Source organism: Rhinopithecus roxellana, chromosome 12, assembly GCF_007565055.1.
Source record: "Rhinopithecus roxellana isolate Shanxi Qingling chromosome 12, ASM756505v1, whole genome shotgun sequence".
NCBI classification, from domain to species: domain Eukaryota; kingdom Metazoa; phylum Chordata; class Mammalia; order Primates; family Cercopithecidae; genus Rhinopithecus; species Rhinopithecus roxellana.
In genome coordinates, this window is record NC_044560.1 from 112,006,599 (window position 1) to 112,146,512 (window position 139,914).

The 139,914-nt window shown below is 49.7% G+C and overlaps 5 protein-coding genes and 1 pseudogene across 23 annotated transcripts; 2 read left to right on the forward strand and 4 right to left on the reverse strand.

Moving 5' to 3' along the window:
• Positions 1 to 50,561: 50,561 nt before the first annotated feature.
• Positions 50,562 to 66,449, reverse strand: FXYD5 (FXYD domain containing ion transport regulator 5). 6 transcript variants are annotated; one of them, XM_030942384.1, is made up of 9 exons: positions 66,254 to 66,382; positions 65,513 to 65,573; positions 63,599 to 63,679; positions 62,697 to 62,753; positions 60,294 to 60,398; positions 56,211 to 56,300; positions 54,296 to 54,325; positions 54,143 to 54,217; positions 50,562 to 50,878 (listed from the first exon to the last, which is right to left on the reverse strand). In XM_030942384.1, exons 2-9 carry the CDS (start codon positions 65,571 to 65,573, stop codon positions 50,829 to 50,831), a joined length of 549 nt encoding a protein of 182 aa, XP_030798244.1. In that variant the 5' UTR covers positions 66,254 to 66,382; the 3' UTR covers positions 50,562 to 50,828. The 6 variants fall into 6 exon arrangements, with proteins under 6 accessions (XP_030798244.1, XP_010367632.1, XP_010367634.1 ...); XM_010369330.2 differs by having other exon boundaries at positions 50,563 to 50,878; positions 66,314 to 66,449; XM_010369332.2 differs by having other exon boundaries at positions 50,563 to 50,878; positions 54,143 to 54,325; positions 65,513 to 65,694; positions 66,314 to 66,386.
• Positions 66,450 to 66,821: 372 nt separating this feature from the next.
• FXYD7 (FXYD domain containing ion transport regulator 7) lies at positions 66,822 to 78,682 on the reverse strand. Of its 2 annotated transcripts, none has more exons than XM_010369339.2 (6): positions 78,489 to 78,682; positions 72,734 to 72,763; positions 70,124 to 70,198; positions 69,968 to 70,010; positions 69,777 to 69,817; positions 66,822 to 67,225 (listed from the first exon to the last, which is right to left on the reverse strand). In XM_010369339.2, the coding sequence occupies exons 1-6, from the start codon at positions 78,517 to 78,519 to the stop codon at positions 67,203 to 67,205; spliced, it is 243 nt and encodes an 80-aa protein (XP_010367641.1). In that variant the 5' UTR covers positions 78,520 to 78,682; the 3' UTR covers positions 66,822 to 67,202. The 2 variants fall into 2 exon arrangements, with proteins under 2 accessions (XP_010367641.1, XP_030798247.1); XM_030942387.1 differs by having other exon boundaries at positions 69,977 to 70,010; positions 78,489 to 78,597.
• A 118-nt stretch (positions 78,683 to 78,800) lies between these two features.
• FXYD1 (FXYD domain containing ion transport regulator 1) lies at positions 78,801 to 83,179 on the reverse strand. Of its 5 annotated transcripts, none has more exons than XM_030942390.1 (8): positions 83,048 to 83,179; positions 81,791 to 81,855; positions 81,292 to 81,324; positions 80,720 to 80,794; positions 80,261 to 80,297; positions 79,322 to 79,371; positions 79,085 to 79,136; positions 78,801 to 78,936 (listed from the first exon to the last, which is right to left on the reverse strand). In XM_030942390.1, exons 2-7 carry the CDS (start codon positions 81,849 to 81,851, stop codon positions 79,114 to 79,116), a joined length of 279 nt encoding a protein of 92 aa, XP_030798250.1. In that variant the 5' UTR covers positions 81,852 to 81,855; positions 83,048 to 83,179; the 3' UTR covers positions 78,801 to 78,936; positions 79,085 to 79,113. The 5 variants fall into 5 exon arrangements, with proteins under 5 accessions (XP_030798250.1, XP_030798249.1, XP_030798251.1 ...); XM_030942389.1 differs by having other exon boundaries at positions 80,261 to 80,390; XM_030942391.1 differs by lacking the exon at positions 83,048 to 83,179 and adding an exon at positions 82,710 to 82,949.
• LOC115900767 lies at positions 82,469 to 83,111 on the forward strand (annotated as a pseudogene).
• Positions 83,180 to 85,469: 2,290 nt separating the features above from the next.
• LGI4 (leucine rich repeat LGI family member 4) lies at positions 85,470 to 98,091 on the forward strand. 8 transcript variants are annotated; one of them, XM_030942395.1, is made up of 9 exons: positions 85,470 to 85,680; positions 87,396 to 87,459; positions 87,863 to 87,971; positions 88,203 to 88,274; positions 89,914 to 89,985; positions 90,096 to 90,167; positions 90,302 to 90,567; positions 95,549 to 96,296; positions 97,103 to 98,091. In XM_030942395.1, exons 7-9 carry the CDS (start codon positions 90,342 to 90,344, stop codon positions 97,545 to 97,547), a joined length of 1,419 nt encoding a protein of 472 aa, XP_030798255.1. In that variant the 5' UTR covers positions 85,470 to 85,680; positions 87,396 to 87,459; positions 87,863 to 87,971; positions 88,203 to 88,274; positions 89,914 to 89,985; positions 90,096 to 90,167; positions 90,302 to 90,341; the 3' UTR covers positions 97,548 to 98,091. The 8 variants fall into 8 exon arrangements, with proteins under 8 accessions (XP_030798255.1, XP_030798254.1, XP_030798253.1 ...); XM_030942394.1 differs by lacking the exon at positions 85,470 to 85,680 and adding an exon at positions 86,478 to 86,619; XM_030942393.1 differs by lacking the exon at positions 85,470 to 85,680 and adding an exon at positions 86,654 to 87,247.
• A 188-nt stretch (positions 98,092 to 98,279) lies between these two features.
• Positions 98,280 to 106,722, reverse strand: FXYD3 (FXYD domain containing ion transport regulator 3). Of its 2 annotated transcripts, none has more exons than XM_010369349.2 (9): positions 106,592 to 106,722; positions 106,191 to 106,287; positions 103,234 to 103,287; positions 101,536 to 101,568; positions 101,399 to 101,422; positions 99,773 to 99,847; positions 99,658 to 99,694; positions 99,292 to 99,329; positions 98,280 to 99,163 (listed from the first exon to the last, which is right to left on the reverse strand). In XM_010369349.2, the coding sequence occupies exons 3-9, from the start codon at positions 103,271 to 103,273 to the stop codon at positions 99,147 to 99,149; spliced, it is 264 nt and encodes an 87-aa protein (XP_010367651.1). In that variant the 5' UTR covers positions 103,274 to 103,287; positions 106,191 to 106,287; positions 106,592 to 106,722; the 3' UTR covers positions 98,280 to 99,146. The 2 variants fall into 2 exon arrangements, with proteins under 2 accessions (XP_010367651.1, XP_030769600.1); XM_030913740.1 differs by lacking the exons at positions 106,191 to 106,287; positions 106,592 to 106,722 and adding exons at positions 103,389 to 103,472; positions 105,216 to 105,288.
• Positions 106,723 to 139,914: the final 33,192 nt, after the last annotated feature.

Consider the following 139,914-nt stretch of genomic DNA (forward strand, 5'->3'; position numbering starts at 1 on the left):
TAATCCCAGCACTTTGGGAGGCCAAGGCGGGCGGATCATGAGGTCAGGAGATCGAGACCATCCTGGCTAACATGGTGAAACCCCGTCTCTACTAAAAATACAAAAAATTAGCTGGGTGTGGTGGTGGGCGCCTGTAGTCCCAGCTACTCAGGAGGCTGAGGCAGGAGAATGGCCAGAATCCAGGAGGTGGAGCTTGCAGTGAGCAGAGATTGCGCCACTGTACTCCAGCCTGAGCGACAGAGCGAGACTCCATCTCAAAAAAATAATAATAATAAATAAATAAATAAAATGACCCACAGCTGGCTGGACAAGGCAAAAATATTCATGGTGGGCAGGGTGTTAGTCAACTGTCTCTCTGCCTTTCATTTTACCTCTTTTTAAATTGAGTGCTCACTCTATGCCAGTGTTATGGACTGCATGTCCCCTCAGAAATTTGCATGTTGACATCTTAGCCCCCAATGGCATAGTGTTGTGGGGAGCCCTTGTGACGTCATTAGGTCATGAAGGTGGAGTCCTCATGATAGGATTAGTGTTCCTATAAGAGACACCAAAGAGCTTGCCTTTTCTCTCTCTGCTCTCTGCCATGTGAGGACACAGCAAGAAGATGGCCATCTGCAAACCAGGGAGCAGCCCTCATCAGACATCTCTTCACCTGGCACCTTGATCTTGGACTTCCCAGCCTCCAGAACTGTGAGAAATAAATGTTTATTGTTGAAGCCACCTAGGCTATGGTAATTTATTATAGCAGCCTGGACGGACTAAGACAGCCAGACTCTGTGCCAAGAGCTTTAGGGTCATGAGCTCATGACATCCTCATGACCATCCCAAATGGTTCCTGTTTTTCACAAGAGGAACTCCGACCCAGAGATGTGAGCTCATTTGCCCACGTTTACAAAGTGTATCGGTTAGTGTATCAGTTATGGCTGCAAAACAAAACATCCCCCAAGTCAGAGATTTAAATAATAAGCGTTCATTATTGCTTACAAGTCTACAAATCAGTTGGGCAGTTCTGGTTTCAGCTGTGATCATTCTTGCTTCTCTGATCAGCAGCAGTGAATTGGGGTTGGCTCTACTGATCTTGGCTGACTTGATCGTTGGCACTCTGTAGGCTGGACCAGATGTCATCAGCTGGAGCAACTGGGTTCTCCTCCACCTGGTCTCTCATTCTCCAGCAGGCCAACCCAGGTGTGTCCACAAGGTGGTGGCAGGAGTCCAAGAAAGTGAATGGAAGTTGCAAGGCCATTGAAACCCAGCCTCCGAACTAGCACAGTACCACCAGGGACTGGGATGTAGAGGCCTCACCTTGTCATGTGACCCGGAGGTCAGGGTTTTGGAAGCCCCTTGGGCAAGGTTGAGTTAAACCAGACAAAGCAGTTCTCTACTGTTGCCTAAGAAATCATCTAAAATGGCTTAAAACAACATTGATGGATTTATCTGTCCATTCTGCAGGTTGATAACGTAGGCTGGGCTCACTCATGCATCTGTGGCCCACACTGTATAGCTAGGTGGCTCTGCCTCAGGGGGCTGGATGACAGTTCGCTGGGGAGCCTCCAGCCTCTCATCCTCCAGCAGGCTAGCCCAGTCATGTTGACAAGGTCATGGCAAGGTCAACTAAGATAGTACATGGAAGCGGCAAGGTTTCTTGAAGTCTAAGCTTGAAACTAGCACAGCATTATTTTCACCATGTTTGATTGACCTAAACAAATTACAAGGTCAGCCCAGATTCAAGGGGTGGAGACATAGACTCTATCCCTTGATGGGAAGAGTGGCAAAGTCACCTTGTAAGAATGTACACAACGAGGCGTGAAGAAGTGTGTCCATTCTACAACATCCTACCACAAGCTGTGAGTAACACAGCTTGGATTACAACCCACGATATACGTGGCCTCCACATGGCCTACTCTCTTTAGCTGTATCACTTCTTTTTTTTTTTCTTTTTGAGATGGAGTCTTGCTCTGTCGCCCAGACCGAAGTACAATGGCATGATCTTGGCTCACTGCAACTTCTGCCTCCCGCGTTCAAGTGATTCTCCTGACTAAGCCTCCTGAGTAGCTGGGATTACGCATGCATGCCACCACGTCTGGCTAATTTTTATATTTTTTAAGTAGAGTTAGGGTTTCACCATGTTGGCCAGGCTGGTCTCGAACTCCTGACCTCAAGTGATCCACCCATCTCAGCCTCTCAAAGAGCTGGGATTACAGGCGTGAGCCACCACACCCAGCTTCTGTTCCTCTCCTTAGCTTCCCTCAGCTTCTCACATAGCTTCCCTTTCTGTTATTTGAGCCCCCAAGAGCTTTCTGTATTAAAACACATTTGGCTGGAAGTAACAGACATCCGAGCAAAGCATTCTAAGCTGAGAAGGAATTTATTGGGTCTTGGAATTGACAGCCAATATATTGAGAGTCCAGGGTTTGAGTTTTGCTTCAGGCACGGTTAGATCCAGGTGCTCACACAATGTCCTCTAAAGTCACCTTCCTCCATCTCTCTACTTCACTTTTTTTCTGCATCGCCTTAATCCTCAAGCAGATGCTTCCCATGAAGAGATGAGGTGTCCTTCAGCAGCTCTGGGATTCCATCATGGCAGCTTAGCAAACTTGATAGGTGGTGAGCACATCCCCTTGTAATAAGAACATCAATCGTAGCAACAACATTGGAGTATTTACTGTGTGCCAGGCTCTTGTCTGAGGACTTGGCAGGTGTTTGCTTATTTTATCCTTATTACACCCTATAAGGTACAAATAATCCTCACTCTCATTTTACAGATGAAGGAACTGAGGCACAGACATTACAGGAAAGGGATCCAGATCCAGACACCAAGAGAGGGTTCTTGGATCTAGCACAAGAAAGAATTTCAGGGCAATTCCATAGAGTAAAGTGAAAGCAACTTTATTAAGAAAGTAAAGGGATAAAAAATGGCTACTTGGCCGGGCGCAGTGGTTCAAGCCTGTAATCCCAGCACTCTGGGAGGCCGAGACGGGTGGATCACGAGGTCAGGAGATCGAGACCATCCTGGCTAACACAGTGAAACCCCGTCTCTACAAAAAAAAAAAAAAAAAAAAAAAAACTAGCCGGGCGAGGTGGCGGGCACCTGTAGTGCCAGCTACTCGGGAGGCTGAGGCAGGAGAATAGCGTGAACCCGGGAGGCAGAGCTTGCAGTGAGCTGAGATCCAGCCACTGCACTCCAGTCCGGGCGACAGAGCGAGACTCCGTCTCCAAAAAAAAAAAAAAAAAAAGAATGGCTACTCAATAGACAAAGTGGCCCCGAGGGCTACTGGTTGCCTATTTTTATGGTTATTTCTTGATGTTACGCTAAAGAAGGGGTGGATTATTCACGTCTCCCCTTTTTAGACCATATACGGTAACTTCCTGATGTTGCCATGGTATTTGTAAACTGTCATGGCGCTGATGGGAGTGTAGCAGTGAGGACAAACAGAGGTCACTCTGGTTTTGGTGGGATTTGGCCAGCTTCCTTGCTGCAACCCGTTTTTTCAGCAAGGTCTTTATGACCTGTATCTTGTGCTGACCTCCTATGTCATCCTATGAGTTAGAATGCCTAACCGTCTGGGAATGCAGCCTTATTTTACCCAACCCCATTCAAGATGGAGTTGTTCTGGTTCACATGCCTCTGACACAGAGAGATGATATCCAGGTTTAAGGTTACATTGGTTGCAAGTGGTGGAACTGGGTGTTGAACCCAACTGGGCTGGCTTTACAGTCCTTACTCTTAACTATCACTAGCAGAAAAATAATAATAGCAAACCGTTATTCAGAGCAGATAGTCTGTGCCTGGCGTTATTCTGAGTATCGGGAAATCATGATCATGATCAACATCCATTGAATCCTTCCAGCAGCTCTATGATGTAGGCCCTAGGAAGCATTATCTTCATTTCACAGAGGGGGAAATTGAGGTACTGAGAGCATAGACAAGCCTGAGGTCCCCTACGGAGCAACTGGGACTTGAACCCAGGCAGTGGGGGTCCAGAGTCCACATCTGCTTCCCCCAGGACCTCATCCCTGAGTTGGGGGTGAGGTCAGCCTCAGAGAACTTCATGAAGTAAGATGGAGGGAGGTGCCCAGGACAGCCCAGTGAGCTCACGAGCCATGTGTCCACCTTTCCCTCCTCTCCCCTCTTCCCATAGCCTGGTCCAGTCTTCCCAGAATTCACTTGTGAATAGACTGACCTAATGCAAGCTGGACCAGAGGGGTGAGTCCAGGCAAAGTCGGCAAAGAGGCCAGTGGCCCAGCCTGAGCCACAAGGCAGGGCTTACCAGGACCCAGAGTGGTTGGTGTGAACCTATGCCAAGAAGGGCATGGGGGTGGAAGGGAAGACCCCCTCATTCCCCAGAGCAGCTGGGGCTCGCTTCGAGTCCTGCCTCACGCACCTGCACGTGACTGTAACCTTGACACTCATCAGACCTCTGCAAAACAATCCTCATCCACTGCCCTGACAGGAAGCCTGGGCAAGATGCCAAGTCGTATTTAATGCGTTTATGAGAAACCAAGACATGGCTATTTATAGCCCTTTGATTCATCTGCCAAGTGAGAACTGGGTACATGCAATGACATCTTACGAGTGGAAAGTAGGCAACGCTGTCTGCCCCTTACCACAGACAACAGGCACACCCTGCTGCGTGGGCTCAACAGGTTCTCACGTCAACCTGTGGGAAAGCCGCGGACAACGGTCCCCATTCTGAAGTGCAGAAGCTGAGGCTTGGGAAGGGACAGTCACTTGCTTCATGGACAGTGTGTGGCGGGGCTGGGGATGGAATCCAGGCAGACTCTTAACTCACCCCGCAAGCTGTCTCGGCTGCACGGTCCACACCCCACCATCAACTCCTTTAAAGACAAAACTCTTGGCTGGGAGCGGTGGCTCACACCTGTAATCCCAGCACTTTGGGAGGCCACGGCGAGTGGATCACGAGGTCAAGAGTTCATGACCAGCCTGGCCAATATGTTGAAACCCCATCTCTACTAAAAATACAAAAATTAGCTGGGAGTGGTGGTGTGTGCCTGTATTCCCAGCTACTCAGGAGGCTGAGGCAGAAGAATCGTTTGAACCCAGGAGGCGGGGTTGCAGTGAGCCAAGATCGTGCCACTGCACTCCAGCCTGGGCAACAGAGCGAGACTCTGTCTCAAAAAATAAGTAAATAAATAAATAAATAAATAAAACAAAAAGCAAAAACAAAAACAAACACCAACTTTTCTGAATAGTTCGCGGGACTCTTTGGAAACATTCTGCCTGTTTCCTGCCTTCTTTTTTCAGCCCTATCTCTTCTTTCTGGCTCTCTTCCTTCCTCTTTGATATTAAAATACATTTCTGTTTTTTTTTGAGATGAAGTCTTGCTCTGTTGCCCAGGCTGGAGTGCAGTGGTGCGACCTTGGCTCACTGCAACCTCCACCTCCCAGGTTCAACTGATTTTCCTGCCTCAGCCTCCCCAGTGGCTGGGATTATAGGTGTGCATTACCACACCCAGCTAGTTTTTACTTTTTTGTTTTTTTGAGACGGAGTCTCTCTCTGTCGCCCAGGTGGAGTACGCTGCTGCGATCTCGGCTCACTGCAAGCTCCGCCTCCTGGGTTCACGCCATTCTCCTGCCTCAGCTTCCCGAGTAGCTGGGACTACAGGCGCCCGCCACCTTGCCCGGCTAATTTTTTTTTGTATTTTTTTTTTAGTAGAGACGGGGTTTCACCGTGTTAGCCAGGATAGTCTCGATCTCCTGACCTCGTGATCCGCCCGCCTCGGCCTCCCAAAGTGCTGGGATTACAGGCATGAGCCACCATGCCCGGCCTAGTTTTTATATTTTTAGTAGAGATGGAGTTTTGCCATGCTGGCCAGGCTGGTCTTGAACTCCTGACCTCAAGTGATACACCACCTCAGCCTTCCAAAGTGTTGAGATTACAAGCGTGAGCCCCCATGCCCGGCTGACAATGCTTTATTTCTTGTCTCTCTTTTCTTCATTCTTTTCCCCCTTTCTTTCCTCTTTTTCCTTTATTTCTTTATCTCTTTTTTTCAAGGCAATAAACATATTAGCAATTGCTGATGTTAGAATGGGCTCACGAGTATCCCAAGTCTTCCTCGCCCAGCCTCTGTTGATTCTCCAGTAGGTACCACGATTCCCCCCATTTCACAGACATGGTGGGAATGCCAGGGCGGCTCCTCCCAGCTGACTCCCCCATGCATGTGTGATTTGGTTTGCTCCTGTTGCCGACACCCGTGGTGTTGTGGCCACTGCAGCTAAAATCCAAAAGAGGGCACCAGAAATGCAGCAAGAAAGTGCCCACCCTTGAGGAAATCTGATGTTCGATTTGTCCTTAACTCTGCGGTGATCTTTTGTGGTGGGAGGTTCCCGGAGGTGTCCCCATTGCCTTTCATGAGGTCTCCTCTCTGTGCCTAAGTTTCCGCATATGTAAAATGGGGTTAGCACTGGTGCCCACCTCATTCTTACCGTTGGGAGGAATACACTGTAATATGGAGTGCTTAGAACAGGGCTTGGCGGCATGTGCGTCACGAATGTTTCCTGTTGTTGGTGGCGCTGTTGTTATTAGACCCTGGCTTTGGAAGCTGGGTCAGACACTAGCAAAACCCTCTGCCTGGGTGTGCCCACGGGGACTGTTCCGGGCCGCAAGCTTCCAAGCTGAAGCCTGCCCTGCAGGCAGGATGTCCAGCCTCCAACCGCAGCCTCCAAACCTTGATCGGTAACTCTGATTTTATTGCCTCTTTGCCCAGATATCATCAGTGGGGGCGTGGACGCTTACATGAACGCTTGGGGTCTCATACGGGGCACCCTGTAGATTCCAAGATTCACAGCTTCTGGCCTCAGGTCCTGACTGCCCCCCACCCCCAGCCCCTGGCATGCTGGTGTTGCCACAGTGCCCAGTCACCTATCTCTGCTCCACAACCTCTTCCTTCCTCCAGAGGCAAGCAGTAGTCACATTTCTGCTGTCATGTGTCTCTCACAATTTCCACCTTCCCCCCCGCCCGCTCCCGGAGACAGAGTCTTGTTCTGTTGCCCAGGCTGGAGTGCAGTGGTGCAACCATAGCTCGCTGAAGCCTTGAACTCCTGGGCTCAGTCTTCCCACCTCAGCCTCCTGAGTAGCTAGGACTACAGGCATGCACCACCATGCCCTGCTAATTTTTAATTTTATTTATTTATTTATTTATTTGAGACAGAGTTTCACTCTTGTCATCCAGGCTGGAGTGCACTGGCACTGTCTCGGCTCACTGCAGTCTCCACTTCCCACGGTTCAAGTGATTCTTCTGTCTCAGCTCCTGAGTAGCTGGGATTACAGGCACCTGCCACCATGCCTGGCTAATTTTTGTATTTTTAATAGAGATGGGGTTTCACCATGTTGGCCAGGCTGGTCTCGAACTCCTGACCTCAGGTGATCCACCTGTCTCAGCCTCCCAAAGTGCTGGGATTACAGACATGAGCCACCGTGCCTGCCTAATTTAAAAATTTTTTTTTTGTAGAGACAGGGTCTCACTATGTTGCCCAAGCTGGTCTCAAACTCCTAGCCTCAAGTGATTCTCCCACATTGGCCTCCCACATGGTGGGATTACAGGCGTGAACCACCATGCCCAGCCGCCTCCACATGTCTTAAGGAGATGTTTATGCCACTGATTCGTGATTGTCAACGTTACCACAGAGCCCTTCTCTGTTGACTTCCTGCCCTGGAAGGGAAGGAGTGGATTCAGACCACGCCCCTTCTGATGTAATGATGCCACACAACCTCCCTGGTCTCAGAGTCCACATCCATGAATGAGAATAACAGTACCTACCTCAGAAGGTTGTGGTGAGGAGTGAACAAATTCATTCACACGAAGCACTGAGAACAGGGCTTTGCCCACACTACAGGCAGTGTTTGCACTCTCGCTGTCGTTCATAACTATGATCATCATCACTTTTATTTTATTTTAATTTATTTTTTTACATGGAGTCTCACTCTGTCACAGTGCAGTGGTATGATCTCAGATCACTGCAACCTCTGCCTCCCGGGTTCAAGTGATTCTTCTGAGTAGCCGGGATTACAAGCATGCGCCATCACGCCTGGCTGATTTTTGTATTTTTGGTAGAGACGGTGTTTCACCATGTTGGCCAGGCTGGTCTCAAACTCCTGACCTCACGTGATCCACCTGCCTCAGCCTCCCAAAGTGCTGGGATTACAGGCGTGGGCCACCACGCCCAGCCCTATCATCTAGATTCTACAATTGTTATCATTTTTCTGTATTTACTTTATTACATATTTTTCAGTCCATTCCTCTATTTATCAAGCCATCTGATTTTTTTTTAAATGTGTTTTTAAAGAAGGTTAGAGTAAAGTATTTTAAAGCAGACATCAGTACTCTTTACCCTTAAACATTTCAGGATTCATATCACCAACTGGAGTTCAATGTTTGCAGTTATTTTTGAGGTTTTATAAATTTGCATGCAATGAAATGTACACATCTGAAACATCCATTTGCTGAATTTCTTAGTATTATCATTATTATTTAGAGATGCAGTCCCTCTCTGTACCCCAGACCGGAGTGCAGTGGTATGATCATAGCTTACTGCAGCCTCGACCTCCTGGGCTCAAGCAATCCTTCTGCCTCAGCCTCGAAAGTAGCTGGGACTACAGAAACACGCCACCACGCATGGCTTTTTTTTTTTTTTTTTTTTTTTTTTTTTCTCCACAGGGTGAGTTCTATGCCTGGGGAATTAAAACAATTTTTTAAAAAGAGATAAGGTCTCTCTATGTTGCCCAGACTGGTCTTGACCTCCTGGCCTCAAGTGATCCCCCCTGCCTCGTCCTCCTCAGTAGCTGAGATTATAGGCATGAGCCACTGTTCCCACCTCCATTTGCTGAGTTTTGACCAATGAATGCACTTATGTAATAAGTATACACTCCTGCTTTAGACTACAGCCCCTGTTAAGATGAAGAACATCTCTATGACCCCTGCAAAGTCCCCTTATGCCCCTTCCCAAATGATCCCCACCTCCACTCCACCCCCAAAGGCAATCACGGTTTTGATATTTTTATACCTTTACTTTAAATTTTCAGGGTGGATGACAGGTGTGTGATGGGAGGGACCTTAGTTAAATTTTGTGGTTGGCGGCTAGAATCGAAAAAAGAAAAAACAGACCGGGCTCGGTGGCTCAAGCCTGTAATCCCAGCACTTTGGGAGGCCGAGACGGGCGGATCACGAGGTCAGGAGATCGAGACCATCCTGGCTAACACGGTGAAACCCCGTCTCTACTAAAAAATACAAAAAACTAGCCGGGCGAGGTGGCGGGCGCCTGTAGTCCCAGCTACTCGAGAGGCTGAGGCAGGAGAATGGCGTGAACCCGGGAGGCGGAGCTTGCAGTGAGCTGAGAGCTGGCCACTGCACTCCAGCCTGGGCGGCAGAATGTGAGACTGTCTCAAAAAAAAAAAAAAGAAAAGAAAAAAGAAAAAACCTCATTGCGGCCGGGTGCGGTGGCTCTTGCCTGTAATCCCAGCACCTTGGGAAGCCAAGCTGGGCAGATAGCTTGAGGTCAGGAGTTTGAGACTAGCCTGGCCAACACAGTGAAATCCCATCTCTACTAAAAATACAAAAGTTTAGCCCAGTGTGGTAGTGGGCACCTGTAATCCCAACTACCTGGGAGGCTGAGGCAGGAGAATCGCTGGAACCAGGAGGTTGCAGTGAGCCGAGATGGCACCACTGCACTCCAGCTTGGGCAACAGAGCAAGACTCCGACTTAATAATAATAATAATAAAAAGAAAGCCTCGTTGCTCCCACCTACGGAATATGGATACCTAATGAACATGATCACACACAGCAATGACCAGCTTGGAGGGAAGGAGGGACCCTCAGTGCTGAGAGTTGAGACAGTCTCCACTGAGGACCCTGGTCCTAGCACTGAATGAGCCAGGCTGTTTCAATTCCTGGACAAGCACTGGTTCACCCATTGTATGTGGACCCCTTACCCTGGCTGCCTCATGTAGGATGCTGTTGGCTGCAAGTAAGAGAAGAACAAATTCCAAACATCTTAAAACAATAAGGACATGTATTATTTTACAGAACTGCTAGTCCCCCAAAGGCGGGGAGGTTCTCCAGGGGTCAATGCATCAGTCAAATGATGGCCTTATAGACTCAGGCTCCTCAGCATGTGGGTAACATCATCCCTCATGGTGGTAACGTGGCTGCCACAGCCCCAGCCATCATTTCCTATAGATGCAAAGCATCACAACCATATACTTCCTCTTGCTAAAATCCTACTGTACCCATTTCCTTTCTGTATTTTCAGTGTTTAGCTTCTCTGATTCTGCTCTTACTACTAACTCATGGGATTTCAACGCATGGGGATTATAGGCTCTCCGAAGTGCTAATGAAAGAAATTGCAGAAAGAAAAGAAGAAAAATGATGTCTTTCTCTGTGGCTTCAGAAAATCAGACATTCCTCAGCATCATAAAACTCTGTTTGCAAATATTCTTTGCAGGCCACAGGGACATCAGAGATCATCAGTATGTCTTGTCAAAGGAAACTTTAACATTGCAGCATCTGTGATTCTGATTTATCGCCCTGGGACTAATACTTAAATTGCATGTAGATTCTGAAAAGGATAAATATTTGTGAATTTTCTGTTAAACCAGAGGAATATTTTTACCACCCCCTCTTCTTCAACGTGGATGTAGGGAGAACAAAAACATGTGATGCTGTTAGAGCTCTGCTGTAGACTAAGAGTTTGAGAGCCCAGTTTCAGCCAGCTAATGCCTCCTCACACTGCCACATTCTCTCTGCAAGGGAAAAAAATGGTTTATTTTTCTTTCTTTTTTTTTTTTTTTTTTTTTTTTGAGATGGAGTCTTGCTCTGTCGCCCAGGCTGGAGTGCAGTGGCCGGATCTCAGCTCACTGCAAGCTCCGCCTCCCGGGTTCATGCCATTCTCCTGCCTCAGCCTTCCGAGTAGCTGGGACTACAAGCGCCCGCCACCTCGCCCAGCTAGTATTTTGTTTTTTTTTTTTTTTAGTAGAGACGGGGTTTCACCGTGTTAGCCAGGATGGTCTCGATCTCCTGACCTTGTGATCCTCCCGTCTCTGCCTCCCAAAGTGCTGGGATTATAGGCTTGAGCCACCGCGCCCGGCCTATTTTTCTTACATTACTTTTTTTTTTTTTTTCTTTTTTTGAGATAGGATCTCTCTCTGTCACACAGGCTGGAGTGCAGTTGTGTGATTATGACTCACTGCAGCCTTGATCTCCCGGGTTCAGGTGATTCTCCCTCCTCAACTTCCTGAGTAGCTGGGACTACAGGCACACACCACCATGCCTGGCTAATTTTGTGTATCTTTTAAAAAATTTTTTAGAGATGGGGTCTTGCTATGTTGCTCAGGATGGTCTTGAACTCGTGGGCTCAAGTGATCCTCCTTCCTTGGCCTCCCAAAATGCTGGAATTACAGGTGTGAGCCACCACACCCAGACTCCTACAGTACTTTTTTTTTCTTTTGAGATGAAGTCTCTGTCGCCCAGGCTGGAGTTTAGTGGTTCTATGTCCGCTCACTGCAACCTCCACCTCCCGGGTTAGAGTGGTTCTCCTGCCTGAGCTTCCTGAGTAGCTGGGACTACAGGTGCACACCACCAGGCCCAGCTAATTTTTGTATTTTTTTAAACAGAAACGGGGCTTCACCATGTTGTCCAGGCTGGTCTCGAACTCCTGACCTCAAGTGATCTGCCCACCTTTGCCTCCCAAAGTGCTGGAATTACAGGCATGAGCCACCATCCCTGGCCTTCTACAGTAGTTTTTAAGATGAAAAACATTTTACCTCAGACATCTTCCACTAGCCAGCCCCCAGCAGACTCCCCCTAAAAGTCAGTCACTGCTGTGACTTCTCCTTGGCCAGGAGTGTGTCCCAGCCTTTCCCAGAACCAATCACCAACAAGGAGACAGGAGAACTATGCCTGGCTTAGATCACTCAGAGGCTGAGGGTACTTTTTCTGAACACATGATCAGAGCTAATAAACAGGCTAATAAAATTAAGGCTCTGCTTACAAAGAAGGAAAGGAAAATGGCCTTGCTTATTAATAATGCAGATTCCCAATTCCTGCTGCTAGTTGCACGGCTGCTTCTGTAGACACTCTGCCTCCTTCTGGCCTTGCACTTTGATCTTGTTTTTATGCCTCAGGATGAACAAACCTCAAACACAGGCTTCTTAGAATAGGAGGTCCTAGAGGAGGAGTGGTTTCTGAGAGAAGGAAGCACCTGCCCACACCTCTTAAAACGAAAGTACCTAAGCTTGACTGCCTGCTTATCTCTGAGGTTTTATTATCAATCAGGCCTTCTGTCACAAGTGATTAAAACCCAAACTAGCTTGAGTACAAAGGGAATTTATTGGTTCCCAGAATGGAAAGTCTCAGATTTCAGGTACGGCTGGATCCAGGTGCCCCTACAACACACTCAGGATTATGCCTCTCTCCCTCTCACCTCTGCTGTCCTCAATACTGACTTCATTTTCATTCAGCGAAGATGACCTCCAGCAGTTCCAGGCTTGGAGCACAGCAGATAAATAACCATGGCAGAAAAAGAAATGCCACTTTCCCAATAATTCCAGCAAAAGTCCTGCAGCTGTCTCTCATTGGCTTTACTTGGATGGCATGTTCATTTCTGGATCTGGGGAATGTAGTTGGCTGTGTCCAAATCACATAGACTAAGAGCAGGAGAGGTTGGCTCCTAAAGAAAATAAGAAGGGTAAACGAATGCCCATCAGGGTAATCTCTCTCTTGTATTTAGAGAGAGCCCCGGAGAGCATCAACCTGTCCTGTTTTACCATGAAAAGCAATTCAAAAGATAACAGGGTGATAGGGGCTCAATAAGCTGGGAGTGGTCAGGGAGAGGTCTTGGAAGAGACAGTGTTGAAAGCAAATCCTTGAAGGATAAGAAGTCAGTGTTTTAGGTGGCAGGACCCGTGAGGGCAAAACACCTGAGAAAAATCAATATTTGATGAATGAGTGGATGAATGAATGAATGAATGAATGAGTGAATGATTAAATGAATGAGTGCATGAATGACTATGGACAGACACTGTATACAAAGAGCCCCATCTTCTTGCTCAGAAGGACCCACGAGCCCCTGTAGTAATGGGAGAACTGGATTTGGGCTGCAGACCTTGCAGGGAAAATGGAGAGGGAGAGAAGGAAGAGGAGAGAGGAGGAAAGGAGAAGGAGGGAAAGGGTCACTCGGACTCCCCAGGAGCCAGGAGGAAGGACCAGATGGACCCTACCTGGGAGACCACATCCGACGTTGCTCTCTTGAGGTTCCTGGGCTGCCTGGAAACCCTCCCCGCTCCACAGCCTCCACTCCCTGCCCCTTCCCTCCCCCGCCTCACTCTCACTTCCTCTTTTCTGTTCCTCATGGGTACCAAGCTAGCTCCCATCTCAGGCCTTTGTGCTTGCTGTTCCCTCTGCCTGGAATATCCTTCTCTAAGAACTTCTCAGCCCTCGGGTCTCAGCCAAGAGTCCCCTCCTCCAAGCAGCCCTCCCTGACCACCCCAACTGAATTACCCATTCCTCTACACCCACAGCCTCTTCCAAATCACACCACCCTGTGTACCTTCCTCTCTGAAAATGTCATATTTGTGAGTCTGTTGTGGTCACAGTTGTCACCCTGTCAGAGGCGTTTGAACTAGAGCAACTCCCTCTTGAATAGGGGCCGGGTGAAATGAGGCTGAGACTTACTGGGCTGATTCCCAGATGGTTAGGGCATTCTAAGTCACAGGATGAGATAGGAGGTCAGCACAAGATACAGGTCATAAAGACCTTGCTGATAAAACAGGCTGCAGTAAAGAAGCCAGCTAAAACCCATCAAAACCAAGATGGCCATGAGCACGACTTCTGGTCTTCCTCACTACTACACGCCTGCCAGTGCCATGACAGTTTACAAATGCCATGGCAACGTCAGGAAGTTACCCTATATGGCCTAAAAAGGGGAGAAATGAATAATCCACCCCTGGTTTAGCGTATCATCAAGAAATAACCATAAAAATGGGCAACCAGCAGTCCTCAGGGCTGCTCTGTCTATGGAGTAGCCATTCTTTATTCCTTTACTTTCCTAATAAACTTGCTTTCACTTTATGAACTTGCCCCGAATTCTTTCTTGTGCGAGATCCAAGAACCCTGTCTTGGGGTCTTGATCGGGACTTCTTTCCTGTAATACTATTATTACTGACTTATTAATATTCTAGGGTTGTTGTGAAGTCTGGGTGGGAGTCAGGCACAGTGTTTACCTGTTTGGCCTTGCAGTGTCCAGCCATGATTGTGGCCTCCTGCCTCTGCGACCCTGTTCAAGTGACCTCCCTGCTCTGGGACTATCTGTCTCTCCGTAATATGGAGACCTCTATATTGCTCTTCTACACCTCATGTCTCTCTTTTACACACACACACACACACACACACACAAGTGTGTGTGTGCATGGCTGTGGTGCAGGTTTGATGACCTCATGCAGATGTCTAGAGCATGGTTCTAGGCAGAAAATGGAAAATTATTTATAATATAATTAGTTCAACCAGCTACAATATAGAGAGGGTTTTCCTGGCAGGCCATGTGACTTCAATGATGGCCTGGGTCTGGCTTCGCCTTTAACCCTCTCCCCAGCCTCCCCTCAACTCTCAAGAGTCAGCTAGGGGCCATCGCCCTGCAGGCAGGGAGGCTGGACAGCAGAAAGTGTCAGCCCCATGATGCTCCCTGCCCTGCCCATGCTGTCACCAGGTGGGACAGCTAGACTGAAAGGGCTTCCACAACTCTGGGCTGAGCACCAACAGCCAGGGGAGCTGGAGATTGAAGGGTAACGTGTGCAGACTGGAATAGGAAGTTCCCTGGCCTCCAAGCCAGGCCTCACTGGGACTCTCCTGCCCTCAAATCTGGAAGCTCAGTGTCTTCACCCTTTAGGTCTCTGGGGGATAGGAGACAGAGACTTAGGAAAGTCCAGGGGAAAATAATTTCCAAGTAATAACACAGAAAACAAAACAAAGCTACTAAACCAAAGGATATTGCTGTCAACCACAGTGACTTTCACACTTTTTTTTTTTAACTGTAAGAGAGTCATTTGACATCACAACCTAGAATATATACTTTGAACCAGAAATAAAATCCTAAGCCCCCCAACTAAGTGGACCCCCTTATGGGCCAAATGGACCCCAGAGACATCCGAAAACCTGAATTCTAGCCATGGTGAAATGGGAGGTGCATATGCCTCATTCTAGCCCCTCCCTTCTGGAGTTTAGGCACAACTGACCAACATTAACATTAAAATACAGATCACAGGACTGACAGAATAGACTCTTTATGGCAATCAGATCCCAAATTCCAAGCTGACCCTGGTCACACGTTCTCTGAGCGCTGCCACTTAGAAGATTTCATCTGCATAACAAGGGCCTTGGCTTCTACAACCCCTTATGTTAGCTCAGGCATTCTTTTCTAAGGACTTCTTAAGTCTTCGGGCAAAGCTTAACTCTTCCAGCCAAATGGCAATCAGAAAGTCTTTGAATCCACCTATGACCTGTAAGCCCTGCTCCCCACCCTCTGACTCAAGATATCCCACCTCTTCAGGCTGAACTAATGTACACCTTCCATGTATTGATTTATGTCTTTGCCTGTCACTCCGGTCTCCCTAAAATGTATAAAACCAAACAGCAACCTGACTCCCTTGGGCACATGTTCTCAGGACCTCCTGAGACTGTACCCCAGGCCATGGCCACTCATATAGGCTCAGAAGAAACCTCTTTAAGTATTTTACAAAGTTTGGCTTTTTTGTCAACAATACACACTCACAGTAAGAGTTTACCAAAGTAACACTTACTTAAGGCTGGAGACAAACTCTGATACTCTGAAATTTCTTTTTTTCTTCTACTTAATTCCATTTCCAAAAAAAATTGCTAGGACCTTCTAAATTGATCTCATGAACCACTAACAAGTCACTACTCACAGCGTGCAAAGCTCTAATTACACACTAGAAAGTATGTTTTAATACCACGGAAAAATGGGAAAGTTTTACTCATAGAATATTCCTTTACATTACACTAAATGTATTTTACTTGATAGACAATGCTATACTTTTGCTTAAAACTAATTTCTACTGCAGACAGATGGAGAGTATACCATGGATAGGCACAGGCAGAGGAGGCTCTGCTTTGTGGGCCTAACTTCATTCATTCATTCCACAAATCTGTACCAGGTGTTGGAGGGTCAGCAGCAGTGGCGTGCTGTATTAGTCTATTCTCACACTGCTAATAAAGACATACCTGAAGGCTGGGTGTGGTGGCTCATGCCTGTAATCCTTGGGGTGGCCGAGGCGAGTGGATTGTGAGGTCAGGAGATGGAGACCATCCTGGCTAACATGGTGAAACACCGTCTCCACTAAAAATAACAAAAAATTAGCCAGGCATGGTGGTGGGCACCTGTAGTCCCAGCTACTCAGGAAGCTGAGGCAGGAGAATGGTGTGAACCCGGGAGGCAGAGCTTGCAGTGAGCTGAGATTGCACCACTGCACTCCAGCCTGGGCAACAGAGTGAGACTCTGTCTCAAAAAAAAAAAAGAAAAGAAAAAGGAAAAAAAGAAAAAAAAAAGACATACCTGAGACTGGGTAATTTATAAAGAAAAGAGGTTTAATTGACTCACAGTTCAGCATGGCTAGGAAGGCCTCAGGAAACTTACAATCATGGCGGAAGGGGAAGCAAACATGTTCTTCTTCACATGGTGGCAAGAGAGAGAAGTGCTGAGCCAAAGCAGTGAAAGCCTCTTATAAAACCATCAAATCTCATGAGAACACACTTGCTCTCATGAGAACAGCATGAGGGTAACCTCCTCCATGATTCAGTTAACTCCCACTGGGTTCCTCCCACGACACATGGGGATAATGGGAACTACAATTCAAGATGAGATTTAGGTGAGGACACAGCCAAACCGTATCACGTGCTGAAGCCAGTTTATCCCAACTCACAAGAGCCCTTTGTTAAGTTTTTCAGGAATTTTGGTTGAACTCGCATTGGTAGCTTGAAATTATGTGTGGTGGAAGATTTACACCACGGAATCAGCCACTCTATAAGTCAACATCCCCCACCCCTGCAATAGTTGTTAAACCTTTATGAGCACACTGCTAGTCAGCAGTGACCAAGACCTGGTCCCTGCCCTGGCAGAGCCTGTTCTAAAAGGACGGGGGCACACTTAACCACAAAAACACATATAAACATGTGCCTTACATGTGCTATGTGCTATACACCTGCTACAAAGGAGAAGTATAGGAATTCATGAAAGCAGATAACAGAAGGGACTCAAACAAGGCTTCTCCAAGGAAACGAAGTTTCAGCAGAGGATGAGAGGATTTAACTAGACGAAGAATGCAGGGAACAGTATTTCAAGGAGATGGAATAGTGTGTGCAAAAGACCAGTGCTGAGAGAGGATGGTGAGTCTGCGCAGCGTAGCTGGAGTGGAGAGGAAAGAGGAGCAGAGTGAAAGAAGGAGATACCAGGCTGGAGATGGGAGCATCCTGGCCATGTGGGGTCTGAGGCAGCATGAGGCCTCTGGTTTTTATGCAAAGAGCAATTCTCACAAGGCTGCTCCCGCGTTGCCATGCCCTCTTTTACACGACTTCCTATCGGATTCTGCAAACTAAATGTATGGTGCAGATTGCACTCACTGCCCCCTTTACAGAAGCAGAGGAGAGGAGACATCTCCATCTCCTCCTGATATGACTTTTGCTAACCTGCATTTTAAAAGTCAGCCTCTGAAAGGTCAGATGTGAGCATGATAAGCAAAAAAAAAAAAAAAAAAGAAAGAAAGAAAGAAAAATCTACAGTGCTGAAAAGCTCTTCATTTCACTGGCAGCAAAATAAGAAGCATTTATTTTATGGTTTTTCTTTCAGTCTAAAGTGAGCTTTGAGGTGATGTCAGGAGGTAATTAAGGTGGAAGCTAATCAACCCACACCTGGAAGATCCTTTGAGGGCAGCCAGGAAAGTCTCCAAGTAACAATCGAAGAAACCAGGGGTTGATAGTGAAAGGGCACGGCTGCTTCTAGCATCTGTTAGTCTCAGAGTGAGAGAAAAAGAGCTCCACTTACCTGTGACCACAGAGGGCAGCAGGAGAACTGTTAGGTGGCAATTATGTGGGGGCACATCTAGCCCAAAAGAAAGAAGGTCTTTCCTGACCAACCAGAGGCAGGACCCCTCCCATTCAGCATTGCAAGAGGTTGTGCTTAGATAACCTGGATGGGTCCCATTTGGGGGATCTGACCTCTCCCGCTCCCATTCCCATGCCCGGGAAGTCATGCCCTCAGCCACTATTGTCAGGAAGCGGTGGACATTCCCTTCCTAACAATGCTTCTTGCTTGTTGTATAACCTAGGGGTGGCTGCCTAAACTCTCTGATCCACATCTAAAACTGAGGGCAGCCGGGCGTGGTGGCTCACACCTGTAATCCCAGCACTTTGGGAGGCCAAGGCGGGTGAATCACTTGAGGTCAGGAGTTTGAGACTAGCCTGGCCAACATGGTGAAACCCCGTCTCTACTAAAAATACAAAATTAGCCAGGCGTGGTGGTGTGCGCCTGTAATCCCAGCTACTCAGGAGGCTGAGGCAGGAGAATCACTTGAACCCAAGAGGCAGAGGTTGCAATGAGCCAAGATCACACCACTGCAGTCCAGCCTGGGCAATAAGAGTGAGACTCCATCTCAAAAAATAAATAAATAAATAAATAAATAAATAAATAAACAAACGGGGGACAATTTTAGTAGCCACCTCATAGGGTTGTTTTGAGGATTGTAAAGTATAATGCCTGTAGTGTTTGAAGAGCATCTGGTGCATAGTAAGTTCTAGACAAAGTTAGCCACCATCGGTAATAGTATTTCCAGTTGCCCTGCTTTTCCCCCAAATCAAACACACCTGAGATGTGAGACGGGCATTAACAAATTCTTTTACTGAAGGGTCAGTTTATTAGTTTCGACTCTGTTGCCAGTGCGAGAACCCCAATTTCAAATTGACTTAATTAGAAAGACAACAATAACAATGACAAAGATGGAACTTAACGGTACACACAACTAAAAAGTCCAGATATATTTAGCTTCAGGCGTAGTTGTATCCAGGTGCTCAAAGGATGACATGAGGAGTGTCTCCCTGTCCCTTCTGCCAGTTCAATGTGCCTCTGTGTTGATCTCATTCTCAAAACGACTCCTCCCTTCTGGGGGAAACAGTGGTCACCAGCAGCTCCAGGTTCACATTCTACCATCTAAGCAACTCGGACAGAGAATGAGCAAAGGTCCTAGAGTTGGATCTCAATCCAGTGTGACCATGAATCTATCCCAGAACCAAGGACAGTCGCCAGGGTTACATAGACTCCTATTTCTCAGGCCTGGGGCATATGTCCATTTCTAGAGTTTGGAGAGGGGAATCACATCTTACTTAAATCACAGGGGTAGAAGTGCGCCCTAAAGGAAAACAGGAGTACTGTGACCCAAAGAGGAGAAAATGGTAGTTAAGCAGGGTGCAGCAACATATGTTGCCTATAGTCATGCAGATCTCTTCTTGGAGGGCTCGAGGATGTGACTTTACCCACCTTTCTTGCCTCCCAGGCTTGGAAAAGGAGGTGTCTGAAGTGCAAGCTGCTCTCTCCTGCTCCCTTTTTCTCTTCTCAGTCTCCCTCTAACAGCCTTTTCTTTGCAGCCCTCCTGTCTGGGGTTCCTCTACTTTCCTGTGAAATTCCATCCTTGCATTTCTTTTTTTAATTGAGGCTTCAGTCAGATAATAATAGAAGCTCTCCTCCAGCCAGCTCTCCTATTCTTAATGGGTCACACACATGTTCCAGGCTCTGGTTATGAAGTGGCTGTAATTTGGTGCCTGGATCAGTCGGGATTCAACCACAGGTAGGGGGCTGAAGCATCACTAAGAAATACCTATAGACTGATTAGCTGCTACAAAAGGACTTGTTACCGGATTTGATCTTATGCAATTTAGGGAGCTGGTTAAATGGTCTCTGTCAGGTTGTTATCTTCAAGTCAGATGCTTGAACTGAACCCCATAGGTGCAGGAAGTCAGGAAGGGAAGATGGAGGTAAGGTTGAGGAGAGCAAAGAACAAGATAGAACCCACACGCATAAGCTGGAGTCCACGAGGACAAACCAAACCCCGTGTGAGTTCTTTTGTAAATTTTATTTATTTACTTTTTTATATTTTTGAGACAGGGTCTCAGTCTGTCGCCTACGCTGGAGTGCAGTGGCACGATCATAGCTCACTGTAGCCTTGACCTCCCGAGCTCAAGAAATCTTCCTGCCTCAGCCTCCAAGCAGCTGGGATGCCAGTTGCGTAAAACCACACCTGGCTTAGTTTTCAAAATTTTTTGTAGAAATGGGGTCTTGCTGTGTTTCCCAGGCTGGTCTCAAATTCCTGGCTTCAAGTGATCCTCCCACCTTGGACTCCCAAAGCGCTGAGATTACAGGCGTGAGCCACTGTGCCCAGCCCCATGTCAGTTCTTGTTGCCTCCAACCTCGGTGGTGTGGGTATACTGCTGGAGCCAGGGTCTTTTATCATGGGGCCAAGTACATGTATCTGGCCCCAAGAGTTGTGCTACTGAATGCCAAGGGTCTCACCTAGGTCTGATTGCTCACTGCACAAGCCAATTACTGAGACAATGTGTATTGTCAGGGAAGAAAGGCTTTTATTGCAGGTGATGTGAGCCAGGAGATGGGAGACAAGTCTCAAATCTACCTCTCTCTCTCAAACTAAATTTAGGGGTTTATATAGCAGGGAAGGAATGTAACTACATGCGAGAAAATAGGAATTAGGGAGGGGTGAGGAAGACAAGCTGATCAATAGGCAGCAGGTGGTCAGATAAGGAGCGTGGTGTCTCATCATTCTAGATGTGTTGATTTGGGAAGTTTTAGTTCCTTGATACTATCTGGGAGAACTGATAGTTGGTTTCCCGAGAAAGGAACTCAGATAAGACACATGTAAGTTTCTCAAGCTTTAAGACTGGGAGGGTCAATTTCTATGTTTATTCAACAACAACAAAAAACCCATAAACATCATTTCTATGGGAAAATTGGGCCAGTTTCAGATGGAGAAGTTGAAGGAGGATCCAAGGGAAGGTGGAGCATTGAAGAGCCAATGAAGCGAACTGGCAGATGAAAATATGCATGAGAGTCTAAATGGCTGCTACATACCCTGGCCCCTAAATCTCCCACAAAGATTGCTCCTGTGGCTCAACCTAACTGGGAACATACCAAAAGGGGAATTCTGGGAAATGTAGTTCAGCCTAACCAAGTTGTATTGCTGAGTGCCAAGGGTCTGACCTAGGCCTGATTACTCACTGCACAAAAAGCCAGTCACTGAGACAATGAGTATTGCCAGGGAAGAAAGATTTTATTGCAGGTGATGTAAGCCAGGAGATGGGAGACAAGTCTCAAATCTACCACTTCAACCAACTAAAGTTAGGCACATTGCAAAGCCACCACAATCTACCCTTTGTCACCTTGCAACCATATACATCTCCTTTAACCACACTTCATCTCCAAATAGAGAATAACAAAGTTATGCTGTTACCTAAATGTTTCCAGTTAAAACTTAAAACATGCCAACCTTTTCCCAAAAAGAGGATACAATAACCCTTTTCAGTCTTTGGATGATGTTCCTTCTTCTCCCAGCTGATTCACACCACTCCATTGACACCTTGTAGTTTCAATACAAAAATATAAAGTGAACTACTATTAACACACCTTATGTTAGACAATAAATAGAGAGAGGGGAAGAAGCTAAAAATATGTGGTTAATATATATACAAACATATCCATGTCAAATTAAGGAAGAAAGACATAGCAACTGTTATAAGTAGTAAAAAAAAAAAAAAAGAAAGAAAGAAAGAAAGAAAAAGAAATCCAACTCTGTAAAATATTTAAAGAGGTTTCTTCTGAGCCAATATGAATGACTATGGCTAGGGTAACAGTCTCAGGAGGTCCTGAGAAAGTGCCTGAGGTGGTTGAGTTACAGTTTGGTTTTCTACATTTTAGGGAGACAGAAGTTACAGGCAAAGATATAAATCAATGCATGTAATATATACGTGTTCAATCTGGAAAGTTGGGAAACTGGATGTGGGGGGTGGGGCTTATAGGTCATAGGTGGATTAAAAATTTTTTGGCTTGGCAATTGGTTGAAAGGGCTAAACTAAATACTTGAAGTCAGTAGCGAAAATATGCTTGAGTTAAGATAAAGCTGGTTGTAGAAGTCAAGGTTTCTGTTATGTAGATGAAGTCTCATGGGTGGCAGCTCTCAGAGAGCATGTGATGCTGCACCAGGGTGGGTTGGAACTGGTATCTTGTTGCCACAGAGTCTGTTTTGCCAGCCAGTCTCATGATCTCTATTTTAATGTTAATGCTGGTCAACTGTGCCTGACTTCCAAAATGGAGGGTCTGAAATGAGGCACGTATGACCTCCCTTCCTGTCATGGCCTGGAATTCAGTGTTTCAGGTTTCTCTGTGATCACCTCAACCAAGAGCGGGTGTGTTCAGTTGTTTGGGGGGTTTAGGATTTTACTTTTGGTTTACACTACTACAGTTTTTTATTTCTGGACACATAATCATGGCTGGCATTTATAATTATGTTTACAGCTACCTTTCCCATTACCTATTCCATATTCACTTTGCCCTCAGCAACTACCTCATCTGGTTGGATCTTTGCCTGGTAGGATGACCTAAACCCTCGCTTCTGAAGGACCTGAGCCATTAGCAGCCCTGTTTCAATTGAGTTGCTGTAGTTTTCCATTGACTTCAATCACAAGACTTGAGAGTACTAAGAGACACCCTAGACCATATTCTGTATTCCAGACATACTCTTTATACTCAATTTCCCTTTGATAGTCAGAATTAATTGCCTTGGCCAGTATAGTGACCTCCCCTGTGGCCTGTTGATTCAGTGGCATGAGGAGCCCAAAGTAACCAGGGAGCACTCTCAACTTCCAGTTCACTGGAATCAATGTTGTGTCTGCTGGTGGAAGCATCACTCCCTTTGGAAACAGGACCTCTAGACCAGAAGAACCTAGAGCTGTGGGAGGTAGCAAAAATTTTGATAGTGGATCACTAGGGGAAATAATAAGAAAATCCAATTCTATTTTCATCCCTTTGTGTTGGAAACCCATGAATCCTGCCTGGGGAAAGACAGCACCATGTATTAGTCATTGATTTAGGGCATATACCACATCCTGGAGGACATTGCTCCAGTCCCACAGGTGTTGCTATATAGATTATGCTATGATCTGAATGTCTGTGTCCTCCCTGCCAAATTCATATGAAATTCTTTTTTTTTTTTCTTTTTGAGAGGGAGTCTTGCTCTGTCACCCAGAGTGTGGTGGCATGATCTCAGCTCACTGCAACCTCTGCCTCCCGGGTTCAAGCGAACCTCCCACCTCAGCCTCCAGAGTAGCTGGGACTACAGATGCACACCACCACACCCAGCTAATTTTTGTATTTTAGTAGACACAGGGTTTCACCACGTTGGCCAGGTTGGTCTCGAACTCCTTACCTCAAGTGATCCGCCTGCCTCGGCCTCCCAAAGTGCTGGCATTACAGGTGTGGGCCACCACACCCGACCTCATATGTTGAAATTCTAACCCCTGAGGTGATAGTATTAGGAGGTAGAGCCTTTGGGAGGATGATTGGGTCATGAAGGAAGATCCCTCATGAATGAGATTAGTGTCCTTGTAAAGAAGACCCGAGAGATACTTTGCCCCTTCCACCATGTGAGACATGGTGAGAAGGGACTGTTTATGAACCAGAGAGTAAGCCCTCACCAGACACTGAATCTTCTGGTGCCTTGATCTTGGACTTAACAGTCTCCAGAACTGTAAGCAATAAATTTCCAGTGTTTAAGCCACCCAGTTTATGGTATTTTTGCTAGAGCAGCCTGAATAGACTGAGACAGATGACACTGAAACCAAATCTTCAAAAGTCCCTTTCAAGTTCCACTTCTGGGAAAGAAGTAGTAAACCCAGGCAAGATGGAGTAAACATGTGCTACACTTTCTTTTCCACTGAGCACAACTAGAAAATCCAGACAGAACACATGGCCCAGCTATTTGACAATTTTGGAAAGTCAATTATAACAGTTGCATTAGGAAAGGACACAGAAATTCAAAATACCACCAAATCAATGATGAGTTTACTATTTTATTTTCCTCCTTTATCCCCTGACCTGAATTCAATACAGTCCAAAACTTAGAAGTGAGCACTGTGGTGCAGACAGGGAGAATCCTAGGAGAGGACTGGCCAAAGGAGCAGGAAAGGGTACTCTTAAAGTTCAGAGAGAATTTATTTTCTCCTCCTTTTCTCTATTTTCTTGCAAGCAATCCCATTGCAGTAGGAGAGCAGCTGGCAGAAGCCTAAAATTCAGGAAAGGACTTTTCTCTCCATTCAGTGGACAGGATCAGACTCCATTGCTTTTTTTCTCCCTCTCTGTTCTCCAACCTCTTGATCCTAGACCTGGCACAATTATGAAATTGGGCAGTTTCTGTCTGGACGATCAAAAAGGGGAGCCCAGGGAATCAGAAAGTATCGGAAGATAGCAGAGAGACAAGGGCTTGAGAAAGTCACCCCATAAAGTTATTTATGAACTCATGGACTCATCTGGCCCTGATTAGCATGCCACAGACTAGAAACTGAGCTAATGATTAGACTTCTGCCCAGGCCCCAGACTGACTACTGGATGACACATGTGGAAGACAGATCAGAATAGCATTGCAAATGCTTCAAAAACTGAACTGACATTGGAACCACAGGGCATAGAAGGCAAGTAGGAACTTAGCAGTCTGAATCTACCCAGGTTAATTGGCCATGAAAACAAAACCATCAATATTCCCAATAGGATTTAAACAAGACTCAGAATGTCATAATATAATGCTCAAAATGTGCAGGATGCAGTCCAAAATTACTTGGCATACAAAGGATACCAAAATTCTTAACTCTCATGGGAAAAGACAATCAATCCATGCTATTGCAATGACATAAACTTTGCAATTACATACACAAAAACTCTTAAACAAATATTAAAGATATCAGCAAGTAAATAAAACACGTGAAGGAGAAACAAATGGAAATTGTGTGACTGAAAAACACTATAACCAAAATAAAAAATTCATCGAATGGGCTCAATAACAAAATGGAGATGGGAGAAGAAAATCAGTCAACTTAAAGATACATCAATAAAAATAACCAAATCTGTATAGCAGAAAGAAAAAAGATGTAAAAAAAAAAAAAAAAAAAAAATGAACAGAGCCTTAGGAACCTGTGGGACAATCACAAAGGTCTAACATTTGTGTCCCAGAGGCCAAGGGAAAGTGCGGTACTGAAAAATATTTTGAAGAAATAATGATGGAAAACATCTGAAGTTTAGCAAAAGCTATTATGACATAATAAGAAGTCAATTTTTGTTTTGTTTTGTTTTTGAGAGAGTCTAGCTCTGTTGCCCAGGTTAGAGTGCAGTGGTGCCACTGAAACCTCCGCCTCCCAGGTTCAAGCAATTCTCCTGTCTTAGCCTCCCGAATAGCTGGGATTACAGGCATGTACCACCACGCTCGGCTAATTTTTGTATTTCTAGTAGAGACGGGGTTTCACCATGTTGGCCACGCTGGTCTCCAACTCCTGACCTCAGGTGATCCACCTGCCTCGGTCTCCCAAAGTCTCCCAGGTATGAGCCACCGCACCTGGTCAAGAAATAAATTTTGGTCTATGCCTTCCCCCACTTCCTGACACACTGCTCCTAAAACAACTGAAATATTTTTGTATGCTAATGAGATGATTGATTGTTGGGGGCTCCGGGACAGCTTCAGAATGAGGGTTCCTTGCCTAGAGAACCAAACATGTGATGAGTTGGCTGGAACTTCTAGCCACACCCCACCTCCATCTCTGGGGAGCAGGATGGGGAGTGAAGGTAGAGTTCATCACCAAAGGCCAATGATGCAATCAATCATGCCTATGTAATGAAGCTTTCCACCAAAACCCAAACAGATGGGATTCTGAGAGCTTCTGGATTGCTGAACAAGTGGAAATGCTAGGAGGCAGGTAGAGCTGGACAGGATATGAAGCTCTGCACCCCTTCCCTCATACCTTGCCCTATGCATCTTCCATCTGGCTGTTCCTCATTTGCATTCTTTATAACAAATGAGTAAATATTGATACTGAGCAAGGTTCGTTTTTCCTGCATTCAGTAAGCCAATCACTGGGGCGAAAGGTTTTGCAAAAAAGAAAGGGTTTGTTCATGAGACAGCCGAGTGAGGAGGTGGGTGAACGGGTCTCCAATCTGCCTCCCTAAAGATGGGATTTAGGAGTATTTATGAGATAAAGAAGCAGAGTGGTCTGAGGTGTGGAGAAAGGTAATGTGGATAAGAAAAAATAAGGTAATTGGCAATCTTCACACACATAGTCAAGCCTCATGGCTCTTCATAGGAAGCACGTTTAGAAAATGGTGGCGTTAGTGTGATCTGTAGGAAGATCTTTATGGCCCTCTAATGTCAAAAGCTCACCTCTTGGACATTCACACAGGCCCAGTTGAAGTGGTCTCAAGTGGCTTGAACTGGACAGGAGCTGACCCCAAATTCATGAAAAATAACTTTAAGCAACTGTTACCATGGTGACCTATGTGTCAGAGATGTTGTCTATAAGGAAGCTAGTAGATTGCTTAGCTACGTAACTTTTAGCTATATAGGTATTAAGATTAACTAGAAGTAAGGTATTAAAAGTAAGGCAGGTTAAGGTCAGTGGGCTTAATCAAGTTAATTCTTAGTTTCAGTATACGGAGTGGGTTCTGTGAGCCATTCTAGCAAATGGCTGAACCCAAGTAAACGATCTTGGGAACCTGTAATTCGTAGCCAAGTCAGACAAAAGTTGTGGATAACCTGGGAACCCATCACTTACGACTGACATCTGAAGTGGGATGCAGTCTTACAGGACTGAGCCCTTAACTTTTGGGATCTGACACTGTCTCTAGGAAAATAGTGTTAGAACTGAATTGAAATGTAGGACTCCCAACTGCCATAGGAGAATTGCTTGAACAAAAAAACCCCACACTTCTGGCGTCAAAAGTGTTAAGTGCTGAGGCTGAGTATAGAAGAGGAAAAACAGTTTGTTTTCCCTATATACAGACTTAAACCTGCAGATTCAGGGAGCTAAGTGAACCTCAAATAAGATAAACCCACATAAATCCATGCACAGACAAATAATAATTAAATTGCCAAAAATTAAATATGAATATCTTGAAAGAAGCAAAAAAAAAAAAAAAAAAAAGTCATATGGCCAGGTACCGTGGCTCAAGCCTGCAATACCAGCACTTTGGGAGGCCGATGCAGGCAGATCACGAGGTCAGGAGATCGAGACCATCCTGGCTAACACGGTGAAACCCCATCTCTACTAAAAATACAAAAAATTAGCCAGGCGTGGTGGCGGGCGCCTGTAGTCCCAGCTACTCGGGAGGCTGAGGCAGGAGAATAGTGTGAATCCGGGAGGCGGAGCTTGCAGTTAGCCGAGATTGTGCCACTGCACTCCAGCCTGGGCGACTGAGCGAGACTCCGTCTCAAAAAAAAGAAAAAAAAAAAAGGTCAGGAAAGGAAAAAGAGAGGAACAAAAACAAAATACGCTGGGCGCAGTGGCTCACGCCTGTAATCCTAGCACTTTGGGAGGCCAAGACAGCTGGATCACGAAGTCAGGAGTTTGAGACCAGCCTGGCTAACAGGGTGAAACCCTGTCTCTACTAAAAATACAAACATTAGCTGGGCATGGTGGTGGGTGTCTGTAATCCCATCTACTCAAGAGGCTGAGGCAGGAGAATTGCTTAAACCCGGGAGGTGGAGGTTGCAGTGAACTGAGATCACGCCACTGCACTCCAGCCTCGGCAACAGAGCAAGATTCCATCTCAGAAAAAAATAAAATAAATAAATAGATAAATGAAACAAACAGAAAACAAATGATAAAATGGTATACCCTATCCAAACATATCAATTATTACATTAAATGTAAATGGTCTAAATATACCAATTAAGAGAGATTATCAGGATAGATTTAAAAAGTCACTTAACTATGTGCTCTCGGCCGGGCGCAGTGGCTCAAGCCTGTAATCCCCGCACTTTGGGAGGCCGAGACGGGCAGATCACGAGGTCAGGAGATCGAGACCATCCTGGCTAACACAGTGAAACCCCGTCTCTACTAAAAAATACAAAAAACTAGCCGGGCGAGGTGGCAGGCGCCTATAGTCCCAGCTACTCGGGAGGCTGAGGCAGGAGAATGGCATGAACCCGGGAGGCGGAGCTTGCAGTGAGCTGAGATCCGGCCACTGCACTCCAGCCTGGGCGACAGAGCGAAACTCCGTCTCAAAAAAAAAAAAAAGAAATAAAAGAAAAAAAACTATGTGCTTTCAACAAGAAACTCCTTAAATTTAAGGAAATTTGTAGGTTAAAAGTAAAAGAGTGAAAAAAGGTACACCTGTAAGATTAATCAAAGGAAAGCTGGAGTTGTTATACTTATATCAGACAAATTAAAGTTCAGAAAAAAAAATTACCAGTAGAGAGAAGCATTTCATATTAATAAAAGGGTCAATTATGATGTTTTAACCTAACAGAGCTTCAAAATACCCAAAGCCGTGACAAGCAGAGAGAGGGTCAATGAAGCTGTTAGATTAAATGTCGCATGCATGAAACAGGCTGCAGGTCTTATTGGGCCTTTTTGGGGGCAATTACACCAGTATTTAAAAACCAGTTTTCTTGAAGAATCTGATTTCATGCACAGTAATTGCACAGCACCATTCCCAAGAATGAAATATCCGTATATGGTATTAAAAACCCATTTTATTTTATTTTATTTTATTTTATTTTATTTTATTTTATTTTATTTATTTATTTTGAGATGGAGTCTTGCTCTGTCGCCTGGGCTGGAGTGCAGTGGCCGGATCTCAGCTCACTGCAAGCTCCGCCTCCCGGGTTTACGCCATTCTCCTGCCTCAGCCTCCCCAGTAGCTGGGACTACAGGTGCCCGCCACCTCGCCCGGCTAGTTTTTTTGTATTTTTAGTAGAGACAGGGTTTCACAGTGTTAGCCAGGATGGTCTCGATCTCCTGACCTCGTGATCCACCCGTCTCGGCCTCCCAAAGTGCGGGGATTACAGGCTTGAGCCACAGCGCCCGGCCCAAAAAACCATTTTATTTTAATTTCCCGGAAAAAAAAATACACAAAGTGAAAACTGACAAAACGGGAAAGAGAATAAAGAATTATACAACTGTAGTTAGAGACCAACATTCCCCTCTCAGTAATAAATAGAATTAGTAGAGAGAAAATTAAAGATATAGAAGTTATATATCACAAACGTAGAACTTACCCATCAACCAAATGGTTTTGATCAACATTTATGGAACATCTCCTCCAAAAATAGCAGAATAAGCATTGTTTTTACATGCACATGGAACACTCACTGTGACAAATGGTACTGTGAGTCATGAAACAGAAGTTAAGAAGTTGAAGAAATTTGAAATCATACAAAGTATATTATTTGACCATTTAGAATTTTTTTTTTTTTTTTTTTTTTTTTTTTTTTTTGAGACATAGTCTCACTCTGTCACCCAGGCTGGAGTGCCATAGCACAATCATAGCTCACTGAAACCTCAAACTTCTGGGCTCACGTGAAATTTTTTGTAGAGATGAGGTCTTTCTATGTTGCCCAGGTTGGTCTCGAACTCCTTGCCTCAAGTGATCCTCTGCTTTGGCATCCCAAAGTGCTGACATAACAGGCATGAGTCACCACACCTGGCCAGCATTAAACTAGAAATCAATAACAGGAAGATAACAGGACAATCTTTAATCATTTGAAAAACAGGACATTCCAAAGGGAATTAGGAAATATTTGTAGCTGAAAGAAAGTAAGAAACATATCAAAATTTGTGGAATTCTGTTAAGAAGTTCTTATATAAAAATGTATAGTCTTAAATGTTGATTATATTAGAAAAGAAGAAAGATCTCAAGTCAATAATCTAAGCTTTCACCCAAGGACACTAGAAAATGAAGAGCAAAATAAATCCAAAAGAAGAGCAAGGAAAAAAATAAGAATAAGTGCAAAAATCAATGAAAACAGAAAAGCAATAGAAGAAATCAATAAAACCAAAAGCTGTTTCTTTGAAAAGATCAGTAAAATTGATAAACCTCTAACAAGACTGAGGAGAGAAGGAGAGAGAGAAAGAGATAGAGATAGAGATAGAGATAGAGATAGAGATAGAGATAGAGATAGAGATAGAGCTAGAGATAGAGAAGAGAGAGAAGGGAAGGATTATCAATATTAGAGTAGAAAGAGGACAGCTATCACCACAGACCCTATAATTATTAAAAAGCTTATAAAGAAATATCGGTAATAACTCTATACACGTAAATACTAAAACTTAGATGAAACGGACCAATTTCTCAAAAACTACCAACTACTACATTCAGCACTGTTGAAACAGATAATACGAATAGTCCAGTAACTATTAAATAAATTGCATGTATAGTTAATGCCATTTTAAAAAATTTCCTGGCCCAGGTGGTTTCAATGGTTTTAAATAAATAATTTAAAGAAGAAATAGTAACAATTCTTCACAATTTCTTCCAGAAAATATAAAAGGAGAAATACTCTTCAACTCATGTTATGAAGCCAGCATTACCCTGATGACAAACCAGATAAACAGTACAAAAAATAATAATAAACACAACTAAAATACTCCTCATTTTGCATCATGAATATAGATGCAAAAATACTAAATAGAATGTTAGCAAATTGAACTTGGCAATATATAAAATGAGTAACAAACTATGACCCGCCAGGCGCGGTGGCTCATGCCTGTAATCCTAACACTTTGGGAGGTAGAGGCGGGTGGATCACCTGAGTTTGGGAGTTCAAGACCAGACTGACCAACATGGAGAAACCTCATCTCTACTAAAAATGCAAAATTAGCCAGGTGTGGTGGTGCACAGCCTGTAATCCCAGCTGCTTGGGACGATGAGGCAGAAGAATCGCTCGAACCTGGGAGGCAGAGGTTGCAGTGAGCCAAGATTGTGCCATTGCACTCCAGCCCGGGCAACAAGAGCGAAACTCTGTCTCAAAATAATAATAATAATAATAATAATAATAATAAATTAATAAATAAAATAAATTATGACCAAATGGGATTTATACTAAGAATTCAATAATGGTCCAGTTTTTGAAAATCAATCACTGCTACCATATTAACCATCTAAAGAAGAAAAATCATGATTATATCAGTAAATGCAGACAAAATATTGAGAAAATAAAATACTCATACATGTTTTGTTTTGCAAAAAATAATCCTAGCAAACTAGGAATAGAAGAGAACTTCATCAACCTGATACAGTGCATCAAAAAGCCTATAGCTGGCCGGGCGCGTGGCTCAAGCCTGTAATCCCAGCACTTTGGGAGGCCGAGACGGGCGGATCACGAGGTCAGGAGATCGAGACCATCCTGGCTAACACGGAGAAACCCCGTCTCTACTAAAAATACAAAAAACTAGCCGGGCGAGGTGGCGGGCGCCTGTAGTCCCAGCTACTCGGGAGGCTGAGGCAGGAGAATGGCGTAAACCCGGGAGGCGGAACTTGCAGTGAGCTGAGATCCAGCCACTGCACTCCAGCCTGGGCGACAGAGCGAGACTCCGTCTCCAAAAAAAAAAAAAAAAAAGCCTATAGCTAATATCATACCAAATAGTGAAAAATGAATGCTTTCTTTCTTAAGATTGGGAACAAGTCAGGCATGTTCACCATTTCTATTCAACATCATATTGGAAGTCCTAGCCAGTGTAATAAGTCAAGAAATGGAAGTAAGAGGCATATAGATTGAGAAGGGAAAAATAAAAGTGTCCCCATCCCCAGATGAAATGATTGTCTATGTAGAAAATCTTAATAAATATAAAATCAATCAATAAATAAAACAAAAACCTCCTGGCACTAATAAATAAATTTTGTAGGAAACACAAACTAATATGGCAGATGTAAATCCAATGGTATAAATAATAACATTAAATGTTGATGAAATAAACAATTCAATTAAAAGTCAAATAAAAGTCAAGTATTTCAGACTAGATTGTTTTAAAAACTGAGATATAACTAAAAGCTGTCTATAGGAAAAACACGTAAGATTCAAAAATATAAAGCAAAGTGATGAAAAACAATATATCATGCAGTGACCACAAGAAAGCTGAAATGGCAATACTAATGTCAGAAAAAATAAGCTTTGTAACCAAAAAGTTATTACAGATAAAGAGAAACATTGTATAATGATAAGGTGGTCAGTCCATCAGAATATATAACAATATAAACATACATACCTCTAATAATAAAGCACCAAAATACATAAAACAAAAACTAATAAAAATGAATGGAGAAATCAACAAATCCACAATAATAGTTGGAGACTTCAGTATCTCACTTCCAATAATGGATAGAACAACTAGGCATAAAATCAACAAGAAAATGGGAAGATCTAAACCGTATAAATCAACCAGATATAACAGATAACTATAGAACACTTCTCCCAACAAAAGCAGAATATACATTCTTCTAGATTGCACAGAGAATTTTCTATAGAATAGACCCCACACTAGGCAACAAAACAAATCTGTATAAATTTAAAATCATCAAAATCATGTGGCCGGGCACAGTGGCTCATGCCTGTAATCTTAGTACCTTGGGAGGCTGAGGTGAGCGGATTACCTGAGGTCAGGAGTTCACCACCAGCCTGGCCAACATGGCGAAACCCCATCTCTACTAAAAATACAAAACTTAGCCAGGTGGCGATCTGCAACCTCTGCCTCCTGGGTTTAAGCGATTCTCCTGCCTCAGCCTCCCAAATAGCTGGGACGACAGCGCCCACCACCACTCTCAGCTAATTTTTGTTGTATTTTCATTAGAGATGGGGTTTCACTATGTTGGCCAGGCTGGTCTTGAGGCCAGGCTGGTCTTGAACTCCTGACCTAGTGATCCACCTGCCTCGGCCTTGCAAAGTGCTGAGATTGCAGGCGTGAGTCACCACGCCGGCCCTAAATTCTTTTTTTTTTTTTTTTTGAGATGGAGTCTTGCTCTGTCGCCCAGGATGGAGTGCAGTGGTGTGATTTTGGCTCACTGCAACCTCTGCCTCCTGGGTTCAAGTGATTATCCTACCTCAGCCTCTAAAGCAGCTGGGATTACAGGTACCCACCACCATGGCCAGCTAATTTTTGTATTTTTTAGCAGAAATGGGGTTTCACCATGTTGGCCAGGCTGGTCTCGAACTCCTGACCTCAAGTGATCCACCTGCCTTGGCCTTTCAAAGTGTTGGGACTGGCGTGAGCCACCTCGCCCAGCTGACATAAATTATTAGAAGACATATACTACTGAAACTGATTCAAGAAAAATCAGACAATTTGAATAGACCTCTAATAAGTAAAGAGATTGAATTAATGACCAAGGAAACACACACACACACACACACACACACACACACACACACACACACACACACACCAAGAACCAGATAGCTTCACTGGCAAATTTTTCTAAGAATTTAAAGAACTAATACCAATTCTTCTCAAACTCTTGCAAAAATTTTAAAAAGGAGACAACGCTTTCCAATGGATTATTTGGGACCAATATTACCCCAATACCAAAACCAGACAAAGACACGAGAAAACTACAGACTAGTATCTCTTATAAATATAAATGCAAAAACCCTTAATACAATACTAGCAAACTAAATCCAGAGACATATAAAAAGTGTTATACACCACAACCAAGTGGGACTTATTCCAGGAATGCAACAGTGGCTTAACAGCTGAAAATTAGTGTAATACACCATATCATTAGAATAAATTACAAAACCACATGATCATTTTAATAGACAAAGAAAAGTCTTAAACCAGATGGCTTCATGAGTTAGTTCAACAAAACTGGTTTTTTTTTCTTTTGAGACAGAGTCTCCCTCTGTTGCCCAGGCTGAAATGCAGCAGTGTGATCTCGGCTCACCACAACCTCTGCCTCCCAGGTTCAAGGGATTTTCTTGCCACAGCTTCTCAAGCAGTTGGGATTAGAGGTGCCTGCCAGCACGCCAGGTTAATTTTTGTATTTTTAGTAGAGATGGGGTTTCGCCATGTTGGCCAGGTCAAACTCCTGACCTTAGATGATCTGCCCGCCTTGGCCTCCCAAAGTGCTGGGATTACAGGCGTGAGCCACCGTACCTCGTCAGTGCAGCCACTATGGAAAACAGTCCAGTAGTTCCTCAAACTGTTAAAAATGCAGTCACCATTTGACCCAGCAATTTTATTCCTAAGAGAAATGAAAACTTATGTCCACATAATAACACAAACATAAATGTTCATTTTAATATTATTCTTAATAGCCAAAAGGTGAAAAAAACCCAAATATCTACCAACTGACGAATGCATAAACAACATGTGGTAAATCCACACAATGAAATATTATTCAACCATAGGAAGGAATGCAGTACTGATACATGCTACGACGTGGATGAACCTTGAAGACATTATGTTCAGTGAAAGAAGCCAATCAGAAGACACCACATATTATATGAATACATTTATATAAAATGTCCAAAACAGGAAAACATATAGTAACAGAGTAGACTAGCGGTTGCTTAGGGCTGAGACGTTTGGGGACAGGAGGATAACAGCTATGGAGCATTGGGTTTCTTTTTTGGGGGTGATAAAAATATTTTTAAATTGATTGTGATGATGGCTGTACATATCTATGGATATACTAAAAACCATTGACTTGTACATGATTTTTAAAAATTTTTAATTGCTGTGGGTACATCATAAGTGTATATATTTGTGGAGAACATGAGATGCTTTGATACAGGCTTGCAATGTGAAATAACCAGATCAACTTGTACCCTTTAAATGTGTGAAATGTATGGCATGTGAATCGTATGGTATGTGAATTCTATTACAATAAAGCTGTTATCAAAAAATAAAAAATTTAAATAAGTAAAAAAAAGATGTCCTTTCCATGATAGAAACAGTTCAATGTGGCTGGGCTCAGTGGCTCACGCCTGTAATCCCAACACTTTGGGAGGCTGAGATGGGTGGATCACCTGAGGTCAGGAGTTTGAGACCAGCCTGGCCCACATGGTGAAACCCTGTCTCTACTAAAAATATGAAAATTAGCCGGGTGTGGTGATGGATGCCTATAATCCCAGCTACTCGGGAGGCTGAGGCAGGAGAATCTCTCGAACCTGGGAGGCGGAGGTTGCAATGAGCCGAGATTGCGCCATTGCACTCAAGCCTAGGTGACAGGAGCAAGACTCCGTCTCAAAAAAGAAGAGAAAAAAGAGTTTAATGTAATTAATCAGCCATCAGCAGACTGGTTAATTGTCCTGAAGAATGGTGGAATAAATCATTGCTAATTATAGTCATCCTACAGTGCTAAGGAATGCTAGAAGTTATTTTTCCTATCTAGCTGTAATTATGTATCCATTTGCCAACATCTTCCTATCCCCTTCAACCCCATCCAGCCTCTAGTAATCATTATTACATTCTTTAATTCTGTGATATCAACTTTCTTAGCTTCTACATATGAATGAGAATATGTGGTATTTATCTTCCCATGCTTGGCTTAATTCACTTACCATAATGTCCTTCAGGCTTATTAATGCTGCCATGAATGACAAGATTTCATTATTTTTACGGTGGAAGAGTATTCCACTGTGTATCTATACTACATTTTCTTTATCCATTCATCTCTTGAAAAACACTTAGGTTGATTCCATATCTTGGCTATTGAGAATGGTGCTGCAAGTCTGCCAGACTCAGAACTTACCCACCTAGACAGACCAAGCAAGAATATAGTAGGCTCCCCCATCTATTTCATTTCGAGGCATGCCATGATAAACGAGTGAATGCCAAAGGTCTCTTTGAGTCAGATTATTCTTATTAGTATTTTGACTTCACTATCAACTATAGTAACCATGCTTACCTTATCTTCAGCATGTAAGTACAGATATCTCTTTGACATACTCATTTCCTGTCCTCTGAATGTATACCCTAGAGTGTATTGCTGGACCATAGATAGAATAGTTCTATTTTTAGGTGTTTTTAAGGAGCCTCCTTACTGTTTTCCATAATGATTGTACTAATTTACATTGCCACCAACAGGGTATAAGAGTTCCTTTTCCTCTACATCCTTGCCAGCTTTTGTTATTTTTTCTCTTTGATAACAGCCATTCTAAGTGAAGTGAGATGATATCTTATTGTAGTATCAATTTGCATTTGACAGATGATTAATGATGAGTATTTTCATATATACTTGTTGGTCATTTGTATGTCTTCGTTTCAGAAATGCCTATTAGATAATTTGCTGATTTAAGACTCTCTCAGGATATCTTGTAAGGCTACTCTAGTGGTGATAAATTCCCTCAGTTTTTGCTTGTCTGGGAAAGACTTTATTACTCCTTCATTTCTAAAGGATACATTTGCTGTTACAATATTCTTGGCTGCTTTTTTTCTTTCATCATTTGGAATATATCATCCCATTCGTCCTGTAATATAAGGTTTCTGCTGAGAAGTCTTCTATTGGTCGAATGGGAATTCCCTTATATGTGACTTGATACTTTTCTCTTGCTGTTTTTCAAATTCCCTCATGGTCTTTAGCTTTTGACAGTTTGACTAGAATGTGCCACAGAGAGGACCTTTTTGGGCTGAACCTATTTGGGGACTTTTGAGCACTCTGAATTTGAATGTCCATACCTTTCCCGAGACTTGGGCAGTTCTCAGCTATTACCTTATTACATAGGTTTTCTGTGTCTTTTCCCGCCTCTTTTTCCTTTTGGAACCCCCAAAATTTGAATATCTGTTTGCTTAACAATGTTCCATAGGTCTTGTAGGCCTCCTTCATTCTTCATTTCTTTTTCTTTATTTTTGTCTGATTGAGTTATTTCAATAGACCTGTCTTCAAGTTTAGAAATTATTTCTTCTGCTTGACCTAGCCTGTTGTTGAAGCTTTCAATTATATTTTTAATTTCATTTATTGGCCAGGCTCGTTGGCTCACGCCTGTAATTCCAGCACTTTGGGAGGCCAAGGTGGGCAGATGATGAGGTCAGGAGTTCAAGACCACCCTTGCCAACATGGCGAAACCCCGTCTCTACCAAAAATACAAAAATTAGCTGGACAGATCACCTGAAGTCAGGAGTTTGAGACCAGCCTGGCCAACATGGTGAAACCCCATCTCTACTAAAAATATAATCCCAGCTACTCAGGAGGCTGTGGCAGGAGAATTGCTTGAACCTGGGAGGCAGAGGTTGCAGTGAGCCAAGATCATGCCATTGCACTTCAGTCTGGGTGACAAGAGCAAGACTTTGTCTCAAAAAACAAAAAAATTCATTTGTTAATTATTCAGCCCCAAAATTTATTTGTGGTTCTTTTTTTATGATATCCATCTCTTTGATGAAAGTTTTCATTCAGATCATGAACTGTTTCCTGATTTTTTTTTTTTTTTTTTTTTTTTTTTTGAGATGTCTCTCTGTTGCCAGGCTAGAGTATGGTGGCACAACCTTGGCTCACTGCAACCTCCGCCTCCAGGATTCAAGCGATTCTTCTGCCTCAGTCTCCCGAGTAGCTGGGACTACAGGCATACACCACCATGCCTGGCTAATTTTTGTATTTTTAGTAGAGACGGGGTTTCGCCGTGTTGGCCAGGTTGCTCCCAAACTCCTGACCTCAGGTGATCCACCCGCCTCAGCCTCCCAAAGTGCTGGGATTACGGGCGTGAACCACCGCGCCCAGCCTTGCTTTCCTGATTTTGTCGAATTGTCTATTTGTATTCTCTTGTATCCCATCAAATTTCCTTAAGATCATTTGAATTCTTTTTTGGGAATTGCACAGATGTTCTTTTCTTTGGGGTCTATTATTGGAGGATTATTGTGTTTCTTTAAAGGTGTCATGTTTTCTTGCTTTTTCATGTTTCTTATGTTCCTATACATCTGGTGTAATAGTTACCTCTTCCAATTTTATGGAGTAGCTTTCATAAGTAAAGACTTTTTCCTGTATATGTATCCTACGGTGTTGGTTGTGTAGGATGCTTTGGCTGTGGTTCTGGATGAACACAGTAGTATGATCTCCATGTGACTTCTTTGGCTGTAATTAATGTCAGCAGTGTCTATGAATACTTCAGTGGCCTAATATTCAGGTGTTTGAGGGGGCAGTGGTGTGGTTTTGCTGGAGGAAGGAGCTGGGTGAACCCTAGGGAAGTGTGCATTGGGTATGGTGGCTCTGCTAGTTGTGAGGCAGCATTGCCATCAGTGGTGGGCACCAGACAGACAAGTCCTTGGTCCCTGAGGGATTTGCACATTGGTTCCCCATGTTTTGGGGGCTGATACCCTGCTATGATAGATTGCCTGTTCCCTGAGGTGTGGGGCACTGTATGAGTTCAAATGCTGAGATCATAGCTGTACTTCTGGATCTAACTGGTGTTGTGGCATGCACCCTTTTGTGTGGATATGGTGGAATAACAGAAGGACCCCAGGGATGTGGAGATGCAGGGGCTATTGGCCCCCAGGGCAGAATGTGCTATAGCAGTAGGCTCTGTTCTCAAAATAGCCCTGTGTGGTAGCAGCCTGGGTCTTTGGGAGTGGGGCCTCAGTGTGAGTTCCTTCTGTGTAGCCATGTGGATTCTAGGCAGCTTCCTAGACTGGGCTTCAGGCCTGTGAGGACCATGAGGTCCTCCTATAGCTAGGATTGCAAGCAAGGACTGCAGGGCACCTCTCACTTACCTTTTACCTGAAATGGGGTGTCCTCTTGGCTCTGTACCAATACTGCTCAGGTGCTTTGCTTCCCTCTCTATGCTGCCATCACAATGTTGTGAGTTTTTGTCACTCCTTTGCTGAACTCCAGTGTTTTCTCTTAGACACTCTACACAGCTGAGTGTTGGGCACTTCTGGTCAGCCATCTTGATGACCTCCACTAGAGTTTCTAACCTACAAAGAAGAGCCACCACAGAGCTCTTCAAGGATGCTAGGCCTCTCCTTCATAACTTTAATTCTGATAGCTAGGGTGAAAGTCGAGTCCCCTTGGCACTCTCAACGTGTATAGATGAGCAAATCTTACATGATAAAGCCACTCCAACGTTCCAATCTCCCTGAGCCTTTGGCTGCCTTTCACTACAGCAGGAATCGCCAAATGACAGTCCGAGGGCCAAATCTAATTCCTGGGCTGTTTTCGTGTGGCCCACAAAATAGAATTGGTTTTTACATTTTTTTAGTTGAAATAAAATCAAAAGAAAAATAATATTTGTGACACATGAAAATGATACAAATTCAAATTTCAGTGTTTATAAATAAACTTATATTGGAGCACAGCCATGCTCATTTACCTACTAATTGTCCTTGATGGATTTATTGCTACAATGGGAGAGCTGAAGAGTGAAAAACTGAGACTGGCCTGTAAAACCTAAAACGTTTACTCTTTGGCCTTTTACAGAACAAAAATGTGCTGATTCATGCTCTTTAGTACACCAAGGAAATTCTGGCATTTTCACCCTATTATAGGCCCAGGTATGGGTCCATATATGAATCAACCAACCAAGCAAACTGTCAGAGCCATTCCTAGCCCCTCAAGCTCAAACATTACATCTCTGCTTGGTGGGCCAATGTGAATACATTTGGCTTGATCCAACTATATTGTCTTCCACCTTGATTCCACACCCTTAAGATCCATTTGTGCACATATTCCCCAGTTCTTTGTTGATATAAATTGGCAAACAGAAATTAGCAATTATTTAGGTGTGTATTGCACCCCCTCTCAGGTCACATTTTGTACTTCACCTTTCATGTTCTCTTGAGCCTTGAGTCTAGTCATAGGTCTTAGAAGTAAGAAGCGATAGGAATAGGTACTAAGGAGCATAGATGCCTTGCCTTATGGAAGGTCATTACGGTCTCTTCAGGGAAGAGGAGACTCACTTCTGCAGGCAGGAGTGAAAGGGCTGCCTCTGCGGACAAAGAGACTTGGCAGTATTTAAGGGTCTTAAAATCCTCAGCTTCACTGGAATCTGGTCATATGTCTCCATCCCAATTTTCAGGATCCCATTCCTCCCCAATCAAAGCCCTAACTTTAACAAAAAAGACCCTGTGAGGTTAGAAGTTCAACTTTTGTTGGATTAGACTTTAGCTTTGGTTTTCAGAAATCTCAGCCCTATAACTATGGGAAATACAAGTTTCTTTCAGGGCCATCACTCACAGAAGCTTTCAAGTCCCTTATACAGAACCAGAGCTGGGAAGGTAAAGTTCTGAGTGCATCATTCCACCCCAGCTCCAAGTTTTCCAGCACAGTGAGAAGAAATGAGCCAACCCCATTACACTTCTTATTTTCACTAAACTGTTCTGTGGAAGCAAATAGTCAGCCAGAGCCTTTCCTTCTATAGAAACCTAATACAGGAAGCTACTGGTGATGATCTGAGTGATTGCCTTGCCACTCTATGCTATGACCTATAAGTGTACCCTTCATCACTGAAAACAGGGTCATTAATGGCTTTCAATTTAATTAGAGAACCAATTCTAGAAAAACCAGATCTCACTGGCAAGATTCTGGGCTTCTGGAACCACTCTTAGTACTAAATTCTGTATCAGCAAAGCTGAACCTTTAATACATGTGTGCACGTACACACACACATAAACACACACACACAGTTTGCTACACGAATTTGACCTTCAACAATTGTAGTTGCTAGTGAAGCTCTCTCTGTAGGGCTGTTGTCTTTGTGCTTGATGCTGTAACTTGAAACCCACAAGTGCAGGAAGTCAGGAAAGGAAAATGGAGGTAAGGTTGGGGAGAGCATGGAACAAGCTGGAACTCATAAGCACAAGCTAGAGTCCACAAGGATGGACTGAACCCCATGTTAATTCTTTTTCTTTTTCTTTTCTTTTTTTGGTTTTCCTTTTTTTTCTTTTCGAGACAGAGTTTCACTCGGTTGACCAGGCTGGAGAGCAGTGGTGTGATCTCTGCTCACTGCAACCTCTGCTTCCCAGGTTGAAGAGATTCTCTTGCCTCAGCCTCCCGAGTAGCTGGGATTGCAGGCATGCAACACCGTGCCTGGGTAATTTTTGTATTTTTAGTAGAGATGGGGGTTTCACCATGTTGACGAGGTTGGTCTTGAACTCCTGACCTCAAGTGATCTGCCTGCCTTGGCCTCCCAGAGTGCTGGCATTACAGGCATGAGCCACCGCGCCTGGCCCCATGTTAATTCTTCTTGTCTATGACCTTGGTAGTGTGGGTGTCTTGCTGGAGTCACAGTCCTTCATCATGGAGCTAAGCACACATGCCTGGCCCAACAACTGGGGAAGCTGAAGGAGGATCCGGGGGAAGGGGGAACAGTTGCAGCCCTGGTTGCTGTCTGATAAGTGACAACTGGTACAAGTGCAAAATGTCCACAGCTTCACCTCTACCCAGCAAATCCCTAACAAGAATGTCCCTTGTGGTTCACCCTAACCATAAAATACGCGCATCTAGGGAAAAGGATTCTGGGAAGTGTAGTTTAACCTGGCCAAGGTTACACATTACAAAGCCACCTCAGGCTATGTTTCAAACCTTGTTTAACCTCCCACCATCAGCAGCTCGAGTCCTTGACTCAATAACTTCTTGAGAAGCCAACAGACTTTACCAAAGCAATCGTTGGAGGTCATTCTCAACACCCCCAAGAAAAGCACAATCTAGTGTCAGATGAGAAAAGGCAGATTCCTTCCAGTTAATGTGATCTGGCCTCAATTCTTTCAAAACAAGAACTTTGACAGAACTGTACTCAGGAGGCTAGCTGAATTACAACATCCACTCCATTAGCTCCTGGCAAGAGATCGCCCCTGATGTAAGAGTGGAGGAGGAGGAAGCTTCACCTCAGACCATGATGCCACAGGAAAAGATGTCTTGTGCCAGAAAGGGATTGGGCAGCAGATGAAAAGCTCTTTGAGAGCACTGGAGGCGCTGTTGAAGTGATGTCTGGAGGTCTCTATCAAGTCTGAGAATCAGTGCTGCTGTCCTCTGGAAGTTTCAACAACCACCAGTCTTTTTTTTTTTTTTTTTTTTTTTTTTTTGAGATGAAGTCTCACTCTTGTCACCCAGGCTGGAGTGCAGTGGTGCAATTTTGGCTCACTGCAACCTCCACCTCCTGAGTTCAAGTGATTCTATTGTCTCAGCCTCCCGAGTAGATGGGATTACAGCCATGTGTCACCATGCCTGGCTAATTTTTGTATTTTTAGTAGAGACAGGAGCTCACCCTATTGTCCAGGCTGGTTTCGAACTCCTGACCTCAGGTGATCCACCTGCCCAGGCCTCCCAAAATGCTGGGGTTATAGGCGTGAACCACCATGCCTGGCCAACCCCCAGTCTTAATATTTATCTTTTCCTTTTACGTTGGAATAAAAATGGCTTGAGGCTCCACCTCCTGACTTGGTGGCAGCTCCCCATCCTTCTCAGTATCCTAATCAACAAATTCCTGGTGGCAGTTATTTTCCTTGATGGTATTTGGGGTGTCATGGACAGCTAAAAGACTACATTTCTGTGTCCTTTGCAGTTAGAGGTAGCAATCCGAAGGAAGCAGAAGTCTCTGGGAGGGAATCTTGGGAAGTCTCTTTAAAAGGAGCTGAATCACCTAGTGGTGCCTTCCTCTCCCATACTTTTTCCCCCTCTTGATTTTTCTCCTGGAATGTGGAATGATGGCTAAGGCTTCTGCAGCTATTTTGTTATCTTGAGGCTTCAGGCCACATGCTTAGGGTGGCAGAGCAGCAAGTCTGGTCCCTTATGATATTAGGGATCCACTTTCCCAGCCTTGCACTATGTACTTCAGAGTTCTGCTTTGTGAGAGAGGAATAAATTACCTCTTTAAGTCACTGTTGTTTCTGACTGTCTCCTGAAGCTGAATACAGTTTCTGCCTCTAGAACTCTTGCTATGTGAGATAGTAAACGTCCTTTGTAGTAAACAATATTACTGCCCATCAATACCCAGTTCCTTCTGAGGTGGTTTGGCTGTGCCCCCACCCAAATCTCATCTTGAATTTTCACATGTTGTGGGAGGGGCCCAGTGGAAGGTGGCTGAATCATAAAGGCAGGTCTTTCTCTTGCTGGTCTTGTGATGGTGAATGAGTCTCATGAGGTCTGAGGATTTTAAAAATGGGAGTTTCCCTGCACAAGCTCTCTCCTCTTGTCTGCCGCCATGTGAGACGTGCCTTTCACCTTCTGTCATGACTGAGGCCTCCCCAGTCATGTGGAACCGTAAATCCAATAAAGTTCTTTCTTTTGTAAATTGCCCAATCTCGGGTATGTCTTTATTAGCAATGTGAAAACGGATTAATATACCTTCCTAAAAGAAGATTGCAATTTCCTGCCATGTTGAACACAAATGTGTCCATGTGATTTGCTTTCACTAATGACAATGTGAGAAGAAATGAGGTGTGTCCCCTCCTGACAGAGGCTATAAGAGCCAGTGTGTGTCTCACCTTGTTCCTTGTTCTGCCTTCTGCCTGCCATGATAACTAGAAACTTTTTTTTTCTTTTCTTTTCTTTTCTTTTAGACAGGGTCTCACTCTGGAGTGCAGTGGCGTGATCTCAGCTCACTGTACCCTCCATCTCTTGGGCTCAAGTGATCCTCCCACCTCACCTCCCAAGTAGCTGGGACCACAGGTACAAGCCACCATGCCCAGCTTATTTTTATTTATTTATTTTTTGAGACGGAGTGTCACTCTGTCGCCTAGGCTGGAGTGCAGTGGCTCGATCTTGGCTCACTGCAACCTCTGCCACTCAGGTTCAAGTGATTCTCCTGCCTCAGTCTCCTGAGTAGCTGGGATTACAGGCATGCACCACCACACCTGGCTAATCTTTCTATTTTTAGTAGAGATGGGGTTTTGCCATGTTGGCTAGGCTGGTCTCAAACTACTGACCTCAGGTAATCCACCTGCCTCGGCCTCCCAAAGTGCTGGGATTACAGGTGTAAGCCACGGCACTTGGCCTAATTTTTGCATTTTTTGTAGAGACAAAGTTTCACCATATTGGCCAGGCTAGTCTCGAACTCCTGAGCTCAAGCGATCCGCCTGCCTCAGCCTCCCAAAGTGCTGGGATTGCAGGTGTGAGCCACCGCGCCCAGCCCAGGCTTCCCCATCATCTTGAGTCCCATCCTAGCTCCTAGCTGAACGGTGAGGGACATGTAGTGAGAGCGAGAAACAAACCTTTGTTGTAAGCCACGAGATTTTGAGATTATTTGTGACTGTCAATTTTAAGTGAAATTGGTCTGGCTTGGTATAAGGAATTAGAGGCTGACAAGCTCTTTGGAAAGGCTAGTGGAGTGAACTCTAAGCGAAGACTGCAAATGATTCCACAACATGAGCAGACTGACTCACCCAAGGAGCTTCTCTTGCCACCCCAATCAGGAGCCCCCATTGTGCACGTCAGCTTCAGCATCTGGCTGCTCTGTCTGAGATCCAGGGATCAGAAAATCATCACTACCCAGGACAGATCTGCCTTTTTGTTTTCAAAATTCTTGTTTTGGATTGAGTTGTAACTTACTGCATTAGTTCATTTTGCATTGCCATAAAAGAATACTTGAGAGAGTAATTTATAAGGAAAAGAGATTTCTTTGGCTCATGGTTCTTCAGGCTATACAAGCACAGCACTAGCATCTGCTTGGCTTTTGGTGAAGAGGCCTCAGGAATCTTTTACTCATAGCGGGAAGTGAAGGGATAGCAGGCGTGTCCCATGGCAAGAGAGTGAGCAAGAGAGAGACGGGAGGAGGTGCCAGGCTCTTTAAACAACCAGCTGTCACGTGAGCTAACAGGGCAAGAGCTCAACACACAACCATGGGGAGGGCACCAAGCCATTCATGAGGGATCCACCCCCATGACCCAATCACCTCCCACCATGCCCCCCTCCAACATTGGGGATCACATTTCAACATGAGATTTGGAGGGGACACACATCCAAATATCACTTACACATAGTAAAGTGTACAAATCTTTTTTCTTCATTTTTCTTTTTTTCCTTTGAGACAGGGTCTTGCTCCATCACCCAGGCTGGAGTCCAGTGGCGTGATCTCGGCTCACTGCAAACTCCGCCTCCCATGTTCAGGCGATTCTCCTGCTTCAGCCTCCTGAGGAGCTGGGATTACAGGCATGCACCACCATGCCCGGCTAATTTTTATATTTTTAGTAGAGATGGAGTTTCATCATGTTGGCCAGGCTGGTCTTAAACTCCAGGCCTCAAGTGATCCACCTGCCTTGGCCTCCCAAACTGTTGGGATTACAGGCGTGAGCCACTGCGCAAAGCCCTCAGAACTTAATTGTACAATTTGATCATCTGATCAATATATGGACATGTAATCTGTACCACTGTCATCAGGGCACAGAACATTTCAATCCTTCCAGAAAGTTTTTTCATGCCCCCTTTCAGTATCTCCCCACCTCCTGCTGACATAGTAGAGGCCACTACTATTCTGACTTTTATCGCTGTTAACCAGTTTTGCATATTTCAGAACTTCATATAAATGGAATTATATAGTCTGTGTTCTTTCCTATGTGGCTTCTTTCACTCAGGACAATGCTTTTGAGATTCATTCATGTGTTGTGTAGCTCAGTCTTTCTTCCTTCCACAGTTTGTAATCCGCTCACTTGTGCTGATGGACGTTGGGATTGTTTCTAGTCTTTTTGCTGTTACAGATATTGCTGTAAACATTTGCATGTGAGTCTTTGTGTGAACATACGGATTGATTTCTCTTGGATAAATACTTAAGAGTTGAATTGCTGGGTCACAGGTTAAGTGCACATTTACCTTTTTGAGAAACTGCCAGTTTTCTTTTCTTTCTTTTTTTTTTTTTCAAGACTGAGTCTCATTCTGTCACCCAGGCTGGAGTACAGTGGTGTGATCTCGGCTCACTGCAACCTCTGCCTCCTGGGTTCAAGTGATACTCCTGCCTCAGCCTCCCAGGTAGCTGGGATTACAGGCGCCCGCCACCACACTCAGCTAATTTTTGTATTTTTAGTAGAGATGGGGCTTCACCATGTTGGCCAGGCTGGTCTCGAACTCCTGAGCTCTGATGATCTTCCAGCCTCAGCCTCCCAAAGTGCTGGGATTACAGGTGCGAGCCACCACACCCAGCCTAGAAACTGTCAGTTTTCTAAAGTGATTGTACCCCTTTCTGGTCTAGCTACAAATGGAAATTCCACTTTCTCCACATCCTCTTCCCACTTAGAAGTGTCTGTCTTTTCAATTTTAGTCATCCTAGTGGGCGTGTGGTGGTATCTCATTGTGATTTGCATTTATTTTTACTGATGACTGTTGATATTGAACATCTTTTCATGTGCTTATTAGCCATGTAGATCTATCTTTCTTTCTTTCTCTTTCTTTCTTTCTTTCTTTCTTTCTTTCTTTCTTTCTTTCTTTCTTTCTTTCTTTCTTTCTTTCTTTCTTTCTCTCTCTCTCTCTCTTTCTCTCTTTCTTTCTTTCTTTCTTTCTTTCTCTCTCTCTCTTTCTTTCTTTCTCTTTCTTTCTTTCTTTTCTTTCTTTCTTTCTTCTTTCTTTTCTTTCTTTTCTTTCTCTCTTCCTCTCTTTCTCTTACTTTCTTTTTCTTTCTCTCTCTCTCTCTTTCTTTCAAAATGGAGTCTCTCTGTTGCCCAGGCTGGAGTGTAGCGGCACAATCTCAGCTCACTGAAACCTCCGCCTCCCAGACTCAAGCGATTCTCCTGCCTCAGCCTCCTGAGTACCTGGGACTACGGTGCCCACCACCACGCCTGGCTAATTTTTGTATTTTAATAGAGATGGAGTTTTGCCATGTTGGCCTGGCTGGTCTCGAACTCCTGACCTCAGGTGATCTGCCTGCCTCAGCCTCCCAAAGTGCTGGGATTACAGGCATGAGCCGCTGCCCCCAGCCTTGAATATCTCTTAATCCATCGAATGAGATGAGGGAGAGTCTCTATAGTAAGGAATTAATTTTACCCCAAAGAAAGGGCTGACTTTTGGCCTTGCTGTTGGAAGATAATCTCTAAGCCCCTGGAATATTCTGCCTGATAAGAGTGTCTCTATCTACATAAGGACCTAGGGACACACCAGATCATTTCCAACAGTGTGATTTCCGGTGGGGGCTGTGGGCCACACAGTATCAGCTCCACCCCTGGAGGGGCTGGAAACTAATGTCGGTCACACATGTGGTCAATTACGTCTATGTGACTGAACCCCAGTAAAAACCCTGGACGCCGAGGCTCCAGTGGGTTTTCCTGATTGGCAACACTCCACCTGTGCTGTCCCACATGGGTACCCACAGAAGACAGTGCTGGGAGGAGACAGCTGGCAGCTTTGCACTTGGGACATTCCTGGATGCTTCCTCACATGTCTCTGTCCTCGGCTGGCTTTCTCTGTTTCCTTTCACTGTAATAACCCATAACTGTGAGTCTGAGAGCATTCAGTGAGTTCCGTGAGTCCCTGTAGTGAATTGTCAAACCCTTGGGAACCCTCAAATCTGCAGCTGGTGTCAGAAGTGAGAGTTCTCCTGGGCCTCCCCAACCCTGCAGTTTCTTTGGGCAGCAGCGTGAGGATCACCTCCATGATATTTGAGGGTCTCCCTCCAACACCACAGACCCAGGCCTCTGGTTCAGAGCCCTCTGCAAGAAACTCTAGACCCAGCTAGAATGCAACATAACATCTTCATTTCTTTTCACTGAATGTATTTATTTATTTATTTGACAGAGTCTCACTCCGTCACCCAGGCTGGAGTGCAGTGACACGATCTCAGCTAACTGCAGCCTCTGCCTCCTGGGTTCAAGCAATTTTTGTGCTTCAGCCTCCTGGGTAGCTGGGACTACAGGCACGCGCCACCACACCCAGCTAATTTTTGTATTTTTATATAGTAGAGATGGGGTTTCACCATGTTGGCCAGGTTGGTCTCGAACTCCTGACTTCAGGTGATCTGCCTGCCTCGGCCTCCCAAAGTGCTGAGATTACAGGTGTGAGCCCCTGCGCCTGGCCTTGGATTTATCTTTATAGTTATCTTCTATCTATAGTAAGCAGTACTGATTTTCCATATATGATTGCAAGTTTTAAAATCAATATGTTTAAGCTAAAAAGGGAGTTGATCTTTCAAAAGAGAGAATAATAGTACAGATGAGATGAAAATATGTCAGAAGTTGGGAGTATGTGATGTTGAAGTTTGAGAACTATTGTCCTAGAAACATCTTGCACACACCAGCACCACCCCGCCAGCAGGCAAACATAGCTGTCAGCATTTCCTGTTCTAAGCAGAAATTTATCTTCCCTACCACAACCTATGTCACCCACTCCCCAGTGCTTCTCAACGTTTTCAAAAAGTGACCTGCAGTATGAAATGCATTTCATAGCACACTATCATGTATACTGTTAGATTGAGCCATATGACATTGCTAGTTTTATAGGTCAAACACATTTGAATATTGCCATTTTCAAATGATTCAATTTAATAGACATACTCAGGCTAGGCAAGGTGGCTTATGCCTGTAATCCCAGCAATTTGGGAGGCCGAGGTGGGCAGATCACCTGAAGTCAGGAGTTCAAGACCAGCCTGGCCAGTATGGCGAAACCCCGTCTCTACTAAACATACAAAAATTAGCCAGGCATGATGGTGGGCATCTGTGATCTCAGCTGCTTGGGAGGTTGAGGCAGGAGAATCGCTTGAACCTGGGAAGCGGAGGTTCCAGTGAGCTGAGATCGCTCCACTGAGCTCCAACTTAAGAGAGTGAGACTCCATCTCAAAAAAAAACAACAAAAAAAGACATAATCCATTATATACATAAATGTATACTCATATCTAGATGACATCCCCTCCTGATCAGTTAGACATCTGTTCTGCTTTAGGTGGTAGGTGCAAATAATGAAATAATTTTAGTATCCCCTGTATGTGCATAATATACATTTTATAACATATATATATAATGTATATAACATGTTATATATTATATATACAGTCTTACATTTGAGATTAGTGATGCAGTAATAACATTTATAGTGATGTATTAATAACTATATATGTTATAATTGTAATTGTCATATTCTATACATTATATATTATATTACATACGATGTTTATGACATGCTATGTATACTATATATATACAATCTTACACTTGTTATTAGTGAGGTACTAATGTCTTTTTAAAATTATTCTTTCTTTTTTTTTTTTTTTTGAGGCAGAGTCTCACTCTGTCGCAGGGGCTAGAGTGCAGTGGCCGGATCTCAGCTCACTGCAAGCTCCGCCTCCCGGGTTTACGCCATTCTCCTGCCTCAGCCTCCCGAGTAGCTGGGACTACAGGCGCCCGCCACTTCGCCCGGCTAGTTTTTGTATTTTTAGTAGAGATGGGGTTTCACCGTGTTAGCCAGGATGGTCTCGATCTCCTGACCTCGTGATCCGCCCGTCTCGGCCTCCCAAAGTGCTGGGATTACAGGCTTGAGCCACCGCGCCCGGCCTAAAATTATTCTTTCTTTCTCTCTTTTTTCTTATGCTACTCAGAGCCCACTAAACTGATTTAGTAACCCATGAATGGGTTGTGACCTGAAGTTTGTGAAACATGGTTATGCAAGCCCTGTGACCAGGACCTTGTCTCTTGACTTTGGCATGACCCTTAAGCCTGGGCAGAGCTCTGGTCCAAGTCCTGCACTTCAGGGGCCCTGCTGTGGCCTAATCTGGTGGAGCCAAAGGCCTTTAGGAAGTGCCCACCAGCATCTATGCTCTTCTTGACCAAGTTCTAGATCCCTAGGACCCCTGAATTCCTCTCTCAAATTGCTCAGAGCCCATGCCGGGGCCTGCAAGGCCCTCTTGGTGGACACATTCCTAAGCCAAGAAGTGGCCAGATGGTGGCCATATGTGTACTGGGGGCTATGGATGGAACTTGGAGGTGCAGGCTGTGGCATCCACACTCATGTATGCAAGGCCCCTCCCAGTGTGGGAAGGGACTAGAAGTAGGAAGGAGAGGGGATCCCTGTGATCTGGGACCTCCAAACCCTTAAAAATGTTAGGGGTGAGCTGACACTGGGTACCTGCTCCCCTGTGGGGACCATACCAGTGTTCTCAAACTGCCTGCAGGCAGAAGCCAGCCTTGGCTCTCTCTCTGGCCAGAGTCACCCAGCACACAGTCACCTGCACCCACCTACCACCATCCTGTCTGCTACACACTAGACTGGCTTCCTTCACTTTATTCCCTGCCTTGGCTTTTTTTATTTTTTATTTTTAGAAACAGGATCTCACTCTGTCACCCAGGCTAGAATATAGTGGCGCAATCACAGCTCACTAAAATCTCGACCTCCTGGGCTCAAGCAGTTCTCCTGCCTTAGCCTCCTAAGTAGCTGGGACTCTAGGCATGCACCACCATTTTTTTTTTTTTTTTGTAGTGACAAGGTCTCACTATGTTGCCCAGACTGGTGTTGAACTACTGGCCTCAAGTGATCCTCCCGCCTCAGCCTCCCAAAGGGCTGGGGTTATAGGTGTGGGCCACCACGTCCAGCCTTTGCTTTATTCCTTGAGGGCCCCGAGGCAGCCCGTGCCTCCTCTTTCCACTCCCCTGTCCCAAATGATCAGAGATCCTGGGGAAAGGACCACAGTGCTTTACTTTTTGTCTGAACAGAGGAGATAACTTGAGGGACAGTCCCCAAAGTGCCAGGCAGCCTTCAGGGGCGGGTAGGGTTGGGGGAGGTAGGAGACTCGGACCGGCAGCCCTGGCTCCAGCTTCGTCGTCTGTGCCTTCCCTCTCTGGCCAGGCTCTTCGAGGGGATGCAGGAGGCTGGGCACGGTGAGCTGGCAGGGGGCTTGGTCTTGGGGTGCTCAGCGGGTTGTCCGTTCCTGTTTCTGATGGACTCACCTGCAATAATTCCGGCATAACCCGGACAGCTGTCTGCATTTGCCACCTGTGGGTGAAAGAAATGGTTCAGTCATGAGCTAGAGCGATATTGATTCTTATTGTGTATTCTGGGGCTGGGGAACCAGGTTGATCAACCCTGCCCCTCCGGAAGCTCAAAGGCAGCTCCATAAATAAATGATGGAGAAATGCACCGAGAAGCCCTGCGAGCGGCGCTTCCCACACAGGCTCACAGATGAGCGGTTTGGAAACTCCCATTATTTTGTATGTCACTTATTCATTCATTCAGGCACTAAGAACACAGTTGAGGACAAAGAAAAAAATCCCTGCCCTGGCAGAGTTGTCTTTCTATGGGGAAAGACCAAGAAGGAGAAAAATAACAAAGTCAAATGTATGAAGGCACTACGTGGGATGGTGTTAAGTCCTATGATGCGAAATAAGGCCAGGAAGGAGGCACGGAGGCCCAGGAGCTGGGCTCATTCTCACAGGGATGGCTACTGGGGCTTCAATGAGGAGGCGACTTTTTTTTTTTTTTTTTTTTTTTTTTTTTTTTTTTTTTTTGAGACAGAGTCTTGCTGTGTCGCCCAGGCTGGAATGCAGTGGTGCAATCTCGGCTCACTGCAACCTCCACCTCCTGGGTTCAAGTGATTCTCCTGCCTCAGCCTCCCGAGTAGCTGGGATGACAGGCACATGCTACCACGCCCAGCTAATTTTTGTATTTTTAGTAGAGACAGGGTTTCACCATGTTGGCCAAGCTGGTCTTGAACTCCTGGCCTCAAGGGATCCACCTGCCTTGGCCTCCCAAAGTGCTGGGATTACATATGTGAACCACTGCGGCCCGCCAAGGAGGTGACATTTGAGCAAAGGTCTGAAGGAGGTAAGGGAGACACCTGGAGGAAAGGTGTTACAGGCAGAGGGAACAGCAGCGCAAACGCCTTGAGGTAGGAGGACACAGATGGGCTCCAGAGACTCATCTGTGGCTGGTCCAGAGTGAGGGAGGGGGGACCTTAGAAGCCAAGGGTACTTTAGAAAACACCTGCCACCCTTGCCTCCTCCAGCCCCTCAGCTCTCTGGCCTCGTCTTCTTCTACTCTCCCGCAGCCTATCCTGTCCTGGCTACTTTGCTTCCTCTGCTGCTATAGCAATGGGCGCAGCTCATTCCTGCCTCCAGGGCTTGGCACTTGCTGCCCTCTCTACCTGGTGATTCATCTTCTCATCAACAGGTGTCAGTTCCAATTTCACCACTCCAGGGAGGGCTTTTCTCCCCACCCCTCTCTTCCCTGTCACTCTGCTTTATTTGGCAAGTATCTTTCTCTGTATCCACTCATTCATGCATTTATTTGCTTATCATCTTCTCCTGACCAGATGTGAGTTCCTGAGGACAGGGACCAGGGCTGCTTGTCACCACCATGCCCCCAGCATCACCCAGCATAGGTTTGGCACAGACGAGGTGCCCACAAGTATTTGCTGTTGGAAAAGTACATGGCCCCAGAGCTAACATTCAGGCTCTGCTCTCACACAAACCTGGGTCCAATCCTTCACTCTTTTTTTTTTTTTTTTTTTTTTTTAATTATTTGTGTAGAGACAGGATCTTGCCATTTTGCCCAGGCTGGTCTTGAACCCCTGGGCTCAAGCCATCCTCCCACCTTGGCCTCCCAAAGTACTGGGATTACAAGAGTGAGCCACCGTGACCCACCAGCAAATGAATTCACTGACTCTTATGTGCTGCGTGACCTTAGGCAAACTCCTTAACTCTCTGAGTCTTAGCTTCACCACTGGGGTGAAAATAGGGCCTGGTGCAAAGTCAGGATCAACACACACATGTTGCATGAACGAGGCAAGAGTGCTTGACTCTCAGGGTGTTACAGGCAGTGGGGATTCCGCATATATCAGGAATCATGTTTTATGATTGTTAGAATTCTGCCTCTCCCCTTAAGGCAAAAAAAGATGTGACTATGCTCATTTTCTTAATAAGGAAGTTGGACAAGAGAGGTAATGAAACTTGGCATTGGTTATACAGATTAACTGACAGCTTGTGTTTTATTTCACCCACAACAGTTTGAAAACCTTTTTTAAAAATTAGTTTCTCTGCTTGTTATTCTGCCTTTCCCCACACCTTCCTGTCCCTGCGTTGGGCCCTGGGCCCCTTGCCCTCTAGTTAAGCATTGGCAGGAGACAGTGGGGTGGGAGGAGAGGGAGGTTTAGGTATCTGATCCTTACCACCCCTGCTCCCTCCTGGTTTGGTCACAAGTGAGGCAGTGGCTGGAACCCTCTTTCTGAGGCCACAGCTCCTGCCAGCAGCCCCACCCCCAGTTCCATCTCTCACCAGGCCTCCTGCAAAGCCAGTATCTCCTCTCGTCCCTCAGGCTGGGGGATAACAGGTCTCCATCCTTGCTGGTCCTAGGGCACTGCACCATCTCATTACCCTGACTGTACCTCGGAGATACCACTCTATTAAACGTTCTCCAGTTAACCCTTTGCAGGTCCTTCTGCCACCTGCCATGAATCTGATCAACATAGCTGTCAACATTTGCGTACCAAAAGATTTTACAGAAGCATTAAGCTCTTAAAAGAGTAGTTACTCTGGCTGCTCCAAGCCTCTATTCTTGCTGGATTGAGTGGGTGAGGTTGTTCCATGAGGCATTTAATCCTCAGGTGTCTCCTCCCAACACAGCCTTGTTTAACCCTTGTTCCCTGCCGGGCCTGGGTGCAGTGAGCTTGTGACTGCTGGGGTGGTATGCTGACTGCCAAACGGCCCTTAGTCTCTACCCCTCCCTGTCAGTATCCATGTCCTTTGCCATGTGACTTTGCCTGTCTTCCCATCAAGAGGTGGAGTCTATTTCCTTGAGTGAAGCCCAGCCTTGCGACTTGCTTTGACCTACGGAATGAGGCAGAAGTGATAATGGCCAGTTCTGAGCCTACATGCATTCACTCTCCCTTAGACCCCTGACACCACCATGCGAACAAGCTCAGGCTAGCTTAGTGAAGGATAAGATGATGAGGCAAGGAGCCAAGGTGCCCCAGAAACAGAGTTTCCTGCTGACCCACAACTGAACTCAGATGCGAGAGTAAATCCAGTTGAGACCAGAAGAATCATCCAGCTGAGCCCAGCCTACATTTTCAAACTGTGGTCTTGAGAGCTCAATAAATGGTCATTATTTTAAACCACTGAATTCTGTGGTGGTTTGTATGGATATGCAGCTAATAGATACCTCATTTAAAACAAAATTGCCCAGGGACCTTTGAGAACCCAGCCCTCAGTCATAAGCCCCCTCCTGGTCTTGGTGCCCTTCCCACCCAACTCCAGTTCTCACTGGTGAGGATGATGATGCCTGTGATGAACAGCACAGCTGCGACCAACAGCCCCCGTTTCCGGAGGGTGTGTTCATCTGCAGAGAGAAAAATGAGGGGTAGAGTCAGAGGGCCTTCACCTTTCCTTCCCCCACATCTTCCTGCAGATAACTTACCATAGAAGAAGGGGTCATCCTCATGAAAACCTGGAGAGGTAGACAAAGAGCAAGTCGGGGTTCAGCAAAGGTTTGTGAAGTGAATATGTGAATGGCAAAGTCAGGAAAGGGGGACACCTGGGTACCCTTAGAACAAAAACCAAAATCCTCACCATGGCACACAATCTGGTTCCCATTATTCCTCTAATCTCATTTCCTCCCCATTCCCCTCACTCCCTGCACTCCAGTCCTACCAGCCTCCCTGCTGTTGAACATGCAGGCACCTTCTCACCTCAGGGCCTTTGCACTGGCTGTTTCCTCTGTCTGGAATACACTTTCCCTAGACATCCACATGACTCCCTCCTTCACTCCCTTCCCAGTGGGGCCCTCCCTGGTTTTATATGTGAAATACAGGTTGACTATCCCTAATCCCCAAATCCAAAATCCAAAATGTTCCCAAATCTGACACTTTTTGATGTCACGTCAGAGGTGTTTGAAGCAAAGCAACTCCATCTCGAATAGGGTGAAATAAGGCTGAGATCTACTGGGTTGTATTCCCCAGAGGTTAGACATTGGTAGTCATAGGATGAGACAGGAGGTCGGCACAAGGTACAGGTCATAAAGGCCTTGCTGATAAAACAGGTTGCAGTAAAGAAGCCAGTTAAAATCCACCAAAACCAAGATGGCAATGAGAGTGACCTCTGGTCATCCTCACAGTTCATTATACGTCAGTTATAATATGTTGGCATGCTAAAAGACACTCAAATACCAGCACCATGACAGTTTACAAATGCCATGCAATGTCAGGAAGTTACCCTATACAGTATAAAAAGGGGAGGAACCCTCAGTTCCAGGAATTGCCCACCCCTTTCCCAGAAAACTCATGAATCTATCCCTTATTTAGCATATAATCAAGAAACAACCATAAAAATAGGCTGCTCTGTCTATGGAGTAGCCATTCTTTATTCCTTTACTTTCTTAATAAACTCTATGGACTCACTCTGAATTCTTTTTTGGTGCAAGATCCAAGAGCCCTCTCTTGGGGTCTGGATTGGGACCCCTTTCTGGTAACAGTCTGACATGGCACCGAAAGGAAGTGCCCATTGGAACATTTTGGACTTCAGATTTTTGGGTCAGGAATGCTGAATTGGTAAGTATAATGCAAATATTCTAAAACCCGAAATCTGAAAGACTCCTGGTCCAAAGCATTTTGGATAAGGAATATTCAACCTGTACTCCCCAGTCACTCTCTAACCCTACTTTATTTTTCTTGATAGCAAGTTAAAATCAACTGATACATACTTATTATGATTATTTCTTGTTGTGTTTCTCTTACCACTAGAATAGTAGTTTCATGAGGGCAGAGATTTTGTCTGGCTTGTTCACCACTCTATCTCTGTCCCCTAGAACCTAGCCTAGCACACAACAGGTACTCAGTGAATATCTGTTGAATGAATGGATGAACGGGCTCTCTATGTGACCCATGGGCATATCATTTCCATTCATTCACTGGGGAGTTGACTGGGCAGGAAGTGGAGGATAAGACCACCAGGGAAAGAATCAAATTGCCCCTAGAAACAGAGCTCCCTGCTGACCCACAACTGACCTCAGAGACTTGAGTAAGTCCAGCTGAAACCAGAAGAACCAGCCAGCTGAGCACACCCTAGATTTCCAAATTGCAGAAATGAGAGCTAAATAAATGGTTATCATTTTAAGCCACTGAGTTTTTAGGTGGTTTGTATGCAGCAATAATTTATGCATTCATTTATCTATTCAGACATTTATCATGTGCCCACCCTCTGCCAGGCTTGAAGTCATTTACTCTCCCATCACGTGTTTACTGAGAACTATTCTGTGCTGGGCTGTATTCCAGGTGCTGGAAATACACAGTGAACAGAAAATAGCCTGCTTCCAGTCTGGGGAGGCAATTACTGACCAGATGGCTTGAGGGTCTGGGGGTCTGTCTGGACGTCTGTGCTTGGGGATGGTCTCTCAGAGAGTGTCGTGGTGTCTTCAGTGGGATGAGCTGAGAGAGTGGCCAGATCAGTGGAGGGCAGGAGTGAGCCATGGAGGCAGAAACAAGGGATATTACTGAGAGTCTGCATCTGGAAGAAATCCCTCTCCCACATCTACACAGCTGGTGTGCAGGGTCAGGCATCCCCCCTACTCCATATCAGAGGCAATAAGTAATGGTAGGCATTAAAATGCTGAAATAAGCATGTACCCCCTAGTTATGACTATCTGATCTGCCTCAATCCCTGAGGGACTCCAGACACCTCTCCTAAGACCTTCTGGCCCACACTATAATCCAGGAGATAAAGGAACTAAAAGGCAACACTTGCCAGGGACTCTGACCCAGCTACATAGTCTAGAGACACTTTTATTTTTATTTATTTATTTATTTTTTTTTTTTTTTGAGACGGAGTCTCGCTCTGTCGCCCGGGCTGGAGTGCAGTGGCCGGATCTCAGCTCACTGCAAGCTTCGCCTCCCGGGTTCACGCCATTCTCCTGCCTCAGCCTCCGAGTAGCTGGGACTACAGGCGCCCGCCACCTCGCCCGGCTAGTTTTTTGTATTTTTTAGTAGAGACGGGGTTTCACCGTGTTAGCCAGGATGGTCTCGATCTCCTGACCTCGTGATCCGCCCGTCTCGGCCTCCCAAAGTGCTGGGATTACAGGCTTGAGCCACCGCGCCCGGCCTAGAGACACTTTTAAAACATTCTGAATATTGTCCAGGTGCAGCAGCTCATGCCTGTAATCCCAGCGCTTTGGGAGACTGAGGCGAGCAGATCACCTGAAGCCAGGAGTTCAAGACCAGCCTGGCCAAAACGGTGAAACCCCGTATCTACTAAAAATACAAAAATTAGCCGGGACTGGTGGCACACACCTGTAATCCCAGTTACTCGGGAGGCTGGCAGGAGAATTGCCTGAACGCGGGAGGGGGAATTTGCAGTGAGCCGAGATTTCACCACTGCACTCCAGTCTGGGCAACAGAGCAAGACTCCATCTCAAAAACAACAACAACAACAACAAAACTATTCTGAATATCATTTCTGCCCCCAGGACGGAAAATACCAAAGGATTCTTCTCTTGAAAGAAAAAAAAAGGGCTGGGTGTGGTGGCTCATGCCTGTAATCCCAGCACTTTGGGAGGTTGAGGCAGGGGGATCATGAGGTCAGGAGATCGAGACCATCCTGGCTAACATGGTGAAATCCCGTCTTTGCTAAAAATACAAAAAAAGTTAGCCAGGTGTGGTGGCAGGCACCTGTAGTCCCACCTACTCGGGAGGCTGAGGCAGGAGAATCACTTGAACCAGGGAGGAGGAGCTTGCAGTGAGCTGAGATGGTGCCACTGCACTTCAGCCTGGGTGAAAGTGCAAGACTCTGCCTCAAAAAAAAAAAAAAAAAAAAAAAAAAATCAGTACCTCCAAAGAAAAGGCCTCCCCCAGCACTGAGAAGTGCCACCACACCACATCTGAGGCCTCAACAAGAAGCCAGCAGGCAGAGAAGCTCCCTCATGAAACCCAAGTTCCCTGGAACTATCTCGGTGCCCCACACCCTAAATAGGAACTGGCAGCCAAGGATTACAAGATATTCAGGGAATGCATTGCCCAGAGGAAGGCATAAGCCAGATCAACGGCAGAGACCACAGGAATGCAAAGGACAGCCATACTGGTGTGCAGTGCTCATGCACCCTGGGGCAAGACAGTCTAGACTCAAATTCTGGTTCTGCCACTCTTGGCTGTATTGCCTAAGGCAAGCTGAGTAACCTTTCTGGGCCTCAGTTCCCTTTCCTGTAAAATGGGAGTAATGACAGTTCCCACCACACAGGATGATCACAAGCATTGAATGACTGAATATACAAAAGTTTAGCCCAGCATGAATAAGCTCTCAGCAAAAGTCAGCCCTTGCTGTTAATGTTTGCTCAGCACTCCTTCCACCTTCTGGAATAGCTCCCCCTTTCTTTGTGGGAGGACATTGCCCTCCCTTCCCCAGTTATAACCCAGGCTACAAAAGGAAGCATGTGACCTTCCCGGAGACCTTTGAAATCCCAAGTAGGGATACTGAGTGACAGCTAGGTACTGTAGACTGAATTCTATCTGCCCCACCGAATTCCGTATGTGATGGTATTTGGAGCGAGGGCTTTTGGGAGGTAATTAGGGTTAGATAGGATCATGAGGGTGGGGCCCTCATGATGGGATTAGTGCCCTTATAAGAAGACACCAGAGAGCTTGCTCTCAAGCTCACAAGCCCACCCACACATGGAGAGGACATGGTGAAGACAGAGCAAGAGAATGGTTGTCTGTGACCCAAGGGGAGCCCTCGCCAGAAACCAACACTGCTGGCACCTCGATCATGGACTTCCCATTTCTAGAACTGGGAGGAATGAATTCCTATTGTTTAAGTCATCCAGTCTGTGGTATTTTGTTACGGTAACCTGAGCAGATTAAAACCCTAGGTGAAGCCTGGAAGCTTTGAGCTAGGAGGCTCAAATAGGAAGGAGCCATTTCCTTTCTAGGTGGAAGAGAAGCAAAGATAGAGGAGGAAGAGAGGCCTGGGGGCTTTCATGCCCAGCCTCTAAGCAACCCAGAGGCTCAGCAGTGACAGCCATTTATCCTTGATGAATTTCTGTCACATATATCAAGGAACATGGACCAATACATAGAGCAACTCAGGTCAGCAAAGACTCAGTAAATTAATGCAGAGATGTGAGAATGCTTTATCAATTGATAAGTGTGGACACAGCTGCTATCCCCCACGCCCTACAGGTGCACTTTTGTACAAAACAGAAAAGTTCCCTTCTGTAAGGCATTTTATTTCCATCTGTTGTAGGATTGTTTTAATAGATTCTGTAAGAATGAGATGCTTTACTGCTATCATTAGAAAACTGGAACAGTTATAAAGACCGACAAAGGGAATGGCATAGCCTGAGAGGTGGTATGTGGTCTTGTTTAGTGCCCAGTCTGCACAGCTGTACCTGTCTCTCAGCCTGGGAGTGGCCTACATCACAATATTTTCCAGTTGGGGGGCTGCGCCTCAAATAAGGATCATCACACAGGCATTAGAGGCGATCTGTTGCCTTATCTCAGCTCAGTCTCCTTTCCTACACCTTCTGGTAATACTAACTCACTTGTCCAGAGGAAAACCCCCTCTTCCCTGACTGTTGGTCTGTGTGGTTCCGGCATGGCTGGCTGAGCCTCTTCTCTAGCCCCAGGGTGAGGCACAAGACTCAGGCCTGACCAATGACAATAGCTCATTTCTCAGGCTCTCATTGGTTCAGACATGAGCATGTGACTCCAGCTGGACCAATGAGAATCAATTCTAGGCCTCAGGCTAGAAATAATGGGAAAGATTTTGTTCTCCAGCCACCAGGTATGTGACCTAAAGTTAGAACTACGGGACCATCTCTGCCATCCAGAGGGGAGAAGTTAGTCGAGAATGAAGACAACAGAACCAAGAGAGGGAACAAAGCATTCATGACAGTGCTTATGCGCCTTGATCCAGCTATGCCTGAAGTTGGATTCTTCTGGACTTCCCAGAACTTATATAGCCAATCAGTCTTGTATGTGTGTGTGTGTGTGTGTGTGTGTGTGTGTGTGTGTGTGTGTGTTTAAGGTGAATTTTCTATATTTTGCAACTGAAAAGCTCCTGTTCTAACATTAAGGAGATGTACAAAAAAGAAATATCCACAGGCACATTTTATAACACCAGCCTCCGAGGGGAACTGACGGCAAGAAAGTTCTACCAGTTAGGGAAACACTGCATACTGCATGCTGCCCCTTGGGGATCCTTTGCTGCAAATTAGCTTAATCAAGACTCTCAGAAGTCCTGCCATAAAGAAACATGGTTAACTTTAACTCAGGGTTCCCCAAATAACTTTGACCACAAACCAAAAACATTTTTTTTAAATGTGTTAACAATTCCCCAAACAGGGGCACCGAGAAACGTACTGAGGGAAATGTTGACCTAGATAGAGAATTAAATAAAAATCATAGGCTGCTGCTCTCAGTCCCATGCTATACCTGTTTTGGTGCTCTTGTGTGTCTCTGGATCTGTCCCTAGAGGTCCATCCATTCCTGTCGGTTGCTGGGTCTGGGTCTGGGTCTGAGTCTGGGGTTGTGGTGTTTCTATTCAGGTCAGAAGAGCAAGGAGGGAAGGATAAGAAAGAGTGAATTGGGGTCAGGCGCGGTGGCTCATGTCTGTATTCCCAGCACTTTGGGAGGCCGAGGTGGGCAGATTACCTGAGGTCGGGAGTTCAAGACCAGCCTGACCAACATGGAGAAACCCTGTCTCTACTAAAAATACAAAATTAGCTGGGCATGGTGGCTCATGCCTGTAATCACAGCTGCTTGGGAGGCTGAGGGAGGAGAATCGCTTGAACCCGGGAGGCGGAGGTTGCGGTGAGCCGAGATTGCACCATTGCACTCCAGCCTGGGCAACAAGAGCAAAACTCCATCTCAGAAAAAAACTAAGAGGCTGGCAAAACCCGAAGACGTCAATATACCAGGTGTCACTGTAGGGATGGGAAGGGGGCACTCTCCTGCACACTGCTGGTGGGTGAGGAAGTGGGCACAGCCACTTGGGAGGGCAACTTTTATTTTTACTTTTATTTATTTATTTATTTTTGAGACAGGGTCTCACTCCAACCTGAGCTGGAGCGCAGTGGTGCAATCAGCTCACCGCAGCCTCGAACTCCTGGGCTCAAGTGATTCTCCCGCCTTAGCCTCCCAGGTAGCTGGGACTACAGGCACATGCCACCATGCCCAGCTAATCATTTTGTACTTTTTGTAGAGAATAGGTTTTGCTTTGTTGCCCAGGCTGGTCTCCAATTCCTGGGCTCAAGCGATCCACCTACCTCAGCCTCCAAAAGTGCTGGGATGTCAAGCATGAGCCACCGTGCCTGGGGGGCAGGAGGGCAAATTTTAAAACATTAAGCATTCATGTTCTTTGCCCTGTACTGTTTTTGGATAAAAGCACAGACTCTGGTGCCAGTTTCCTGGACTTTGATTCCTGCTGAGTCCCTGACTTGCAGCGAGACCTTGAACCAGTTACTCAGCGCCTCTGTTTCTTTGTCTGTAAAATGGGACAATGGTAATTTCTGCCTCTTAGGGTTTGCGTGAAGGTTGAATGAGTTAACATACGCAAAATATTTAGAACTATGACCAGCACATAGTCAGTACATATTCCAAGTGCGTTTGCTCAAGGAGTAAGGGACAAGGTTGCTCTGTGGCACTGTGTGTAGACAGAAAAAGCTGGAAACGGCCAACACGTGCATCAAGAAGTGTGTGACTCCATGAGCTGTGACATAGGCGCCTTGTGGAACACCAGGCAGCAGAGAAAACAAAACGAGTCTTTATGCAGTGATGTGAGAACTTCCAAACATGCGACTGCATGAAGAAGCAAAGCAAGTTGCAGAACAATCATCCGATCTCCTTAAGCTCACACAAACACAGCACACAGTCAGTGCATTTTCTCCAGGTGATAAACATGGGATATGGTGTCACTGGGGACCTACCCCGATGCTAACAGTGGGGACCTCTCGGAGACAGAGGGAGAGAACAAGCATTGGGGAGGGGAGGTGACAAAGGGGTTTAGTTTTGCCTACAATCATTTTATTCTTTCCAGGTAGAATGTGTTTACGTACTACTGTGTCTTTAAACATCGATTGAAAAAATTGGGGAGCACTTTTTTTTTTTTTTGAGACAGGGTCTTGCTCTGTTGCCCAGGCTGGAGTGCAATGGCGAGATCTCGGCTCACTGCAACCTCTGCCTCCGGGCTCAAGTGATTCTCCCACCTCAGCCTTTTGAGTAGCTGGGACTACAGGAGTACACCAATGCACTCGGCAAATTTTTGTATTTTTCTGTAAAGATGGAGTCTCACTGTGTTGCCCAGGCTCGTCTAGAACTCCTGAGCTCAAGTGATCCATCCACCTTGGCCTCTCAAAGTACTGGGATTATAGGCATGATCCACTGTGCCTGGCCGGGAGCACTTTTTGAATTATACTCCAAGAAAACATCCAAAAATTGTTCAAAAAATTCAAAAAAGGGCTCAGAGAAAAAAGAGATGAAAGGAAGAAACAAATGGGACTGGCACACAGAGACTTTCTGGGGGTGTTTGCAAAGTTCTGCTCTTTGACCTGGTTGGTAGTTACATAGGGATTCAATTTAGAGTAAGTCATTACATTGTAAATTTATGGGTTTTGTATTTTTCTATATGCATGCTAATTTCACCATTTCAAAAGTGTTGTGGTTTTCTTTTTCTAAAGAATTGAATGGAGTTGGCTGGCTGCCCCACCCAAAGTAAACCAGGGCATTCAGAGCTGGGAGTAGGGACTGAAATGGGCAACCAAAGACCTAGAGTGTCAGAGAAGAGGGGAAACTGTTTGCCCTGGTCCTGTCCCCACCCCCTGCCCCCGCGATACTCACCATCAGCAGGCCTGGTTGGGGTCGGAGGGGTGGGCTGGAGTTCTGTGTAGACTGCGTCTGGAGTCCAGAAACAAGGGGTCAGGGAGAGAACCGGAGAGAGAAAAAGAAGTGGACAAGATCTATGGATGGAGATGCCAGAGATTCCCATAGCAACTCCATTTTAATGTAATAGAAATGGCTTAATTAATCCAGCCATTTGCTAACTGCTGAAATGTGCTACCAATATGTCCTCTTCTTTGGGACCTTACGTCCCACAGATGCCACACTACAGCTCCTTCTTCGAGATGCTGGCTGCAAATTAGCTTTCTGAAGACTCTGAGAAGTGCTGCCTAAAAAAACGTGTTTAACTCAGCTTCCCAAATGCCCTTGCTCTGATAAAAAGCCCCAGAACTTCCTTTAGGGACTATCCTTCCCTGACTCTTGGTCCCCTTTTCTCAGCAGGTCTGACACCAGCCCTAGTGGAGGTTGGACATGGAACCCAGGCCTGGCCAATCAGCTTCCTATGCCTGTGGCCACAGTGGCCAGCTCAGGGATGCGACCTGAGCCTGGCCAAAGATAACTCGGTTCTGGGACATTTGCTGGACTAAGGAAGGGAAATTCTCTTGCTGGGATTCTCAGCAAACAGGATGAGAGCCCCAGGCTTCAAGGGATCATCTTGGCCCCATGAGAGGAGACTCTTCCTGGAAATGAAGACAACACAGAGAAAACAGAACCAAGAGGTAGAGAGAGGTTCCTGATAGCATCGTTTGAGCACCTAGATCAAGCCATGCCTGAAGGTCTGTACCTGGACTTTTTCGTTACATAAATCCATAAATTCCCTTGTTGGGTCCCAATTTGGGATTTTTGTTGCTGTTGTTATTTGCAATGACAGGATCTTGATAGACATGTCCCTCTTTCCTCACCTGGGGCTGGTGTAGGGACCTGAATGTCTATGATAGTTGGGTCTGCTGAAGAAATGGACGTGGTATACTTCGACGTCTGTCCTAGGGAATCAAAGATGAGAAGTCAGGAGGGAGCCTGGTCCCCCTCCTCTTACCACCCCCGCCCTCCACTCCCTGGTGAAACCTTAGGGGTCCTGTCTGCTGGTGGAATCACTCAGCTTTGACAGTAGCAATCCATAATTCTGAAAGTGTTTTCGGCTATGCCAATGCCTGGGAACCCTTCTTCTAGGCCCCCTCCCCGCCCATCCCTGTGGGGTGGGAGAGTCAGTTTAGTCTAGTGAGCCCAGGTGCTAGGGTCAGCCCAGACCCTGGTTTCAAATCCTGCCCCCAACAACTTTCTTGCTGTGTGACCTGGAACAAGTAAAGTCTTTTCTCTGAGCCTCAGTTGCTCCATCTGCAAAGCGGGGATAATAATTGAATCTACTGCACAGGGCTATAGATAGGGTGAAATGACACAGAGCAGGGGAAGGGTCTCCCACACTGCTTACCATGTAGTCAGTGCTGGATAACTCCACTGCCCCCACCCTGGCCCTGCCTCCGTACCCTCCAGCCTGGACATCCCAGCAGCCTCCTCCCTGGGCTCCCTGCTCCTGTCCCTGCCCCCACAGTCTGTTCCCACCTGCGGCCAGAGGGAGCCTGGGACCACCTGAGTCAGGTCAGGGCCTGCCTGGCTCAGAGCCCTGCCCTGGCTGCACTTCACTTTACATAAAAGCAAAGCCCTCATGTGGCCCATAAGTCCTCCTCCATCTGGTCCCATCACTTCTCTGTCCTCTCTTCATCCCACTCTGCCCCTTCTCATCCCAATCCAGCCACCCCACCTGCCTGTTATTCTTAAAACACACCAGACAACACTCAGCCTCCAGACACCTGCAAGGCTCATTCCCTCATTTCTTCCAAGTGTTTGTTGGTCCCAATGTCACCTCCTCAGTGAGGCCCTCCCTGACCACCCAGTTTAAACAATCCTCATTACCTGTACTTTTCTGCAAGCACATAACACCTCCTAGCACATGATATAACTTACTAATTTGTCTCTCCCCACTAGAGTGTGACCTCTTGTTTTATTCACTGCTGTTTCCCCAGTGCACAGAATATCTAGCACATAGTAGGTGCTCAATAAATATTTGTCAAATGACTGAATGAGTATATGAAAATCATTTTACGAAGGAGAAGTGAGGGTGCTTTCAGTGGGGCGTGCACTCTGGGTTCTGGGAGCAGGCAGGACAGTTGTTTTCCCAGCTCCCCCACACACTATCCTCTGACACAGGGCACTTCCCTTCGCTGACCCTCAGTTTCCTCATCAGTAAGATGGGCATGACAACAGGTGTGACTGACTGTCAGAGGCAAAGCCTAACTGAGCTAACACACACCACACACCACACCTGCCATGCAGAAAGGATGCTCAATGACCCCCCGCGGTTCCTGTCTTTCAGGAGACACTTTCCAGGCAAGGCTGAGATGTCACCAACTCGTTGGACCAACCCCAACTCAACAGCTTTGCCTAACTGTGTAATGCCCCAGGACCCAGTGATCCTCTTTTTTGGGAGCCGAGGTTTCCTGGCTGCTGAGTAGAAAACTGACACCAATCTCCCCGCCAAATCAAACTCAGTGAGTTCTTCTTGGAGGTGAAATTGGAGGATGCTCAGCGGGACAGGCCCTGGCCAGACTCACTGGAAGCAGCCACCCGGGTTTGAGGTGTCCAAAGAGGGTGTAACGTCGCCCCGCCATAGGGATCCCCACTTCCTGGTGCCGGCTCAGCGGGAGGGTGACAGGGCGGGACAGAACGTTCACACGCGCCAGCCACCCACCCTGCAGCACATGTAGGGCTGGCCTGGCTGGGGGCTCTGGGGCAGAGTGGAGGCCAGAGACGGGTCTTACCTCTGGTGGGGAGAATCAGGCCAACGATGGTGAGAAGACACAGGCGACCAAAGGGCGACATCTGTGGGACCAGGCGATGCTGGGGTCAGCCACGATGTCAGCGAGGCCGGCCTCTGGCAGCCCCCGGGGATCCTGCAGCCCCTTCCCTGCCCTGAGCAAACACCTCTGGCTTCCAGGACCCCCTGCCAGGGCAGACGGCTGGCCTCAGGGGAAAGGGGAGGGTCTTAGGTGGGGATATCAAACAGTCACCCTGCTTCCTTCCCCTGCAGGTCCCCAAAGAAAACAAGAAGCAACAGATAAATGGATCTCCCAGCAGCTGCAAGGGCCGGCAGGCACTCCTGAAGCAGAGAAGCACCTCCCTGCGCCTTCCGCCAGGCGCCTATCCCTCACTGGGACTGACGCAAGGAGGGGACTGGGGCAGAGGAGTAGACAGGAGGCCTCTTCCCTCCCCCAGGGGCCCAGAGCCCAGGAGTCGGCAAGGAGGGGAAGGAGGAAGAGTGAGTAACGCCTCCTGCGCTCAGAGGAAAAAGTGAGTTGGTGTCAGGGGCTGCCTTGCAGGGATGGCGCGCTAGGGAGATCTGAGAGGCACTGGTCCGAGGGGGGTGGCAGACAGCTGGGAAGACTGAGGTAGGCCGGCAGGAGCGAGGCAGAGCGGCCCACTGTACCCCAGGAGAGGAGGCAGAGAGATGTGGGCGTGGATGGGGGACAGAGAGGGGCGGAAGGGGTCAAACCCCTACCCACCTGAGCCCGGCCCGTGGGCAGAGGGGCGGTGGATGGAGGTGGCGCGCGAGAGGCACTTACGTTGGAGCTGGGGGTCCTGAGCCGGCAGCCTAGTGGGGAGAGGGACGCGGCGGTGGCTGCTGCGTCCAGGCGGAGGGTGTGGCCAGGGGAGCGCGAGCGGGCGGGGACCCAGACGGGCTCAGTCATTTCCTCTTGGGTTTCCTGGCTTCAGAGCCCGGGGTGGGAGCAGGAGGGGGAGCCGCTGAGGGCAACGGGGGGCAGGGGTGAGGGCACAGTGGTGGGGGAGGGTGGGGACGGGGATGGGGCCGGCAGGTCTAGGGTGAGTGGACGCCTCTGAGAAAGCAGGGGGAGAAGGGGAGGGGTCTATTCTGGGGTCTCTGGAGGAAGGGAAAGGACAAATCCGAAGGTGTTGAGGAAGAAGGGATTGGAGGGAGGCAACTCGGGGCACTGGGAGAGGAGAAGGAAGAGGGGGCAACCCCGGGCACTCAGGGGAGAGCTACCCCAGGTTCAGTTCTGCACCCCTACCCACACCGTGCCCCACAGATGAGAACACACAGACAGAACAGGAGAAAAAACCAAATGCACATTTATTAAGCTCAAGACATGGACACTGAGGGGCCAGGGGGACGGATCTTCGGGGCTGAGACAAGGAGGTGCAGGGGGACCGTACACGGGGATGCTGGCGGGGCTGGGCCGGGATGGACTCCCGGATCCCAGGAGCTGGAGGCCTGAGGCCCCGGGTCTGGGGTGCAGACGGGCTCTTTGGGGGATCATCATTGCCAAGGCCTGGGGAGGGACAGCAGGGTGCAGCGGCTCCAGCCTTGGGGTGGGTGGGGCGGCTCATTCCGGGGAGCGCTCCCGGCGCGCGGCTGGGTCCCCACCGCCTCCACCCGGTCCTCAGGCTCCCGCGCTCAGACAGGGTCGGCAGCGGAGGTTCCTCGGGCAGGTGTTACACGCCGCCGCCACCAGGGGCTGGGGAGAGAGGGGGGTGCGTGAGCCACCAGAGAGGTGGAAACTGTCTCCCTCCCCACAGCTTGTTGGCTCTCCATTCCCCGGCACCATGGAAGCCAGACCCCAGGGACTGTCACCCCTGAGCTAACACTGAGGAGCTGTCTTGCTTCCCACACTCTAATGTCTGGTTCCCTTGGGGACACCTCTGGCTGCTGTCATGGAGAGAAACATCTGCCACGGGGCTGGCGGCCCCAGACCCAACCTGGGCTTTTGGGGCTGTCTCCCTGCCAGAAAGGGAGTCCCCATCCCCCTTCCCATCCGCAATCTCCTCCTACACCCTCACTCCTTTCCTACACTCCCTGTCCTGAACATTTGGCTACAACAGGAATTCCCTCATTCCCTACCGGCTCCAGACCATCATTCACCTAGGAGAGGCCAGAAACCTGTGCAAAGTCTTCGTCTGTGCCCCAGGTGACAAGGCCAACCCCCATGCTGCCCTAAGCATCCATAAGTGCCCTGTTCATGTTTTAAAACTCATTAAATAAACATGAAACAGGTCGAGCGTGGTGGCTCATGCCTGTAACCCAAGCACTTTTGAGGTCAGGAGTTTGAGACCAGCCTGGCCAACACGGTGAACCCTCATCTCTGCTAAAAATATAAAAATGAAGGCCGGGCGCGGTGGCTCAAGCCTGTAATCCCAGCACTTTGGGAGGCCGAGACGGGTGGATCACGAGGTCAGGAGATCGAGACCATCCTGGCTAACACAGTGAAACCCCGTCTCTACTAAAAAATACAAAAAACTAGCCGGGCGAGGTAGCGGGCGCCTGTAGTCCCAGCTACTCAGGAGGCTGAGGCAGGAGAATGGCGTAAACACGGGAGGCGGAGCTTGCAGTGAGCTGAGGTCCAGCCACTGCACTCCAGCCCGGGCAAGAGAGCGAGACTCCGTCTCAAAAAAAAAATAAAATAAAATAAAAATAAAAATAAAAATTTGCTGGGTGTGGTGGTGTGTGCCTGTAGTCCCAGCTACTTGGGAGGCTGAGGCAGGAGAATCGCTTGAACCTGGGACGCAGAGGTTGCAGTGTTGTAGTAAGCTGAGATTGTGCCACTGCACCCCAGCCTGGGCAATGGAGGACAGGGCAAGACTCTGTCTCAAAAAAAAAAAAAAAGGAACCTGAAACAAATCCCACACCAAATACCCCTCAACCACTGAATAACCCGTGTGCCCCTCCTGCTTTTTTGTTGTTGTTGTTGTTATAAGAACTTTATAGGAGACACAGAAATTCTCATTTCTGGTTTTTTACAAGTCTCCGGAAAGACTGCATTTCCACTAAAAACAGGTCAAGATATTTTTACATAATTAAAATTAACAGCCCCAAGGAGTCAGAATCTTTCATCGACATGCTTGCTTGCCTTTCATCCCTGTCGTTCTCCCTTTACACCTTCCAGGCTTACACCCATTCTCCCTCCTCCACCCTGCAGGCCGTCCTCCTCCCATCCTCCTCCCCTTCCTTCCTGGGCTCCTCCTTCCCACATTCTCCCCGAACACCTCCATCCTCTCCACTCTACCCCCTCCTGTGCTTCCCAGCTTTCTTCTCCATCCTCACACTCCCTGCATCCCATATGTTCTTTTCCAATGTGAATTCTAAAATCTGCATTCTATTCATCTCTCTTTTTGTTATTTTGATGCAACTATTCAGAAACCTTCCCTCCCTCCCTCTGTCCGTTTTCCTTCGCTATTTCATCCTGGATCTGCCCGGCTGAACAATCAAGTCTAGAAAGCCTCTCCTCGTCTTCCTCAGTGCTCCCTGTCTCTCCCTTCTGACTGACAGAGCTCCTCCCACATGGGGCCCTTCTCTTCACAGGCCTGTAGTTTCCTCTCCTGGGAAATCAGCATGTCCTGGCTTTTATAGGCTTGAGCATTTGTTTCTGGGAATCTCCGTGGACTCTGGGACATGTCACATCTCACTGCCTCCCCACGGTTTAGCATCATCTTTCTTTTCCCTCCCTCCCTTCCTCCCTCCTTTCCTTCCTTCCTCCCTTCCTCCCTCCTTTCCTTCCTTCCTCCCTTCCTCCCTCCTTTCCTTCCTCCCTCCCTCCCTCCCTTTTTTCCTTCCTTCCTTTCTCTTTTTTTCTTTTCTTTTCTTTTTTTTTTTTGACAGAGTCTCACTCTGTCACCCAGGCTGGAATGGAATGGTACGATCTCAACTCACTGAAACCTCTGCCTCCCAGGTTCAGGTGATTCTCCTGCCTCAGTCTCCTGAGTAGCTGGGATTACAGGTGCGCACCACCATGCCCAGCTAATTTTTGTATTTTTAGTAGAGACGGGGTTTCACTATGTTGGCCAGGCTGGTCTCAATCTCCTGACCTCAGGTGATCTGCCCACCTCGGCCTCCCAAAGTACTGGAATTACAGGCGTGAGCCACTGCACCCAGCCAGGTTTAGTATCTTTCATCTGCGGCATTTCCTCAGCTTCCTAGGGAATTGTCCTGTGATATCTGCAGGCAGCCCCCCTGCCCAGTCCATCCACAAGACTTCCCAAAACCCTCCCAGAACTACAGTTTCTCACCCTCACCTGAAGAGGGAAGCTCGGACTTACAGGATTTGCAGGTTGGGCTGTGGAGGCAGAAATGAGAGAGAAAAGTAGAAAGAGGTTCAGTAACCATAGGCTTTGCAGAACACACATGGCAGGCCCAGCGAATCCTGCCTGTCTGCTAGGGAGGTACCCCGAGGCCCCCTCCCACTCTCTGCCCACTGCTGCCAGACCTCTCAGACCTGGAGTCCGCCTTCCTGCACTTCACCTTCTTGCCTGTTGGGAGAGAGAGAGATGGAACAAGAAGACAGGACATAGGGTGTAGGATATGCATGAAAGCCAGCAGAGAAACCGGAGGCCCAGGCAGCCCAGGGACGGGTCACACTTACTGATGATGATGAGGATACCCAGCAGGAACAAGATGGTTGCCAGAGTCATGCCCACAGTCTGCACCGTGTTGTAGTCTGGGGAAGATAACGGGGGACATCGAGGCAGGGACAGCACCTGGGCTCCACCCGGAGCCCCAGTCCTGGCTCTGTGTTGCCCAGCCACGGGCCCAGAATCGCCCAGGGAGGCTGCGGGCCATGCTGGACGCTCCTTCAGGGGGCTGATGTGAGGATGTAGGGCGTGGGCTTGGGCACCATTAGCTCCCCTTGCCCTCTGTATCCTCTACTTTCCTCCCCTGCTCTCTCCCGCTGCGCTTTCCACCCTGGATATATACATAATACTCTCCCTCTACCATCTCCTCCCTGGCCCTGGTTCTGTCCACTATTGTCACCCATCTGGCCTCTGCAGCAGCCTTCTCTAGGGTCTTGCTGGCCTGCCTGCACGCCCACCTCTGATAGCCACAAGGACCCATCAACATTTGAGTCAGATCTGGGTTCTCCTCCGCTCGGAGCCCTCCTCATCCCATTGCCCTCAAGGTAGAAACCAGAGTCCTCACGACGGCCCTCAAAGTCCCATATGATCCAGTCCCTTTCCTTCTTGGACCTCACCCCACCTCACTCTCCCCATCAATCCTACTCCAGCCACAATGGCCTCCCCGCTGTTCCTGGGGTATATCCGGCCTGATCCTATCCCGGGGCTATCCTATCCTATCCTATGACTGGCTGTCTCTGCAGCCTGAAAGCTCTTCCCCCAAATATCCACATGGCTCCTTCCCTCACCAATGTCTGGGCTTTATCTCACTGTGAGAAAAACCTCTGGCTGTCCTATTCAGAATTTTCCATCCTCTCCTCCACACTTTCCAATCTCATTCCCTTCTCTACTTCATAGGAATTATTCTTACCTAATATCCTTGCCTAATAATATTATTGTCTTTTTTTAAGAGACGTGGTGTCACTCTGTCACCCAGGCTGGGGTGCAGTGGTGCAATTATGGCTCACTGCAGCCTCCACTTCTTGGGCTCCAAGAGATCCTCCCTGCTCAGCCTCCCAAGTAGCCGAGACTACAGGCACGCACCACCATGCCCAGCTAATTTTTAAATTTTTTTTTGTAGAGCTGAGCACAGTGGCTCATGCCTGTAATCGCAGCATTTTGGGAGGCCAAGGCAAGCAGATCACTTGAGGTCAGGAGTCCAAGACCAGCCTAGCCAACACGGTGAAATCCTGTTACTACTAAAAATATGAAAATTAGCCAGGTGTGGTGGTGTGGGCCTGTAGTTCCATCTACTCGGGAGGCTGAGGCAGGAGAATCACTTGAACCTGGAAGGCAGGGGTTGCAGTGAGCCGAGATTGCGCTATTGCACTCCAGCCTGAGCCACAGAGTGAGACTCTTATCTCAAAAAAAAAAAAAAAAAAAAAAAAAAAAAAAATCACAATCATAGTTCATTGCAGCTTCAAACTCCTGGACTTGAGCGATCCTCCTGCCTCGGCCTCCCAAAGCACTAGGATTACAGTCATGAGCCACCGTACCTGGCCAATAACATTCTTGTCTAATATATAATTTTCATATTTTGTTTTCTTGTCTCTTTTCCATTGAGTGGAAGGTCAGGAGGAGGGCAGGAATTCTTGCAGTCTTGAATTCTTGTCTGTGTGGTTCATTGCAGTGTCTCCAGCTGCTTGGAACATTGCCAGGCATAGAGCCTGTGCCCGCTAAGTATTTGTTGAGATATGAATTTATGGAGCACTCACACTGTACCAGTAGTGGTCCAGGCCTCTACCCTCAAGGAGATGACTTTCATATTCTGATAAAGCATTAAAGAAACAACCCCTCCAAAACAAGTCTTGCGACTCCAGCTGGGCATGGTGTGGCTCTTCCTTGCCAGGGAGTCAGGAGGGCCTATCCCGGCAGAGTAGTCTATGTTTGATCTGAGGCCTGAATAAGGAGGAGCCTTAGCCAGCCGTGTACAAAGCTAGAGGAGAAGCATTCCTGCAGAATCATGCAAAGGCCCTGAGATGGGAGATAAATTGACACCTAGGGGAAAAGTATGAATGAGCAAAGGGGTGGGGTGGGGGCAACAGGAGGGTGTTCAGAGGGGAAACTGGAGCCAGTTCTACCAGGCCTGCGGTAACTTTTTTGAGCTTCAATGCCATGGAGGAGATTTAATGGCACCGGCCAGGTATCTTTCCCACAGTCCTCGTAGGTGGGAACTATTACTGTCCCTTGTTTACAGAAGGGCCCAGAGGGGCAAAGTCGCTTGCCCAAGGCCATACAGCTAGTGAGTGGATAAGGCAGGATTCAAATCCAGGCAGCCTGGCCTCAGAGTCATTGCTTCTAAGATTTTCCTTCATCTGCTTCTCTGACGACACAAAGGCACCAGCCCAGATCCCGGTGAGACCTGAAGGGGGCTCAGAGAGAGTGTGAGGCACCCCCACTCCCCCATCTGGTTCTGCCCTCCACGAACCCAGCTGATGTGAACCACACCCATATATATGATCCCGTGGCCAGTGGCCCAGCACCACATATTGTGTAGCCATAGCTGAAGCCATGTCCAGAGTGATCTGGGAACACCTGCAGCCACTCCCCAGTCCAGCCCCATCCCCAAATCCAGCACTCACCGTAGTAAAATGGGTCAGGTTCCTCAGGAGCTGAGGGGAAGAAGCAGAAAAAAAGAGAAAGAAAAAAAAAAAAAAAACTTAACAGTGGATTTCTTAATATTTTTCAGGATCCAGATAGAGGGCCCAATAATTTCTTTGTGGAAGTCAGATAGAGACCCCTTCGTTTGGATGATGTGGCTTTATGGCAGGCTGCAAGGCTGGAAGAGCATAGCCCAAGCTGGATTCCAGCCCCCACTCACTCCATCAGTCAGCACCATCCTCTATGCAGTGTACAATCTACCCAAACTACATGGCAGTCCTGGTTCCGGACCCCTATGGAGGTCTGATGCAAGCTATGGACTCATTCCCTGAAAAACAGAGACGCACTCCCTCTTGCACGTGATGTCACAAGGTTAAACAGACCCCATTTCCACTGGTGGTCCAATGAATGTCTCAGCTTCCCCTAAACACTCCCTAAAACTTCTCAGTCACCTGAGGGCTTCCACAGGCACCTGCTGCTACTGCTGTCATCCACTCACTCCTGACACTTCATCCAGCACAGAGAAGCTGTGCTAATTCATACTCCTCCTCTCCTCTCCTCTCCCCTCCCCTCCCCTCCCCTCTCCCCTCCCCTCCCCTCCCCTCCGCTCCCCTCCCCTCTCCTCTCCCCTCCCCTCTCCCCTCCCCTCTCCCCTCCCCTCCCCTCTCCCCTCCCCTCCCCTCCCCTCCCTTCTCCTCTCCTCTCCTCTCCTCTCCCTTCCCCTCCCCTCCCTTCCCCTCCCCTCTCTTTTCCTTTCCTTCTTTCAGACAGGGTCTTGCTCTGTCACCCAGGCTGGAGTGCCCTGACACGATCTCAGCTCACTGCAAACTCCACCTCCTAGGTTCAAGCAATTCTCCTGCCTCAGCCTCCCAAGTGCTGGGATTATAGGTGTGCACTACCACTTTTGGCTAATTTTTGTATTTTTAGTAGAGACAGGATTTCACTGTGTTGGCTGGTTTGGTCTCAAACTCCTGACCTTCAGTGATCCGCCTGCCTCAGCCTCCCATAGTGCTGGGATTACAGATGTGAGCCACCGCATCCAGCCCATTATTACTTATTTCTAAGACACCATCAAGTTTAAGATTCAAAATTGAGTTTGTAATGGTTTTCCCTTTGTGTGTGTGTGTATGTGTAAATATGTTTGAAACTCTACCGTGTGAAATGTCCCCATCCATTAGAAGACACATAATGATTTCAGAAATGTTCACATGTGGATAAAATGTGTGTGTGCCTCTGGATTCACTTTTCTCCACTTCCTGCCTTCCTGGTCCTAATCACGTTTCCCTGCAGGAGAGCTCAGAACATCCTTCCCATTCAACAAGTTCATCCCGATGGCTCTCGAATGCCTCTGACAGTTCTTATCATATTTGGCTTTTCCTAGAGCAGAATTTGGCAGCAGACTATCTGCCACATGGGGAGAGGGTGAGGGGTGCCAGGGTGATGCCTGATGTCATGGGTGTTCTTCCCCCTTCCAGGCTCAGAGAAGGATGGCTCCCTGGAGGTTGGGTAGGGCCATGTGACTAATTCTGGCCAAGGAACTGTGAGTAGAAGTGCATTGTCACTTCCAGGCTGGGGCATTTAAACATTCAGGAACATTCAGGCCTCCAGGCCAAAGCTCTGTTTCACTTCTAGCCTGGTGGTCTGAATGTTCAAGATGCTGACTGTTCTAGTTTTCTTTGATGACTGGTCAACCTGTGATGCACATATAGCCTAAGTGAGAAGTGAACCTGGTTGTCATAAACCCCTGAGACTTTTGGTACTATTTGTTACTGCAGCATACTCTAGCTGAAACTGACTGACAGAGGTGGCCCCAAAGCAACACCTGTTTGTTACCGCAGCATACTCTAGCCGAAACTGACTGATAGAGGTGGCCCCAAAGAAAGACCATGATTCGGCCGGGCGCAGTGGCTCAAGCCTGTAATCCCAGCACTTTGGGAGGCCGAGATGGGCGGATCACGAGGTCAGGAGATCGAGACCATCCTGGCTAACACGGTGAAACCCCGTCTCTACTAAAAAAATACAAAAAAACTAGCCGGGCGATGTGGCAGGCGCCTGTAGTCCCAGTTACTCGGGAGGCTGAGGCAGGAGAATGGCGTAAACCCGGGAGGCGGGGCTTGCAGTGAGCCGAGATCGCGCCACTGTACTGCAGCCTGGGTGACAGAGCGAGACTCCGTCTCAAAAAAAAAAAAAAAGAAAGATCATGATTTACACAATGTGTAAGTTTACCCTTCCCAGGTCTCTGTCCAGTCTTCAAAGAGGATGTCTTAGGTTGGTGCTGAGTTATCTTTAACACCTTCCAACCCTTGTTAATCTCCCCCTTTACCTAAGAGAAAACAGGCCTTGGACTCCGAATCTTCAGCAGGCAATAAAACCTAGGCAGAATTTTGTGGCATTATTTGGTTTTCTCCTTTACTTATTGATGTAACCAGCAAGGGGTAGCTCTGACTCCATTCCAGCCTCCCTGCTAAGCATCTGACGGATATCAGTGCATTTACTCTTAATCTTCATAGCAACTCTTTCATATGGGTGCTATCTTCATCCCCATTTCCTGCCAGGGGGACACCAGACCCAGAAAAGCGAAATCACCTGCTTCAGATTGCTCTTATGCTGCCTTCAATTTAAGGCAAAAAAAAGATGAATTTTCCAACTGGGCATAGTGATTCATGCCTGTAATCCCAGCACTTTGGGAGGCCAAGGTGGGCGGATCACGAGGTCAGGAGTTCAAGACCTGCCTGGCCAATATGGCGAAACCTCGTCTGTACTAACAATACAAAAATTAGCTGGGTGTGGTGGTGCACCCCTGTAGTCCCAGCTACTTGGGAGGCTGAGGCAGAAGAATCACTTGAACCCGGGAGGCAGAGGTTGCAGTGAGCCAAGATTGTGCCACTGCACTCCGGCCTGGATGACAGAGCGAGACTCCATCTCAAAAAAAAAAAGAAGAAGAAAATGATGAATTTTCCAGTTGTGGTGGTGCTGTAAAATAAAGCTCATTGTTTTTAAAAAGCTAATCCTGGGTTGGGCATGGTGGCCCATGCCTGTAATCCTAAGCACTTTGGGTGGCCAAGGCAGGTGAATTGCTTGAGCCCAGGAGTTTGAGACCAGCCTGGGAAACATGGCAAAACCTGTCTCTACAAAAAAATACAAAAATTAGCTGGGTGTAGCGGGGAGTGCCTTGTAGTCCCAGCTACTCGGGAGGTTGATGTGGGAGGATAGATTGAGCCCAGGACTTTGAGGCTGCAGTGAACTGTGATCGCACCATTGCACTCCAGCCTGGGTGACAGAGTGAGACCCTGTCTCAAAAAATAAAAGTAAAAAAGCTAATCATTTGAAGGGAAAAAAATTAAATAAATAGCAGTGTGAGGAATATTTGAATAAAGTGAAAATTGTGACGGTAATACTCAAAAGCGCCAAGATGGTGAAACACTGCTTCAGGGTCCCTTGTGCTCTGTGTAAGTTTCCCCACCAGAGAGTGAGTAAATTTGTTTGACTCATCGCTGCTGTTCATCCTGACATTTACGAAAGGCTCTCCAAGTTTTCTGGGATGAATGAATGAAGGAATGATTATGAGGCGGTCCTAGGCTGCAGGAGGCTACAAAAGGTGGATTGTCTCACTAGTCTGTTTTCCACACACCTGCCCTTCCCCAAAGTTATCAGGAGCCCACTGGGTGAGCACCTGTCCCAGAATCTGGTGTTCCATGCAGGAGATCCTCCTCTGGTCCCTGCTGCCCCAGCAACCTGGGTCCCCAGGCGTGGCTGGGCTAAGGGTGGGGCCAGGAGTCAGGCAAAGGAATGTGCACTACTCCTGGCCAGCTGCCAAGGAGATATCAGGAAGGAGGTGGTTGCTATGGTAACTGGGGCATCTCGTGAGGTGAAGAGAGGTGATAGGTCCCGGCATCCCAGGTTGGGTGGGGTCCCTTGTGAGGTCCTGTGTAAGATGCAGGTTTCAATCTTGACCCTCTCCCCTCCTTTTGCACCTCCTACTGTTGCCTCTGCAGGACTGGCTTCTGGCCAAGCTGAGGGTCCATTTCAGGGACAGGGACCTGGACCCAGCTGTGCTCATGCATCCCTCTTCTGTTCACCCCTAATTCTCCCTCCCATTCTCTGGCAGGGCGGAGGGAGACAATCTCCCCTCTTCCCCCCTCGCTCCCCAACAATTCATTAATTAGTTTCCTTAAGCAGTTTGCAATGCACAACATGCTTTTCTTCCCCCGGGATTTCCCGAGACCTGCGGTCCCCTCTCATGCTGTGACTGGGAAAGGGGGAGGCAGAGGAGGTGGGGTTGAGGAGTCTGTCCTCCCACCTCTGCCCGTCTGCTGCCATCGATCCTGTTAACCACCACCTCTGCAAAAAGAAGCCCTGGGCTCCCGCCAGGCCTGCTGCCTCAGCCCTGCCCCCTCTCTCTAGGGTGGTTTCCAGCCTCTGCAGCCCCCCCCACCCCCCGCCCTGCTTCGGATTCTGCAGATATGGCTCAGTGCAGCAGCCCCCGCCTTCTGGGAAGCACGGAAGGGAGGGAGTCATCCAAGTGGAACTGGGGTTCCCTTCACGGCCAGTGGCTTCTCAACACCCCTGGCCCATCCCCTGCCCTCAGTGCTGGAGACCCTAGCTGGGCACCCGCTCCCTCTTGAAGCAGTCTGTGCCTTGCTCCTCTGCAGAAGCAGGCTTAGCAATGGGGGCTATTAGGGGGCGACGGTGGAAGTGGGTGTTGAACTGGGTGCATAACTGGGTTAATGGGTGTGGAATGGAAATCAGTGTGCGGCTGGATGGGGGCAGTAGGGGCAGCTAGGTGCATACCCGGGTACACCTCTGGGATTGGAAAACACCCCTGCTGTGGGCTGGGAAGGAGGGTCCCATTACCCCATTCCCACCCATGGGGGTTCACTGCAGTGGTTTGGGCCCCACCCCACACTGCTTCCTTCTCTTTCTATTCCCCTCTCTCCCCATGGGTCCGTCTCTCTCCCTCCGTCTCTCTGCTTCTCTCTCCCTCCGTCTCTCTGCTTCTCTCTCCATAGCGGTCTCAATCTCGCTATCTCCCAGCTCTCATTTTTTTTCTCTCTCTGCATCTCTGTCTACCGTTCTCTGCCTCTCGCCTCCACTGGGAATCTCTCTGAGTCTATCTATTTGTCTTCCTGGGTCTTTGTATCTGTGACTCTGGATCTCCTGCCTCTCGGTCTCTGTCTCTTCCAGGTTCTCCCTGTCCATCTCTTGCTATATCCCTTCTCGCTGTCTCTTCCTTCAGCTCTCACTCCTTTCCTCTGAACCTGGCTGTCAAGGGTTTCAGGAAACACACACCCTAGGAGACAGCACTGGAAAGAAGAGGGACATGAACCTCCTTCCCCTTCCCTTGCCCACCCAAGGGACCCTGAAATCTTCCAGAACGTCTCTGGCCGCAGACCCACCCGCTCCCACCCTGCAAGCTCATCTCTTCCCGTCTGCTACCACCACGGTGCAGGACCAGCCACCCGGTTGCCATAGCGACCTGTCCGAGCATCCCTTCTCCCGGGACTGCCACTCTCCAACCGCAGGTCTGGCACAGGACGCCCGCCGGGGAGGGGGTGTCCCAGAGACCCGGAGGGGCGATCAGGGGGGCTGCATTACAGGGGCCTCCGCCCACAGGAGGAGCAGACCTCCCTCCCCCCACTCCCTTGCCTTACCATTGCTGAAATCTCCCGACACCCTCTCTCCTAGGCTCTCAGATCCCGGAGCCCCCCTGCAACCCCCTCCCCAGACGACGCTCACCCTTTGTGGGGGTCTGGGTCGGGGTCGCCATGCTGGGCCGGAGCAGGGGGCTGCTGGATGCTTTGGCGGCGAAGGCGCGCTGCAGCAGCTGGAAGCAGGACGGACCGATATGGGGGGGAGCTGGGGGGAGCCCTGGCGTGGGGGGGCCTGCAGCCAATGGGGGCCCGGGGAGCCCGCCCCCGTGCAGGCCACCCCCGCCCCCGCCCCCGCCCACCACCGTCGTCCCCGCCCCTTCCTCTAGGGTGGGGCGCCCCCTGCTGGGGTCCAGGGGCGCTGGGCTTTCGCGCTGAGGGACCGAGACCGACAAAGTGCTGTCGAGAGGAACGCACGTTTTATTGGAAGTCTGGGCGGCAGGGGGAGTCTGTGGGGGCAGGGCTGGGGAAGGGGCGGCGGAGGGGGCGGTGGGCGCGCAGGTGGAGCGTGGGAGACGTCAGGTGCCAGGGGAGTCCTGTGGGGTGAAAAGGGTGAGTGAAAGGTGAGGGGGGAAGTCCAGCACCACCCCTCGCCGCCCTCCAACCCTGGCACTTGGCCCCCTCCCTCTCCCGCCTTTCCTTCCTCCCTCCTTCCCTCCCACCGCCGTGTCAGAGCTGCAGCACCTGGCCGGATTCCATCGCGCCAGGTGTTTCTACCGCCTGCGGGTGGACAGACCTGGGGGGAACACGGAGGTCGGGGGTCATCAGGAGGGGCATCCCCAGCTCCTGGGCAGGCGGGGCAACTCCCCGCCCTCCGCTTTCAGATCCAGCCCCTCCCTCTACGCAGCCAGGGAGGGCCAGGAAAAGGGGTCCTTGGAACCAGCCCTCTCCCCAAAATACCCGCAGTCTCCCCAGACTCACGGCGGATGGAGCTGCGGAAAGTTCCCTCCTCTTCATCGGGTTCCCCAGTCCTGGGAGGACAGAGGCAGAAGGATTTCGGGATGGAAAGGGGGAGAGGCTGCCCTTCAGGAACCCCCAGTACAAGCCTCCTTTCCCAGACCGGTGTAACAAGGCCCAGATATGGACGAAGAACAGGCTCGGGGTCCGCCAGAAATAAGAAGCACCCAGGAGCAGCTTAAGTGCTTGGCAGGGGGCTTCCAAGCCGGTTAACAGTGAGTACCTCCGCGGATTTGGGGGCAGGGATGTGAAGTTGGTAGGGGAGGGACAGTCAAGGGGACTTGGCAGACTGTCGTGAGATGGCCTGGGTTGGAAACCCGGAATCCCCCATCTTCCACTTGAGTGATCTTGAACAAAGTGACTTTACCTCCCTGTGCCTCAGTTTCCTCATCTGTAAAATAACAGCACCTCCCTCCCAGAGGAAGTGAAACCGTATCTGACACGTGGTACACACCCAATAAATATTAGCTACTGCTTATGATAATATCTATAATTGTTCTAACATATTCACACATTGTCCATGCTTTAACATTTTATTTGAAGAGGAATCAAAGAGCTAGGAACAGGACTCTAAGCTAAACTGGGCCGCGTGTGAGATGATCTCATTTCACCGCCGTTCCTTCTTTCCTGCACTTTGTGTTATCACGCTTTGTGATTTTTCTATCTGTGGGGCTGTTGGAACCCACGGCCACCGCCTCCACTAGGCTGGGAGCTCGGCCAGGAAGGGCGGGAGGTTTTTTCCTCGCTTGGTCCCAGGGCCTGGCTTGGGCCATGGTACATAGTAGGTGCTTAATACATAGTCGCTGATGGGGATCGGGCTGCGGGTCAGGCGGACTCCCCGCCTCACCTGCGGCGCCCTCCAGAGCAGGAGCGGGCGAAGGAAGGCGGGGAGGGGCGTCTTACCTCTGCTGCTGGTTGAACTTGCATCGGCATCTTCTGCCTGTGGGCGTGGAGAAGCAGGAGAGGCTGAGGCTCCCTCCCGGCGGACGCCAAGCGGCGCTGTAGCTCCACCTCGCCTTCGTGAGGGGCGGGACTTGGGGGACGGGGCGGGGCTAGAGGCGAGACCGGAGGCCGGGGAGCCAAGGCAGGGTAGGCGGGGCAAGGCCTGGGAGGGGTTGGAGCGGGGCGAGGCGGGGCCAGGGCGAGGGGGGATAGGGGGCGGGCCCGGGGAGCTGGGGGGGAGAGGCGGGGCCAGGGAGAGGCGGGGCCAGGGAGAGGCGGGGCCAGGGAGAGGCGGGGCCAGGGAGAGGCGGGGCCAGGGAGAGGCGGGGCCAGGGAGAGGCGGGGCCAGGGAGAGGCGGGGCCAGGGAGAGGCGGGGCCAGGGAGAGGCGGGGTAGAGGGCGGAGGCTAGGGGCACTCACTGAGCACAATGAGGATGCCCAGGATGAAGAGGATCCCGGCGATGATGAGGCCTCCGATCCGCAGGGACTGGTAGTCTGTGAGCAGCAGAGCAGGGAAGGTGAGGGCAGGGAGGAGAGGAGGGAGAATAGGAGAGGGGGAAATTGGGGAGGAGGAAACAGGGAGAAAGGACCAGCAGAGAGAAGCGGGGAAATAAGATCAATTAAGGGGGAGCAGATATGGAAGGAGGAAAGTGGGGGACCAGGGAGAGGAGAGAGGTGTATAGGAAAGGGAGGTAGGGGGCAGGGAGGAGGGGGACAAGGGGAGAGAAGATGGGAAAAAGCAGAGGATGGGCCACGAGATGCTGAGAGAGACCCAGGCAAGAGAAAGAGAACCAGAGAGGTATCACATAGACAGTGACACAGAGAGACACAGACAGGGAAAGACGCAGACAGGTGGAATCAGAAAGGAAGGACAAAATAGAGGGAAGGAGAATGACAGAGATTTCATACTGGGACTCTGGGGGAGGGTGAATCAAAGGAACAGCAAAGCCAGGATCTCCCCCAAAACTCTCAGAATTAGACCCCCCACTCACCATAAGTGAATGGGTCTTGCTCCTTTGGACTTTCTGGAAAGAGAGAAATCAGGGGTTGAATGCTTCCTGGGGTCCTGGACAGGGAGGGGCATAAGGAGACCACTGGGGGCTCTGCCTTGCTGGGCTGAGAGTCTGAGGGTGTCTAGGCAGGCTGCCCACCCTCTCTGGGTCCCAGCTGCCCCCTCTGCACTGTCCCAGATGGGGCAGGGAGCACCTAACTGCCCCAGCTCCCTGACTCATGGCAGGCTGCCTGTGACCCAGTTATCCCACCAGGGATTCAGCCCCATCCCACTCCACCTTTGCCTGATCTGGGGCTTCCTCTCCCTTCCCCCAAATGCCAGCCTGTGACTGGACCCCACGTGGCGACCCCCAAATTTCTTGGTACCCCAGCCGACTCAGTCTAGGTTGCGGTCTCTAACTTGGTTCTTGATTGGGGTTTCAGTCCCCGCAGCCACCCCTGGGGCTGAGGTGTGTAGCGGGCAGCCTCCCCTGCACTCACCTGCCTTGGCCATGGTGAGGAGACTCACACAGAAAACCAAGATGTGGCCAAGAGATGCCATTGTCCTGCGGGGGACACAACAGGTTAGGCAAGTGTGTGCCCTTGCTCTCCCACATAGGGCTTGAACCCAAGGGATTAAGTCAGAGACAGTCTGGGGACTGAATCACCGAAGCATTCATCCTGTAGCTTGGTGGCTCCGAGAAACAGGGGTATCCCCAGCTTTGTGGGGACACAGTGTCACCAAAACAACCTCCATGATGGGTTCACACAACAACACAATGTAGCAGGGACAGGGGTGAGACACACAGTCCCTGGGGGCCTCCCTCGGGCCTCCACCTCCCACAGCAGGCCCCCGATTCCCAGACCTACCCTGGCAGGGCAGAGGAGGCGCTGCCTCACACCAACACAGAGCAGGAGACAGCGAGGCACACCCAAGTCCCACCTGCCTACACGCCTGGCCTCACTGTGCCCCGCGAAATCCCAGCTCCCTGCCCTCTCCGCCTGCCCGCTCCCAGCCTGACCCCGGGTATAAATATCTCCCACTTCACCCTGGAGGAATTCGGCTCCCTCAGGCCACCATGGCAACAGCCTGCCTTCCCCCACTCAGGGGGTCACGCACAGCCCTGTCCGGGTGAGGCCCAGCTGCCACATCGCCACAGGCTGCCCCTGTGGGAAAGGCCACCCTGTCTCCTCCCTGGGCAGCAATGAGGAAAAGAAAAGACAGCCCTTCTGCCCGCCTCTGGGTGACATCTTTCACAATCGGATGTCAGGCAAGTGACATGAGGCCCAGGCCAGTGGGCCTGAGAGACAGAAGACACTGCTGGGGCAGGGATGCGTGCGCGCACTCACAGACACACACACACACACACACACACACACACACATATACACTGGGGCCGGAGTGGACATGAACAACAACCTCTCCCCAAACTTCTGGTTGGAGCAGGACGTGGGGTGTAAACACCGTCAGGCATCCAGCACTCCTCCTCTGGGCCTCCGGTGCCCCCACACAGTGACGCAACCAGCCCTACACATGTGTGTGTCCGAATTCCACACCCTGCCAGGGTGCACACGCACCAGCAGGGCAGGGAGGAGTCGCCCACATCCCACCCTGCAGAACCCACTGCCCCAACCACACTCCCTCCCTCTTGGGTTGGCCTGCCTGGGAAGCCTCGGGCTGGCCACTCCTGCTCCCAAAATAGGCGGCCCAGCCAGACCAGGGGTGAGGCCTGGAGGGAAGGAGTGGGGGACGCTCACCCCAATCGGGCTGTCCCCTGCTGAAAGAAGGCCCCCAAACGTCCTGCTGTGCCCCGGGGGCTGAGCACTTTGGACCCCCTAGCCCAGAGCTGGACGCGCCGCCCCCAACAGGCTCCCCTCCCAGCCCCACCCCACCCTTGCCCTCCCCAACCAGCAGCTGTAACTGGAGCTGGGGCTGGAGGGGGGCCAGGGGGCGGCCCCCAGCCCAGACCGCCCTGGCCCGCTAGGTTAACTCTCTCAGTTCAGATGGAGGAGCAGCAAGCAGCCAGCAGGCAGGCTGGAGAGGCCAGGAGGACTGTGGAGGACAGGGTTGTGAACACACACACACACACACACACACACACACACACACGCCTCCAAGAGCTTCTGGGCTGAGGCGGCTGCCCCCTGGGAATTGGGCCCAGCCAGGGCCTAAGGTCACCCAGCCTGACTGCCCAAGAGCCCACTGACCCCCGATCCCAGTGCTCCATGGGGTCCTTAACAGGGCCGTTTTAGGGGACGGGAGGGAGATGTGTGTGTGTGTGCGCACGCACGTGCATGCAGTATCTGTTGCAGTGAGATCCCCAGAAATGCTACACACACATATACACACACACATGCACACACACACACACACGGGGAATCCCAAAGACCCAGATATACAGGTACAAAACCAGACAAAACCACGTATGTATGTACATCCATAGAGGCAGACACACAGAATGACACACTGGTAGAGAAACCCAAAGACCTGGACACACAGCCAGCACCTCTTATACCAGTCAAAAAATACCAAAACAAGCACATTTATGTCTACACAGACCCACGCACACTCGTGTAGATGGATGACCCCACAGAGACACAGTCAAAAACATAGCCACACCACCATCCACACTCACAAACTGGCCACAAAAAATGCATGTTTCTGTGAAGACCCACCCACAAATGGCCATACAGAAACATACAAGTATATGCACACCGCACATAAATGCATTCAAAGATGCATGGCCGGGTACGGTGGCTCACACCTGTACTCCCAGCACCTTGGGAGGCCAAGGTGGGAGGATCACTTGAGGCCAGGAGTTCAACACTAGCCTGGCCAACCTGGTGAAACCTCATCTCTACTAAAAAAATTAAAATTAGCGTGGCATGGTGGCACATGCCTGTAATCATGGCTACTCTGGAGGCTGAGGCAGGAGAGTCACTTGAGCCCGGGAGGGGGAGGTTGCAGTGAGCTGAGATCACTCTAGCCTGGGTGACAGCGCGAGACTCTGTCTCAAAAACAAAAACAAAACAAAACAAAACAAAACCAAAGGTACAGACATGCTGCCAGCACTCCTACACAGTCCCAAAGATAGGAAGGCCAACAAGCTTGTGTACACACAGACAGATTTCCATGGGCACAGATACACAAGCAGAAACACCATTGAGGACAACCCGCCACTCTCACACATACCCACAAAAGCAGAAACACGCACACTGGTTCACACCCTATGCTTGGGCAAACAGGCACATCGCTGGCCACGGTGACAGACGCGCAGGTTGACACACTTGTATGTTCACACATTCCAAAACCACAGATCTGTATTTAACCCCACGCTTTCCTTCCCCTGAGCTCTTGTCGGGGACAACACACCTGGCGTCCCCATGGGCAGGCCAGGTTTACAGGTCCTGGTGACGGGGAAACCCAGGAATCAGGCCTGGGTACTGCACTCCTGGTTGTGTGAACTTGAGCAGCTCTGTGCCTCATTTTCACATGCTCTGAAATGGAAGAATCACTAAGATCACATGTATAATCCTGGACAGTGCTCAGAGGTCTCTGAACTTGACATTGTCTTATCATTAACTTCATTTTTTGTTTGTTTGTTTGAGACCTGGTCTTGCTCTGTCAACCAGGCTGAAGTGTAATGGCACGATCATAGCTCACTGTAGCCTCAAACTCGTGGGCTCAAGTTATTCTCCCACCTCAGCTTCCTGAGTAGCTGGGACTACAGGTGTGCAACACCATGCCTCGCTAATTTTTTTATTTTTTGTACAGTCGGGGTTTCACTATGTTGCCCACTATATTGTCTTGAACCCCTGGCCTCAAGCGATCCTCCCACTTCAGCCTGCCAAAGTGTGGGATTACAGACATGAGCCACTGTGCCTGGCCCATTATTATTGTCCTTGTCATCCTCCTCCTTGTGAACTGGACTGCTGGGCTGGGCACTCTATAAGAGTGAGTTCCGATCCCTCTGTGTCCCTGGCACTCAGCTCTCCAACTTCACTTTCAGGGACTTTGTTTATCATACCCGATAGTCAGTAGAGGAAACAAAGAGCTGAAGGGCCTGGCTCAAACCACAAGCTGCTGGGGTCTACTCCACTAGGAACTGGATCCGGAGCCCACCCCCAAGCCTGCCGACCACTGAGGGATGCCCACCTTGTGCTGAACCCCAAAAGGATGAGTTGCCTCCATCACCTGAGTCCTCTCCACAACTGGGAAGTGGGTGCCACGATTGTCCCCATTTTACAGATGGGAAAACTGAGGCCACACAGGACTGGGCCTGCAACCCAGATCTGCATGACCTCCAAGCTGTTAAGCCCCCTTATCCTCCAACGAGGCTTCTGGGTGTGGGCGTCAGTGTGAGAGCCTGCATGCATTCCTCAATCACAGGGTGAGTCTCGTCCTCAGGTGATGAGGTGGTACAACCTAGGGGTTAGGTTTAAAGCTGACCAGAGCCAGGAAACTAATCACATAACTTCCCTGTGCCTTAGTTTCCCCATCTGTAAAGCAGGGATAGCAGTACTGCCCATCTCACAGGGTGGCTGTGAAGGCTGAGTGAGTATAAACATTGCTACTATTTCATGTTAGCTAACAAGTGTCACTTACTTATTTTTCTGATTTAGTGGACAGAATCTATCCAAATGACTGAAAGCTTAGTCCAGATTAAAACAACCAATTATCCATCTATCCATGAACTCTCATCTCCAAAGAAAGAATGCAAAATAACCTGGAGCGGCCCTGGAGCTGGATGCCTGGGTTTGAATCCTGGCTGTGCCCTCAGCTGGGTAACGTAGAGTTCAGGTCCCCTGACCTCTGTCTCCACTTCCTCCAGCTGTAAAGTGGTGGTGATAACAGCACCAACCTCAGAGGGCTTTGGCAAGATCAGAATGAGTTAATAGATGAGCTTTTAAGACAAGGCCAGGCTCAGAGTAGACACTGAAGAAGGGGTGGCATCATCATCATCTTCTTCACCATCATCATCATCTTCATCATCATTGTCATCATCATCATTATGTCCTCGGGTTGGTGCCACCCCCCCAGTGGGTGTTGGGCACTCGAGGGTTAATTTCAGAGTAGGGGAGGGAGGCTGTGGGCTCGGGGCAGGGCAGAGGTCCTGCCGAGTGTGACCACCAGAGGGAGCAGCTGGACCTGAACTGGCCCCACTGACAGCGCCCAACACACCCTCCTGGAGCCAGGGGAGGGGGCTGGCGGAGAGTGGCCAGGAAGGGATGTCCCCAGCCCCCAGGGGCCTTTCTTCCCACCCCGCTCCAGTCTGCAGAGCCATCCGGTCCCCACCCTGGTGACATCGTCCTCCTGCTCCCTCAATAGGGTTGAGTGGGGAATCTGGGGAGGGGGCTGGTGTGAGTGGTGGGACGGCTCCAGCCCTGGTGGCCCCTCCCCCTCCTGTGGGGCTGCCCAGTCCCTTCCCCAAGGCCGACCTTCTCATGGCCTCTGACCCCCTCCTCCTTCCCACCCTACTCTGCCGGGTGCACCCGGTGTCCAGCGAACCCCTTTCCCAAACCTTCAGGGAGAAGGGACGTGGGAGGAGGCAAAGAAATTACAGGCAGGGAGCTGGAAGGGGGGGAAGGAGACAAGAAATCAAGACACCAGGCAGCAGGACACACACACTCACATACGCTCACACACATAGAGGCCAACAGACAGACAGCTACCTAAAGCCTGAAAGACTGACAGCAACACAGAAAAAGAGAAACACACAGAAAGAGAGACAAAGACAGAAATAGAAACGGACTAACACGCAGAGTCAGAAATACAGAGACAGAAAGACAGGGAGAAAGAGAAACAGAAAATTAGACACCAAAGAGATACGAACAGGGAGGAAGGCCGACTGAAGGAAAGACGGAGAAGAGGAGAGAGAAGCCAGGGCCAAGGGTGCCAGCAGGCGGATGGAGGGCGGCCTGGTGGAGGAGGAGACATAGTGGCCGGGGCTGAGCTGGGTGGGCTGGGAGAAGCGGGTGCCTCAGTGCGGGGGTGGGGGCATGGGAGGGGCAGGCATTCTGCTGCTGCTGCTGGCCGGGGCGGGGGTGGTGGTGGCCTGGAGGCCCCCAAAGGGAAAGTGTCCCTTGCGCTGTTCCTGCTCCAAAGACAGCGCCCTGTGTGAGGGATCCCCGGACCTGCCCGTCAGCTTCTCTCCAAACCTGCTGTCACTGTGAGTGTCCAGCCCTCTGCACACCCAAAGGTGGGGATGGAAGTCCTGGGACCCCAGAGGTTGGGATGTGGTGCCGAGTCCCCAGGGAAACAGGGGCCCATCAGGATCTCAGGAGATGGGCAGCAAAGGCTGTCAGGATGCCATGAAGAGGGGTGCTGGCGTCTGGGAGGGAGCAGAGGGAAACCTCAGAGGGCAGAAACAGCATTTGGGGCCCAGGAGGAGGGTTGAGTGCTGTCAGGGTTCTTGTCAAGCCAGGAGGGCAAATGCCTGCCTCTGGCATGGAGGGGAGACACACCCAGAGTCACGGTGGCACGCTGGGGTCTCCTGGATGGCAAAAGGCTCTGGTTTGGGACTGGAGCATTGCTGTGGTATCCCCCTCACCTACCACTGCCCACATCCCCAGCTCATTCGTCAGGACTGGAGTCACCCAGCTGAAAGCCGGCAGCTTCCTGAGAATCCCGTCTCTGCACCTGCTGTGAGTGGGGCCTGGCTGGGCCGACAACCAGCGCAAGGTAGTGGGCGGTCATGCACATATATGGGAATACATGCTCACACAGATGTTAGGTGGGTGTTCATGCACATATGTGGGGGTGTGTGCACACGTGCGTGCAAAAGCATTTGTGTCCATGCACATACTCACACCTGTGTGCCCATGCCTGTGTGGGCTTAGGGTGGAGGCCAGGGTTAAAATGTCAGATGGAGCCCGCAACTCCAGGAAAATTTTTTTCTTGCCCCCTTGCCAGCCTCTTCACCTCCAACTCTTTCTCCGTGATTGAGGACGATGCGTTTGCGGGCCTGTCCCACCTGCAGTACCTGTGAGTGAGGCCAGGGGATGGAGGCAGGTGGGCCTGGGAGAAAGAAGGACCCTTCTGGGGCTCCCAGAGTAGGGGGAGATGGGAGCTGTGGCCCTGAGGAGAAGGTGTTTGGACATCATGGTGGGATGATGTTGATAAAAATGGTGAACCCAGTGGTGATGATGATTTGGATGATACTGTCAAAGTTCTCAGGGCTGGTGTTAATGTTGCTTATCAGTGTTGATTATCACCTCATTTCTCTGCTTCAAGATCTACAAAGAGCCCAGATAACCAGAGCCTGGTTCTGGTTCTACCTGACTCATGGGAGCCCAGGGAGGGTGTAAAGAAGTCAGAGTCAAGACACTTTTCAAATGACCAGGAAATAACTCTGAATTAGGTAGTGGTGGTGATACTGTGGGATTGGGTAGTGGTGGTGATGGTGGCGGCGGTGGCAGTGACAGCATGACAGTGTTGGCGTTTATGTTGGTCATGGCGTTGATGATAATGGCAGTGGTGATGACCCTGTTGCTGCTGTTGACGTGGGGTTGGTGACATTATTGGTGATGATGGAGTGGGGATGATGTTGGTAAAAATGGTAGCTCCAGTGGTGATGATGCTCTGGATGAAATTGATGATGAAGTTCTTGGGGCTTGTGTCTGTGATCATTATCAATGTTGTGGGGTGGACCATTACAGTATTGGTGTTGACGCTGGTGATGGCTGTGGGTAGGATGTTGGGGTTGGTATGAATGGCAATGTTGTTGGTACTGGGTTGCTGATGATGGTGAAGGTGTTAGTATTTATGGAAATGCTGGCAGTGGTAGTACTGGTGGTGGGCGAATGTGTGCGTCTTGGGTATAAGGGAGAGGTTGTTGGTGTTGGCAGTGTTGGTGGTGCTCATGCTGATGTGTGTGATAGTACACATTGGAGATGAGGGTGGCAATCTTTTTGGTTTTGATCATGAATGTTGTGTTGTTGGTGATAATTACCGGTGTTGTTGGTGTGGAGTTTGGTAATGATTATATTGGTGTTGGTGTTGACGGGAGTGGGTGGTGACGTTGTTATTGGTGACAATGATGCTAGTGTTGGTGATGATAGTGGCAAGGTATAACGTTGGGGATAACAGCAGTTATTGGTCCTGGGTTTGATAATGGTAACACAGACATGGGTGTTGGGGATGCTGGCATTGGGTTGGTCATTACGGATAATGCTGGAGGTAATGTGGTGGTGTGGGTGCTAGCACTGGTGGTGGTGATGGTGGTGGCAGGGTATGGTGTTGGGGATAATGGCAGTTATTGGTCCTGGGATTGATGATGGTGATAAAGACATGGGTGTTGGGGATGCTGGCATTGCTGTTGATCATTCCTAATGGTGCTGGGGGTATTGGTGGTGATTTGGGTGTTAGCACTGGTGATGGTGATTGTGCTGGTGGCGGCAGGGCAATGTTCACAGTGAAACTGGCATTGACTATGGGGCCAGTTTCATGGCTTCTAGAATTGACGGCTGAGACTTTGGCAAGGAGAGGCTTTTGAGAGGCTTTCCTTGGGATTGTCCATGGTATTGGAAGAGAATTCAGCACCTTCCAGTGGGCCTATGACTTTCATGGGGTGCGTTCCCTGAAGCTCAGTGGGCCTCCCCCTGACCCCAGCTTCCCTCCACAGCTTCATCGAGGACAATGAGATTGGCTCCATCTCTAAGAATGCCCTCAGAGGACTTCGCTCGCTTACACACCTGTGCGTGCCTCCACTGCCCCAGCTCTCCGTGAAAGGCACCCACACGCCACCCCCCAGGGGACACAGGGTATCCTCGTGGCTGCTGACGGTGCCTTCTCTTCCTCCACCAGAAGCCTGGCCAATAACCATCTGGAGGCCCTCCCCAGGTTCCTGTTCCGAGGCCTGGAGACCCTTACTCACGTGTGAGGCTCATGGGGGCTGGGAATGTGGGGGTTGGGGAATGTTTGTGTCATGGGGGGCATCCATGCCCACTTCTGGTTGGCGTGCATGCATTTGGCTGCAGTCGTTCTTATGTATCTTTCTTACCACTATGGAGCCCCATCTCTGGGGACACTTGCCTGGGGTCAGGCAGGAGCATGGCCCCCAGGGTGTGGAAGCGGGGTCGCAGCCCCTCCCCGGCCTCTTGCCCCAGGGACCTCCGTGGGAATCCGTTCCAGTGTGACTGCCGCGTCCTCTGGCTCCTGCAGTGGATGCCCACCGTGAACGCCAGCGTGGGGACCGGCGCCTGTGCGGGCCCCGCCGCCCTGAGCCATATGCAGCTCCGCCACCTCGACCCCGAGACCTTCAAGTGCAGAGCCATAGGTGGGGGGCTTTCCCGATGGGGTGGGAGGTGGGGGATCTAGGGGAATGGCTGCCAGGGCCAAGGGGCTCGCCTCACTCCCTGCCGTGCCTTTTCCCGGCATGGGAAGACCCTGAGCAAGCAGCCCTGCCTTCCTGAGCCCCAGTTTTCTCATCTGTAAAGTGGGGGTAATAAACAGTGATATAGGAGTGCCGTGGGGATTCAATGATACGTCTTCACGTGTTCGGCATTTGGCGCCAGGCCTGGGACAGGAGGCCCTTACAAACGTTCACCCTTGTTAACCTAAAAGCAACCACTTTAAAAAGTCTTCGTTAAGTGCCAAGTGTCACGCTAAGAACTGCAGATGCAATGTCACCTCGTTTACATTGACTCGCCTTTTCTATAAATAGATTTTGTTGCCTTTTGAGATACTGGGTGGTGCAGAGAGCACAGAATGGTGAGGCCAGCCCTGGGTCTCGCCCTCAAAGAGTTCAATGTCCAGAGAAATGCAGGCCCATACAGGACAGCCCAGGAACTATCTGGGCAGGATGGGGAGGCCCAGCCAGAGGGGTCAGGGCAGGGATGGGGGAAACTGTGGGAGCTGAGGGAGTCCAGAGTCAGGGCCAGGGCCACACAGATCTAGGGGGACAGGAAGGGCTTCCTGAAGGAGTTTAAGCCTGAAGGGTCTTTACACAGATGCTTTTCTTTTCTACGAGTTGGGGTCTCATTCTCTCACCCAGGCTGGAGTGCAATGGTGCCATCATAGCTCACTGCAGCCTCAAACTCCTGGGCTCAAGTGATCCTCCTGCCTCAGCCTGCCAAATAGCTGGGACTACAGGCATATGCTACAGTGCCTGGCTCATTTTGTTTAAAAAACTTTTTTGTAGAGATAGGGTCATGCTACATTGCCCAGGCTGGTCTTGAACTTCTGGCTTCAAGTGATCTTCCCACCTCAGCCTCCCAAAGTGCTAGGATTACAAGCATGTGCCACCGCACCCAGCCACAGATGCTATGAATACAATAACAACAACAATAATTATTATTATCCATAACAATATGAAGGGGGCCTGCCCCTCCACACCTGTGGGTATTTCTCACAAGGTGGAGACCAGAGACTAAGAAAAGAAATAAGACACAGAGACGAAGTATAGAGGAAGAAAAGTGGGCCCAGGGGACTGGCGCTGAGCAAGTGAGGACCTGCACTGGCACTGGTCCCTGAGTTCCCTCCGTATTTATTGATCACTATCTCTACTATCTCAGTGAGGGGGATGTGGCAGGACTAAGGGTAATGGTGCAGAGAGGCTCAGCAGGAAAACATGTGAGCAAAGGACTCTGTGTCATAAATAAGTTTAAGGAAAGGTGCTGTGCTTGGATGTGCACGTAGGCCAGATTTATTTTTAACTTTACACAAACATCTCAGTGCAGTAAAGAGTAGCAGAGCAGTATTGCCGCCAGCATGTCTCACCTCCAGCCATAAGGTGGTTTTCTCCTATCTCAGTAAATAGAATGTACGATCGGGTTTTACACCGGGACATTCCATTCCCAGGGACGAGCAGGAGACAGATGCCTTCGTCTTATCTCAGCTGCAAAGAGTCCTTCCTCTTTCACTGATCCCCCTCAGCACAGACCCTTTACGGGTGTCGGGCTGGGGGATGGTCAGGTCTTTCCCTTCCCACGAAGCCATATCTTAGGCTGTCTCAGTGCGGGGAAACCCTGGACAATACCCAGGCTTTCTTGGGCAGAGGTCCATGCGGCCTTCTGCAGTGCATTGTGTCCCTGGGTAACGGAGAACGGAGAATGGTGATGACTTCTACCAAGCATACTGCCTGCAAACACATTTTTAACAAAGCACATCTTGCATAGCCCTAAATTCATTAAACCTTGAGTCGATACAGCACATGTTTCTGTGAGCACAGGGTTGGGGCTAAGTTTACAGACTAACAGCATCTCTAAGCAGAATTTTTCTTAGTACAAATCAAAATGGAGTTTCTTATGTCTTCCTTTTTCTACACAGACACAGTAACAGTCTGATCTCTCTTCCTTTCCCCCACAACAACATACATGTATGATTATTATCAACATATAATTATTATGATTCTAAGTGTAAGAAAGGCATGTTTTTGGTCCATGGGACACATAGAAGAAGAGGATTTAACTTAGGGAGTCCCTCTTCACTCAAGTTATCCAACAAACATTCACTGAAGTCCACTCAGTGTCCAGCCCTGTGAGAGGTGATGGTCACTGTGGTTGGGGCCTCAGCCCTGGCCTATGGGACTTACAGTCCTGGGAATTTGGGGAGACAGACATTTAACAAACACTGCACAAATAAATGTGTGCTATACATTGTGATAACTACAGGGAGTGATGACAGAATGAGGATTCCTTTGGGAGTCAGAGAAGGCTTCTCTCAAGTGGGGACGTTAGGTCTGGATGTGGCTAAGTGAGGAACAGAGGGAAGGGCTCTTCAGAGAGAGGGAACAGCCTGGCCAGTGGCCCTGAGGCAGCATAGAGTGTGCCCTGTTTGAAGATCAAAAGAAGGCAGGTGTGGCTCGGGGTAGTGAGTGGAGGGACAACTATGGATTTTGGAAGCCACAGAGAGGACAGTAGACTTTATTCTGGGCCATGGGAAGAATGGAAATTTTTTTTGTGTTTGTTTGTTTATTTGAAACAGGGTCTCACTCTGTCACCCAGGATGGAGTGCGGTGGTACAATCATGGCTCACTGAGGCCTCGACCTCCCCAGGCTCGGGTAATCCTCCTGCCTCAGCTTCCTTGGTGGCTGGGGCTACAGGTGTGCCACCACCATGCCCTGCTAATTTTTTGTAATTTTTTGCAGAGATGGGGTTTTCACCATGTTGTCCAGGCTGCTCTTGAACTCCTGGGCTCTACTGATCCATCCGCCTTGGCTTCCCAAAGTGTGGGGATTACAGGTGTGAGCCACCACTCTCGGCTGAGAGTTTTGAGCAAGAGGTGATTTGATAGCCATTTAAAAAAGATTTGTCCGGGCCGGGTGCAGTGGCTCATGCCTGTAATCCCAGCACTTTGGGAGGCTGAGGTGGGTGGATCACGAGGTCAGGGGTTTGAGACCAGCCTGACCAACACGGTGAAACCCCGTCTCTACTAAAAATGCAAAAACTAGCCGGGCGTGGTGGCAGTCACCTGTAATCCCAACTACTCAGGAGGTTGAGGCAGGAGAATTGCTTGAACCTGGGAGGCAGAGGTTGCAGTGAGCTGAGATCGCACCACTGCACTCCAGCCTGGGCAACAGAGCGAGACTTCATCTCAAAAAAAAAAAAATTTGCCCTTTAGGTGGGCATTGTATGTAGTTTGGTTCATTACTTCAACGCTGGCACCTGGAAACAGGGCCTGGCACACAAAGTGAAATATTACAGCCTGGAGTCAACTGCCCAGCTCCCCCACTAATAGGCAGAGCAGCCTTGGTGCCCCAGTGACCATGAAAGCCAACCCGTTGTCACAAACTCTCAAAATACCATGAATTAAGGACAGAGGGATCTGGAGTGAGCTGTCCAGGTGCGTGGGGCAGCCCCTGGGCATCGTCCTTGCTTTCATGCTGGAAACCAGGTTGTGGCACACCCACGTGGTAGGAAAGGAGACCAAGTCGGGACAAGCTCTTTCCAGGTGTGGTGGCTCATTACACTCATCACATCTGCCCTCGTTCCATTGGTCACTCGGTCTCAAAAGAGCCACATCTAACTTTCAGGGAGGGCGGTGAATGGGGGTCCCAGGATAATGCAGACTCTAGCTGGGCGGCCTAGTGACCAATTCCAATCCTCTCTCCTGGAAGGTGGGAAGGATGGGCTTTGTTGGATAACTGGCTGCCTGTGCCACTTAGCCTTCGTTTTCTCATCTGCGAAGGGGAGCTCATAACAGAATGTACCTCATAGGGATGTTGTGAAGTTAAATGAAGTAATCGAGATGCTTTTTCTAAGGGATTATTTGGTGATGCCACACAGCTTAGAAAATAAGGCTTATGGGCCAGGCACAATGGCTCACGCCTGTAATCCCAGCACTTCAGGAGGCGGAGGTGGGCGGATCATGAGGTCAGGAGTTTGAGACAAAACTGGCCAACATGGTGAAACCCCGTCTCTACTAATAATACAAAAATTAGCTGGGCATGGTGGCGGGTGCCTGTAATTCCAGCTATTCGGGAGGCTGAAGAAGTAGAATTGTTTGAACCCAGGAGATGGATGTGGCTCATGTCTGTAATCCCATCAGTTTGGGAGGTCAAGGCAGGAGGATCTCTTTTTTTTTTTTTTTTTTTTTTTTTTTTTTTTTTTTTTTTTTAGACGGAGTCTCGCTCTGCCACCCAGGCTGGAGTGCAGTGGTCGGATCTCAGCTCACTGCCAGCTCCGCCTCCCGGGTTCACGCCATTCTCCTGCCTCAGCCTCCCAAGTAGCTGTGACTACAGGTGCCCGCCTCGTCGCCCAGCTAGTTTTTTGTATTTTTTAGTAGAGACGGGGTTTCACCGTGTTAGCCAGGATGGTCTCGATCTCCTGACCTCGTGATCCACCCGTCTCGGCCTCCCAAAGTGCTGGGATTACAGGCTTGAGCCACCGCGCCCGGCAGGAGGATCTCTTGAACCCAGGAATTCCAGACCAGCCCGGGCAACATACCAAGATGCCATCTCTGCAAAAAAATAAAAAATTAGCCAGGCGTGGTAGCACACACCTGTAGTCTCAGCAGCTCAAGAGGCTGAGGCAGGAGGATCACTTGAGCCTGGAAGGTGGAGGCTGCACTGAGCTGTGATTGTGCCACTGCACTCCAGCCTGGGAGACACAGTGGGACTCTATCTCAAAACAAAACAAAATCCACCCCCGCCCCCCCCACAAACCAAACAAACATCTACAGATCAAGATTCCAGTTCTATGTCCCTATGAGAGGAGTACATGAATGGCCCCCATTTCAGAGATGTAGGCAAACTGAGGCTCAGCAATGAGGACCCTGGGTGTCCTGAGGCCTGCCTGACTCTGTCCTCCATCCGCAGAGCTGTCCTGGTTCCAGACGGTGGGGGAGTCGGCCCTGAGCGTAGAGCCCTTCTCCTACCAAGGGGAGCCTCACATTATGCTGGCACAGCCCTTCGCCGGCCGCTGCCTGATCCTCTCCTGGGACTACAGCCTGCAGCGCTTTCGGCCCGAGGAAGAGCTGCCCGGTGAGCCCCCTCCCCGTCCTTCTGCCTGTCCAGCAGCCTGCCTGGCGGGCCTGACCTGCCTCCCCACCTCCCCACAGCGCCCTCCGTGGTGTCCTGCAAGCCACTGGTGCTGGGCCCGAGCCTCTTCGTGCTGGCTGCGCGCCTATGGGGGGGCTCACAGCTGTGGGCCAGGCCCAGTCCCGGCCTGCGCTTGGCCCCAACGCAGACCCTGGCCCCGCGGCGGCTGCTGCGGCCCAATGACGCCGAGCTCCTGTGGCTGGAAGGGCAGCCCTGCTTCGTGGTGGCCGACGCCTCCAAGGCAGGCAGCACCACGCTGCTGTGCCGCGACGGGCCCGGCTTTTACCCGCACCAGAGTCTGCACGCCTGGCACAGGGACACGGACGCTGAGGCCCTGGAACTGGACGGCCGGCCCCATCTGCTGCTGGCCTCGGCTTCGCAGCGGCCCGTGCTCTTCCACTGGACCGGTGGCCGTTTCGAGAGACGCACAGACATTCCTGAGGCCGAGGATGTCTATGCCACACGCCACTTCCAGGCTGGTGGGGACGTGTTCCTGTGCCTCACACGCTACATTGGGGACTCCATGGTGAGGCTGGGCCTGGGGGCGGGGGATGCACAGCCAGGCCTGACGCTATAGCTGACTCTTATTGAGGGCTGGCTTTTCAGCACCGACCCAATCTTGTATACTAAGCCTCTAAACTCTAACCTAGCCTCACATGCTGACCTTTGAACCAGGACCCCACCCCACATCGATGCCAAGACTCTGACCCCCTCAAGGCTGACTGACCCTGAACCACTCCCCAGTCCCCAACACTGACGCTGGCCCCAACATCCTGATTCTACCCCCAGATGCTGGATCTGTGACTCAGATGCATTCCAGACTTCACCAGAGCCACACCTGTCCCCACCCTGACACTGAGCCCCCAAGGCTGATGCTGGAGTTAAGCCCTGCCCACTCTGTTTCTGGAGTGAGGTGCAGGCAAGGGAGGGTTCTGAGCCTGGAAGGGCCCTGATCTGACTTAGGTGTTCACAAGGTCTCTGGGTGGGGAAGAGACTGGGGGAGCAGGGAGAGGAGCCTAGAGACCAGGGAAGAGGTTACCAGGATGGTCCAGTCGGGAGGGGATGGAGTTCGGCCAAAGGTGGTGGGAGAAATGTACAACTACAGAAGGTGAAACTGACAGAGTCCATGGCTGAGTGCTTCTGTGTGGGGTGTGAGGGCAAGAGAAGGGCTCAGAACAACTCCGTGTGTGTGACCGAACAGCTGAGTGGTGACCTTTAGGAAGATAAGAAAGCTATGGGAGTTTCGGGACGGACAAGCTTCAGCTTCCAAGCTGTTCCAGGGCCCCCAGAGACACCCAGGACCCCAGGCCCTCACTGGCCACACCCCCACAGGTCATGCGCTGGGACGGCTCCATGTTTCGCCTGCTGCAGCAACTTCCCTCGCGCGGTGCCCACGTCTTCCAGCCACTGCTCATCGCCAGGGACCAGCTGGCCATCCTGGGCAGCGACTTTGCCTTCAGTCAGGTCCTCCGTCTTGAGCCTGACAAGGGGCTCCTGGAGCCACTGCAGGAGCTGGGGCCCCCGGCCCTGGTGGCCCCCCGTGCCTTCGCCCACATCACTATGGCCGGCAGACGCTTCCTCTTTGCTGCTTGCTTTAAGGGCCCCACACAGATCTACCAGCATCACGAGATTGACCTCAGTGCCTGACACCACCAATGGGACTCTGGGCATGGCTGGGGCCCCGGGACGGCCCCTTGTCTGGCTCCTGGCCCCACTTGGGGTGATGGCCGCCTGTGAGCTGCTGACTATGGGCCACATTCATCAGCCACATGTCTAGGCCTTAAGCCCACTTCTTAAAGGATCTGCACCCATGGGGTGACAGAGGGTCCCAGCCTATTGGACCTCCCGAGCTGCCCTTCAGGTCTAAAGCAACATCTGGACATCTCGGCTGGGGCAGATTCCCCATCAAAGGCAACCTGGGGGTGCAGGCTGGTGCACTGCATGGAGTCGAGGTGGAGATCACCTGCAGAGCTCCATGAGCTCCGGAAGCCCCCTCTCAACCCGCTCCCACCCCCGCTGGTCCCTCTGAAAGCACTGAGGGGTCGATGGCATTCCTTTCCCATTCTAAACTCCATGCAGCCAATCGCTTTCCTGGAAAAGCACCAACCTCAAAGCCAACTCAGCCCTGGGCGGGTTCCCCTTTGCTGCTTGTGCGCATGCGTGCGGCCGCCAGGCGCGCTGTCCCTCTTGCGCCTCTTGCGCGTGCGCGGGGCACAGGGAGGGACAGCGGGAGGTGTCGCGGGGAGCCCGGTGCCTCCTGGATGGGCGACGGAGGCAAGGACAAGAAGAGTCCGAGCTCAATAAATGCGCTGTGCACCCTGCCCGCCCAGTGTTGTGGATGCTTGGGAGAGGATGTCCTGTGAACGGCACAGGGTGGGGATGGTGTCCCTGGAGCAGTGCTAAGAGCGGCCCAGGTCCCAGGGAGGCGTTTTCGCAGCTCATGGTCTCTGAGTGTGGGTTGGTGGTTATCGAGGAACTCAGCGGATGTTTGAGGGATAAAACGGCATGATGAGGGGACAAGTCACGAGTTTATTGTGGGTCTCTATTTGGGTTCATGTTTCAGGACATTGAAGGAGATATTTTTGGGTGTTTTGAGTTTTAGGCATTTTGTGGGGTAGTTCACGGGAACATTTTGGATGCCTTATTAAGTATTGGGGAGGCTCAAGGGAGTTTGAGGCTTGTTGGAAATTCTCACACTATGTGGTCACTGTATGTCATTAAGGGTAGCATAGGGAATTATTTAACGGGCTTGCAGGGACATTTAGGTATTTGGAAAGATCTTGGAATAAACTGAGGTCTGGGGGTGAATGAAAGGGTCACAGGAGTCTCACTGTTATAAACTGTCTGAACCTTTCCATCATGGTAGGACGATCCTATATTCCAGTTTTCCTGGAATGGTCCAGGGTCCACTGGAATGTTCCAGTGTTCCATCTGGTTAGAGCTCTCTCATTCCTTTGGCTACTAGTAAATCCCAAATTGCATATAAGGTTCCCATGGCTGAGGAGGCAGAGGGCGGGCCTGTGCCATGCCCCAAACCACAAGGGAACAGGCCTGTGGGCTTTTCCCAACAAGCAGGCTCAGCGCCAGCCTCTGTGTCAGCCTCCAGGGCATGCCGACCTTCTCATGGTGCCCCAAGCCCCACCCCAGTGTACATATAGGAAGTCCAGGCTGCTTGGGCAGAGGCACAATCATTTTAGATTAAAAAAAAAAAATTGAACAAAGAGACCCTCCTGCGGGAGGTGAGATGAGGCCCTGCAGTGCAAGGGAGTCCCAGCAGATGTGGGAGAAGTCCATCCTGGAGTTCAAGTTTCTGTGCAGAGACAGGACCTGGGGACAGAGAACGGTCCTCCACCCAATTTCAGCTGGTTCGTCTTCATCAGTTATGGGCTGAGCCTGGGGGAGGTGACGGGATCCGTTTGTGAGGGTGGATTGAGTTTTCTTTCCAGTGTGCATGTGCACGCGCGCGCGCACACACACACCACTTCCGTGTTCCCCTCAGCCCCATGCTGCCCCATCTTTACCTGGGGTGATGAGAGGTGGAGTCTCCCCTGGATGGTGACTAAGGAGACAAAAGTGGTGAGATCCGTGTCCACCCCCATTTGCCCTCTCCCTCTGGGTAGAGGGTTCTTAGCCTGCCCAGACATGTCTTCCTGGCTGTTTTCCACTTGGGGGAAACAAACTTGGGGTTGTGCAATCCCAGGGGCCAAAGCATTTCAGGATTTGGGGCCCTCTGGGGATTACCAGCTAGAAACAATGAACCTGGAAATTTTAGCGGCAGGCACTCTGCAGGGCAGAGCCCGGAGGCCTCTCCTGCTGGGAGAGTTAGCCCTTTCACCCTGAAAAGCATCCAGCCAGCCTGAGGCGGGCATGCCGGAACAGCATCTTACCTGGGCTTCTGGCCGAACTTACATTTGCATTTTCCACCTGTTGGGGAGAGCTGAGTGGTCAGGGGAGGGGAGCCCCAACCCTGGCCCGCCTGCTCCCCCCAACTCCTTCACTCACTCATGGCAATGATGATGCCCATGGCGCACAGAACCCCAGCGCAGATGAGCCCGCCAACCTGGAGGCTGTGCCAGTCTAGGAGGAAAGTGGAGGGAGCCTCAGTGCCAGGCTATGTCCTCTCCATCCGTCCCCTCATCCTCTTGACAAATACATATGGAGCATCTAGGATCCGCAGGGTGCCGGGGACACCGCCGTAAGAAAACAGACAAAACCCCAAGTGCTCACATTCTAGTTCACACACCAGCAAACAAGATCTGTCATGCAGGATCAGGCAGAGATAAGTGGTCTGAAGAAAAATAAGCAGGGTGGGAGATGGAAAGTCAGAGGGCAGGCTGGGCATAGTGGCTGACACCTATTAGGTTGGTGCAAAAGTAATTGCGTTTTTGGCTAGGCACAGTGGCTCACGCCTGATATCCCAGAACTTTGGGAGGCCGAGATGGGCAGATCACCTGGGATCAGGAGTTCCAGACCAGCCTGGCCAACATGATGAAACCCGGTCTCCACTAAAAATACAAAAATTAGCCAGGCGTGGTGGCAGGCGCCCGTAATCTCAGTTACTCGGCAGGCTGAGGCAGGAGAATCATGAACCCGGGAGGCAGAGGTTGCAGTGAGCCAAGACTGCCAAGATTGCGCCATTGCACTCCAGCCAGTCACACTCTGGGTGAAAGAGCAAAATTCTGCCTCAAAAAAAAAAAAAAAAAATGCATTTTGCCATTAAAAGCGGTTGCAAAAACCACAGTTACTTTTGAACCAACCTAATATAATCCCAGAGCTTTGGGACTTCAGGAGTTTAGGAGTTCTAGACCAGCCTGTGCAACATAGTGAGACCCCCATCTCTACAAAGTATACAAAAATTAGCCAAGTATGGTGGTGCATGCCTGCAGTCCCAGCTATTCAGGAGGCTGAGGCAGGAGGATCGCTTGAGCCCAGGAATTTGAGGCTGCAGTGAGCTATGATTACGCCACAGCACTCCAGCGTGGGCAACAGTGTGAGACCTATCTCTAAATAAAAAGTCAGAGGGCAGCTCTTTTAGAGGGAGTTGTCAGGGAAGGCCTCTTAGGGAGCTGCATTTGAGCAGAGGGAAGGGAGGGAGCCATGTGGTTCTATGGAAGGAAGTGTTCCAGGCAGAGGAACCAGCAAGTGCAGAGGTCTGAGGCTGGCAGTATGCCTGCGGTGTGCCTCCAAGTATGCCTCCAAGAGGCTTGGAGCAGAAGGAGTGAGGAGTGTGGAGGAGGTGAGGGCAGAGCGGGGAGTAGGGAGCAGGTCATCGGAACCTGGAGGCCAGATGAGGGTTTTGACCGAACAGCTCACCACCTCCAGGAAGTTTTCTCAAGTCAACACTTCTCCTAGCAGTTGATTTGAACCAAACAATGGCTTCCTGCAAACTGTCCTCACCTCCTGCGTGTATCTAACTATCTTGCTGGAATAGAACCTTCCCAAAGGCCAGGTTGCTGCCTCTAGTTCCTTTAATCCGCTGTATGGACTCTTCAGTGCTCCCATCTTAGTCCCTTCCTATCTTTGTCCTGTGACGCTCACATCAGACCCTCACCCAATCCTGTGTGGGAACCCTTGGCCCCAAGCAGTATGCGGGGTTGTGGGGAGGGGAATGGGGGCACAGGCTCTCACCATAGTAGAAAGGACTGTTTTTATCTGCAAGGAAAGAAAAAACATCATGAATCCAGGATCATAGCCAGGATGCAGGCCCCGCTCCCACCCAGGGGAGAATTTGGGGGTGGGACAGGTAAGAGTCCAGTCTGACTCACCTTCTGGGTCGTTGGCGTCCAGGACAGGCAAGCCTGGTGGGAGAAGAGGGGAAGGAGGGGAGATGGCGATGCTGGCCTCAGCCAAGCCCTTGGGCAGGGCCCGTGGAGTTTCAGGGGCCTTGGGAAAGGGTCCCCTGAGGGACAGGGGTCCTGTCACTGAGCAGCCACCTCATCCCCTCGTATCCCATCATGGAAATGTGAACTCGCCCACTCAGCCCCACACCTCCGAGTCACGCCAGCATTCTGCCACCTGAAATTGGTTCTAATCTAGGAGGGTTTTGGCCACTGTTTGGTCTCGTGTTTCAGACACGTGGTTAATCCATGCCTTCTGCAGCAGCAGGGGACTTTCCTGGTCAAGATGACAGATGGTTTCAGTTCCCAGATTCCTGTTTCCCCAAGTCCGATCATGCTCAAAGCCCATCCTCCCGCTTCCACCATGTCCACACCCACGTGGTCTGGTGTTTGCACATCATTGAAAATGACTCACTATTATACACTGAAATAGACTTTATTGAAAATGTAATTTTAGATCACTACCCTGCAGGGAATACTAGTCTTGCCCTATGTGATGGATAAAAAGTGTGCCTATAATCCCAGAGCTTTGGGAGGCAGACATGGAAGGATTCCTTGAGCCTGGGAGGTCAAGGCTGCGGTGAAAAAGTTAAAAGGGGCCTAGGCACAGTGGCTTAGGCCTGTAATCCCAACACTTTGGGAGGCCGAGGCAGGAGGGTCACTTGAAGTCAGGAGTTCGAGACCAGCCTGGCTAATATGGTGAAACCCTGTCTCTTCTAAAAATGTAAAAGTTAACCAGGCGTGGGGGCACATGCCTGTAATCCCAACTCCTTGGGAGGCTGAGGCAGGAGAATCACTTGAACCCGGGAGGTGGAGGTTGCAGTAAGCTGCGTTCATGCCACTGCACTCCAGCCTAGGCAACAGAGCGAGACTCTGTCTCAAAAAAAAAAAAAAAAAAGAAAGAAAGAAAGAAAAAAGGGGAAAAGTGTTTGGAAGTTAAAGATGCAGTTGCACTGAGCCGAGCCTTCTACTTGAAGATTTTAGAAAATTTACAAGAGAACTGGCCGGGCAGTTATCTTTTTTCAGTGCTTTGAAGGTGTAATTTCATTGTATTCTAGCTTCTGCTATTTATGTTTTTTTTTTCCGTTATTTAATTTATGTTTAATAGCCAGTGCAGTGTGGCTCGTGCCTGTAATCCCAGCACTTTGGAAGGCTGAGGTGGGAGGATCAAACTCAGCCAGGAGTTTGAGATCAGCTTGGGCAATACAGTGAGACCTTGTCTCTGCAAAATATTTAAAAATGAGCTGGGCTTGGTGGTGTGTGCCTAGAGTTCTAGCTGTATAAGGCTAAGAGAGTAAAATTGCTTGACCCCAGGAGTTTAAGGCTGTAGTGAACTGTGATTGCACCATTGCACTCCAGCCTGAGTGACAGAGACTCCCTTTCAAAAAAAAAAGAAAGAAAGAGCGAGAGAATGGGGAAGATGGTGACTTTCCAGCTGTGCGAGCCAGCTCTTCTTGTGTATCCCTGGCAATCACTAGTTTGACTTTACTTACCCTCAAGGAGATGCTGTTCTAACATTTACCACCTTCCCTGGGGCGGTAGAAAAGCACAGGAGAGAGACAGAGGCTTGGCAGCCTCCCATCCAGGGGATCCAGAGAAAAAGGCAGTTGGGGGATTGGTACTCACCTGCCAGGAACACAAGCAGGCCCAGGGTCACCTTCTGCATGTCAGAGCACTGGCCTAGAGGGGTGGCAGGAGGTCCGGCCTTAGCAGAGCCACCGGGAGGCTGGCCCTGTGCCTATGGCTCCCCAACCCTCCTCCCTGCAGGGTGCGCAGTTCACCCAGGGCAGGAAGGCTGGCATCTCGCTGGGCTGAGAGATAAGCCGCGGCTGCGCCGTGGAGTGGGGACTGGGTGAAACTCGGGCCTGACGCGGGAGGAGCCATAATAACTCACTGGACATGGACTTCAGGCTTTCTGTGAATCGCCCCGCAACCAAATGAAGGCACCACTGCCCGCTGTTGTCCTCATTGGACAGATGGGGAAACTGAGGCTCTGGGAGGCGAAACTAGGTGCCCTAGCCAGGAAGCAGGATTTAAGCCAGGCCTGGCTCCCCAGCAGCTGCTCCTAACTAAGGACTGTCAGGGCCTTGGGGTGTTTGGGGAAGCCAGGTGTTGGGAGCCAGGTGGCAGGAGGCCCGCTTCCCGGGAGTGTCTCCATAGACGGCTCAGAGCCTGCCTGGCCCTGCCAGGACATTGCAGACTTCAGACTGCGGACTGAGCAGGTTCTTCAAGCTGCTCAGGGCGGGGTGTGTGGAGCAATTGACTTGAGGCTGGGACTGGGGGTAGAGGAGGACAAACTCAGTCTGGCTGCAGCCCTAGCTCCATCTCTGTTCCCCAGAACCTCCCGCCACTCATCCCTCACCCATGCCCTTCCCGGTCCCAGCCCTGGCTCTGCCTAGCCTGAGTCCCCAGCCCAGCCCCTGACCCTACCCTAGGCCCCGCAGAGCACTTTCTTTCCCAGGTAGACCTGCTCAGCATAAGGAACTTGTTCCTCTCTCCTTCCTGACCTGGCATCAGTCCTGCCCTCCCAGCCTGCAAGGCTGCACCAAGCCCGAGCCTCCAAGCATGCCCTCCCCTGCCCTGTTCCTGCCCAAATGCTGAGTGCATAGTTATCATAATTGTTTTTATTTTTTCTCTTTTTTTTGAGGCGGAGTTTCACTCTGTCACCCAGGCTAGAGTGCAATGGCACAATCTCAGTTCACTGCAACTTCTGCCTCCTGGGTTCAAATGATTCTCCTGCCTCAGCCTCCCGAGTAGCTGAGACTACAGATGTGTGCCACCATGCTCGGCTAATTTTTGTATTTTTGGTAGAGACAGGATTTCACCATGTTGCCCAGGTTGGTCTCGAAGTCCTGACCTCAGGTGATCCACCCACCCGGGCCTCCCTAAGTGCTGGGATTACAGGTGTGAGCCACCGCACCTGGTCTAGTTATAATCTTGATAGCGAGAGCTGGTACTTCCTCCACCTTGCCCTGGGGTGCACACTGACCTTGGTGTGTTCTCACTCACTTAACCCCCCAGCAATTTCATGGACAACAAAAATGCTGAAAGAGGGTGGTGCCCACAACCAACGGTGCGGGTGGTCCCTGCAGGTTGGCACAGACTCCTCCCTCTGCCTACACACCCCAGGGCCTGGGAATCCTCTCAGCTTCCCAGTTAATTCCACATGCTGAACTCACAATTTCAGGTTGAGCATCCATTTCTTTTCCTTTTTTTTTTTTTTTTTTTTGTGGGAAGAAAGCCTGAGACTTTGGGGAGCATTACTGAGACCCAGGAAGTGTTTAGGATCCCCAAAAGTGTTGGGGGTTGGGGGAGCTGGTGTGGGTGGGTGGGCAGGATGGCATGGTGGGTAGGGGCACAGGTTGTAGGTGGACTGCCTGTGGTCTGAGGCTGTCACCCATAGCCATATGAGTACCGGTAATAGCAGCAGATGCTTATTGAGTGTCTACCCCACGGGGGCATTTTCTTAGCTTCCCACTTATTCGCTCAATCTCTGCAGCTTAATGTAGGGGGCACTATTATTAGCACACATTGCAGTTATAATCCTGTAACCCCTGCAAATTCATCTTAAAGCCCTATGCTCTGTCGCTGTGGCTGTTGAGTCTCACCTCTTAAGCCTCTTTCCAGGGGCTCCTCCAAGCCACCTCTGGCCTGCAGGGCCCCACTATTCCCCCTTCCCATGATGTCATCCAGCCAAGACTAACAGATAGTATTCGCCTTGCCCCAGCCCCAGCTTCTGCAAAACAATGTCCAGCCCCACGTTTCTGGAGGCTGCAGGGAGCCGGGAGCTGGGTCTGCCCTCACATTCCCCATTCAGCCTGTTGCTGAAGAGGCCCTGGACTGCTCCCAAACCAATGTGGTTGGTGGGCAGGTAAGAGAGGAAGGCAGCCCTGCAGCTGATGCTCTGTCTACCTGCCCTGATCCTTCCTGGCCACCAGGTCCCAAGACTGGCCTGAGGACTGTTTGCCCCACCTGTCCTCTGCTATCCCCTCTATTCCTCCATACCGTAGGAGAAATGTCTCATATTCAGGGGCGGGCAGAAAGATCCTGCCCCCTCTGTGCTCCTGAAATCTCCCAAGCAACTCCACATTTACAACCTTCCCCCAACAGCTCTGTCCTCTTTTCCTGGAGGTCTCCAGAATCCACATCCCTCAGTGCCTGGACACCCCGAGTGCACCTAGCACTCCTCATCCACACAGATGTCTGCAGTCCATCTACGCACTCCTGGTCCACTTAGATACCCCTACCTACTCAGGCACTCCCCTCTTTTCTACCCAGATATCCCCAACCCAGATACCCCTAATCCATGCAGACATCAGTCTTCCCAGACACCCCAACCACACTTACCGGTCCTGCCCTCACCCCAGCCAGCTCAACCAGTCCCTGAGAGGAGAATGGTGGGGAAAGGGACATTAGGGGAAGGGACTTTCTCCTATCTCCTGGCTCCAGAAAAACATTTCAAAAGATTTTAGGCTCTTTAACAGCAGAGCTTCTATGTGGCAGGGTCAGTGGGCAGGTAGATACTCCCTCATTTAGGGGCAGAGCCAAGGAGGGCTTGGAGGAAGGGGGCCCCAACTGCTCACCTGTGTGGTTCACCAGGCTGAGCAGAGGTTCCGGGAGAAATCAGGGCTGCGAGGTGGAGTCCTGCCTTTATCCGAAGCTGCCACGCCCTGAGCAAACCTGGGCAGGTAGAAAACAAGTCAGATGCCCTAAGGCCCAGGGGCTCCGTTCCTGCTCTTAAAGGGACAGCTTCACCCCCTCCCCAGCCATGGGCAGCACGTTGCTCCCTGGGGTCACCAGGGCCACAGCAGCCTCAGGTGAGACGGAGAATTGGATGGGCTGGAACTCGGTCCCTGGAATTAAGGGAGGAGCTCTCTCCAATCTTCTGTACCCAGGAGAGGACCCTGAATGGGGAAGGTTCTGGGGTCTTTAAACAGCAGAGCCTGCAGGGCCATGCAGGGAAGTGATGTGTTGGTGTTCCGACCTGACTTCTTTCCCTTAGGTGATGTGTTTTGCCTGGTGGAAGGATTGCTGGCAATTGTGGGGGACTTAAAGTCCCCTTCCAGGCCACAGCTTGCTGCAGGTACAGTTTCAGGGTTATCAGAAGACGCTGGCATGACCAAAGTCAGGAGATGGGGCAGGGGTAGATATGAGGGAGTGGCTGGAACAGCAGGGAGGGGTCAGGGTGGGGACTCTGGGACCTTAGTCCTGGTCATAACCTGCTCCCTCCCCTGGGGAGAATGAGAACTGGCTCCCAGGCACCAGGCTGGAGTTTCCTAGGCAAGCTCTTTCCGTGGGTGCTAGGAGCCAGATGCCCGGGTCTACAGAGTGGGCGCTGGTGGGGGCGGCTGCCTCCTAGTCCAGATAAGGCCCTCTGCATTGTACAAGACTCCCTCCCCTTTTCCTCCCCCATCTCCTGCTCCTCCTCCTCCAGGCATTCCTTCCGGATGGGGTCTGTGCAGGCTCCCCCATGGTCCCAGTTGGGGGTGCCCCCTCCCCTCAATTCCGCCTTCTTAGACAGAGGGACTTTTGTCTGGGGGCTGGATGGAGAACAAGGATCCTTTGAGCGGTTGGCGGAGGATTGGGGTCACGGGGAGGGGTAGGGCCAGGAAAGGGGTAGCTCTGCCCTGGACACCAGCTGGACTCCAGGCGACCCCAACACCATCGTGGGGGCAGGGAGGAGGGCTGCAGGGCCAGGCCAGGGAGAAGCAGCTGCTGGGAGTGTGGAGCACAGGACAGGAAAAGGGGGTTTAGGTCAAGGCTCTGCCGGAAACTGGCCTGCTGGGGGCAGAGAGAAGGACCCCCCGCTTGTCATCGCTGAGGGATGGGGGCGGGGAATGCTGGCCCAGGGCTACACCCTTTCTCTATGTGGTTCCCTGGGGCAAGTTGTCAAACCCAGGCCCTAGACAAGGACAAGGCTCCCTGCTACCCCGTTAAGGCGGGGCCAGTTCCCATAAGAAAGCGGGGCGGGGAGGGTGCGGGGTGGGGTGGTGTTCGGGGTAGGGCTCCAAGTAAGAGGCCTAGGAGGAGATAGAAACAGCAAGGGGAGGCCCAGAGGCTAACTCAGTCTAGCTAAGGGGGTCTTTGTGTCTGTGTAGATAGCATCTCTTCCCCAGACCCTTCAAGCTTGGTTGTGTCTGGGACGACCCCTTGGTGGTCTTGGGAGTGGAATGGTGTCTCCCTCTGCTGGGAAGCCTGGGAACTGCAGGCATCAGAGAACAAGTGAGGGTGTGTGCAGGGTGGCTGGGAAGGGCGGGGGATGCTCTGCCATTCACCGGAACGGGCTGAACTGGAAAACTGTTGCCTAAAAATCCTGGAGGAACACCCCTGCCCGTGGATAGATACAGAGGTATTTCCCAGACAGCTTGCTAAGCGGAAAAAAAACAAGGTGTAGGAAAACCGTGGAGCGTACTACCATTTGTGAGCGGTAAAATAATGCATATGCATACACTTGTAATGAATAAAATATTTTTGGAGATTGGCATCCATGGGTGCTTCTGTAGAGGGAAACTGGGAGGCTGGAGGATGGGGTGGAAGTGAGACGCACTCATCATCACGTGCCCTGTTATATTTTTTGAATTTTGCATCCTGAAAATATACTACCTTAAAGAGGTTTAATATAGGCCGGGCGCGGTGGCTCAAGCCTGTAATCCCAGCACTTTGGGAGGCCGAGACGGGCGGATCACGAGGTCAGGAGATCGAGACCATCCTGGCTAACACGGTGAAACCCCGTCTCTACTAAAAATACAAAAAACTAGCCGGGCGAGGTGGTGGGCGCCTGTAGTCCCAGCTACTCGGGAGGCTGAGGCAGGAGAATGGCGTAAACCCGGGAGGCGGAGCTTGCAGTGAGCTGAGATCCGGCCACTGCACTCCAGCCTGGGCGACAGAGCGAGACTCCGTCTCAAAAAAAAAAAAAAAAAAAAGAGGTTTAATTTAAAAACTTTGATTCAGATTTTTTAAAAAAAATTTGTAGGTCAAACAAACCACATCTATGGACTGGTTTCAACCTGGGGGACCAGCAATTAGAGCCTTCTGACAACCTCTGAAGGTTCTGTAGTTTTAAACACCATGGTCTTACATTCTGATGTACAGATGTTTATGGTTGTTACCCAACCCAGGTCAACCATAAATTCCTCCTAGGCTGGAAGTGAACATGCTGCATCCAAGTGTGTGTTGGGCTGGGGCTGGGGCTTAGGGTTTATGGTCAGGAGGACTATGAGACCCCAGTGTGATGAGCACACTGAGACCCTTAGGAAGGGCTGTGGGGAGCAGAGCTTGTGCAGTCACTTGCACCCTATCTGGGATCAAGTCTCCTTTGGAGTGAGTCTTAGGGGCCAATTTGACTTCAGTGATGTTTTAAATGCACATAGGTAATATGTTTTATTAATATATTGTATATAATACAGACAATAAACGTATTTGAAAAAGTCTCTCTCATTTTGCTTTTGGAATCATTTGGGCCCAAAGAACCTGTTGAGGCTGTGAGTGGCTGTGATTTCTCCATATCCTGGGAATTCTTACAAAATGAAAAAAAAACCAAACCTACAGATAGTTTCTGAACACCACAAGGTTTTCAGGAACGCTGAATTAAAGCACAGAATCAAAGCCAGAGCATGTTATACCATCCCTGCTTCAAACTTTTATTGAGTTTGTTTCAATAATTTCATTGCTCTTTATTTAAGCCTGGGAGTGTTTCTGCAGGCTCCTGGCCCTAGAGAGGGCAGCCTGGAGGCACCCCCAGCCATGAGAGGGGTGCTGGTTGGGTGGGGTCCTGCCTTTGCAGGTAGAGCCTGAGTGGTCAGGCTGACTGGCTGGGAGGTGTGGTCACAGTGGTATGCCAAGGTCCCGCTTCCTGGGCAAGATAGGGTCAGAGAGGCCGGTGGACAGGGCGATGTGGCTTCCTGAGGCTTTGTGGAACAGCGTTGTGGTCTCAGCATCTGTGGGAGAAGAGAGGGTGCTGGCAGGTAGCCTTGTCCCGCCACCATGGAGATGGTGTGGCTGTGGACATATCGCTGTCCGCCTGGCTTCCAGGAGCCACGTGAGGTAACACAGTGGCCAAGAGTCCACAGGCTCCCTGACATCTGCCTCTGTGCTGCTCTGACCTCATCACTCATCAACAGAAGCTGGAAATGGAGATTTTTATGATGAAATCTCCTTTTTTTTTTTTTTTTTTTTTTTTTTGAGATGGAATTTTGCTCGTGTCGCCCAGGCTGGAGTGCAGTGGCACAATCTCAGCTCACTGCAACCTCCGCCTTCTGGATTCAGGTAATTCTTGTGCCTCAGCCTCCCGAGTAGGTGGGATTACAGGTGTGTGCCACCACACCCGGCTAATTTTTGTATTTTAATAGAGACGGGGTTTCACCATGTTGGCCAGGCTGGTCTCCAACTCCTGACCTCAAGTGATCTGCCTGCCTCAGCCTCCCAAAGTGCTGAGATTACAGACGTGAGACACCACGCCTGGCCCCTGATTATTTTTTTCTTTTAAGAGGTGAGTTCTTGCTCTGTTGCCCAAGCTGGAATATAGTGGTGCAATTATGGCTCACTGCAGCCTCCAACTCCTGGGCTTAAATGGTCCTCCCACCACAACCTCCCCTGCAGCTGGGACTACAAATGCACATCACCACACATGGCTAATTTTTAAATTTTTTTTAGAGACAGGGGTCTCGCTATGTTGCCCAGCCTGGTCTTGAACTCCTGATCTCAAGTGATCCTCCCACCTTGGCTTCCCAAAGTGCAGGGCTTACAGGTACAAGCCACTGCACCCGGCCCTGATTTTTAAATGTTGGTAACTTCGTTTTCTTAACACTTTGTAGACAGAATGAACAATATCCAGTGGTTGGATAAGGCCCTGGGGCCACCAGTTGGAGTCCCCCATCTTAGGGACTAGGCAAACTCAGGAGGTTCAGGGCCCCCGCCCAACCCCTGTTGTCACTCACTCTGCTCCGGCCACCTGGGCCTCCTTGCCGTTCCTGGATCACTCCAGGCGTGTTTCTGGCCAAGAGCCCTTGCAATGACTAATCCCTTGCCTGGCTCTTTTCTCCCACATCTGGACAGCTCAAAGACATGATGCTCAAGTGGCCTTCCCCGACCACCATCGCACCTACCCCCTGACCTCTCTATGACCTTGTGACTTAACTCTCTTCAAAGCATATTCTAGGAAACTTCTGTTTGCTTTTTTTTTTTTTTTTTTTTTTTTTGGTGGTGCTATCTGCCTCCCCCTGCCAGCACATCAGCTCCTCTCACAGAGTTTCATCTGAATTATAGAACAGGGCCTGGTGCATAGTGGGTGCTCACAAAGTATCTGTTAATTACCAGGCTGGGCACAGTGGCTCACGCCTGTAATCCCAGCACTTTGGGGGGCCGAGGCTGGAGGATCCTTTGAGTCCAGGAGTTCAAGACCAGCCTGGGCAACACAGAGAGAGCTTGTCTCTAAAAACATAAAAATAAAAGTACATTTAAAATAATTATAAAAGAAAGGCTTTCTCCCCCGCCACCCCCTATCCATGGAGGCCTTGCAGGAGCTGAGGTGGGGGTGCTGATGGGGGCAGGGGGTGTGGAGGAATGAATTTCTTGGCCAGCTTCCCCATCATGTGGGGAGTAGGGGCAGGGTGGGGGGGTGGGGGAGCTTGGGCAAATGGCTGGGGTTCCTGGGTGTGGGCAGGAACTACAGGGAAGCAGGAGAGGGCAGGGAACACATTTGGTGCTACACATCTGGGACACAGACTTCTGGTTCAAGTGGGAGCCCTGCAGCTCCCTCCCAGCCTGACTCAGTCCCTAACAGAAGGATTGTAAACTGGTGGCCCCAGGGTAGAACGCAAGTATTGTACCTTTCCTTTAGTTTACGAAGCGCTGCAAACATTAATAATTGTTAACATTTAAACAGCAGGACATTTCAACGTAACAAGCTGTGTTTCCAGCATCTCTGGAAAGGTCTGGACTAAAAGGACCCCCATTCCCACCTGGAAGCCATTCCTGAGGTGGCAGATCTGTCTCCCTGGGGTGACCCAGGCCCTAGCTCTGCCTGGTTTGAGGCTTCATGGGATGGAGGGAGGGAGGGAGAGAGAAAGGGAGGGAGGGAGGGAGGGAGAGGGGGGCTTGCGGTTGCTCCGGCCCAGACCTGCTCCGGTCACCTCCCATCTCAGACCTGCCTTCCACCTACAAGGCCATGATTACAGCACAGACCTGACAGATGCAGCTTCTGGGGTGCCTCGGGGCGTGGTTTACGCAGCAAAGGCCCCAGGACTGTCCTCCCCAGACCAGGAAGAGAGGGCACATCCGCCTGAAGGATTCAGGAAGAGCTCTGTCCTGTTTTGTGATCTCCCTCCAGAAAAAGGCTAAATGTTTATTTATTGGTCTTTTATTTATTGGTCTTTATTTATTGGTCAACAGAGAAGACTGAGTCTTTTGAAAACGCCTGGACAAGTAAATAGGGCAGGAAAAGATTTCTGAGACACAGAAACTCAGAAAAAAATTACATGGATATAATTACATGGAGATAAAGAGAATCAGGCAAAACATTAAGAATTGAGGAAGCTATGTGAAGGGTATTTGAGTGGATTGTACGGGTTACATGACTTTTCTATAGTTGAAAATCTCCAAAGTTGGTGGAAACATCTATTAAAAAATACATTTTTACAAGACAGTGTCTCGCTCTGTCACCCAAGCCGGAGTGCAGTGGTGAGATCTTGGCTCAGTGTGCAACCTCCGCCTCCCGGGTTCAAGTAATTCTCCTGTCTCAGCCTCCGAGTAGCTGGGATTACAGGCATCCGCCACCACACCCGGCTAATTTTTTGTAATTTTTAATAGAGATGGGGTTTCACCATGTTGGCCAGGCTAGTCTTGAACTCCTGACCTCAACTGATCCGCCCACCTGGGCCTCCCAAAGTGCTGGGATTACAAGCATGAGCCATCGTGCCCAGCCCTTAAAACTATAATATTAAAGTTAACAAAAAGAAATAAATCACAAGATAAAAAACAACACCGAAAAAGTGGAAGCAAATGTAAATTTAGAACCGCGTAAACTAACAGTTAAGGAAACAGAATTTAAATGAACTTAAGAAACTATATCTTTATGTATATTACTACAGATTATATATTAAATATTTTATCTCTATATTTTTCCTTTTACTGTCTATATATTTTCTACATATTTTTCCTTTGCCTGTGTTTTTGTTGGTCCTCCCACAACGTCTTCCTTCTCCTTCCTCCTGGATCAGTTCACCATCCACAGCCCCGTGGGGCCCAGCTCTGCCCCTTCCTGGCTATGGGTGACTTAACCCCTCCTGGCCACCCAGCCCTGGCCCCCTCACCCCCCACACAGTGGGAGCCCCAAGGCTCTGAGGCTGGTGCTGGGGCTGGCAGGCTCCCTCCTGGCTGCAGAGGCAGGACCATGAGTCTGCAGTTCTAAGAGCCTGGCTGGCACCCTCGGCTGTGGGGAGGCACTGACCCAGCAGCCTGCTGGCAGCCGGGCCCGTCTCCACATCCCCTTCCCCCTGCACCCTGGTGTCCAAGAAGGCAGTGCCGCACACAGCCTGCGCCAGTGCCACACCCCTGCTCGGGCCTGAGTCATTTACCTACAATTGCTGACTGTCTCTATTCTCAACCAACAATCCTAGCGCTTGTGGCTGCAGGACTTAACTGCCTGAGGGGAGTTATTCTTCCACTTGGGGAAACTGCGACACCTGGGCTTAGCTGCTTAGCAGAAAGTCACCCAGTTAGTTAAGGGGCAGTCAGGATTCCAACCCACGTCTGGCTGCACACACACCCTGTGTGACTGCGGGGAGAGCAGGGAGTGCTAAAAAACAACAGGGGCGGCCGGGCGTGGTGGCTCACGCCTGTAGGTCCCAGCACTTTGGGAGGCTGAGGTGGGCAGATCACGAGGTCAGGAGTTCCAGACCAGCCGGAAAAACATGGTGAAACCCCGTCTCTACTAAAAATATAAAAATTAGCCAGGCATGGTGGTGGACACCGGTAATTTCAGCTACTCTGGAGGCTGAGGTAGGAGAATCGCTTGAACCTGGGAGGCGGAGCTTGCAGTGAGCTGAGATCGCGCCACCTCACTCCAGCCTGGGCTGCGACAGAGCAAGACTCCATCTCAAAAAAACCAAAAATCAAACAAAACAACAACAACAACAAAACCCAGGGACCCATGTAAACTTGAGGGCCCCAGAAACAGCACGATTTGAAGAGGGGATAAGACCCCACAGAATATTTCCAGAACCATCCACTTCTCCCCTCCCACTGCCCTTACCCTGGCCCAGCCTTTGTCCCCTCCAGCTTGGACATCCCAGAGCCTCCTCCCTGGCCTCCCTGCTCTGGTTCCTGCCCCGCCGCAGTCTCTTCCCACCTGCAGCCAGAGGGAGCCTGGGACCACTTGAGTCACGTCAGGACCCACCTGGCTCAGAGCCCTGTTCTGGGCGCACCTTGCTCCACGCAAAAGCAAAGTCCTCACTAGCCCCATAAGTCCCCCTCCATCTGGTCCCCGTCACCTCTCTGACCTCATCATCTCTTCTCCCCAGCCCCTCACTCAGCTCCAGCCACACCAGCCTCCCTGTGGCTCCTCCAACGCACCAAGCCCCATCCAGCCCCTGTAGGACTCACTCACTCCCCAGATGTGCTCACGGGCCCCTCTCTCCTCCTCTTTCTTGGGGTTCTGCTCAAATATCACCTTCTCAAAGAGGCTTTCCTTGGCTTCTCAGTTTAAAACCATCTTTTCCATCTGGAAGCCACCACCACCCCTCCCCATCCCGTTCTGTATTTTCTTCCCTCGCACGAATGCATATGGCCTCCTGGCAAACTATATAATTCACACTTACTGGTCAGGCCTATTGTCTCTCTCTCCTCTGGAATCTCAGCTCCACAATGGAGAGATCTCCACCGTTCCACCCACTACTATTTCCCCAGCACTGAGCCCAGGGTCTGGCACATAGTAGGTGCCCAGGAAGTATTTAATGAGTAGATGAATGAACGCCTTTTTTTTTTTTTTTTTTTTTTTTTAAGACGGAATTTCGTTCTTGTTGCCCAGGCTGGAGTGCAATGGGATGATCTCGTCTCACTGCAATCTCTGCCTCCCAGGTTCAAGCAATTCTCCTGCCTCGGTCGCCCGAGTAGCTGGGATTACAGGTATGCACTACAACGCTCAGTTAATTTTGTATTTTTAGTAGAGATGGGGTTTTGCCATGTTGGTCAGGCTGGTCTCGAACTCCTGACCGCAGGTGATCTGCCCACCTTGGCCTCCTAAAGTGCAATTTTTTTTTTTGTATTTTTAGTAGAGACGGGGTTTCTCCATGTTGGCCAGGCTGGTCTCGAACTCCTGACCTCAGGTGATCCATTCGCCTCGGCCTCCCAAAGTGCTAGAATTACAGGCATGAGCCACTGTGCCTGGACTAACGAACACCATTCTTGAGAGTTACTATACGTCCCAGGCCCCACTACAGATGAATCAGGCATGCCACCTCCTTAATTTGGCCACAGCTTTGGGAGCACACAGTAGGCCCACAGACAAGAGGGAAGGGCTCAGAGCCTGACAGCCTGGGTTCAAATCCTAGCACCGCCACTTTCTCCTTGTGTGACATTAGGCAAGCAAGTCTTCCTTCCTGGGCCTTAGTTTCCCCATATGTACCACTGGGATAATATCAGCAGTCCATCTGCTGGGCTGCCCTTTGGAGTCAATGGGCTCATTGTGTGGGACGCTGACAGCATGACTAATTCTGAAAGCTGGTTCCCTTCCTGGAAGGGGGTGGAGTGGGAAGGGTGTGGCTGTGTGTTTTCCAATAGCCAACAATGGAACTCTTGTAGGCAGGGGCCCTCTGGCGTAGAAAACACATCCACCCCTGTGGGTTCTAGACAAAAGTTTCAGGTCTCAGAGTGGAGGTTTACCAGGCCATTTACACTCTTTGAAGATTGTTAAGATGAAATACTGGTTTGGGGGGGACTTAAGGACACTGGGGTGGGTTCCCATTTTGCCTTCTCTCCCTGCAAGAAGTGGCTGCCAGAGGTGCGAGGTGGGGCAGGATCTCTCCCACCTACAACTCCCGAGGAGAGGATTAGATAGGCTTAAGAAAACCTCTGGGCCACAGTGATTGGCTCAGTGGGGTTTAATTAAAGTGAAGCATTGGAATTTTTGCTGCTTACTTGGGGTAAGAAAAGATTTGGGTTTTGGACAACGGGGAATACATATTTAGGACTGGAAAATTGGCAGTTATTTTGCCATCACAAGAAAAGCCAGCCTGAGGACAAAGTTAATGCTATAGAGAACCACAGATCAAGAGAAATGCTGAGAAACTCAGTTAGCACCCTGATCAAACCATGCCTGACCTCCCTCTAGAATTTTCAGTTATGTAATTCATCTAAAAAGTCGTAAAACACAATCTGTGACTGGTTTGAGTTACTTTTTATGAGGCTTTCTGTAACCAAAACAGCCAAAGTGGTATATAGAGAACTTCTGTGGACCCAGAATCTCTACACTTTCACTAGGCTATCACATGATTTTTACTTAGTTTTGAGCCAATGTGTTTCTCTTAGCTTCAGTCAGTTCAAGAGTCTCTAGATGCCAATGAGTGCTTACCTCATCAGGTCAGGGCTCTCTCTTCAGGCAAACCTGGGTCCCATGAACCTACATCTTTGAAATGAACACAATGGGGCTGCTGGACTTGTTCTCCTTCCCCAGTTGAAGTGGGGCAATGAGCTGGAGGAGCCACAGGACTTGGTAAAAACAGAAGCACAAGTGCCTGGAAACTCAACAGTCTTCTGGTCAAAGGAGGCGACGTGTGAGTGCATGGTTGCTTGATAAATGCCAGGGGAGAGTGGGTGGCACCCAAAGATGCCCCTGAGGGTCCCAAATCTCTGCCCCAGCCCACAGGAGGACGAGGAGCAGTGCATAGTGTGGGTGGAAGCCTCACGGTGGCAGAATTCTTACAGTGCTCCCCAGCCCAGAAGACCTCCCCGGCCGGGTGGTACCTGCTCCCCATGGAGCAGCCGCACTGGACGGGGGACACGCAGTCCATGCCACTGAGCACAAAGCCTGGGTCACACTGGCAGCCATCCTGGCATGGTGTCAGGCAGTTGTTGGGCAGGGCAGGCTCAGCACAAGAGCTAGGACAGGAGGAGCCACAGAGCTCGTAATTGCTGTGGGGAGGACAGGCCAACTCTGGAAGAAAATAGGAGTTAAATAATTGAGCAAGCATTACTATTCTGGAGCATTTCCAACCAGAAGAGGACCAAGGGAGCAGAGAGAGGGTTGTGGGGGCCAAAAGTAAGTCATAAAGGCAAAAGAGGGAAGGTGGAGGCATCATCAGGATGTAGCATAATGATGGTGGTGTGATCATGGTGGTGATAATGGTGATGGCGTGATCATGGTGGTGATAATGGTGATGGTGTGCTCATGATGGTGATAACGGTGGCAGCGTGATCATGGTGGTGATAATGGTGATTGTGTGATCATGATGGTGATAACGGTGGTGGGGCGATCATGGTGGTGATAATGGTGGCAGGGCGATCATGGTGGTGATAACGGTGGCGGGGCGATCATGGTGGTGATAATGGTGGCAGAGCAATCATGGTGGTGATAACGGTGGCGGGGCGATCATGGTGGTGATAATGGTGGCGGCGTGATCATGGTGGTGATAATGGTGGTGGTGGTGGTGATGGTGATGGTGATAGTAATGGTGATGATGGTGGTAGTGCTGGTGATGTTGGTGATGTGATGGTGTTGATTGTGGTGGTAATGATAGTGGTGATGGTAATGGTAATGATAGTGGTGATGATGGTAGTGGTGATGATAGTTGTGGTTGTGGTAACAATGATGGTGGTGGTAGTGATAATGGTGATGTGATTATAGTAGTGATGGTGATGGTGATGTTGGTGGTGATGGTTATGATGGTGATGATGATGTTGATGGTGGTAATGGTGATGGTGGTGATGACAATGGTGATGGTGGTGATGGTGATGGTAATGATGATAGTGACAGTGGTGATAACAAAGGTGATGAAGATAGTGATGAAGAAACAATCTTGGTCATGCTGAGTCATGTTCAGGTCAGTTTGTCATTTCAGCATAACCCAGACCATCCTGACTAATGCAACAGCGCTCAGTGTCATCTGTCATTGTTATTGCAGAGTTTTAAGCAGGTAGGTTCTTCGGGGGAACAGTTGGCCAGCAAGGCATGCAGTGGCTCACTTTGGGTGGTGTTGACCTAGGAGGACATCCTGGAGGTGGTACTGGGCCAGCCGGGGAGATCAGGCTGAGAAAGACCCTCCTTGGAATGCCCACTCACCGCAGGCCATGAGGTGTCTCTAGGGCTGCATGGGAAGGCTGCACTGCTAGCATTCCTGGGTATAGCTCCCCAGTACGGCACACAGAGACTCTCTTGTGCCCCCTGTGGCACAGAGGTCATGGATGCAGTTCTCCACATGGACCTGAGGATCCACATCCTTACTTCAGGCCCTATAGGGCCCATCTTGGGTGCCCAGCAAGCCACAGAAGGCCTGGTATAGGGCTGCCTTGTCTGGAGGGTACAGGGGGGCTGGACCCCCTGTTAAGCTGTTAGCATCAGAGAGCCACATGCTGTCAGAGCTGCTGAAGTCATCCCGGGTACCCATGCTGAAGTCCCCGCCCAGGCCACAGAGGGTGTTGGTGTAGGTCTCAGGCACTACCACCCAGAGGGCATGGGATTCGTGAAAGGTCATGGAGAGGCCGGGTGCCACCTGGACTGTGATGGCCAAGGGGTGGAGAAGGCCCAGAGTGTGCCCCCCAGCCAGGGTCAGGGGCAGGCCAGCCTGGGAGCTGTTCACCTGGAACGCAGACACCCAGGCTGCGTTGGGCAACCATGTCCAGACATGTGCCCTTCCTGGGCCCCTGCTCCTGCCACTGCTGAGATCCACTCTGCACATGGCACCGAAGGAGCCCTTTGAAACCACACATCAGATCCTATCCCTACCTTGCTCAAAACCCTTCCATTGCTCCCTAGTACCCTTGGAGAAAATCCAAACTCGCCCCCGTGGCCTGGGCAGTCCCACAAAATGAACCTCTGTCCCCTCTCCTCATGTTGTCTCACTCACCCCTTCACTCGTCCACTCACTCTGCGCCAGCTCTCCGGATCTCCCCACCACTCCTCCAACACACCAGGCACCCTTCCAGCCTCTGTTCCTCTGCCTGGACACCCTCCTCATGTATCTACATGGTTCCCGGTCTCTCCTTCCGATCTCTGCTCCACACTTCACTGCTTCCCTTCTTTTTTTGTTTTTTGGAGACAAGGTCTCGCCCTGTCACTCAAGCTATAGTGCAATGGCATGATCTCGGCTCGCTGCAGCTTCAGCATCATGGGCTCAAGTGATTCTCTCACCTCAGCCTCCCGACTTGGGACTACAAATGCACCACCATGCCTGGATAATTTACTTGATTTTTTGTAGAGATGGGATCTCACTATGTTGCCCAGGCTGGTCTTGAACTCCTGGGTTCAAGCAATCCTCTTGCCTCAGCCTCCCAACGTGCTGGGATTACAAGCACACATCACCACGCCCGGCTAATTTACATGATTTTTTATAGAGACGGGATCTCTTTATGTTGCCCAGGCTGGTCTTGAAGTCCTGGGCTCAAGCAATCCTCCTGCCTTGGCTTCCCAAGTTCTGGGATTATAGCCATGAGCCACTGTGCCTGGACTGTTTCCCTGTCTTAAAGGGTAACACCCTCACTGGCCCCTCACCCCTTTCCTGCTTTTTTCTTTTCCAGAACTAGCTGTTACCTTTCGATATATCAGAAATTTACTTCTGTATTTGTTTTTTTTTTTTTTTTTTTTGAGACAGAGTCTCACTCTGTCACCCAGGCTGGAGTGCTGTGGCTGGATCTCAGCTCACTGCAAGCTCCGCCTCCCGGGTTCACACCATTCTCCTGTCTCAGCCTCCCGAGTAGCTGGGACTACAGGCGCCGCCACGTCGCCCAGCTAGTTTTTTGTATTTTTTAGTAGAGACGGGGTTTCACCGTGTTAGCCGGGATGGTCTCGATCTCCTGACCTCTGATCCGCCCGTCTTGGCCTCCCAAAGTGCTGGGATTACAGGCTTGAGCCACCGCGCCCGGCTACTTCTGTATTTGTTTGTTGTCTTTCTTCCAGGGATTTTTGCCTATTTTTCAACAAAGTTCCTGCCTTTGAAGAACACATACTCTGTCAAAAGGAAGATAGACCATAAACAAGGAAGTGATTGACAGAAAAGATGATTTAAGAGATACTTCAGGGCCGGGCGCGGTGGCTCAAGCCTGTAATCCCAGCACTTTGGGAGGCCGAGACAGGCGGATCACGAGGTCAGGAGATCGAGACCATCCTGGCTAACACTGTGAAACCCCGTCTCTACTAAAAAATACAAAAAACTAGCCGGGCGAGGTGGCGGGCGCCTATAGTCCCAGCTACTTGGGAGGCTGAGACAGGAGAATGGCGTAAACCCGGAAGGCGGAGCTTGCAGTGAGCCGAGATCCGGCCACTGCACTCCAGCCTGGGTGACAGAGCTAGACTCCGTCTCAAAAAAAAAAAAAAAAAAAAAAAGAGATACTTGAAATGAAAGAAAATGAGAAGGGTTACAGTAGAGAGAGGCTAGGAGTGGTGGCTCTTTTCATGTGTATGGTCAGGGAGGGCTTCTTGGAGAAGGTGACATTTGCACTGAGACTTCAAGGATGAGAATGATCAGTTATATAAGGACCTCCAGGAAGAGTGTTTAAGGCAGAAGGAACAGCCTGTGCAAAGGCCCTGAGGTGGGAGCCTTCCTGGGGTGCGGGAGGACACTAGGAGGTCATTGTGGCTGCAGCAGAGTGAGTGAGGGGCAGGTGGGAGGGGACAAGGGCAGAGAGGCCACGGTTTCACTCTTAGTGAGGTGGAGCCATGGGAGGGCTTTTTTTTTTTTTTTGAGACGGAGTCTTGCTCTGTCGCCCAGGCTGGAGTGCAGTGGCCAGATCTCAGCTCACTGCAAGCTCCGCCTCCCGGGTTTACGCCATTCTCCTGCCTCAGCCTCCTGAGCAGCTGGGACAACAGGCGCCCGCCACCACGCCCAGCTAGTTTTTTGTATTTTTTAGTAGAGACGGGGTTTCACCGTGTTAGCCAGGATGGTCTTGATCTCCTGACCTCATGATCCGCCCATCTCGGCCTCCCAAAGTGCTGGGATTACAGGCTTGAGCCACCGCGCCCGGCCGGGAGGGCTTTGAGATGGAAGGAATGCGACCTGAGCTCGTTTCTTTTTATTTTTTTCTTTCTTAACCGTTTTTTTGTTGTTGTTGTTTTTTTTTTTTTTTTTTTTTTGGAGACAAAGTCTCACTCTGTATCCCAGGCTGAAGCGCACAGCCTCAGCCTCCTGAGTAGTTGGGACTACAGGTGTGTGTCACCATGCCCAGCTAATTTTTTTTCTTTTTCTTTTTCTTTTTCTTTTTTTTTTTTTGAGGCGGAGTCTCGCTCTGTCGCCCGGGCTGGAGTGCAGTGGCCGGATCTCAGCTCACTGCAAGCTCCGCCTCCCGGATTTATGCCATTCTCCTGCCTCAGCCTCCCGAGTAGCTGGGACTACAGGCGCCTGCCACCTCGCCCGGCTAGTTTTTGTATTTTTTTAGTAGAGACGAGGTTTCACCGTGTCAGCCAGGATGGTCTCGATCTCCTGACCTCGTGATCCGCCCGTCTCAGCCTCCCAAAGTGCTGGGATTACAGGCTTGAGCCACCGCACCCGGCCTCTTTTTCTTTTCTTTTTTCTTCTCCTTCTCCTTCTCCTTCTCCTTCTTCTTCTTTTTTTTTTTTTTTTGAGATGGAGTCTCGCTCTGTAGCCCAGGCTGGAGGACAACGGCACGATCTCAGTTCACTGCAAACTCCACCTCCCGGGTTCAAGCGATTCTCCCGCCTTAGCCTCCCAGGTGCCCGCCACCACACCCGGCTAATTTTGTATTTTTAGTAGAGATGGGGTTGCACCATGTTGGCCAAGCTGGTCTCCAACTTCTGACCTCAGGTGATCCACCTGCCTTGGCTTCCAAAGTGCTGGGATTACAGGCATGAGTCACCACGCCCAGCCTAATATTTTTATTTTTGTAGGTTGGAGTCTCACTGTGTTGCCCAGGCTAGTCTCAAACTCCCAGGCTCAAGCAATCTGCCTGCCTCGGCCTCCTAAAGTGCTGGGATTACAGGCATGAACCACACCTGGCTCTTGAGTTCAGATTTTTTTTTTTTTTTAAGATGGAGTTTCACTCTTGTTGCCCAGGTTGGAGTGCAATGATATGATCTCTGCTGACTGCAACCTCTGCCTCCTGGGTTCAAGCGATCCTCCTGTCTCAGCCTCCCGAGTAGCTGGGATTACAGGCTCATGCCACCACACCCGGCTAATTTTTGTATTTTTAGTAGAGATGGGGTTTCATCATATTGGTCAGGCTGGTCTCGAACTCCTGACCTCAGGTGATCCGCCGGCCTCAGCCTCCCAGAGTGCTGGGATTACAGGCATGAACCACCATGCCTGGCCTCAGACTTTTAAAGACTGCGTCTTGACTCTGCCTGCTGTGGGTGGGGACGTGGCACTAGTGATACAAAGTTGACTTGACTTTGCAGTTATATGTTTTATTTATTTACTATTATTTTTTAATTTTAAATTTAAATTTTAAATAGAGATAGGGTCTTGCTATGTTGCCTAGGCTGATCTTGAACTCCTGGGCTCAAGCAATCCTTCTGCCTCAGCCTCCCAAAGTGCTGGGATTAAAGGCATGAGCCACCGCACTTCATCTGTGTTATTTATTGACTAAATGCTTTTATGCCCTTACTGAATGCCTTCTCCTAGGCAATTCACACCTCTTAGTCCTCACACACAGGTAGGTCCCATTCACTTCCCTTTTACAGATGGGAAACTGAGGCACAGAGATGTAAAGCCACTAGGGCCAGGTCCACAGCTAGCAAATGGCACAGTGGGATTCAGTCCTGGCCCCCTGGGCCCATCACCACAGGATTCGCCGTGTTACCACGTGGCCAGCTAAAGCATTCACTGAGCCCCAGGTGGGCCCAACATGCATCAACCCTGTGGGGCTCAGACAAGAGTAGAAAGGGAGGCGCACACCTTATACATCTTCATGTTTAAATTACAAATCAAGCTGTCACACTATTACATGGAATACGTTCTATCCTCCCGCCTCGATGCATAAACCTCCCTAGTGCCCTGGTGGTCAGGTGCAAAATCAGAATTTCCAGCTTTTCCTGAATGGGATCTGGCATCCAAGGAGAGGTTGCCCTGGGCCCATCTCTTCTCTGTGCCACCCCAGCTCTGGCCCTCTCTGCAAGAGGCACTGCATCCCCATACACCCAGCCTGTACCGCTCTGCCCAGCTTGCTCCACACCTGCTTCCTGCGATGGTGCCTAGAATGCATCACATCAGCCACATGGTCCACTCTTGTGAGGATGGACCTGGGGACGAGGCTGGCGTGGGCCCTGGAAGCAGCTCTGAGCCTCTTAGGCAGGGAATCCCCGTTCCTGGAGCATGGTCTAGAAGGGGAGGGCCATGCAGGGTCCAGACTCCAAGGAGTCAGGGGCATTTCCCAGAGGACTCTAAAGCCCACGGAGTGGGGTGCAGCCAGAAGAGGCCAAAGTGGGTGGATCCTCTGAAGCTCAGGACTGGGGCCCTCTGCCTAGTTCTAAAGGTAACAGAGTCCTGCTGGGCGCGGTGGCTCACGCCTGTAATCCCAGCACTTTGGGAGGCCGAGGTGGGTGGATCACAAGGTCAGGCTTGTTACCTTCCGACAAATCAGGTCAGGCAAGATGGTGAAACCCTGTGTCTACTAAAAATACAAAAATTAGCTGGGCGTGGTGGCGGACACCTGTAATCCCAGCTACTTGGGAGGCTGAGGCAGATAATTGCTTGAACCCAGGAGGTGAAGGTTTCAGTGAGCTGAGATTGCGCTGCAGCACTCCAGCCTGGGCGACAGAGGGAGACTCCATCTCAAAAAAAAAAAAAAAAAGAAAAAGAAAAAAAGTGACAGAGTCCTAATAGCTCTTTCTCCAAAAAAAAACTGCCCTCAGGCCACCACCATTTATTTCTTCAGCCTGTTTGTGTTTGTTTTTCTTTGAGGTAGGGTCTTTGTTGCCCAGGCTAGAGTGCAGTGGCACAATCTTGGCTCACTGCAGCCTTGACTTCCTGGGCTCAAGTGATCCTCCCACCTCAGCCTCCTGAGTAGCTGGGACTACAGGCACGTGCCACCACTTGTGGCTAAATTTTTAAATTTTTTATAGAGACAGGGTTTCGCCATGTTGGCCAGGCTTGAACCCCTGGCCTCAAGCAATCCTCCTGCCTCAGCCTCCCAAGGTGCTGGGATCACAGGCATGAGCCCCCGTGCCTGGCATTGCTGTTCTTCATGCTCATTTCTCATTATAATTCCCGGAGACCCAGGACCAGAGCTGGGTGACACGTACCTGGATGGCTCCAAACTGTCCTCCCAGCAGTGACAGCCACCATCGTGCCACATCCATGTCCACCTGCTGGGCCCCCACATGGCATCCCATGACTTCTGGCACCTGACCTCCACCCAGATGGCAAAGGGGGTGTGGTGTGGCCGGCATGTTCTAGCCAACATCTCCTGGCCAGGCCCTCGAACCTGGTGGTGGGTCCCACTGAAAGTGTGCAGGTGGGGGTCTCCGTAGAGCCACAGTGTCCCATAGCGCCTGGGGTGGCAAACCCAAACACCCCTGTGCTGGCAGCACAGCTCACAGGGCCTGCAGGCAGGAGGGTGGCACTCAAGCAGGCATCCAGGGCCACGGTACATGCACCTCTGGTCACAGGTGGCTGCAGGCAGCACCTCAGTACCCAGGTGGCTGTAGTGGCCCTGCAGGTGGCAGCCGCAGTGAGCGTGGAGCACGCAGATGCCCGCCTCCAGGGCAAAGCCCTTGAAGCAGAAGCAGCCCACTGTGCACTGGCGGGTGCAGGGCACGGAGGAGTTGAGGCTGGCACAGGTGGCCGGGCAAGGCGGCCCACAGAAGTCGTAGTAGCTGTTGGCTGGACATGCTACACCTGGGGGAGGGGAAAGATGGCCCGGAGGGCACAACCCTGAAACCCTTGCTTCCTCAATTAAAGGGAGAAGAAAATCAGGATAGATGCAGGGGAGGGAGGGGCAGGAATGAACCACAGGACGATTCCCAAACTGCCACTGTTCTATTTTTTTTTCAGACAGGGTCTTGCTCTGTTGCCCAGGCCAAGTGCAGTGGCATCATCTCAGCTCACTGCAGCCTTAACTTCCCAGGCTCAAGTGATCCTCCCACCCCAGCCTCCTGAGTAGCTGCAACCACAGATGCACACCACTACACCGGGCTAATTTTAAATTTTGTAGAGACAGGATCTCACTATATTGCCCAGGCTGGTCTCGAACTCCTGGGTGCAAGCAATCCTCCTGCTTCGGCCTCCTGATTGTTCTTGATGAAACTTTTAACCATGTGGTTTGTTATGCATGTCACGCCCACAGTCCACTTCAAACTTGCAGCACACAGTGAGCAACTCGGACACATCAGGATCCAGTGTGGGGAGGTGAGAGGTAGGATTAGGAAGGGTCCAAGGGGAGCCCTGGTCTGGCTTGAAGCTTGGGTTAACATCCCAGGCAGGGCTGGGGTCTCCCGGGGGATGAGGGTTTCCAATCCACCGGGGAAGGGGGCATCCTAGCTAGCCAAGTGGGGAGGCCCTCATTGGAGCTGGGGGCAGTGAAATTGAAGGAGCACATACTGCCTCCCAGGCCGGCTCGCCACGCGGGCAGGCGGACGTGGTGCCGGGCGCAGAGTTGGACGTAGGCCTCCAGTGCGGTGCACAGCATGCTGTTGCCTGTGCCATACTGGCAGAGGTCAAAGACGCACACCTGCGTGTAGGACACGGGGCCCTCGTACCAGTGGCACTTGGCCAAGGGCCCGGAGCGGTTTGTCAGAACGCTGTAGAGCTGCTCCCCTCGGGGTCTGTCCTGGCAGGGCTCAGCGCCGCAGGGTCCCGCTCGCAGCTGAGGGATCACAGGACTCAGCACCGCCACCTCCAAGCCTCTTCCTCCTCATGCCTCCCGCCTGGCCACCCTCGGCCAGTCCTCCTCCTCTGCCCTAGCCAGGCTCTCCCTCCCAGCTGCTGACAGCTCCTGATGCAGTTTTAGACACGTTTAAAAACCTCAACCCCGTAGTAACAAAAGATTTTCATACAGTCACTCAACATGAGGGAGTCATTAATTTCTTTTTTGGTTTTTTTTTTTTTTTTTGTGGTGGAGTCTCACTCTGTCACCCAGGCTGGAGTGCAGTGGCATGATCTCGGCTCATGGCAACCTCTACCTCCCGGGTTCAAGCGATTCTCCTACCTCAGCCTCCCAAGTAGCTAGGATTACAGGTGTTTACCACCATGGCCAGCTAATTTTTGTATTTTTAGTAGAGATGGGGTTTTGACATGTTGGCCAGCCTGGTCTCGAGCTCCTGACCTCAGGTGATCCACTCGCCTCAGCCTCCCAAAGTGCTGGGATTACAGGTGTGAGCCACTGTGCCCTGCCAGGATAGTTATTAGTTGGATCATGGATTCCGGAACCAACTTTGTTAGCTTCAGATCCCAGCTCTGCTACTTGGACGAATTCCCAAATCTGTGCCATCCAATACCGCAGTCACTAGCAACCAGAGGCTACTGAGTATTTGAAATGTAGGTAGTGTGACAGAAAATATTTAATTTAATTTACACATAAATTTAAACAGCACGTGTGGTTGGTGCATTGGACTTTGCAGGACTAAGGTCTCAGTGAAGGGAGGCTGGCAAGGTGACTCATGCCTGTAATCCCAATACTTTGGGAGGCTCAGGTGGGTGGACCACATGAGGTCAGGAGTTCAAGACCAGCCTGGCTAACATGGTGAAACCTTGTCTCGACTAAAAATATAAATATTAGCCGGGTGTGGTGGCGTGTGCCTGTAATCGTAGCTACTCGGGAGGCTAAGGCATGAGAATTGTTTGAATCTGGGAAGCAGAGAATGCAGTGAGCCGAGATCGTGTCACTGCACTCCAGCCTGGGCGACAGAGCAGGACTCAAATAAAAATAAACAAATAAATAAGGTCTCTGTGAGGGGGAGTGCTTCCTCTCTCCCCTGTGAGAGGTGGGGGAGTGGAGGATTTAGGATCGGGGACCCTGAAGCCAGGATGCCTGGGCTCAAATCCCTGTTCCACCATTTCTTTTTCCTCTTTTTGTGACAGGGTCTCGTTCTTGTTCTGTCACCCAGGATGGAGTGCAGTGGTGCCAGCACGGCTCATTGCAACCTCGAACTCCTGGACTCAAGCGATCCTCCTGCCTCAGCCTCCAGAGTAGCTGAGACTACAGGTGTGCACCACCACCAGGCCTAGCTTTTTTTTTTTTTTTTTTTTTTTTTTTTTAAGTAGAGATGAGATCTTGGTATGTTGCCCAGACTGGTCTCAAACTCCTTAGCTCAAGTGATCCTCCTGCCTTGGCCTCCCCAAATGCTGGGATGACAGACAAGAACCACCATGCCCAGCCCGTTCCATCATTTCTTATTGTGGGAACTTGGACAGATGCTCCTCCCTTCCATGCCTCAGTCTTCCCCATCCGTGAATGGGTATAATCATTGTTCCTGATTCTACGGAGAGCTGTGCATGCAGTTTGCACCCTCTTCTTCCACCTTTCTGTCCTTGAAGGCTGCCTGTCTGCCCGCTGTTTTCCCCGAGCCCTGTATTTCTCCCAACCCGGGCCCTTCCTGGTCCCAGGCAGCCACTCATCCAGGCCGGCTGTCCTGGGTCCACCAGGCGTTGCCAAAGACGGCATCACTGAGGGCAGGCACCCTGCTGGGGAGCACCTTGTCATCACTGGGGTTGCCATTGAAGTTGCCACAGAGGCCACAGAGGTGGCCCCGGAACTCAGGCCCCACACGCACCAACAGCGTATTGTGGCCGTTGAACTGCACCTGGAGCCGGGTGCCCACCTGCAGGAGCACCAGGCCTGCTCCTGCCACACGCAGGCCTCAGGGCCCAGCCGCACCGGGAGGCTCACTGTCTGGCCATCCACCTGCAGTGCAGGGGAAGAGCTCAGGATCCATCTCCCCCACCACCTTCCACTCCCCAGTGCCGTCCACATGCTCCTCATGACCCCACGGCAGGTAAGGTGTACGAATCTCTGAGCCCAGCTGTCTGCTCCATGCCACCAAGGACCTCACACCTCACACTGCCAAGCTCAACTTAGCCCCTTCCCCTTCCTTTCCCCTCCCTTAGTTTTCTCATCCACCTGCCTGGCTGTAAATCCCAGCAGTATTCTGACAGTTCCCAAATGTCTATCTCCAGCCCTCACCAGTCCTAGAATTCCAGGCATCCGCATCCTGCCGCGCCCCAGCTCTGGGAGAAAAGAGGCACCTGGAACTCCCTACGTTCAGATCTGAACTCCTGATCTTACCCCAAGCCTCTTCTCTCACCTTCTCCATCTCAGGCAGAGGCAGCTCTGTCCAGGACGCGGAGGTCAAAAACCAAATCATGTTGGAACCTGCCCTTTCTCTCATCCCACAGCTGATCATTTCAAAATATTTCCAGAATCTAACCATTTCTCACTCCCTCTACTACCCTCTTCCTGATTCCAACCACTGCCATTTTCTGCCTGAACAATCCTGTCAGCCTCCTCTCGTCTACCTGCTCCCCCCAGGTCCTCGGCCATCTGTCCCCTGCATGAAGCCAGAGGGATCTGCTAACACCTGAGTCAGATCAGGGCTCTCCTGGGCTCAGAGCCCTCCCCGAAATCCTTGGAACTCCCAACCCATTCTGAGTGAAAGCCAAAGTCCTTACAGTGACCCACAAGGCCCTACAGGATCTGTCCCCATTAACGCTCCAACCTCACCCTACTCTCCCTGGGTGCCCAGGTTTACTCCACTCCAGCCACACTCGCCACTGGCTTCCCTCCCCTCCCCTCCCCTCCCCCCTTTCTTTTTTCTTTCTTTCTGTCTTGCTCCATTACCCAGGCTGGAGTGCAATAATGTGATCTCAGCTCACTGCAACTTCTACCTCCCAGGTTCAAGCGATTCTCCTGTCTCAGCCTCCCGAGTAGCTGAAACTACATGTGTGCCACTACCCCCATCTAATTTTTGTATTTTAGTAGAGACAGGGTTTCACCATATTGGCCAGGATGCTCTCAATCTCTTGACCTCATGATCTGACTGTCTCAGCCTCCCAAAGTACTTGGATTACAGGCGTGAGCCACTATGCCCAGTCTCTTTCTTTCTTTTTTAAAATTGTATTTTATTTTATTTTAGAGACAGAGCCTCACTCTGTCCCCCAGGCTAAAGTGCAGTGGCACCACCATGGCTCACTGCAGCCTCCAACTCCTGGGCTCAAGTGATCCTCCCACGTCAACCTCCCGAGTAGGTGGGACTACAAGCATTTTTTAAATTTTTTAATTTTTAATTTTTAGTAGCGACAGGGGTCTCACTATGTTGCCCAGGCTGGCCTTGAACTTCTGGCCTCAAGTGATCCATTTTGGCCTCCTAAATTGCTGGGATTATCCTGTTCTTTCTTAATAAGGCTAAGGACATTTCTGAGTCTCGACTTTGCACCTAAGGTTCCCTGTGCCTGCAGGGCTCTTCCCTCATTGCTCATAAGGCTTCTCCTTCCCTCCAGCAAGTCTCTGCTCCAAAGTCACCTCCTCAATGAGGCCTTTCCTGCTCACTCTGTTTAAAAATTATAACTCCCACCCCATTCGCACATGCACTCCTGATTCTCCTTTCCAGCTTTATTTTTCTAGGACTCATCACCATCTGAAATATTATGTATTTATTTTTTACTGTCTCTCACTATTATAATGTGCACTCTAGGAGAGAAGAGACCTGTCTCTTTTGTTCTCTGCTGTGTCTCCAGGGCCTAGAACACCTAGAACAGGGCCTGCTACAAAGCAGATACTCAGAAAAATTTTGTGAATGGATGGATGGATGAGTGGATAGATGGATGGATGGATGGATGGATGGATGGATGGATGGATGGATGGATGAATGGATGGATGGATGGATGAGTGGATGGATAGATGGATGAATGGATGAATGGATGGAAGGATGGATGGATGGATGGATGGATGGATGGATGGATGGATGGATGGATGAGTGGATGGATAGATGGATGAATGGATGAATGGATGGAAGGATGGATGAGTGAATGGATGAGAGATGGATGAATGGATGGATGGCATGGGCCAGGTGGTAGGTGCAGATGCCCTGGAAGTGGGCTATGGCCCCACTGAAGGTGAAGTAATGAGGGTCTCCAGTGGCCACACAGATGCCCAGGGGGCTCTGGCAACCCAGCTGGCTGCCCTGCAGACCACAGATCTCCCCAGTGGGGCAGCATGCCGGGCTGCAGCAGAAATGCCCTGTTCCATCACAGCTGCAGCGGCGGCGGGTGCATCGGTTCAGCCAGACCAGGTCCCCCACCTGGGGAGAGAGGCCAGATCAGCTTGCCCTGCCCAGCCCAGCCCAGGAGGACTCAAACAGGGCCTCGTGGAGGCCCGAGGCTGGCCTGGCAGCTGACCCAGAAGAGCAGAGGCTCAGGGGGTGGCTCAGCATGGGATGGGCATGAATGCCATGTCCAGAGTCAACAACTGGGGGTCTGACCATCATGACAGGCTACTGCCTTACCCAGAGGGCAGCAAACTTGTGACACCTATTTCCTCTTAGTGGAAAGCACAGCCCAGTGCTGGGATCAGAGAGACCTGGAGTCCAGACCTAGCTCTATCCCTTGAGATCTCTGTGCATCTTGTAGCCTCAGTTTACCCCTCTGCACATTGGGGGCAATCAAAGGCTGTTTGAAGGTCAGTGCGGTCATACGCATGAGGCTCTCACCACCCCGCTAGCCCACAGTAACTAAGTTCTTGACATATATCTGATACCTTTATTAATAACATGCTGGCCCAGTGCTCAGGGCATAATACGCACTCAGAAAATTTTACCTTTTATCCTGATGACAGGATTACACACGCAGCAAATGACCAAAATATGTTCACAATGGTTATCATTATAGATCATTGAGTGGTTAGCACAGGAATGTAGCAAATGCCTGGTACATACTAGCCATTATTGTTAATATCACCATTATTTTAATATGCTTACACAAGGCACATTGTAAATGCCCAAACTCTTCATATATTAGCCATTATTATTACTATTCATAAAATGCTTAGCCCAGGTATGAACACAAAGTAAATATCCAACACACTGTATTTTATTTTATTTTATTCATTTATTTTTTGAGATGCAGTCTTGCTCTGTCACCCAGGCTGGAGTGCAGTGGTGTTAGCTCACTGCAACCTCTGCCTCCCAGGTTCAAGCGATTCTTGTGCCTCAGCCTCCCAAGTAGCTGAGACTACAGGCATGTGCCACGATGCCCGGCTTAATTTTGTATTTTTCAGTAGAGACAGGGTTTCGACATGTTGCCTAGGCTGGTCTCCAACTCCTGATCTCAAATGATCCACCCACCTTGGCCTCCCACAGTGCTGGGATTACAGGTGTGAGTCACTGTGCCCAGCCCCCAATACATTTTAATTTTTTTTTTTTTTTTTTGAGACGAAGTCTCCTTCTTGTCCCCCAGGCTGGAGTGCAATGGTGCAATCTCGGCTCACTGCAACCTCTGCCTCCCAGGTTCAAGCGATTCTCCTGCCTCAAGCCCCCGAGTAGCTGGGATTACAGGCACCTGCCACTAAGGGAGGAGATCACCACTCATATTGTCTTATGCCCAATTTCTGCTTCCAAAGAAAGAAGAGGTCCGGGCGCGGTGGCTCAAGCCTGTAATCCCAGCACTTTGGGAGGCCGAGACGGGCGGATCATGAGGTCAGGAGATCGAGACCATCCTGGCTAATACGGTGAAACCCCGTCTCTACTAAAAAATACAAAAAACTAGCCGGGCGAGGTGGCGGCGCCTGTAGTCCCAGCTACTCGGGAGGCTGAGACAGGAGAATGGCGCGAACCCGGGAGGCGGAGCTTGCAGTGAGCTGAGATCCGGCCACTGCACTCCAGCCTGGGCGACAGAGCGAGACTCCGTCTCAAAAAAAAAAAAAAAAAAAAAGAAAGAAGAAGTAAAAACTAAAAGGCAGAAATGAAATCCACAGGCAGACAGCCCGGTGCCACACCCTGGGCCTGGCAGTTAAAGATTGACCCCTGACCTAATCAGTTATGTTATCTATAGATTACAGACATTGTATAGAAAAACACTGTGAAAATCCCTGTCCTGTTCTGTTCCATTCTTACCTGTGCATGCAGCCTCCAGTCACGTACCCGCTGCTTGCTCAGTCAATCACGACCCTCTCATGCAGACCCCCTTAGAGCTGTGAGCCCTTAAAAGGGACAGGAATTGCTCACTCAGGGAGTTCGGTTTTTGAGACGTGAGTCTTGCCGATGCTCCTGGCCGAATAAAGCCCTTCCTTCTTTTGGTCGGTGTCTGAGGGGTTTTGTCTGCAGCTAGTCCTGCTACACCACCACGCCCAGCTAATTTTTGTATTTTTAGTAGAGACGGTTTTTACCATGTTGGCCAGGTTGGTCTAGAACTCCTGACCTCAGGTGATCCGCCCACCTTGGCCTCCCAAAGTTCTGGGATTATAGGCATGAGCTACTGTGCCTGGCCACATTTTATTTTATTTTATTTATTTATTTATTTATTTTTATTCTTATTTTTTTTTTTGAGACGGAGTCTCGCTCTGTCGCCCAGGCTGGAGTGCAGTGGCTAGATCTCAGCTCACTGCAAGCTCTGCCTACCAGGTTCATGCCATTCTCCTGCCTCAGCCTCCTGAGTAGCTGGGACTACAGGCGCCCACCACCTCGCCCGGCTAGTTTTTTGTATTTTTAGTAGAGACGGGGTTTCACCGTGTTAGCCAGGATGGTCTCGATCTCCTGACCTCGTGATCCGCCCGTCTCGGCCTCCCAAAGTGCTGGGATCACAGACTTGAGCCACCGCGCCTGGCCCCACATTTTATTTTTTATTTTATTTTATTTTATTTTTTGACGGAATCTCACTCTTATCACCCAGGCTGGAGTACAACAGCTCACAGAAACCTCTGCCTCCCAGGTTCAAGCAATTCTCCTGCCTCAGCCTCCTGAGTAGTTGGGATTACAGACATCTGCCACCATGCCCTGCTAATTTTTTTTTTTTTTTTTTTTGAGGCGGAGTCTCGCTCTGTCACCCTGACTGGAGTGCAGTGGCCGGATCTCAGCTCACTGCAAGCTCCGCCTCCCGGGTTTACGCCATTCTCCTGCCTCAGCCTCCCGAGTAGCTGGGACTACAGGCGCCCGCCACCTCGCCCGGCTAGTTTTTGTATTTTTAGTAGAGACGGGGTTTCACCGTGTTAGCCAGGATGGTCTCGATCTCCTGACCTCGTGATCCGCCCATCTCGGCCTCCCAAAGTGCTGGGATTACAGGCTTGAGCCACCGCGCCCGGCCAACCCTGCTAATTTTTGTATTTTTGTAGACAGAGTTTCACCATGTTGGCCAGGCTGGCCTCTGGTGATCCACCTGCCTCAGCCTCCCAAAGTGTTGGGATTACAGGCGTGAGCCACCGCTCCCGGCCCACATTTTAATTATTATTAGTAGTAGTATGGGACCTGATGTGTGATCACTAGTCAAATGTTGGCCATCAAAACAATACAAACGGTTTGGGTGTGGTGACTGACGCCTGTAATCCTAGTACTTTGCGAGGCTGAGGCAGAAGGATACCTTGAGGCCAGGAGTTTGAGAGCAGCCTGGGCAATACAGTGAGGCCTCATCTCTACAAAAAATTTAAAAATTAGCCAGGCACGGTGGCATGCAACTGAAGTCCCAGCTACCCAAGTGGCTGAAGGGGAGGATCACTTGAGCCAGGGAGTTTGAGGCTGCAGTGAGCTAAGATGACGCCCCTGCACGCTAGCCCCAGCAACAGAGCAAGACCCTGTCTCAAATAATAATAATAATAATAATAATAATAATAATAATAATAAAATACATAAATAAATGAATAAAAATAAATAAAAATAAAAAATAAAAAAATAGAAAATAGCACTGACCACAATACTAAAACATGTAGGACAGAGTCTTGTACCTATTAATGATAAATAAAATGAGCTGTTTTGATTATTATTATTATTACTACTATTACATTGCCAAAGTGTGTAGTGGGGGTCATGCACTCAATAAATAATGGCTAATATTTTAAAAAGTCAATAGTGCTAACAGTAATAATAATAATACATATATTTTTTGAGACAGAGTCTCGCTCTGTTGCCCAGGTTGGAGTACAGTGGTGCCATCTCGGCTCACTGCAGCTTTCTCCTCCCGGGCTCAAGCGATTCTCCTGCCTCAGCCTCCCAAGTAGCTGGGATTACAGGCGTGCGACACAACATGCAGCTAATTTTTGTATTTTTAGTAGAGACGGAGTTTCGCCATGTTGGCCAGGCTGGTCTCAAACTCCTGACCTCAGGTGATCCGCCGGCCTCGGCCTCCCAAAGTGCTGGGATTACAGGCGTGAGTCACCGCACCCAGCCAATAATAATATTATTAAGCACTTAGCACACAGGTAACGACCTTAGTAATTAGTAGCAGTATTGGAATTATCAGTAATAAAGCAGGTCAACACATTGTGAACCCACAATGTGCCATCCGAACAACTGAATATAGGCGTCCCGGATTGGGCGCCCATCCCTGGCATGTTTTGGGGGCTCCCTGACCCCCATGATGGAACGACCCCCTCACAACAGCAAGACCCTGCCCCCAGCTCACCTGGTAGGAGGGGCCGCCGTGCGCGGAGCCGCACTACTCCGGGCGCTCGCACCTGGCCCTTGCCCACAGGTACGCGTTATCGCAGGCGCAGCCCTCGGAGCAGGCAGGGCGGCCGCGGGGCGGAAGCAGCCCCGCGGGGACGCAGAGCCGCGCCCTGCGCGGGTCCAAGCATTGCTGGTAGCTACTGTGCTTCGGACACGTGGCAGCTGTGCAGGGAGGAGAAACGGCGCGGGTAAGGAAACAGGATCTGCAGGCCACACTTGCCCAACTCCCTGACCGCGTGCTTAAAATCCCGGCTTTGTAGTGGTGCTTAACCTCTCCAGAACTCCGTACCCATCTCTCCAAAAAGAGTACTGACCTCAAACTGGCTTTGAAGGTTAAGCAAGTTAAAATAAATTAAGTGGTTGGGACAGCGTCCAGCACCCTGGGAGCCCTGGATAAATGCCATCTATTGTTATTCCAGAAATAACCCCTAGGTGACCCACCTTTCTCACTCCAAGAACACTGTCTTACCCCCCCGCTCCCCTACTCCAAACCCTTTGAGGGTTCCCTACGGCCCAGGTGTCACAGATTCACATTTGGATCTAACATAGGTGGGTTAGGATCAGGTTTTAGGGGTGTCCTGACCCCCAGGATGGTACCGGACAGGCTTTTGTTGCCTGTTGGTTGAGCAAGAAAGCGGCACCTTCCACCCCCACCCCCTAGAACATGACCTTGCCCTGATTGCACACCTAATGTTGGAACCAGCTAGGAACCCTTAATGGGCAAGCATCAAGGGCCAGCAAAGCTTTGGTGCAAGGGAGGAAAGCAGGATGTTTTAGGAACAATCAGAAAAATCTGAACATGGACTAGGCATTTCATGATATCTGGGAATTATTGCTTATTTTGTTAGGTGTGAGCAAATCACGGCAGGTTGTTTTGTTTGTTTGTTTTGTCTTTGTTTTTTGAGACGGAGTTTCGCTCTTATTGCCCAGGCTGGAGTGCAATGGCGCTATCTCGGCTCACCACAACCTCCGCCTCCCAGGTTCAAGCGATCCTCCTGCCTCAGCCTCCTGAGTAGCTGGGATTACAGGCATGCGCCACCACGCCCAGCTAATTTTGTATTTTTAGTATAGATGGGGTTTCTCCATGTTGGTCGGGTTGGTCTCGAACTCCCAACCTCAGGTGATCCGCCTGCCTCGGCCTCCCAAAGTGCTGGAATTACAGGCGTGAGCGTGAGCCCCGCGCCTGGCCGCAGCAGGTTTTTTTCTTTTTAAAAGTCCTAATCTATTAGAAAATCATGCTGGAGTATTTACAGGTTTACACGATGTCTGGGATTTGCTTTACACAAAATAAATCAATAAGGGAGGGGCGGAGGTGGACACAGGTCGGCCACAACTTGGCTGTTGTTGAGGCTGCCTTCTGGGTACAGGGGCATTCAATAAGTTATTCTCTCTACTTTTATGTTCAAATTTTCCATAATAGTTAAATAAGAAAGAAAGAATGGGAGGATATGGCTATTAATAAAACTTGTCTCTGGAGAAAGTCTTGGTTCAAGTCTCAACTCTGTTGTGATTAGCTGTGGACAAATGGCTTTACCTCTGTGAGCCTCTGTTTTCCCAAATGTAAAATGGGAATAATAACAGTTATTGCCTCTCACTTGCAGGGTGGTTCTGAGACCGTGGTGGCAAGAGGTACACAGAGCCTTCGGCCCCATGCCTGGGACATTGTAGATGTTCAATAAGTATTAGCAGTTGTTGGGATTATTATTGTGGCATCTCAAGTCAGGCTTTCTGAGGGTGGAAAAGGATATCCCCTTGACAGGGAGCCAGGGATCCAGTCACCCCAGGATGGTATTCAAAATACATAGCAGACTGGTACCACGGCTCATGCCTGTAACCCCAGCACTTTGGGAGGCTGACGTAGGTGGATCACCTGAGGTCAGGAGTTCAAGACCAGCCTGGCCAACATGGTGAAACCCCATCTCTACTAAAAATACAAAAAATTAGCTGGGTGTGGTGGCAGGCGCCTGTAATCCCAGCTACTCGGGAGGCTGAGGCAGGAGAATGGTTTGAACCCGGGAGGTAGAGGTTGCAGTGAGCTAAGAACATGTCACTGCACTCCAGCCTGGGTGACAGAGTGAGACTCTGTCTCAAAAACAAAAACAAAAAAAATACCAATCAGTAGCAAACAGGCCCCCTACCAATCCACATGCATCCAGCTGGAGCCTAGGAGGAGGGCCCGGAAGGCCTTCCCGTGCTGGAATTGAAATATCGGAAATGGCTGGGGCACTCAGGCAGCCCAGGAGTACAGAAGGATGTCAGTCTGTGTGTGGCCGTACAGAGCATGCAGATGAATTCCTGCCCTGCTCAACCATGACTCGCCACAGAAGGAAGAATTCCTCCCGTGCCTGAAGGTGACATTGGCGCCCTGGCAGATGGCGGCATATGTCTTCAGGGCCAGGCAGAGTATGTGGTCGTTGCCTCCAGCAAGACGCAAACCATCAACACAGCTGGAAACGTATGAGTCTGGGTTGATCTCCCAGTGGCAGTGGCTGAAGCGTCCCTGGGGGTCCTGTAGGAGCCAGCACTGCCTCCTGGCTGACACAATCTGCCCCTGGTCATTGCAGACTGAGACTGGACAGGCAGCCCCACAGTTGTCCCTACAAGCCTTGCTCTGCTTCTCCAAGGTAATATCAGCCGCAGCGTCGTCACTGGGGTCGCTGTTGAAGTTGCCACAGAGCCTATCGGTGTGACCCTCGTAGAAGTGGGACAGGGTGAGGGTGAGGCTGTAGGTGAGATCCGTGCTGAGCCAGTGGCCAAAGTCCCACTGCAGCAGGGAGAAAAGGCCATTCCAGTGGGCAGCAAGGCTGCCCCCATTCAGGCTTACGGGGAGGGCTGTTGTCTCACCATTTACCTAAGGAGCAGGCAGAATCAAAGGAAGGCTTGGGGACATAGGACCACAGTTGGTCAGTGTTGCTTGGCACATAGTAGGTGTTCAAATACATGTAAAAATGTTGGTATTTTTTTGATATAGGGTCTCACTCTATCCCCCAGGCTGGATGCAGTGGCACGATCATGGCTCACTGCAGCCTCAAACTCCTGGGTTTGTGCGATCTTCCCACCTCAGCCTCCTAAGTAGCTGGGACTATAGGCATACGCCAACACACCCAGCTAATTCTTTTTTAGAGATGTGGTCTCGCTATATTGCCTGCTTGAGACAGGCTGGTCTTGAACTCCCAGGCTCAAGGGATCCACCCGCCTTGGCCTTCCAAAGTGTTAGGATTACAGATGTGAGCCACTGCACCCGGTCCAAATACATGTAAAACATTTTTAGATGATGGAACAAAGACAAAACTATAATAGCGACCATCTCTTGTTTTATCCTGCTCTGCATTCATTTCTCCTTTCTCTGGATTTCCCTGAGAACTCACCCCTCCAAAATCAATCCATGTGGTTCACAGGAAGTCAACCCCACCCTAACTTCCAGCACATGACCCAGGCCCAGCCAATCAGCTAGTCCACCAGGGATTCAGGGGTGGTCACGTGACTCAAGCTGGGCCAATGAGGGACACTTTTCCTCCAGTGACATTTGCTAACCTGACAGCTGTCCTTGTCCCTACAAGGTGGGATGGGATGTTGCATGTCTGAAAATGAAGGAAAGGAGAGCCCAGAAATTGAGACAGATTTGAGACATATTGTTCAAGCATCTGGATCCAGCTATGCCTGAATCCATACACTTATAGTTTTTTTTCAATTGTGTAAATCAATAATTCTTTTTTTTTTCTTAAGCTGGTCTGAGAGTGTTTCTGTTATTTTAACTGAATGCATCTGATGGATATAGTCAAAAATGGGTGTATAATCAGAGAATAGAGGTAAAATATAGAAATAATGGAGACAGAATAAGATTTTCCCTTGGGGCTATGGGTTTGGGTGAAAGGTTGGGGTTCCTAGGAACGACATGTCCCCAAAGCTGGTGCTTACCTGAGCCATGCCTCGGCTGTCCCTCCGCAGGTGGACCTGGGTCCCATTAACCTGGACAGACACCTCCATGATAAGCATGAGGGGGCTGCTGGATCTGTTCTCCTTTCCCAGCTGTACCCTGAAGAACGGCAGTGAGCCGGAGGAGCCACAGGATTCAGCAAAGACAGACACACAGGTACCCGAGAACTCAACAGTTTTCCCATCAAAGGTGATGATGTGTGAGTGCCCAGCTGCTTGGCAGGTGCCACGGGAGAGCAGGTGGCACCCAAAGATGCCCCTGAGGGTCCCACATCTCTGCCCCGGCCCACAGGAGGTGGGGGAAGAGCACATGGCATGGGTGGAAGCCTCATGGTGGCAGAATTGCTCACAGTGCTCCCCAGCCCAGAAGGCCTCCCTGGCCGGGTGGTAACTGCCTCCAGTGGAGCAGCTGCACCAGATGGGGGGCACACAGTCCTTGCCACTGAGCAGAGATCCTGGGTCACACTGGCAGCCATCCTGGTATGATGTCGGGCAACTGTCAGGCAGGGCAGGCTTGGTGCAGGAGCTGGGACAAGAGAAGCCACACAGCTCGTAGTAGCTGTAGCGGGGACAGGTCAGCTCTGGAGGAACGCAAGTCATTCAATGCAAGGACGTCAACTCTCTGCCCCACGTTCGAATGATGTTCCCTGCTATCTCCCCAGAGCCCAGCTCATGGCAAACCTCAATGGATATTTGTTGGAAGAATTAATGAATATATCGAAGCCTTCTCTATAACACATATTTGTTCAACTTTAGCATCCACTACATGCCAGGAACATCCCAGAGCCTGGGGACACAGCAATGACCAAGACAGAGATCCCTGACCTCGGGAAACAGATGTTCTAGTGAGACATTGACAAGCTACACCCCGGGGCCCAAATCTGGCCCTCCACCTGTTTTGGCACAGCCTACAATCTGAGAATAGTCCTTACATGTTTAAGTGGTTAGAAAAAAAGAAACCAAAAGAGGAAATTTTGTGAGGTGTGAAAATCATGTAAAATTCAAATTCCGGTGTCTATAAATAATATCCTAATGGAAGCCAGCTTGTCGGTTCATGTATTGTCTGTGACTGTTCTTGTGTTACAACAGAAGCTTTGAGTAGTTGTGGCAGAGGGTGGCCCTGAAAGCCTAAAATATTTATTATCTGGCCTTTTATCATAAAAGTATGCTGACCTGTTCTAGAGTGGGGAAATGGGCAACAAACTAGCAATAAATAAAAGATAATTTCGGATTGAGAAACTGGGTCAGATCTGTGTTACCCAGCTTTAGGTAGCACAGAGTGGCCAAGCCCCGTGGGCTGATTTGAGGACAGTGGCTAGGGAGGCCTTTCTGCAGAGGTGACATTGGAGCCGAGGCCTGAATGATGGAAGGAGCCAGCCATGTGTACGTCTGGAAAAGAGCATTCCAGGCCGGGGGGACAGCAGATGCAAAGGCCCAGGGGTGGGAAGGCATCTGGTGTGGTTCAGGGACAGCAGAGAGGCCAGTGTGGCTGGACCCTCAGTGTGAAGTGAGCTAGACAAAGACAGTGTAGGAGGAGGCAGGGTGAGCAGGGAGAGGCAGCTGTGGGGGCCTCTTAGGAGGAGGCCTGGAGGTCAACTTTCATCCCAGAGGCAAGGGGGACCCAGGGA

Excerpts from the sequence above, each read along its gene's own strand:
- LGI4 (XM_010369340.2), top strand. The coding sequence starts at position 87,290 with ATGGGAGGGGCAGGCATTCTGCTGCTGCTGCTGGCCGGGGCGGGGGTG. Across the intron at positions 87,460-87,862 it reads TCTCCAAACCTGCTGTCACT|CTCATTCGTCAGGACTGGAG; the intron begins GTGAGTGTCCAG and ends CCACATCCCCAG. Across the intron at positions 90,568-95,548 it reads CTTCAAGTGCAGAGCCATAG|AGCTGTCCTGGTTCCAGACG; the intron begins GTGGGGGGCTTT and ends CTCCATCCGCAG.
- FXYD5 (XM_010369330.2), bottom strand. The coding sequence starts at position 66,439 with ATGACTGAGCCCGTCTGGGTCCCCGCCCGCTCGCGCTCCCCTGGCCAC. Across the intron at positions 56,301-60,293 it reads ACACAAGAGCACCAAAACAG|CTCATCCCACTGAAGACACC; the intron begins GTATAGCATGGG and ends CCACTCTCTCAG. Across the intron at positions 50,879-54,142 it reads AGGCATCATCATCCTCACCA|GTGGCAAATGCAGACAGCTG; the intron begins GTGAGAACTGGA and ends TTTCACCCACAG.
- FXYD7 (XM_010369339.2), bottom strand. The coding sequence starts at position 78,519 with ATGGCGACCCCGACCCAGACCCCCACAAAGG. Across the intron at positions 70,199-72,733 it reads ACCTGACCCATTTTACTACG|ACTACAACACGGTGCAGACT; the intron begins GTGAGTGCTGGA and ends TATCTTCCCCAG. Across the intron at positions 67,226-69,776 it reads GTCCGAGCTTCCCTCTTCAG|CCCCTGGTGGCGGCGGCGTG; the intron begins GTGAGGGTGAGA and ends CTCTCTCCCCAG.
- FXYD1 (XM_030942389.1), bottom strand. The coding sequence starts at position 81,851 with ATGGCATCTCTTGGCCACATCTTGGTTTTCTGTGTGAGTCTCCTCACC. Across the intron at positions 80,795-81,291 it reads GCAAGACCCATTCACTTATG|ACTACCAGTCCCTGCGGATC; the intron begins GTGAGTGGGGGG and ends TGCTGCTCACAG. Across the intron at positions 80,391-80,719 it reads GGGCATCCTCATTGTGCTCA|TCCCGCCCCTCACGAAGGCG; the intron begins GTGAGTGCCCCT and ends CCGTCCCCCAAG.
- FXYD3 (XM_030913740.1), bottom strand. The coding sequence starts at position 105,288 with ATGGGAAGGGGGAATAGTGGGGCCCTGCAGGCCAGAGGTGGCTTGGAG. Across the intron at positions 99,695-99,772 it reads GGGCATCATCATTGCCATGA|GTGGAAAATGCAAATGTAAG; the intron begins GTGAGTGAAGGA and ends TCTCCCCAACAG. Across the intron at positions 99,330-99,657 it reads AAGTTCGGCCAGAAGCCCAG|TCACCATCCAGGGGAGACTC; the intron begins GTAAGATGCTGT and ends TTGTCTCCTTAG.